General features: G+C 42.0%; 3 protein-coding genes across 3 annotated transcripts; 1 reads left to right on the plus strand and 2 right to left on the minus strand.

Moving 5' to 3' along the window:
- Positions 1-48,915: 48,915 nt before the first annotated feature.
- Positions 48,916-81,033, minus strand: EPDR1 (ependymin related 1). Its single transcript, XM_051611864.1, has 3 exons — positions 80,710-81,033; positions 54,808-55,016; positions 48,916-51,260 (listed from the first exon to the last, which is right to left on the minus strand). The coding sequence occupies exons 1-3, from the start codon at positions 80,973-80,975 to the stop codon at positions 51,070-51,072; spliced, it is 666 nt and encodes a 221-aa protein (XP_051467824.1). The 5' UTR covers positions 80,976-81,033; the 3' UTR covers positions 48,916-51,069.
- A 1,785-nt stretch (positions 81,034-82,818) lies between these two features.
- SFRP4 (secreted frizzled related protein 4) lies at positions 82,819-92,328 on the plus strand. The gene is made up of 6 exons (XM_051610878.1): positions 82,819-83,260; positions 83,384-83,464; positions 83,557-83,622; positions 86,248-86,446; positions 89,083-89,146; positions 91,118-92,328. The coding sequence occupies exons 1-6, from the start codon at positions 82,819-82,821 to the stop codon at positions 91,304-91,306; spliced, it is 1,041 nt and encodes a 346-aa protein (XP_051466838.1). The 3' UTR covers positions 91,307-92,328.
- Positions 92,329-99,173: 6,845 nt separating this feature from the next.
- On the minus strand, positions 99,174-117,506 carry NME8 (NME/NM23 family member 8). The gene is made up of 15 exons (XM_051610236.1): positions 117,474-117,506; positions 117,325-117,382; positions 116,499-116,605; positions 115,395-115,466; positions 114,382-114,498; positions 113,713-113,785; positions 111,486-111,565; positions 109,824-109,916; positions 107,947-108,098; positions 106,490-106,668; positions 105,252-105,396; positions 104,431-104,538; positions 101,166-101,317; positions 99,997-100,141; positions 99,174-99,396 (listed from the first exon to the last, which is right to left on the minus strand). Exons 1-15 carry the CDS (start codon positions 117,504-117,506, stop codon positions 99,174-99,176), a joined length of 1,737 nt encoding a protein of 578 aa, XP_051466196.1.
- Positions 117,507-127,242: the final 9,736 nt, after the last annotated feature.

Genomic DNA, 127,242 nt, shown 5'->3' on the forward strand with positions numbered 1-127,242 from the left:
TTGTAAGTGCTTAAGTAGGAATTTAAGAAACTGAATTTTGAGATTTGAGTGATACGTCTTTCACTTCATCTAACAATTTTGTAAGTCTTTTGTTTCTAATCTAACCTTAAGACCCATACCTATACACTGACAAGGTTTAATTTCATCAAGTGATTTGAACAAACAGGTGTTTTCCTCTCCCATTTGAAAAGAATACACTGCAGAGGTTAGCAGATCCATATTTGCTTCCTCAGGTTTTGGTAGAAGGAGAAAATAATTGTTTTATCTTTGAAGTAAAAAAAGTCTGATTTAATCTTCAGTTGTAGAAACATTTGCTTCATATCCAAGTAAATGAAAAGTCTGGCTACAGACTAAACTTTTTTCATTTCAGTTCAGATAACAATGATACCAATACCCTGAAAAATTAGTGTATGACAAAGGAGGATGAAAAAAATACTAGGAGATCAATCACTTCACACTTCATAAGATCTGTATCACTACCCCCCAAAATCACAGAAAATCTGGTTAAAATATGCAATACAAAGCAATAATACTTGCACAAAAAAATGTTCAAGTTTGGGTGCTTAAATCTGGGAACTTTGGGCAACTTCCTATAACAACAGTGGATACAGAGCCAAGCTTCGTGTTCTCCAAGACAAATGTCAACAGAGTTACCTGCATTGCAGTTAGACTGAGAAGATCCATTTTTTAGTCAATGTAGGTTATAAATGAGCATTGTGAGAGACTGAATTGTCTCCTCCTAAAGCAGGTTTCTCACTCAGGTCACATAGCTTACTCCATAAAGTACCTCGTTGTGTTCACTGCCTCAGGGGGGAATCTAGATTTCTCAGCCACATGTAGAGCTTCCCTTGCTGGTGTATAAGGTTGGGTACAAAGGCTGACTCCTACCAAAACTCTCTAGATTCTGCAAGTATCTTTGAAAATAGCAGAGTGATTTTTAGCTGAGAAACCTAAATCTGTGACACCTTTTTTATTTTTTTTTTCCTACATAATAAGTTTAAAAAATCCTGCTGAACTGAAATATTTTATTTTCATTAGAGGCACATGAAATGAGTCAAGAAATCTTTTATCTAAATCTCTAGTTGCTTACATAGGTTTTATCAAGAAAACTTTACGTTATTTTTCACATGTTACTTTCCAAATTACAAATAAAAAGAATTTCTAATTGGTTATGCATTATTGCTACCTATGGCTACTTTGCCCTGTATTTCATAAGCACACCTGCACTGTGTATTTCTCTCATCGAAGAAACAGAAATAAATCCTATCCAAAATTTCTTCCTAAACTGAAAGTATGGGTCAGAAGGTCAGAAAAGAGGAGGCTGAGCATAGTTTCTAGCACTATAAATCCATTTGAATAATAAACAGCAAGATTATTTGATTTCTTAAATCATAGAATCATAGAATCATAGAATCTTAGGGGTTGGAAGGGACCTCGAAAGATCATCTAGTCCAACCCCCCCTGCTAGAGCAGGGTCACACAAGAACGCATCCAGGTGGGTTTTGAATGTCTCCAGTGAAGGAGACTCCACAACCTCCCTGGGCAGCCTGTTCCAGTGCTCTGTCACTCTCACAGTAAAAAATTTTTTTCGTATATTCACCTTGAACCTCCTATGCTCCAATTTCCACCCATTACCCCTTGTCCTATCACTGGTCATCACTGAGAAAAGCCTAACTCCATCTCCCTGACACTCACCCCTTACGTATTTGTAAACATTAATGAGGTCACCCCTCAGTCTCCTTTTCTCCAAGCTAAAGAGACCCAGCTCCCTCAGCCTCTCCTCATAAGGGAGATGTTCTACTCCCTTAATCATCTTTGTAGCTCTGCGCTGGACTCTCTCAAGCAGATCCCTGTCCTTCTTGAACTGAGGGGCCCAGAACTGGACACAATACTCCAGATGTGGCCTCACCAATGCAGAATAAAGAGGTAGGAGAACCCCTCTTGACCTACTAACCACACCCTTTCTAATGCACCCCAGGATGCCGTTGGCCTTCTTGGCCACAAGGGCACATTGCTGGCTCATGGTCATCCTCCTGTCTACCAGGATTCCCAGGTCCCTTTCACCTACACTGCTCTCCAGCAGGTCAGCCCCCAACCTGTACTGGTGCATGGTGTTTTTCTTCCCCAAATGCAGAACTCTACACTTGCCCTTGTTGAACTTCATCATGTTTCTCCCCGCCCAACTCTCCAGCCTGTCTAAGTCCCTCTGAATGGCAGCACAGCCTTCTGGTGTGTCAGCCACTCCTCCCAGCTTAGTGTCATCAGCAAACCTGCTGAGGGTACATTCTATACCCTCATCCAGGTCGTTGATGAAGATGTTGAACAACACCGGTCCCAGTACCGACCCCTGAGGGACTCCACTGGTCACACACCTCCAGCCAGATTCTGCCCCATTGACTACAACTCTCTGACTCCTTCCTTTCAACCAGTTCTTGATCCACCTCACTGCCTGATCATCAAACCCATACCTGATCAACTTATCTACAAGGATGCTGTGGGAGACAGTGTCAAATGCTTTACTGAAATCAAGGTATACCACATCTACCGCTCTACCATCATCTATCCACCTAGTAATTTCCTCATAGAAGGCTATGAGGTTAGTCAAACATGATTTACCCTTGATAAAACCATGCTGACTGTTCCTGATGACCCCCATATCCTTGATATGCCTGGAGATAGTGACAAGAACAAGTTGTTCCATCACCTTTCCAGGGATGGAGGTGAGGCTGACCGGTCTATAGTTACCCGGGTCCTCCTTCTTGCCCTTCTTGTAGACTGGTGTGACATTTGCTATCCTCCAGTCCTCAGGCACCTCTCCTGTTACCCATGACTTACCAAAGATGATGGAGAGTGGCCTAGCAATGACCTCCGCCAGCTCCCTCAGCACCCTTGGGTGCATTCCATCCGGACCCATCGATTTATGGATGTCCAGATTACTCAACTGATCCCTAACCCAATCCTCATCTACCATGGCAAACTCCTCCTCTATCTTGACTTCTTTTGGGGCTATATGAATCTGGGGCTCATGGGGAAAGCCTGCAGGAGTAAAGACAGAGGCAAAGAAGGCGTTCAGCACCTCTGCCTTCTTTATATCCTCTGTCACCAGGGCTCCCACCTCATTCATCAGAGGGCCAATATTGCCTCTAGTGTTAGATTTGTTAGCTATGTATTTGAAAAAGCCCTTTCTATTATCCTTAACCTGACTTGCAAGGTTAAGTTCCAAAGAGGCCTTAGCTTTCCTAATTGCCTCCCTACATCCTCTGACAACAGACCTATATTCCTCCCAAGTGACCAGCCCCTCCTTCCATGATCTGTAGATTTTCCTCTTAGAATCATAGAATCCTAGGGGTTGGAAGGGACCTCGAAAGATCATCTAGTCCAACCCCCCCGCCAGAGCAGGGTCACCTAGAGTACATCACACAGGAAGGCGTCCAGGCGGGTTTTGAATGTCTCCAGCGAAGGAGACTCCACAACCTCTCTGGGCAGCCTGTTCCAGTGCTCTGTCACTCTTACAGTAAAAAAATTTTTCCTGATATTCATCTTAAACCTCCTATGCTCCAACTTGTATCCATTACTCCTTGTCCTATCACTGGTCATCACCGAAAAAAGCTTAACTCCATCGTCTTGACACTCACCCTTTACATATTTGTAAACATTGATGAGGTCCCCCCTCAGTCTCCTTTTCTCCAAACTAAAGAGACCCAGCTCCCTCAGCCTTTCCTCATAAGGGAGATGTTCCACTCCCTTAATCATCCTTGTGGCTCTGCGCTGGACTCTTTCAAGCACTTCCCTGTCCTTCTTGAACTGAGGGGCCCAGAACTGGACACAATATTCCAGATGTGGCCTCACCAATGCAGAATAGAGGGGGAGGAGAACCTCTCTTGACCTACTAACCACACCCTTTCTAATACACCCCAGGATGCCATTGGCCTTCTTAGCCACAAGGGCACACTGCTGACTCATGGTCATCCTCCTGTCTACCATGACCCCCAGGTCCCTTTCACCTACACTGCTCTCCAGCAGGTCAGCCCCCAACCTGTACTGGTGCATGGCGTTTTTCTTCCCCAAATGCAAAACTCTACACTTGCTCTTGTTAAACTTCATCAGGTTTTTCCCCGCCCAAGTCTCCAGCCTGTCTAAGTCTCTCTGAATGGCAGCACAGCCTTCTGGTGTGTCAGCCACTCCTCCCAGCTTGGTGTCATCAGCAAACTTGCTGAGGGTACATTCTGTGCCCTCATCCAGGTCGTTGATGAAGATATTGAACAACACCGGTCCCAGTACCGACCCCTGAGGGACTCCACTAGTCACAGGCCTCCAACTAGATTCTGCCCCATTGACTACAACTCTCTGACTTCTTCCTTTCAACCAGTTCTTGATCCACCTCACTGCCTGATCATCAAACCCATACTTGATCAACTTATCTACAAGGATGCTGTGGGAGACGGTGTCAAATGCTTTACTGAAATCAAGATAGACCACATCTACCGCTCTACCATCATCTATCCACCTAGTAATTTCCTCATAGAAGGCTATGAGGTTAGTCAAACATGACTTACCCTTGGTAAAACCATGTTGACTGCTCTTGATGACCCCCATCTCCTTGATATGTCTAGAGATAGTGCCAAGGACAAGTTGTTCCATTACCTTTCCAGGGATGGAGGTGAGGCTGACCGGTCTATAGTTACCCGGGTCCTCCTTCTTGCCCTTCTTGGAGACTGGAGTGACGTTTGCTATCCTCCAGTCCTCAGGCACCTCTCCAGTTACCCATGACTTACCGAAGATGATGGAGAGTGGACTCTTCCACTTGAGTTTGCCCAGTAGTTCCTTTTTTAACCATGCAGGTCTCCTAGCTCCCTTACTAGATTTCCTAACCCTTGGGATGCTCTGATCCTGTGCTTGCAAGAAGTGGTCCTTGAATGTTGACCAGCTATCTTGAGCCCCTTTACCTTCTAGCACCCTGTCCCATGGGATTTCCCTTAACAGTTGATTAAGGAGGCCAAAGTTTGCCTTGTGGAAGTCCAGGGTTCTGATCCTGCTGGGTATTCTGTTCCTTCCACACAGGATCCTGAACTCCACCATCTCATGATCACTGCAGCCGAGGCTGCCATTGACCACCACTGCTTCAACAAGGCCCTCCTTGTTAGTTAATACAAGATCCAGGAGCGCTCCTCTTCTAGTTGGCTTGTCCACCATTTGCATTAAGAAGTTATCATCAATGCACTGGAGGAACCTCCTAGACTGTGAAAGGCTGGCTGTGTAAGTCTTCCAGCAGATATCGGGGTAGTTAAAGTCTCCCATGAGGACTAGGGCCTGTAGTTGTGAGGCTGCTTTCAACTGCCTGTAGAAAGCCTCATCAACTTCCTCATCTTGATCTGGAGGTCTGTAGTAGACCCCCACAACTGTATCACCCACACCAGCCTGCCCCTTAATTCTTACCCACAGACTTTCAACTTGCCCCTCATCGGCCCCTGCACAAAACTCAATACATTCTAGTTGCTCTCTCACATAAAGAGCAACTCCACCACCTCGCTTCCCCACCCTATCTTTCCTAAAAAGCACATAACCATCCATGACCACATTCCAGTCATGTGAGCTGTCCCACCATGTCTCTGTTATTGCTACCAGATCATAACCCTTAGCCTGTACACAGACCTCTAACTCTTCCTGCTTGTTCCCCATACTGCGTGCATTAGCATACAGGCATTTCAGGAAGCAAACAGAGCACTCTGGTGGGACCAAATCCTCCTCAGACCACCTGCCTTCGGGCCCTGGTGTGTTCCTCTTGGGCTTGTCCCTAACAGACTCAGTTTTCTCCCCTTCCCCCATCACGCCTAGTTTAAAGCCCTCTCGATGAGCCCTGCTAAGTCCTGCCCCAAAAGCCTCTTCCCCCTCTGGGACAAGTGCATCCCACCCGCCACCATCAGGCCAGGTGTCTCATATATCAGCCCATGATCAAAAAAACCAAAACCCTGTCTTTGGCACCAGTCTCTTAGCCATTCGTTGACCTGTAACCTCTTCCTATTTACCTCCCCACCCATTCTTGCAGGAGGAATGGAGGCAAACACTACTTGTGCTCCAGACCCCCTAATTAGCTGTCCCAGGGCCCTGAAGTCTCTCTTCATTGCCCTTACGTTTCGTGTAATGATTTCGTCACTGCCAACCTGAAAAATCAGCAGTGGGTAGTAATCGGAGGACTCTACAAGATTAGGGAGTTTCCTTTTAACATCCCTAATCCGAGCCCCAGGGAGGCAACAGACCTCCCTGTGGGATGGGTCCGGTCGACAGATGGGCCCTTCTGTTCCCCTCAGAAGGGAGTCGCCCACCACAATTACTCTCCTTTCCTTCTTGATTGAAGAAGTCCTAAGGACTCGGGGTGACTGACGAGTCCTAGGTGCTTCATTAGATAAGTCTACTCCTTCAACTTCATTTTCCTGTCCCTGAATTTCTAAGGCCTCATATCTATTGTTCAAGGGCAATTGGGAGGGCGGAAGAGGTTGGGAGGATTTTTTCTTGCCTCTACGAGGTCGGACCTCCTTCCATTCCTTCATATCTCTTAAGTCCTCTGCTTCTGTCTGGTGACAGGAGGGGAGGGGATCCATCACTTTCTCAACCTCCTCAACCTCTTGCATCTGCTCCTGCCTCAGGGTAAAACTCCACCAATCTATTTCTCTCTCACATTCTCTAATGGTCCGTAGTCTTTCAACCTCCTCTGTCAGTTCAACCACCTGCCTGAGGAGATCGTTTACTTGTTCACACCGCACACGTGTTCTCACTGTCTCCCTCCGATACCAGTGCCAGGCACAGGCATTCACTGCAGCCAGAGACCTGCACGGCTGCGTGCCTGCTTGGGAGCTCCGTCTGAGTCCCCACATTCTTCTGCACTATGGTTTTCGGGCGCGTTGCGACCATGATCTATCTAGCTACTAGTTTGCCTGTCTTGCTATGAGAAGGCACCCACTGCTCCCTGCCTGCCCTCGCGCCTGCCCTCGCGCCACTTCCTGTGATGGTCGCTGCCGCTCTCTGCTCTGCACTGCCGCGTGCTCAGAGGAGGCTGCCAAATGGCCGCTTTTTAAACCTTGCTGCCGTTCACAGCCACGCCTCCTGCCACGTCAGCCTCCCTTTTCTCTCAGGATTCCCGCTCAGACTCGGGTCTCCTGGCTCTGCCCCGGCTTCACGGTCTCCAGGAAGCCCGGCTCCCTCTCAAATCCTCAGCAATTTAAAGGAACAGCTCCCACCGCTGCCGGTGCCGCTGCCGCTCTCTGCTCTGCGCTGCCGCGTGCAATTGTAAGCTTACAATTACTTTAAAACTAGTAGTAAGGAGCTTGCAATGCTGGAAAGTTGAAGATTATTAAGGGTTATGGATTTCAACCAGAACTTAGATGTTAGAAATCAGGTATAAAACAGGCCAAGGCTCTGCTGGCTCTTAATAAGTAAGGGTTGGGACTCTCTGAGTTTATGCCAGAGAAATTCTCATTTGAACAAATCATTCCATGAAATTCACTGTACCTTGTCTGTGTGCCAATAGCTTTCACAAAGGCAAGGCACCACAGCTGGACATTTCCTGCTCATCCCATGCAGTCTGGTGCTGAGCAACGAGTAAGAGCAAACACGCCACGATTCAGACTTCCAGTTCACACTGAGACACCGCATGCTGGGTGCCACAGTGTCCAAAAATGGTCAGTCCTTGCCTGGGAAGCCAAAGCTTGATCTGCAGTTACCTTGATGGCCTGATGGCCTTGGGTTAACCTTTGGGCTTGACTTTGAAGGTGCCCATTCACAGTCCTCCTATTAGGGCTTGGGTCTTGCTTTGAGTTCATTCACCTAGAACATCTCGGTATCATGATGTCTTGGTGTTAGCACAGCATTATGCACTGGATTTTTCAGTAGGTTATCTGTTTTGCTGTTCTTGTTCAGATCTTCCCCTGGAATCTTTACAAACATCCGGGTGGCCTAAGTTTGGGTCTTCGCAAGGCATTTCATCCAGGTGGAACTGGTTATCCAGATTATTAACAGAGGATGCCACAACCTACATGGCGTAGAAACTTCAAGCAACAGGATCTCTTGTATTGGCACGCATGCCTGTATGTGCATTATAGCTTGGGAGGCCAAACATTACCTTCTTTCTTTGTTGTGGTGCTTCAGGTGCACAGAGGTTAGACCCATGGGGTCTGTGCATCAAACAGGACACCCAGGCAACGTCCTGGAGCCTGTGAGTGACGCTGAGGAGTCCTGAGCTGAGCATCAGTGAAGAAAATCCAATTTGTGCAGAGCACCAGCTTGCACAGCTCCTGAGCCTTGACCTTATGCAAAGCACTTCTTGGCAGAAGGCTGCTGTTTGCTTCCACTTTCTTTTTCACTGGAACCATGTCTGTAATGGCAGCAAGTGCCACCCCTGCGTGGTCTGGCATGTGCTTGTTAGGGGATGCTGAGCTCCCAGCAGCCTCCTGCCAGGAGTTCATTAATTACAAGAACAGAAGCACTGCCTGTGCCAGCCTGTAGCTTCCAGGTCTTTGAGGGCATGTGTTTATGCAACTGCAGACAGCACCGGCGTCTGCTGTGCCTTGCAGGGTGACAAGGAAATGACAGTGACTCAATATGATGAAGTCAATTCACTGGTATCATGTCACTTGTCCCGTGGGGTAGTTGCATGGACTGACCGGCAAAGTTGAGGGGATTCATTACAGAGGCAGGTGGCCACGATGCCACTGCTGACGTCAGTGAAAATGGAGGTAAAACTGTGCCAAGCTGTATAATGGGGAGCTCTCTAATATGGCCCTCAGAGCTCCCCAGCATCCCCAGTCCTGACAGGGCTGTTTGCCTGGATTTCACAGATAGCATTTGGTAGGTAAGTGTCAGCAGCTCACTCAGCACCTGCCAGCATAGCTCCACTGGGTGCTGTGGACTGGCTGGTTTGCGCCGTGTGAGGATCTGGCACAGGGTCTTTTGGGCCTCCTGGTGGCTGTGAGTCATCCACATTCTGACTGAAAAAAAAGAAAGAAGCCCATTTTAAGACAGTTTAAAAATGTAAAATTAGTGCTTAGTTTTTTGACTGCTAGCATCAAACCTGGCCAAGGCAGCTATCTGTAATTTTAGAATGTCTCAAGAAGATTTACAGATCTCATGAAAACACTCTGTTCCATCTCCCTGGTGATTTAGCCTTCCACTTGCTTTTTAACTTCAGTCCATCTTTAGATCCTGTGGAAACAACACTAAATCTAAACACAGAATGAGAATGAGCTCATGCCATCTGCAAAGACTCCTCCTGGAGATGCCTTGTCTAACTTAGGAAGACCCCTACCAGGGCAGCAGGAGTTCAAATGAAAAGCTTTCTGTAATAAATGTGTTTTCAGGGTCTAAACAGGGATACAGAGCACCACACTCCCTGGTGTCCTTGCCAGGGTTTGCTACAAAGGAACATCCAAACAGAAACAAGTCTCATGAGCAGATGTCAAACTTTTTAAAGGTTAGACTGAAACCAAGTTTTATAGGAAAAGGAAGACAGAGAAATAAGACTGGAAAAACTTAATATAATGATCATAGCAGAGGTGGAAACTTCCAAACATGGGGTTATAACCATTGCATATAAGATGAACAGCCTTCTTAACAAGAGTTCCTATGTAAATAGCCACAGTAATAATGATGAATGCCTTCATACTTGGCAATTACATATGTTACCCTTGTGTTGTACATACATGTATAACATGCATTTATAATATAATAGAATGTTAAGAGTGAGTGTTAGGTACTCTCAACTGCCCTCTGAAAAGGGGTCAAGCATTTTAGTACTGTAAGAGGAATGGTTACAATATACTTGTGAGTGTTTTATAACACTAAAAAAATTGAAACAGTGGGACGAAGTAACTGGAAAAACAAAGTGGTATGAAGAGCTTGGAGTAGAGACCAGCCATAGGGGGAGTGGACAAGGAAAGACTTTTGACAGGAAAGTATATGCTTACATTTCAACTGGTAGCAGCTGAGTTCTGCAGCTACTGCAGATAACTTCAAATAAAATAGTAGGAAGTGAAGAACCAACAGGCCTGTGCTCCTCTCAGAACTGCATACATCTAGGACACCCGTTTTTCTTCTCAGAGATTTCCAGTCTTCCAGAAAGATATTTCACAAGGGAAAACAAAAAAACACCATGAACAATGAACACATAAGGAGCCCAGATCATTGCTGTATTGGACCCAGAACCAAAGATATTTGACAGACTCTTTCATGATGCTGCTCCATGCCCATCTGCAGATTACAGAGCCCTTGAGGGTCCCAATACTGAGCATTGTCATGCTTGAATTGCCTGCTGGCATGTCTGCTTTATTGTCACACTTGCCAGGAAAACATGCAGCTGAAAGTCTCATCTGAATACTTTATTTCCCATATCTAGTGCTATGCAGCGGGTGAGACCAACTTCTTCTTGTGTGTCAATGAAATTATTCCCTGGATTCATCTTCCAACAAAATAAAGAAATTGACCCACTGGATTAATCTCCCAAGATCTGCCAGGTACAAGACTGGACAGGGAACTGCTTGAAAGAGTCCAGTGCAGAGCCACAAAGATGATTAAAGGAGTGAAACATCTCCGTTATGAGGAAAGGCTGAGGGAGTTGGGTCTCTTGAGCTTGGAGAAAAGGAGACTGAGGGGTGACCTCATCCATGTTTACAAATATGTAAAGGGTGAGTGTCAGGACGATGGAGCCAGGCTTTTTTCAGTGATGACCAGTGATAGGACAAGGGGCAATGGATGCAAACTGGAGCATAGGTGGTTCCATGTGAATATCAGGAAGAACTTCTTTACTGAGAGAGTGACAGAGAACTGGGACAGGCTGCCCAGAGAGGCTGTGGAGTCTGGTTTGCTGGAGACATTCAAAACCTGCCTGGACACCTTCCTGTGTGATGTGCTCCAGGTGATCCTGCTCTGGCAGGGGGGTTGGACTAGATGATCTTTCGAGGTCCCTTCCAACCCCTAGGATTCTGTAATTCTGTGATTCTGTGGTTTGAAAGTCCAACTGAACTGTCCCTGGTTCCATACTTGCATAAACTCCCAGAAAGTTTAGGCTTTTAGTTTTCTAAAAAGGTTGGATAATGCAATAGTCCAGGCACTCTTCACAGAAGGCCCTATTACCTTTACAACTAATGAACAAGAGCTGTATTCTGGAAAGCATCCTTAGACTCCCTTTTTGCAGCCCAGTTAGCCAGTTATGCTACCGCAGCAAGCATGGTGATCAAACCAGGTATTTTTATGCAATAGAGGTCCCCTCATGATGAATGTTACTCCAGTTTACAAAAATGGCATGAGGGAAGACCTAGGAGCCTCCAGATGATAGCTTAACCTCTGTACCTGGAAAAACTATGGAGGACCTCATACTGGGTTAAGAAAGGGAAAGTCCCATTTAACTTACTTGATGTCCTTATGCTGTAAGGCCACATGCCTAATGAATGAAAGGAAGGTGGTGGATGCAGTTTTCCTGGGTTGTAGTAACGCTTTCAATACTTTTCAACACTTTCACAGCATCATTGTGGACAAGTTGTCCAACTGCAAGATGAGCAGGTACATGGTGTGCTAGATGAAGAACTGTCTGAAAGGCAGAGCTCAAAGTGTTGTACTGAACGGGACTACATCTGGCTGGTGACCAGTCACCAGTGGTGTTCCTCATGGCTTTATTCTGAGGCCAGTTCATTTCAAGGTTTTCATCAATAATCTGAATGCAGGAGTTCAATGGATGGTTAGGAAGTTTACTGATGATAGTAAACTGGAAGGTGCTGTATGCTCTCTTGAGGGACAAGAGACCTTGCAGATGGATTCAGACAGATTGGAGCACTGGGCAATCATCAATGGCACGACATTTAACAAGAACAAATGCTGGATTTTACACCTGGGATGGACTAATGCCAGACACAAGTGTAAACTGGGAGAGGAGTGGCTGGAGAGCAACCCTGCAGAAAGGGCTCTGGGGGTGCTGGCTGACAGGAGGCTCAGCAGGAGTCAGCCGTGTGCCTGGGCAGCCCCATGGGCAAACTGCATCCTGGGGTGCATCGAACCCAGCATAACCAGCCAGTCCAAAGGGGTGATTACCCCTCTGTATTTAGTGCTGGTGCTACCTCACCCTAGGTATTGCGTGCAGTTCTGGGCCCCACCATTTAAAAAGAATGTTAAAGTACTTGAATGCATCCCAAGGAGGGCAACAAAGCTGGGGAAGGGTCTGGAAGGCATGTCCTCTGAGGAGTGACTGAGGACATGTGGTTTGTCTAGTTTGGAGAGGAGGAGGCTGAGAGGTGACCTACAACTTCATCAGGAGAAGTGGAGAGGGAAGTGCTGACCTCTTCTCCTTGGGACCCAGTGCCAGCACATGCAGGAATGGCTCAGAGCTGCATCTGTCAGGGGAGCTTTGGACTTGACATGAGGAAATGTTTCTTTACCAAGAGGGTGGTCAAATTCTGGAACAGGCTTCCTGGAGTGGTGGTCAATGCCCCATGCCTGTCAGCGATTAAGAGGCATTTGGACAATGCTCTTAATTTTATGTTTTAACTTCTGGATTGCCCTAAAATGGTCAAGCAGTTGGACTACATGATCAATGCCCTTCTAGCAGAAATGCTTCTTCTCTCCTTCTCCCTTTCCCTCTTCTTCTCCCTCTCCTCTCCCTTCATGATGAATCAAATAATTATTAGATTGTTACATACCTGAAATTCCAGAAGGCTTTTTATCTAAAAAACACTTTCAAGGACACATAACATAAATACGTGTAGAAATTTATTTAAATTTTTATTTTTCTGACTCTCAGAACAGATGTTCACAAACATTAATACAGTGTGCAAATGTAGCCAGGAGTAGGCTGATGCAATGCTCAGTTTAGCCTGAAAAAACATCACTTGAAATCTGGCAAAGAAAAGAACAGAGCTACAGAAAGTCAAAAGCCCTCTAGAATGTGTGCAGAGCCAGGCGCTCATGAGGCTGCACGGGGAATACCGATTTCTGGTTCACTCATGTGTCTCTTGTGACAAGGAGTTAGCATTAAAGTTAGTTTCCATCATGGTTGCTATGAACTTGACCTCTCCGGGCAAGTTTACCTATGGAGTTTCTTGCAATATCATTATTTACAGGCTGTTTATCTTCCTGGTGAATGTCCTTATGTCAGACACATCAGGGAGTGAACATGCTGGTCTGTAAACATCATTCCTTCACAGGACACTTTATTTTGACCACATATCCTTCCTGGAGCCTGCCATATAGAGTAACCCAAACAGCGGGGCTGCATGGAGCTGAGAGAAGGGGTGCCAGCTGAACCCAGACTCCTTCAGATCAGAGGCAGACACTGGGTCAACCCACAAAATGAGAAAACAATACTGAAAGTATGTAACTGATGTTGAAAAAAGAAAAGAGAACTATAAAATATTAATAAAATCTTACTCTTTGCCAGAAACAGGAAAGCAGATGCCAGACTGATATACAAATAAGGTTTTTTTCTGGAAAAAACTCAAATGTTTCAAGAATGTGATTTTCTCTCTTTTTTTGGTAATGGTTTTTCTCACATGAATTTCTATTTTGGCACTGGAAAAAAAATCAAACTCAAAACAATCCCACACCTAATTTGTTATTTTTTCTCTTTTGTTTCTAAATTATTAGAGGAGTATAATTATTAGCAGAATTATTAGAAGAATAAATTCTAAATAATTATTCTAAATTGTCTGTTTCTAAAGTATTAGAAAGAGTATAATGAATGTCATGTATCACCTAGGATGAAAAACTCCAAAACTAGAGAAGGACCAAACATAGGCCAAACAGTCATGTGACCAGAAAAGTGAGAATGAGGATCAGCACCAATCGCACATAAAAGAAGAAGAGCTAAGTGGTATTTTCAGAAGTGAGACAGTCTGCTTATTCGTCTCTTTTCTTTGGTCTTTGCCTATTTGAAATCCTTGTTACTGTATTTGACTGGTTTTGACTCTAATGGCAAATTTTGACCTCTAGAGAATTTGTTTGGAACTTGATTTATTTCTACTTGGCTCTGTAAGGCCTTCCCTGAGCTCCTATAGTGACATTATTGTAGCCTGAAGGCCTGTACTGGGCTTCTCTTTGACTCACTCAGACTCCGTTTTACTCTAGACACTAAATCTATTTGACTCCATTTTGGCTCTATTTCAATTTCATTTGGAGTTAAGTAAGGCTGCACTTGGAGTCCATTTGGACTCAATTAGGTTGGATTGCATTTGGATTTCAGTTAGGCTTCCATTTTGGAGCACTTTGGACTCGACTACAAGTTCAGGGGTATTCTTTTTTTAGTTCTGTTTGACTTCGGTTGGAGTCCATGTGGATTTCAAGTGAACTAACTTTGCGTCAAATTCACTCTACTTTTTCTCTGCTTCTCTGTCAATTTTGGTGTTTGAAATCTGCTTTTTAGTCTGGCTTTATATTCTGGCTTTGCAGTCTGGATATTTATTCTGTCTTTTTAGTCTGCTGTTTAGTCTGGGTTTTGGTCGACATTTTAGTCTGCTTTCTCGCCTGTCTTTTGTCTGAATTTTGAATTTTGCTTTGAAATCTGAATTCTACTCTGGCCTTTAGACTGCTTTCTAGTCTGGCTTTCTAAGACTGCTTATTACTCTGGCCTTTTGGTCTGCATTTTGCCTGGCTTTCGACCTGGCTTTTTAGTCTGCTTTCACTCAGGCTTTTTGGTCAGCTTTTTGGGCTGCTTTTTGGTCTGCTAATTAGTCTCCCTTTTTAGGTCTTTGCCCACTTGAAATCCTTGTTACTGTATTTGACTGGTTTTGACTCTGATGACCATTTCTGAACTCTAGAGAATTTGTTTGGAACTCGATTTATCTTGACTGGGCTCAAGCCTGTACTGGGCTCCTCTTTTACTACCTTGGCCTCCATTTTACTCTAGACACTATTTCAATCTATTGGACTCCATTTGGGCACTCTTGGAATTCCATTTGGAGCCCTGTTAGGCTGCATTGGAGTCCATTTGGACTCCACTAGGATTTTGTTTGGATTCCGTTTGGAGTCCTTTTAGGCTTCTGGTTTGGAACCCCTTTGGACTCCAGTACAAGTTCAGGGGTATTCCTTTTTGAGTTCTGTTTGACTTCAGTTGGAGTCCATTTGGATTACAAGTGAACTAACTTTGCGTCAAATTCACTCTACTTTTTCTCTGCTTCTCTGTCAGTTTTGGTGTTTGAAATCTGCTTTTTAGTCTGGCTTTATATTCTGGCTTTGCAGTCTGGATATTTATTCTGTCTTTTTAGTCTGCTGTTTAGTCTGGGTTTTGGTCGACATTTTAGTCTGCTTTCTCGCCTGTCTTTTGTCTGAATTTTGAATTTTGCTTTGAAATCTGAATTCTACTCTGGCCTTTAGACTGCTTTCTAGTCTGGCTTTCTAAGACTGCTTATTACTCTGGCCTTTTGGTCTGCATTTTGCCTGGCTTTCGACCTGGCTTTTTAGTCTGCTTTCACTCAGGCTTTTTGGTCAGCTTTTTGGGCTGCTTTTTGGTCTGCCAATTAGTCTCCCTTTTTTGCTCTTTGCCTACTTGAAATCCTTGTTACTGTATTTGACTGGTTTTGACTCTGATGACCATTTCTGAACTCTAGAGAATTTGTTTGGAACTCGATTTATCTTGACTGGGCTCTCTAATGCCTTTCCTGAGCCCCTATAGTAACATTATTGTAGCCCGTAAGGCCTGTACTGGGCTCCTCTTTTACTACCTTGGCCTCCATTTTACTCTAGACACTATTTCAATCTATTGGACTCCATTTGGGCACTCTTGGAATTCCATTTGGAGCCCTGTTAGGCTGCATTGGAGTCCATTTGGACTCCACTAGGATTTTGTTTGGATTCCGTTTGGAGTCCTTTTAGGCTTCTGGTTTGGAACCCCTTTGGACTCCAGTACAAGTTCAGGGGTATTCCTTTTTGAGTTCTGTTTGACTTCAGTTGGAGTCCATTTGGATTACAAGTGAACTAACTTTGCGTCAAATTCACTCTACTTTTTCTCTGCTTCTCTGTCAGTTTTGGTGTTTGAAATCTGCTTTTTAGTCTGGCTTTATATTCTGGCTTTGCAGTCTGGATATTTATTCTGTCTTTTTAGTCTGCTGTTTAGTCTGGGTTTTGGTCGACATTTTAGTCTGCTTTCTCGCCTGTCTTTTGTCTGAATTTTGAATTTTGCTTTGAAATCTGAATTCTACTCTGGCCTTTAGACTGCTTTCTAGTCTGGCTTTCTAAGACTGCTTATTACTCTGGCCTTTTGGTCTGCATTTTGCCTGGCTTTCGACCTGGCTTTTTAGTCTGCTTTCACTCAGGCTTTTTGGTCAGCTTTTTGGGCTGCTTTTTGGTCTGCCAATTAGTCTCCCTTTTTTGCTCTTTGCCTACTTGAAATCCTTGTTACTGTATTTGACTGGTTTTGACTCTGATGACCATTTCTGAACTCTAGAGAATTTGTTTGGAACTCGATTTATCTTGACTGGGCTCTCTAATGCCTTTCCTGAGCCCCTATAGTAACATTATTGTAGCCCGTAAGGCCTGTACTGGGCTCCTCTCTTACTACCTTGGCCTCCATTTTACTCTAGACACTATTTCAATCTATTGGACTCCATTTGGGCACTCTTGGAATTCCATTTGGAGCCCTGTTAGGCTGCATTGGAGTCCATTTGGACTCCACTAGGATTTTGTTTGGATTCCGTTTGGAGTCCTTTTAGGCTTCTGGTTTGGAACCCCTTTGGACTCCAGTACAAGTTCAGGGGTATTCCTTTTTGAGTTCTGTTTGACTTCAGTTGGAGTCCATTTGGATTACAAGTGAACTAACTTTGCGTCAAATTCACTCTACTTTTTCTCTGCTTCTCTGTCAGTTTTGGTGTTTGAAATCTGCTTTTTAGTCTGGCTTTATATTCTGGCTTTGCAGTCTGGATATTTATTCTGTCTTTTTAGTCTGCTGTTTAGTCTGGGTTTTGGTCGACATTTTAGTCTGCTTTCTCGCCTGTCTTTTGTCTGAATTTTGAATTTTGCTTTGAAATCTGAATTCTACTCTGGCCTTTAGACTGCTTTCTAGTCTGGCTTTCTAAGACTGCTTATTACTCTGGCCTTTTGGTCTGCATTTTGCCTGGCTTTCGACCTGGCTTTTTAGTCTGCTTTCACTCAGGCTTTTTGGTCAGCTTTTTGGGCTGCTTTTTGGTCTGCCAATTAGTCTCCCTTTTTTGCTCTTTGCCTACTTGAAATCCTTGTTACTGTATTTGACTGGTTTTGACTCTGATGACCATTTCTGAACTCTAGAGAATTTGTTTGGAACTCGATTTATCTTGACTGGGCTCTCTAATGCCTTTCCTGAGCCCCTATAGTAACATTATTGTAGCCCGTAAGGCCTGTACTGGGCTCCTCTCTTACTACCTTGGCCTCCATTTTACTCTAGACACTATTTCAATCTATTGGACTCCATTTGGGCACTCTTGGAATTCCATTTGGAGCCCTGTTAGGCTGCATTGGAGTCCATTTGGACTCCACTAGGATTTTGTTTGGATTCCGTTTGGAGTCCTTTTAGGCTTCTGGTTTGGAACCCCTTTGGACTCCAGTACAAGTTCAGGGGTATTCCTTTTTGAGTTCTGTTTGACTTCAGTTGGAGTCCATTTGGATTACAAGTGAACTAACTTTGCGTCAAATTCACTCTACTTTTTCTCTGCTTCTCTGTCAATTTTGGTGTTTGAAATCTGCTTTTTAGTCTGGCTTTATATTCTGGCTTTGCAGTCTGGATATTTATTCTGTCTTTTTAGTCTGCTGTTTAGTCTGGGTTTTGGTCGACATTTTAGTCTGCTTTCTCGCCTGTCTTTTGTCTGAATTTTGAATTTTGCTTTGAAATCTGAATTCTACTCTGGCCTTTAGACTGCTTTCTAGTCTGGCTTTCTAAGACTGCTTATTACTCTGGCCTTTTGGTCTGCATTTTGCCTGGCTTTCGACCTGGCTTTTTAGTCTGCTTTCACTCAGGCTTTTTGGTCAGCTTTTTGGGCTGCTTTTTGGTCTGCCAATTAGTCTCCCTTTTTTGCTCTTTGCCTACTTGAAATCCTTGTTACTGTATTTGACTGGTTTTGACTCTGATGACCATTTCTGAACTCTAGAGAATTTGTTTGGAACTCGATTTATCTTGACTGGGCTCTCTAATGCCTTTCCTGAGCCCCTATAGTAACATTATTGTAGCCCGTAAGGCCTGTACTGGGCTCCTCTCTTACTACCTTGGCCTCCATTTTACTCTAGACACTATTTCAATCTATTGGACTCCATTTGGGCACTCTTGGAATTCCATTTGGAGCCCTGTTAGGCTGCATTGGAGTCCATTTGGACTCCACTAGGATTTTGTTTGGATTCCGTTTGGAGTCCTTTTAGGCTTCTGGTTTGGAACCCCTTTGGACTCCAGTACAAGTTCAGGGGTATTCCTTTTTGAGTTCTGTTTGACTTCAGTTGGAGTCCATTTGGATTACAAGTGAACTAACTTTGCGTCAAATTCACTCTACTTTTTCTCTGCTTCTCTGTCAGTTTTGGTGTTTGAAATCTGCTTTTTAGTCTGGCTTTATATTCTGGCTTTGCAGTCTGGATATTTATTCTGTCTTTTTAGTCTGCTGTTTAGTCTGGGTTTTGGTCGACATTTTAGTCTGCTTTCTCGCCTGTCTTTTGTCTGAATTTTGAATTTTGCTTTGAAATCTGAATTCTACTCTGGCCTTTAGACTGCTTTCTAGTCTGGCTTTCTAAGACTGCTTATTACTCTGGCCTTTTGGTCTGCATTTTGCCTGGCTTTCGACCTGGCTTTTTAGTCTGCTTTCACTCAGGCTTTTTGGTCAGCTTTTTGGGCTGCTTTTTGGTCTGCCAATTAGTCTCCCTTTTTTGCTCTTTGCCTACTTGAAATCCTTGTTACTGTATTTGACTGGTTTTGACTCTGATGACCATTTCTGAACTCTAGAGAATTTGTTTGGAACTCGATTTATCTTGACTGGGCTCTCTAATGCCTTTCCTGAGCCCCTATAGTAACATTATTGTAGCCCGTAAGGCCTGTACTGGGCTCCTCTCTTACTACCTTGGCCTCCATTTTACTCTAGACACTATTTCAATCTATTGGACTCCATTTGGGCACTCTTGGAATTCCATTTGGAGCCCTGTTAGGCTGCATTGGAGTCCATTTGGACTCCACTAGGATTTTGTTTGGATTCCGTTTGGAGTCCTTTTAGGCTTCTGGTTTGGAACCCCTTTGGACTCCAGTACAAGTTCAGGGGTATTCCTTTTTGAGTTCTGTTTGACTTCAGTTGGAGTCCATTTGGATTACAAGTGAACTAACTTTGCGTCAAATTCACTCTACTTTTTCTCTGCTTCTCTGTCAGTTTTGGTGTTTGAAATCTGCTTTTTAGTCTGGCTTTATATTCTGGCTTTGCAGTCTGGATATTTATTCTGTCTTTTTAGTCTGCTGTTTAGTCTGGGTTTTGGTCGACATTTTAGTCTGCTTTCTCGCCTGTCTTTTGTCTGAATTTTGAATTTTGCTTTGAAATCTGAATTCTACTCTGGCCTTTAGACTGCTTTCTAGTCTGGCTTTCTAAGACTGCTTATTACTCTGGCCTTTTGGTCTGCATTTTGCCTGGCTTTCGACCTGGCTTTTTAGTCTGCTTTCACTCAGGCTTTTTGGTCAGCTTTTTGGGCTGCTTTTTGGTCTGCCAATTAGTCTCCCTTTTTTGCTCTTTGCCTACTTGAAATCCTTGTTACTGTATTTGACTGGTTTTGACTCTGATGACCATTTCTGAACTCTAGAGAATTTGTTTGGAACTCGATTTATCTTGACTGGGCTCTCTAATGCCTTTCCTGAGCCCCTATAGTAACATTATTGTAGCCCGTAAGGCCTGTACTGGGCTCCTCTCTTACTACCTTGGCCTCCATTTTACTCTAGACACTATTTCAATCTATTGGACTCCATTTGGGCACTCTTGGAATTCCATTTGGAGCCCTGTTAGGCTGCATTGGAGTCCATTTGGACTCCACTAGGATTTTGTTTGGATTCCGTTTGGAGTCCTTTTAGGCTTCTGGTTTGGAACCCCTTTGGACTCCAGTACAAGTTCAGGGGTATTCCTTTTTGAGTTCTGTTTGACTTCAGTTGGAGTCCATTTGGATTACAAGTGAACTAACTTTGCGTCAAATTCACTCTACTTTTTCTCTGCTTCTCTGTCAGTTTTGGTGTTTGAAATCTGCTTTTTAGTCTGGCTTTATATTCTGGCTTTGCAGTCTGGATATTTATTCTGTCTTTTTAGTCTGCTGTTTAGTCTGGGTTTTGGTCGACATTTTAGTCTGCTTTCTCGCCTGTCTTTTGTCTGAATTTTGAATTTTGCTTTGAAATCTGAATTCTACTCTGGCCTTTAGACTGCTTTCTAGTCTGGCTTTCTAAGACTGCTTATTACTCTGGCCTTTTGGTCTGCATTTTGCCTGGCTTTCGACCTGGCTTTTTAGTCTGCTTTCACTCAGGCTTTTTGGTCAGCTTTTTGGGCTGCTTTTTGGTCTGCCAATTAGTCTCCCTTTTTTGCTCTTTGCCTACTTGAAATCCTTGTTACTGTATTTGACTGGTTTTGACTCTGATGACCATTTCTGAACTCTAGAGAATTTGTTTGGAACTCGATTTATCTTGACTGGGCTCTCTAATGCCTTTCCTGAGCCCCTATAGTAACATTATTGTAGCCCGTAAGGCCTGTACTGGGCTCCTCTCTTACTACCTTGGCCTCCATTTTACTCTAGACACTATTTCAATCTATTGGACTCCATTTGGGCACTCTTGGAATTCCATTTGGAGCCCTGTTAGGCTGCATTGGAGTCCATTTGGACTCCACTAGGATTTTGTTTGGATTCCGTTTGGAGTCCTTTTAGGCTTCTGGTTTGGAACCCCTTTGGACTCCAGTACAAGTTCAGGGGTATTCCTTTTTGAGTTCTGTTTGACTTCAGTTGGAGTCCATTTGGATTACAAGTGAACTAACTTTGCGTCAAATTCACTCTACTTTTTCTCTGCTTCTCTGTCAGTTTTGGTGTTTGAAATCTGCTTTTTAGTCTGGCTTTATATTCTGGCTTTGCAGTCTGGATATTTATTCTGTCTTTTTAGTCTGCTGTTTAGTCTGGGTTTTGGTCGACATTTTAGTCTGCTTTCTCGCCTGTCTTTTGTCTGAATTTTGAATTTTGCTTTGAAATCTGAATTCTACTCTGGCCTTTAGACTGCTTTCTAGTCTGGCTTTCTAAGACTGCTTATTACTCTGGCCTTTTGGTCTGCATTTTGCCTGGCTTTCGACCTGGCTTTTTAGTCTGCTTTCACTCAGGCTTTTTGGTCAGCTTTTTGGGCTGCTTTTTGGTCTGCCAATTAGTCTCCCTTTTTTGCTCTTTGCCTACTTGAAATCCTTGTTACTGTATTTGACTGGTTTTGACTCTGATGACCATTTCTGAACTCTAGAGAATTTGTTTGGAACTCGATTTATCTTGACTGGGCTCTCTAATGCCTTTCCTGAGCCCCTATAGTAACATTATTGTAGCCCGTAAGGCCTGTACTGGGCTCCTCTCTTACTACCTTGGCCTCCATTTTACTCTAGACACTATTTCAATCTATTGGACTCCATTTGGGCACTCTTGGAATTCCATTTGGAGCCCTGTTAGGCTGCATTGGAGTCCATTTGGACTCCACTAGGATTTTGTTTGGATTCCGTTTGGAGTCCTTTTAGGCTTCTGGTTTGGAACCCCTTTGGACTCCAGTACAAGTTCAGGGGTATTCCTTTTTGAGTTCTGTTTGACTTCAGTTGGAGTCCATTTGGATTACAAGTGAACTAACTTTGCGTCAAATTCACTCTACTTTTTCTCTGCTTCTCTGTCAGTTTTGGTGTTTGAAATCTGCTTTTTAGTCTGGCTTTATATTCTGGCTTTGCAGTCTGGATATTTATTCTGTCTTTTTAGTCTGCTGTTTAGTCTGGGTTTTGGTCGACATTTTAGTCTGCTTTCTCGCCTGTCTTTTGTCTGAATTTTGAATTTTGCTTTGAAATCTGAATTCTACTCTGGCCTTTAGACTGCTTTCTAGTCTGGCTTTCTAAGACTGCTTATTACTCTGGCCTTTTGGTCTGCATTTTGCCTGGCTTTCGACCTGGCTTTTTAGTCTGCTTTCACTCAGGCTTTTTGGTCAGCTTTTTGGGCTGCTTTTTGGTCTGCCAATTAGTCTCCCTTTTTTGCTCTTTGCCTACTTGAAATCCTTGTTACTGTATTTGACTGGTTTTGACTCTGATGACCATTTCTGAACTCTAGAGAATTTGTTTGGAACTCGATTTATCTTGACTGGGCTCTCTAATGCCTTTCCTGAGCCCCTATAGTAACATTATTGTAGCCCGTAAGGCCTGTACTGGGCTCCTCTCTTACTACCTTGGCCTCCATTTTACTCTAGACACTATTTCAATCTATTGGACTCCATTTGGGCACTCTTGGAATTCCATTTGGAGCCCTGTTAGGCTGCATTGGAGTCCATTTGGACTCCACTAGGATTTTGTTTGGATTCCGTTTGGAGTCCTTTTAGGCTTCTGGTTTGGAACCCCTTTGGACTCCAGTACAAGTTCAGGGGTATTCCTTTTTGAGTTCTGTTTGACTTCAGTTGGAGTCCATTTGGATTACAAGTGAACTAACTTTGCGTCAAATTCACTCTACTTTTTCTCTGCTTCTCTGTCAGTTTTGGTGTTTGAAATCTGCTTTTTAGTCTGGCTTTATATTCTGGCTCTGCAGTCTGGATATTTATTCTGTCTTTTTAGTCTGCTGTTTAGTCTGGGTTTTGGTCGACATTTTAGTCTGCTTTCTCGCCTGTCTTTTGTCTGAATTTTGAATTTTGCTTTGAAATCTGAATTCTACTCTGGCCTTTAGACTGCTTTCTAGTCTGGCTTTCTAAGACTGCTTATTACTCTGGCCTTTTGGTCTGCATTTTGCCTGGCTTTCGACCTGGCTTTTTAGTCTGCTTTCACTCAGGCTTTTTGGTCAGCTTTTTGGGCTGCTTTTTGGTCTGCCAATTAGTCTCCCTTTTTTGCTCTTTGCCTACTTGAAATCCTTGTTACTGTATTTGACTGGTTTTGACTCTGATGACCATTTCTGAACTCTAGAGAATTTGTTTGGAACTCGATTTATCTTGACTGGGCTCTCTAATGCCTTTCCTGAGCCCCTATAGTAACATTATTGTAGCCCGTAAGGCCTGTACTGGGCTCCTCTCTTACTACCTTGGCCTCCATTTTACTCTAGACACTATTTCAATCTATTGGACTCCATTTGGGCACTCTTGGAATTCCATTTGGAGCCCTGTTAGGCTGCATTGGAGTCCATTTGGACTCCACTAGGATTTTGTTTGGATTCCGTTTGGAGTCCTTTTAGGCTTCTGGTTTGGAACCCCTTTGGACTCCAGTACAAGTTCAGGGGTATTCCTTTTTGAGTTCTGTTTGACTTCAGTTGGAGTCCATTTGGATTACAAGTGAACTAACTTTGCGTCAAATTCACTCTACTTTTTCTCTGCTTCTCTGTCAGTTTTGGTGTTTGAAATCTGCTTTTTAGTCTGGCTTTATATTCTGGCTTTGCAGTCTGGATATTTATTCTGTCTTTTTAGTCTGCTGTTTAGTCTGGGTTTTGGTCGACATTTTAGTCTGCTTTCTCGCCTGTCTTTTGTCTGAATTTTGAATTTTGCTTTGAAATCTGAATTCTACTCTGGCCTTTAGACTGCTTTCTAGTCTGGCTTTCTAAGACTGCTTATTACTCTGGCCTTTTGGTCTGCATTTTGCCTGGCTTTCGACCTGGCTTTTTAGTCTGCTTTCACTCAGGCTTTTTGGTCAGCTTTTTGGGCTGCTTTTTGGTCTGCCAATTAGTCTCCCTTTTTTGCTCTTTGCCTACTTGAAATCCTTGTTACTGTATTTGACTGGTTTTGACTCTGATGACCATTTCTGAACTCTAGAGAATTTGTTTGGAACTCGATTTATCTTGACTGGGCTCTCTAATGCCTTTCCTGAGCCCCTATAGTAACATTATTGTAGCCCGTAAGGCCTGTACTGGGCTCCTCTCTTACTACCTTGGCCTCCATTTTACTCTAGACACTATTTCAATCTATTGGACTCCATTTGGGCACTCTTGGAATTCCATTTGGAGCCCTGTTAGGCTGCATTGGAGTCCATTTGGACTCCACTAGGATTTTGTTTGGATTCCGTTTGGAGTCCTTTTAGGCTTCTGGTTTGGAACCCCTTTGGACTCCAGTACAAGTTCAGGGGTATTCCTTTTTGAGTTCTGTTTGACTTCAGTTGGAGTCCATTTGGATTACAAGTGAACTAACTTTGCGTCAAATTCACTCTACTTTTTCTCTGCTTCTCTGTCAGTTTTGGTGTTTGAAATCTGCTTTTTAGTCTGGCTTTATATTCTGGCTTGCAGTCTGGATATTTATTCTGTCTTTTTAGTCTGCTGTTTAGTCTGGGTTTTGGTCGACATTTTAGTCTGCTTTCTCGCCTGTCTTTTGTCTGAATTTTGAATTTTGCTTTGAAATCTGAATTCTACTCTGGCCTTTAGACTGCTTTCTAGTCTGGCTTTCTAAGACTGCTTATTACTCTGGCCTTTTGGTCTGCATTTTGCCTGGCTTTCGACCTGGCTTTTTAGTCTGCTTTCACTCAGGCTTTTTGGTCAGCTTTTTGGGCTGCTTTTTGGTCTGCCAATTAGTCTCCCTTTTTTGCTCTTTGCCTACTTGAAATCCTTGTTACTGTATTTGACTGGTTTTGACTCTGATGACCATTTCTGAACTCTAGAGAATTTGTTTGGAACTCGATTTATCTTGACTGGGCTCTCTAATGCCTTTCCTGAGCCCCTATAGTAACATTATTGTAGCCCGTAAGGCCTGTACTGGGCTCCTCTCTTACTACCTTGGCCTCCATTTTACTCTAGACACTATTTCAATCTATTGGACTCCATTTGGGCACTCTTGGAATTCCATTTGGAGCCCTGTTAGGCTGCATTGGAGTCCATTTGGACTCCACTAGGATTTTGTTTGGATTCCGTTTGGAGTCCTTTTAGGCTTCTGGTTTGGAACCCCTTTGGACTCCAGTACAAGTTCAGGGGTATTCCTTTTTGAGTTCTGTTTGACTTCAGTTGGAGTCCATTTGGATTACAAGTGAACTAACTTTGCGTCAAATTCACTCTACTTTTTCTCTGCTTCTCTGTCAGTTTTGGTGTTTGAAATCTGCTTTTTAGTCTGGCTTTATATTCTGGCTTTGCAGTCTGGATATTTATTCTGTCTTTTTAGTCTGCTGTTTAGTCTGGGTTTTGGTCGACATTTTAGTCTGCTTTCTCGCCTGTCTTTTGTCTGAATTTTGAATTTTGCTTTGAAATCTGAATTCTACTCTGGCCTTTAGACTGCTTTCTAGTCTGGCTTTCTAAGACTGCTTATTACTCTGGCCTTTTGGTCTGCATTTTGCCTGGCTTTCGACCTGGCTTTTTAGTCTGCTTTCACTCAGGCTTTTTGGTCAGCTTTTTGGGCTGCTTTTTGGTCTGCCAATTAGTCTCCCTTTTTTGCTCTTTGCCTACTTGAAATCCTTGTTACTGTATTTGACTGGTTTTGACTCTGATGACCATTTCTGAACTCTAGAGAATTTGTTTGGAACTCGATTTATCTTGACTGGGCTCTCTAATGCCTTTCCTGAGCCCCTATAGTAACATTATTGTAGCCCGTAAGGCCTGTACTGGGCTCCTCTTTTACTACCTTGGCCTCCATTTTACTCTAGACACTATTTCAATCTATTGGACTCCATTTGGGCACTCTTGGAATTCCATTTGGAGCCCTGTTAGGCTGCATTGGAGTCCATTTGGACTCCACTAGGATTTTGTTTGGATTCCGTTTGGAGTCCTTTTAGGCTTCTGGTTTGGAACCCCTTTGGACTCCAGTACAAGTTCAGGGGTATTCCTTTTTGAGTTCTGTTTGACTTCAGTTGGAGTCCATTTGGATTACAAGTGAACTAACTTTGCGTCAAATTCACTCTACTTTTTCTCTGCTTCTCTGTCAGTTTTGGTGTTTGAAATCTGCTTTTTAGTCTGGCTTTATATTCTGGCTTTGCAGTCTGGATATTTATTCTGTCTTTTTAGTCTGCTGTTTAGTCTGGGTTTTGGTCGACATTTTAGTCTGCTTTCTCGCCTGTCTTTTGTCTGAATTTTGAATTTTGCTTTGAAATCTGAATTCTACTCTGGCCTTTAGACTGCTTTCTAGTCTGGCTTTCTAAGACTGCTTATTACTCTGGCCTTTTGGTCTGCATTTTGCCTGGCTTTCGACCTGGCTTTTTAGTCTGCTTTCACTCAGGCTTTTTGGTCAGCTTTTTGGGCTGCTTTTTGGTCTGCCAATTAGTCTCCCTTTTTTGCTCTTTGCCTACTTGAAATCCTTGTTACTGTATTTGACTGGTTTTGACTCTGATGACCATTTCTGAACTCTAGAGAATTTGTTTGGAACTCGATTTATCTTGACTGGGCTCTCTAATGCCTTTCCTGAGCCCCTATAGTAACATTATTGTAGCCCGTAAGGCCTGTACTGGGCTCCTCTTTTACTACCTTGGCCTCCATTTTACTCTAGACACTATTTCAATCTATTGGACTCCATTTGGGCACTCTTGGAATTCCATTTGGAGCCCTGTTAGGCTGCATTGGAGTCCATTTGGACTCCACTAGGATTTTGTTTGGATTCCGTTTGGAGTCCTTTTAGGCTTCTGGTTTGGAACCCCTTTGGACTCCAGTACAAGTTCAGGGGTATTCCTTTTTGAGTTCTGTTTGACTTCAGTTGGAGTCCATTTGGATTACAAGTGAACTAACTTTGCGTCAAATTCACTCTACTTTTTCTCTGCTTCTCTGTCAGTTTTGGTGTTTGAAATCTGCTTTTTAGTCTGGCTTTATATTCTGGCTCTGCAGTCTGGATATTTATTCTGTCTTTTTAGTCTGCTGTTTAGTCTGGGTTTTGGTCGACATTTTAGTCTGCTTTCTCGCCTGTCTTTTGTCTGAATTTTGAATTTTGCTTTGAAATCTGAATTCTACTCTGGCCTTTAGACTGCTTTCTAGTCTGGCTTTCTAAGACTGCTTATTACTCTGGCCTTTTGGTCTGCATTTTGCCTGGCTTTCGACCTGGCTTTTTAGTCTGCTTTCACTCAGGCTTTTTGGTCAGCTTTTTGGGCTGCTTTTTGGTCTGCCAATTAGTCTCCCTTTTTTGCTCTTTGCCTACTTGAAATCCTTGTTACTGTATTTGACTGGTTTTGACTCTGATGACCATTTCTGAACTCTAGAGAATTTGTTTGGAACTCGATTTATCTTGACTGGGCTCTCTAATGCCTTTCCTGAGCCCCTATAGTAACATTATTGTAGCCCGTAAGGCCTGTACTGGGCTCCTCTCTTACTACCTTGGCCTCCATTTTACTCTAGACACTATTTCAATCTATTGGACTCCATTTGGGCACTCTTGGAATTCCATTTGGAGCCCTGTTAGGCTGCATTGGAGTCCATTTGGACTCCACTAGGATTTTGTTTGGATTCCGTTTGGAGTCCTTTTAGGCTTCTGGTTTGGAACCCCTTTGGACTCCAGTACAAGTTCAGGGGTATTCCTTTTTGAGTTCTGTTTGACTTCAGTTGGAGTCCATTTGGATTACAAGTGAACTAACTTTGCGTCAAATTCACTCTACTTTTTCTCTGCTTCTCTGTCAGTTTTGGTGTTTGAAATCTGCTTTTTAGTCTGGCTTTATATTCTGGCTCTGCAGTCTGGATATTTATTCTGTCTTTTTAGTCTGCTGTTTAGTCTGGGTTTTGGTCGACATTTTAGTCTGCTTTCTCGCCTGTCTTTTGTCTGAATTTTGAATTTTGCTTTGAAATCTGAATTCTACTCTGGCCTTTAGACTGCTTTCTAGTCTGGCTTTCTAAGACTGCTTATTACTCTGGCCTTTTGGTCTGCATTTTGCCTGGCTTTCGACCTGGCTTTTTAGTCTGCTTTCACTCAGGCTTTTTGGTCAGCTTTTTGGGCTGCTTTTTGGTCTGCCAATTAGTCTCCCTTTTTTGCTCTTTGCCTACTTGAAATCCTTGTTACTGTATTTGACTGGTTTTGACTCTGATGACCATTTCTGAACTCTAGAGAATTTGTTTGGAACTCGATTTATCTTGACTGGGCTCTCTAATGCCTTTCCTGAGCCCCTATAGTAACATTATTGTAGCCCGTAAGGCCTGTACTGGGCTCCTCTCTTACTACCTTGGCCTCCATTTTACTCTAGACACTATTTCAATCTATTGGACTCCATTTGGGCACTCTTGGAATTCCATTTGGAGCCCTGTTAGGCTGCATTGGAGTCCATTTGGACTCCACTAGGATTTTGTTTGGATTCCGTTTGGAGTCCTTTTAGGCTTCTGGTTTGGAACCCCTTTGGACTCCAGTACAAGTTCAGGGGTATTCCTTTTTGAGTTCTGTTTGACTTCAGTTGGAGTCCATTTGGATTACAAGTGAACTAACTTTGCGTCAAATTCACTCTACTTTTTCTCTGCTTCTCTGTCAGTTTTGGTGTTTGAAATCTGCTTTTTAGTCTGGCTTTATATTCTGGCTTTGCAGTCTGGATATTTATTCTGTCTTTTTAGTCTGCTGTTTAGTCTGGGTTTTGGTCGACATTTTAGTCTGCTTTCTCGCCTGTCTTTTGTCTGAATTTTGAATTTTGCTTTGAAATCTGAATTCTACTCTGGCCTTTAGACTGCTTTCTAGTCTGGCTTTCTAAGACTGCTTATTACTCTGGCCTTTTGGTCTGCATTTTGCCTGGCTTTCGACCTGGCTTTTTAGTCTGCTTTCACTCAGGCTTTTTGGTCAGCTTTTTGGGCTGCTTTTTGGTCTGCCAATTAGTCTCCCTTTTTTGCTCTTTGCCTACTTGAAATCCTTGTTACTGTATTTGACTGGTTTTGACTCTGATGACCATTTCTGAACTCTAGAGAATTTGTTTGGAACTCGATTTATCTTGACTGGGCTCTCTAATGCCTTTCCTGAGCCCCTATAGTAACATTATTGTAGCCCGTAAGGCCTGTACTGGGCTCCTCTTTTACTACCTTGGCCTCCATTTTACTCTAGACACTATTTCAATCTATTGGACTCCATTTGGGCACTCTTGGAATTCCATTTGGAGCCCTGTTAGGCTGCATTGGAGTCCATTTGGACTCCACTAGGATTTTGTTTGGATTCCGTTTGGAGTCCTTTTAGGCTTCTGGTTTGGAACCCCTTTGGACTCCAGTACAAGTTCAGGGGTATTCCTTTTTGAGTTCTGTTTGACTTCAGTTGGAGTCCATTTGGATTACAAGTGAACTAACTTTGCGTCAAATTCACTCTACTTTTTCTCTGCTTCTCTGTCAGTTTTGGTGTTTGAAATCTGCTTTTTAGTCTGGCTTTATATTCTGGCTTTGCAGTCTGGATATTTATTCTGTCTTTTTAGTCTGCTGTTTAGTCTGGGTTTTGGTCGACATTTTAGTCTGCTTTCTCGCCTGTCTTTTGTCTGAATTTTGAATTTTGCTTTGAAATCTGAATTCTACTCTGGCCTTTAGACTGCTTTCTAGTCTGGCTTTCTAAGACTGCTTATTACTCTGGCCTTTTGGTCTGCATTTTGCCTGGCTTTCGACCTGGCTTTTTAGTCTGCTTTCACTCAGGCTTTTTGGTCAGCTTTTTGGGCTGCTTTTTGGTCTGCCAATTAGTCTCCCTTTTTTGCTCTTTGCCTACTTGAAATCCTTGTTACTGTATTTGACTGGTTTTGACTCTGATGACCATTTCTGAACTCTAGAGAATTTGTTTGGAACTCGATTTATCTTGACTGGGCTCTCTAATGCCTTTCCTGAGCCCCTATAGTAACATTATTGTAGCCCGTAAGGCCTGTACTGGGCTCCTCTTTTACTACCTTGGCCTCCATTTTACTCTAGACACTATTTCAATCTATTGGACTCCATTTGGGCACTCTTGGAATTCCATTTGGAGCCCTGTTAGGCTGCATTGGAGTCCATTTGGACTCCACTAGGATTTTGTTTGGATTCCGTTTGGAGTCCTTTTAGGCTTCTGGTTTGGAACCCCTTTGGACTCCAGTACAAGTTCAGGGGTATTCCTTTTTGAGTTCTGTTTGACTTCAGTTGGAGTCCATTTGGATTACAAGTGAACTAACTTTGCGTCAAATTCACTCTACTTTTTCTCTGCTTCTCTGTCAGTTTTGGTGTTTGAAATCTGCTTTTTAGTCTGGCTTTATATTCTGGCTTTGCAGTCTGGATATTTATTCTGTCTTTTTAGTCTGCTGTTTAGTCTGGGTTTTGGTCGACATTTTAGTCTGCTTTCTCGCCTGTCTTTTGTCTGAATTTTGAATTTTGCTTTGAAATCTGAATTCTACTCTGGCCTTTAGACTGCTTTCTAGTCTGGCTTTCTAAGACTGCTTATTACTCTGGCCTTTTGGTCTGCATTTTGCCTGGCTTTCGACCTGGCTTTTTAGTCTGCTTTCACTCAGGCTTTTTGGTCAGCTTTTTGGGCTGCTTTTTGGTCTGCCAATTAGTCTCCCTTTTTTGCTCTTTGCCTACTTGAAATCCTTGTTACTGTATTTGACTGGTTTTGACTCTGATGACCATTTCTGAACTCTAGAGAATTTGTTTGGAACTCGATTTATCTTGACTGGGCTCTCTAATGCCTTTCCTGAGCCCCTATAGTAACATTATTGTAGCCCGTAAGGCCTGTACTGGGCTCCTCTTTTACTACCTTGGCCTCCATTTTACTCTAGACACTATTTCAATCTATTGGACTCCATTTGGGCACTCTTGGAATTCCATTTGGAGCCCTGTTAGGCTGCATTGGAGTCCATTTGGACTCCACTAGGATTTTGTTTGGATTCCGTTTGGAGTCCTTTTAGGCTTCTGGTTTGGAACCCCTTTGGACTCCAGTACAAGTTCAGGGGTATTCCTTTTTGAGTTCTGTTTGACTTCAGTTGGAGTCCATTTGGATTACAAGTGAACTAACTTTGCGTCAAATTCACTCTACTTTTTCTCTGCTTCTCTGTCAGTTTTGGTGTTTGAAATCTGCTTTTTAGTCTGGCTTTATATTCTGGCTTTGCAGTCTGGATATTTATTCTGTCTTTTTAGTCTGCTGTTTAGTCTGGGTTTTGGTCGACATTTTAGTCTGCTTTCTCGCCTGTCTTTTGTCTGAATTTTGAATTTTGCTTTGAAATCTGAATTCTACTCTGGCCTTTAGACTGCTTTCTAGTCTGGCTTTCTAAGACTGCTTATTACTCTGGCCTTTTGGTCTGCATTTTGCCTGGCTTTCGACCTGGCTTTTTAGTCTGCTTTCACTCAGGCTTTTTGGTCAGCTTTTTGGGCTGCTTTTTGGTCTGCCAATTAGTCTCCCTTTTTTGCTCTTTGCCTACTTGAAATCCTTGTTACTGTATTTGACTGGTTTTGACTCTGATGACCATTTCTGAACTCTAGAGAATTTGTTTGGAACTCGATTTATCTTGACTGGGCTCTCTAATGCCTTTCCTGAGCCCCTATAGTAACATTATTGTAGCCCGTAAGGCCTGTACTGGGCTCCTCTTTTACTACCTTGGCCTCCATTTTACTCTAGACACTATTTCAATCTATTGGACTCCATTTGGGCACTCTTGGAATTCCATTTGGAGCCCTGTTAGGCTGCATTGGAGTCCATTTGGACTCCACTAGGATTTTGTTTGGATTCCGTTTGGAGTCCTTTTAGGCTTCTGGTTTGGAACCCCTTTGGACTCCAGTACAAGTTCAGGGGTATTCCTTTTTGAGTTCTGTTTGACTTCAGTTGGAGTCCATTTGGATTACAAGTGAACTAACTTTGCGTCAAATTCACTCTACTTTTTCTCTGCTTCTCTGTCAGTTTTGGTGTTTGAAATCTGCTTTTTAGTCTGGCTTTATATTCTGGCTCTGCAGTCTGGATATTTATTCTGTCTTTTTAGTCTGCTGTTTAGTCTGGGTTTTGGTCGACATTTTAGTCTGCTTTCTCGCCTGTCTTTTGTCTGAATTTTGAATTTTGCTTTGAAATCTGAATTCTACTCTGGCCTTTAGACTGCTTTCTAGTCTGGCTTTCTAAGACTGCTTATTACTCTGGCCTTTTGGTCTGCATTTTGCCTGGCTTTCGACCTGGCTTTTTAGTCTGCTTTCACTCAGGCTTTTTGGTCAGCTTTTTGGGCTGCTTTTTGGTCTGCCAATTAGTCTCCCTTTTTTGCTCTTTGCCTACTTGAAATCCTTGTTACTGTATTTGACTGGTTTTGACTCTGATGACCATTTCTGAACTCTAGAGAATTTGTTTGGAACTCGATTTATCTTGACTGGGCTCTCTAATGCCTTTCCTGAGCCCCTATAGTAACATTATTGTAGCCCGTAAGGCCTGTACTGGGCTCCTCTTTTACTACCTTGGCCTCCATTTTACTCTAGACACTATTTCAATCTATTGGACTCCATCTGGGCACTCTTGGAATTCCATTTGGAGCCCTGTTAGGCTGCATTGGAGTCCATTTGGACTCCACTAGGATTTTGTTTGGATTCCGTTTGGAGTCCTTTTAGGCTTCTGGTTTGGAACCCCTTTGGACTCCAGTACAAGTTCAGGGGTATTCCTTTTTGAGTTCTGTTTGACTTCAGTTGGAGTCCATTTGGATTACAAGTGAACTAACTTTGCGTCAAATTCACTCTACTTTTTCTCTGCTTCTCTGTCAGTTTTGGTGTTTGAAATCTGCTTTTTAGTCTGGCTTTATATTCTGGCTTTGCAGTCTGGATATTTATTCTGTCTTTTTAGTCTGCTGTTTAGTCTGGGTTTTGGTCGACATTTTAGTCTGCTTTCTCGCCTGTCTTTTGTCTGAATTTTGAATTTTGCTTTGAAATCTGAATTCTACTCTGGCCTTTAGACTGCTTTCTAGTCTGGCTTTCTAAGACTGCTTATTACTCTGGCCTTTTGGTCTGCATTTTGCCTGGCTTTCGACCTGGCTTTTTAGTCTGCTTTCACTCAGGCTTTTTGGTCAGCTTTTTGGGCTGCTTTTTGGTCTGCCAATTAGTCTCCCTTTTTTGCTCTTTGCCTACTTGAAATCCTTGTTACTGTATTTGACTGGTTTTGACTCTGATGACCATTTCTGAACTCTAGAGAATTTGTTTGGAACTCGATTTATCTTGACTGGGCTCTCTAATGCCTTTCCTGAGCCCCTATAGTAACATTATTGTAGCCCGTAAGGCCTGTACTGGGCTCCTCTTTTACTACCTTGGCCTCCATTTTACTCTAGACACTATTTCAATCTATTGGACTCCATTTGGGCACTCTTGGAATTCCATTTGGAGCCCTGTTAGGCTGCATTGGAGTCCATTTGGACTCCACTAGGATTTTGTTTGGATTCCGTTTGGAGTCCTTTTAGGCTTCTGGTTTGGAACCCCTTTGGACTCCAGTACAAGTTCAGGGGTATTCCTTTTTGAGTTCTGTTTGACTTCAGTTGGAGTCCATTTGGATTACAAGTGAACTAACTTTGCGTCAAATTCACTCTACTTTTTCTCTGCTTCTCTGTCAGTTTTGGTGTTTGAAATCTGCTTTTTAGTCTGGCTTTATATTCTGGCTTTGCAGTCTGGATATTTATTCTGTCTTTTTAGTCTGCTGTTTAGTCTGGGTTTTGGTCGACATTTTAGTCTGCTTTCTCGCCTGTCTTTTGTCTGAATTTTGAATTTTGCTTTGAAATCTGAATTCTACTCTGGCCTTTAGACTGCTTTCTAGTCTGGCTTTCTAAGACTGCTTATTACTCTGGCCTTTTGGTCTGCATTTTGCCTGGCTTTCGACCTGGCTTTTTAGTCTGCTTTCACTCAGGCTTTTTGGTCAGCTTTTTGGGCTGCTTTTTGGTCTGCCAATTAGTCTCCCTTTTTTGCTCTTTGCCTACTTGAAATCCTTGTTACTGTATTTGACTGGTTTTGACTCTGATGACCATTTCTGAACTCTAGAGAATTTGTTTGGAACTCGATTTATCTTGACTGGGCTCTCTAATGCCTTTCCTGAGCCCCTATAGTAACATTATTGTAGCCCGTAAGGCCTGTACTGGGCTCCTCTCTTACTACCTTGGCCTCCATTTTACTCTAGACACTATTTCAATCTATTGGACTCCATTTGGGCACTCTTGGAATTCCATTTGGAGCCCTGTTAGGCTGCATTGGAGTCCATTTGGACTCCACTAGGATTTTGTTTGGATTCCGTTTGGAGTCCTTTTAGGCTTCTGGTTTGGAACCCCTTTGGACTCCAGTACAAGTTCAGGGGTATTCCTTTTTGAGTTCTGTTTGACTTCAGTTGGAGTCCATTTGGATTACAAGTGAACTAACTTTGCGTCAAATTCACTCTACTTTTTCTCTGCTTCTCTGTCAGTTTTGGTGTTTGAAATCTGCTTTTTAGTCTGGCTTTATATTCTGGCTCTGCAGTCTGGATATTTATTCTGTCTTTTTAGTCTGCTGTTTAGTCTGGGTTTTGGTCGACATTTTAGTCTGCTTTCTCGCCTGTCTTTTGTCTGAATTTTGAATTTTGCTTTGAAATCTGAATTCTACTCTGGCCTTTAGACTGCTTTCTAGTCTGGCTTTCTAAGACTGCTTATTACTCTGGCCTTTTGGTCTGCATTTTGCCTGGCTTTCGACCTGGCTTTTTAGTCTGCTTTCACTCAGGCTTTTTGGTCAGCTTTTTGGGCTGCTTTTTGGTCTGCCAATTAGTCTCCCTTTTTTGCTCTTTGCCTACTTGAAATCCTTGTTACTGTATTTGACTGGTTTTGACTCTGATGACCATTTCTGAACTCTAGAGAATTTGTTTGGAACTCGATTTATCTTGACTGGGCTCTCTAATGCCTTTCCTGAGCCCCTATAGTAACATTATTGTAGCCCGTAAGGCCTGTACTGGGCTCCTCTTTTACTACCTTGGCCTCCATTTTACTCTAGACACTATTTCAATCTATTGGACTCCATTTGGGCACTCTTGGAATTCCATTTGGAGCCCTGTTAGGCTGCATTGGAGTCCATTTGGACTCCACTAGGATTTTGTTTGGATTCCGTTTGGAGTCCTTTTAGGCTTCTGGTTTGGAACCCCTTTGGACTCCAGTACAAGTTCAGGGGTATTCCTTTTTGAGTTCTGTTTGACTTCAGTTGGAGTCCATTTGGATTACAAGTGAACTAACTTTGCGTCAAATTCACTCTACTTTTTCTCTGCTTCTCTGTCAGTTTTGGTGTTTGAAATCTGCTTTTTAGTCTGGCTTTATATTCTGGCTCTGCAGTCTGGATATTTATTCTGTCTTTTTAGTCTGCTGTTTAGTCTGGGTTTTGGTCGACATTTTAGTCTGCTTTCTCGCCTGTCTTTTGTCTGAATTTTGAATTTTGCTTTGAAATCTGAATTCTACTCTGGCCTTTAGACTGCTTTCTAGTCTGGCTTTCTAAGACTGCTTATTACTCTGGCCTTTTGGTCTGCATTTTGCCTGGCTTTCGACCTGGCTTTTTAGTCTGCTTTCACTCAGGCTTTTTGGTCAGCTTTTTGGGCTGCTTTTTGGTCTGCCAATTAGTCTCCCTTTTTTGCTCTTTGCCTACTTGAAATCCTTGTTACTGTATTTGACTGGTTTTGACTCTGATGACCATTTCTGAACTCTAGAGAATTTGTTTGGAACTCGATTTATCTTGACTGGGCTCTCTAATGCCTTTCCTGAGCCCCTATAGTAACATTATTGTAGCCCGTAAGGCCTGTACTGGGCTCCTCTTTTACTACCTTGGCCTCCATTTTACTCTAGACACTATTTCAATCTATTGGACTCCATTTGGGCACTCTTGGAATTCCATTTGGAGCCCTGTTAGGCTGCATTGGAGTCCATTTGGACTCCACTAGGATTTTGTTTGGATTCCGTTTGGAGTCCTTTTAGGCTTCTGGTTTGGAACCCCTTTGGACTCCAGTACAAGTTCAGGGGTATTCCTTTTTGAGTTCTGTTTGACTTCAGTTGGAGTCCATTTGGATTACAAGTGAACTAACTTTGCGTCAAATTCACTCTACTTTTTCTCTGCTTCTCTGTCAATTTTGGTGTTTGAAATCTGCTTTTTAGTCTGGCTTTATATTCTGGCTCTGCAGTCTGGATATTTATTCTGTCTTTTTAGTCTGCTGTTTAGTCTGGGTTTTGGTCGACATTTTAGTCTGCTTTCTCGCCTGTCTTTTGTCTGAATTTTGAATTTTGCTTTGAAATCTGAATTCTACTCTGGCCTTTAGACTGCTTTCTAGTCTGGCTTTCTAAGACTGCTTATTACTCTGGCCTTTTGGTCTGCATTTTGCCTGGCTTTCGACCTGGCTTTTTAGTCTGCTTTCACTCAGGCTTTTTGGTCAGCTTTTTGGGCTGCTTTTTGGTCTGCCAATTAGTCTCCCTTTTTTGCTCTTTGCCTACTTGAAATCCTTGTTACTGTATTTGACTGGTTTTGACTCTGATGACCATTTCTGAACTCTAGAGAATTTGTTTGGAACTCGATTTATCTTGACTGGGCTCTCTAATGCCTTTCCTGAGCCCCTATAGTAACATTATTGTAGCCCGTAAGGCCTGTACTGGGCTCCTCTTTTACTACCTTGGCCTCCATTTTACTCTAGACACTATTTCAATCTATTGGACTCCATTTGGGCACTCTTGGAATTCCATTTGGAGCCCTGTTAGGCTGCATTGGAGTCCATTTGGACTCCACTAGGATTTTGTTTGGATTCCGTTTGGAGTCCTTTTAGGCTTCTGGTTTGGAACCCCTTTGGACTCCAGTACAAGTTCAGGGGTATTCCTTTTTGAGTTCTGTTTGACTTCAGTTGGAGTCCATTTGGATTACAAGTGAACTAACTTTGCGTCAAATTCACTCTACTTTTTCTCTGCTTCTCTGTCAGTTTTGGTGTTTGAAATCTGCTTTTTAGTCTGGCTTTATATTCTGGCTCTGCAGTCTGGATATTTATTCTGTCTTTTTAGTCTGCTGTTTAGTCTGGGTTTTGGTCGACATTTTAGTCTGCTTTCTCGCCTGTCTTTTGTCTGAATTTTGAATTTTGCTTTGAAATCTGAATTCTACTCTGGCCTTTAGACTGCTTTCTAGTCTGGCTTTCTAAGACTGCTTATTACTCTGGCCTTTTGGTCTGCATTTTGCCTGGCTTTCGACCTGGCTTTTTAGTCTGCTTTCACTCAGGCTTTTTGGTCAGCTTTTTGGGCTGCTTTTTGGTCTGCCAATTAGTCTCCCTTTTTTGCTCTTTGCCTACTTGAAATCCTTGTTACTGTATTTGACTGGTTTTGACTCTGATGACCATTTCTGAACTCTAGAGAATTTGTTTGGAACTCGATTTATCTTGACTGGGCTCTCTAATGCCTTTCCTGAGCCCCTATAGTAACATTATTGTAGCCCGTAAGGCCTGTACTGGGCTCCTCTTTTACTACCTTGGCCTCCATTTTACTCTAGACACTATTTCAATCTATTGGACTCCATTTGGGCACTCTTGGAATTCCATTTGGAGCCCTGTTAGGCTGCATTGGAGTCCATTTGGACTCCACTAGGATTTTGTTTGGATTCCGTTTGGAGTCCTTTTAGGCTTCTGGTTTGGAACCCCTTTGGACTCCAGTACAAGTTCAGGGGTATTCCTTTTTGAGTTCTGTTTGACTTCAGTTGGAGTCCATTTGGATTACAAGTGAACTAACTTTGCGTCAAATTCACTCTACTTTTTCTCTGCTTCTCTGTCAATTTTGGTGTTTGAAATCTGCTTTTTAGTCTGGCTTTATATTCTGGCTTTGCAGTCTGGATATTTATTCTGGATTTTTAATCTGCTTTCAATCTGGATTTTTAGTCAGCTTTTTGGGCTGCTTTTTTACTCTGCTTATTAGTCTCCCTTTTTTGCTCTTTGCCTACTTGAAATCCTTGTTACTGTATTTGACTGGTTTTGACTCTGATGACCATTTCTGAACTTTAGAGAATTTGTTTGGAACTCGATTTATCTCTTCTTGGCTCTGTAAGGCCTTTCTTGATCTTCTATATTTACATTATTATTGCCTGGAGGCCTATGTTGGCCTCCTCTTGGTCTTGATTTTACTCTAGACACTTTTTAAATCTATTGGACTCCATTTGGCTCTATTTGAATTCCATTTGTAGTCCAGTTAGGCTTCTCTTTTTGAACCTGTTTGGACTCCACTATGACTTCAGAGGGATTTCTTCGTTGAGTCCTGTTTGACTTCAGTAGGAATCCATTTGCACTCCAAGTGAACTCTCTTCAAGTCAAATTCTGTCTACTTTTTCTCTGCATTTCTGTAAATTTTGTTGTGTTGTTGTTTTTTTTTAACAATCTGCTTTTTAGCATACCAAAAAACAGACTAAAAAGCTGACCAAAAAGCCTGAGTGAAAGCAGACTAAAAAGCCAGGTCGAAAGCCAGGCAAAATGCAGACCAAAAGGCCAGAGTAATAAGCAGTCTTAGAAAGCCAGACTAGAAAGCAGTCTAAAGGCCAGAGTAGAATTCAGATTTCAAAGCAAAATTCAAAATTCAGACAAAAGACAGGCGAGAAAGCAGACTAAAATGTCGACCAAAACCCAGACTAAACAGCAGACTAAAAAGACAGAATAAATATCCAGACTGCAAAGCCAGAATATAAAGCCAGACTAAAAAGCAGATTTCAAACACCAAAACTGACAGAGAAGCAGAGAAAAAGTAGAGTGAATTTGACGCAAAGTTAGTTCACTTGTAATCCAAATGGACTCCAACTGAAGTCAAACAGAACTCAAAAAGGAATACCCCTGAACTTGTACTGGAGTCCAAAGGGGTTCCAAACCAGAAGCCTAAAAGGACTCCAAACGGAATCCAAACAAAATCCTAGTGGAGTCCAAATGGACTCCAATGCAGCCTAACAGGGCTCCAAATGGAATTCCAAGAGTGCCCAAATGGAGTCCAATAGATTGAAATAGTGTCTAGAGTAAAATGGAGGCCAAGGTAGTAAAAGAGGAGCCCAGTACAGGCCTTACGGGCTACAATAATGTTACTATAGGGGCTCAGGAAAGGCATTAGAGAGCCCAGTCAAGATAAATCGAGTTCCAAACAAATTCTCTAGAGTTCAGAAATGGTCATCAGAGTCAAAACCAGTCAAATACAGTAACAAGGATTTCAAGTAGGCAAAGAGCAAAAAAGGGAGACTAATTGGCAGACCAAAAAGCAGCCCAAAAAGCTGACCAAAAAGCCTGAGTGAAAGCAGACTAAAAAGCCAGGTCGAAAGCCAGGCAAAATGCAGACCAAAAGGCCAGAGTAATAAGCAGTCTTAGAAAGCCAGACTAGAAAGCAGTCTAAAGGCCAGAGTAGAATTCAGATTTCAAAGCAAAATTCAAAATTCAGACAAAAGACAGGCGAGAAAGCAGACTAAAATGTCGACCAAAACCCAGACTAAACAGCAGACTAAAAAGACAGAATAAATATCCAGACTGCAAAGCCAGAATATAAAGCCAGACTAAAAAGCAGATTTGAAACACCAAAACTGACAGAGAAGCAGAGAAAAAGTAGAGTGAATTTGACGCAAAGTTAGTTCACTTGTAATCCAAATGGACTCCGACTGAAGTCAAACAGAACTCAAAAAGGAATACCCCTGAACTTGTACTGGAGTCCAAAGGGGTTCCAAACCAGAAGCCTAAAAGGACTCCAAACGGAATCCAAACAAAATCCTAGTGGAATCCAAATGGACTCCAACTGTTTTTTGGTCAGTTTTTTATTCTGCTTTTTTACTCTGCTTACTAGTGTCCTTTTTTTTGGTCTTTGCCTATTTGAAATCCTTGTTACTGTATTTGACTGGTTTTGACTCTAATGACAATTTCTGAACTCTAGAGAATTTGTTTGGAACTCGATTTATCTCTGCTTGACTCTGTAAGGCCTTTCTTGATCTTCTATATTGACACTATTTTAGCCTGTAAGACTGCACTGGGCTCCTCTTTGACTCTTCTTGATTGTATTTTTCTCTAGACCCTATTTACCTTGAGTCCATTTCAGATCTAGTTTACAGTCTTTAGTCTGTATTTGGATTCCTCTGGAGCCTTTTTTTTCTCCTGTTGCGTATTTTTTTTTACTGTACTTGGATTCTCCTCTGTTTCCTCTCACTATCTGACTTTCTCATTCCTTGCCTTTCTTTGCACTCTACCTTACTCTGTTTTACTTCAATTTACTCTATACTCTCCTTCTCTCTGTCTCAGCGCTCTCTGGCGTTTCCTTTAACTCCAGCTGCACTCTAATTTGTCTCTATTTTACTCTGTTTTTTCATTACTTCTTTGTGTACTTGTCTCTTTTTTGATTTTTTTATAACTCTACTTTGGCTGTTCTGGCCTCCTTCTGCAATGCCCTCTTCCTCTAGTCTCTCCTCCTATTTTACTCCCTACTTGCTTTGTATCTCTCCAAGCTCTTTCTCGAGCTCTCTGGGTACTCTTGGGCTGCATTTGAACTCTGTATATTTCCATTTTATACTATTTTTGGCTCTAGTTGGGCGTTGTTTTGCTCTATTTGGACTCTGTTTAGCTCTGTTTGGTCCTGGGGAAATGGAGCCAAGGGAATAGCAGAGCTCACTCCTCCTGGAAAAATGCACTGGGCAAGAGAGCTCTAGAGAGCCAGGGCACGAGTGGTGCCTTTGAGGTGCAAGGGCAGCAGGTAAGAACCAAGCTGAAGGGGCCCAGAGGAGCTCTGACAAAGGGAGCTGCTCAGTGCTATGGAGGACAAGAAGCAACCCCAGGGACGCACCCTTGGCTCTTTAGTCTAGCTTTTTGTTCTGCCTTTTATAATCTACTTTTTTTTCTGCTTCCTTTTCAACTGTACTTTGAATCTTCCTGGTTTCTTTCCTGGGTGCCACCTCCTACCTGTCCTCCTTCCTGGCCTCTACGCAACTTCTGCTTTAATTTATGTTACTTTATAATCTCTTTGTCTTTCTCTGGGTGCTCTCTGCCATTTCCAGCTGTATTCTTATTTAGTATCGCTTTTACTCTTTTTTCTGTTCTTTTCTTCCTCTAGTTGAAATCTGTTTAGATACAATTTTAGTCTTTTGGATGGTATTTGTCTCTTTTTGGAATCTTTTTTGACTCTTTTTTGGCTGTTCCTGGCCTCCTTCTCCTGCGTGCCCTGACAAGGGGCGCTGCTCAGTGCTACAGAGGATGAGAAGCAACCCCTGGGGGCCACCCTTGGGGCCCACCCTGGGAGTCTAAGAAAGCTTCCTCCCCCAAAATGTGGGGCACGAGGGCCATCTTCGTGGAGCAGCAGCAGCAGGCACCTGGCCAAAAGGGCCCAAAGAAGCCCTGGCAAGGGGCCATGCTCAGTGCTGCAGAGGAAGGCAAAAAACCCCCGGGGACACTTACTAGCCCACTGTGGGGGGAAAAAGGCCTTCCTCCCCCCAGCTGCAGGGCACGAGGGGCCATCTTCGTGGTGCATGAGCAGCAGGCAGTGACCTGCCACAGTGGGCCAGAGGAGACTTGCCAAGGGGTCAAGCTCAATGCTGCAGAGGAAGGCAAAAAACCCCCGGGGACCAGGGCCAATCTGCTCCGGGGGAAAATTCCTTCCTGACCCCAGCAGAGCTGGCGATCGGCTGCTCCCTGAGCATGTGAGCAAGACCTGCCTCCTCCTCCCAAGGGCTGGTCACGCCTCCCAGGAGACACCCAAGCCCTATTCTCCCTCAACTGGAAGCAAGCCAGGTGCTTCCAAGAATGGGCAAATGTCCCCAACCTGATTGACCTTGGGGATAAGAATCTTTCTTACAGTTGATGCCAATCACTCCACAGGGGAAGAGGATGGTGAGCTCTGCAGGACTCCTCAAAAAAACATACCCTTGGTCTTCACAGCTGTCCAGCTAAAAAAAAACCTGATAGTTTTAGGCACCTCCATGTGTTAGGGTTCTCATCTCCAGCAGCCTTGTCCAGCCTCTGGTCTCTCTCCCTCGCCCCCTTGCAAGTAATTTGCCCAGCTCCTCCAGGGCTTCCTCTGGGATGTGTCTGGGCTGCCCCCCAGGCCAGCTCTGGCACCAGAGCACAGGAGGATGCCTCCTCTTATGCTGTCCCGGGGCATTGTGACTGCTGCGTTGCTGGGGGTGACATTGTGACATGGGGGTGACACAGTCTGCCCTGCACAGCCCCACCCACTGCCCCTTGCCCAGCACCCTTGGGAGGGAGGCCTGTGGGGTGCTGGCCCCAAGGCAGTCCCTGTGCCAGGGAGGCCCAGGGGGCTTGTCCCTGCCCTTGGTGGCCATGCAGTGGGCACAGCTACTGGGCATCCCTGGTGCCTCCTCTGTACCAGCTCCCAAGGACGAACCCGGTTCTGTTACTCTTCTCTGGCCATGCCAGAAACCAACCCTGCAGCCCAGGGACCACCCCTAATAGCCAACAATTAACCAACAATCTTGTAGCACACACTTGGTGATTAATCAGCTTGCAAAACTGGTGCAATGAGTGCAGAAAGCTGCCAGATTGTGTCTGTTCCGTTCAAGAATATCAACATTCTGATGCAAGCTCAGTGTGATGAGACAAACCATAGTGTCCTTGTGTCTAAACGTGGATCTGAGAGAGGAGCAGACAGAGCAAGGCTAGAGATGAATTCCATTGCTGTGAGTGCCTCCTGGAGAGAGGGCTTTGAGGCAAAGGACAATTTGTCAGGAGCAGGGATTTCAGACTCTATGGCAGTTGTAAGCTAAATGCCATGTTTTGACTTGCGCTTAGAAACAAACTGCTAACCGGTGTGTTTTAAGACCCCACTTTCCTCTTTGCAAAAGGCCCCACAAAGCAAATGAATGCTGAACTAGTGCACTCTGAAACAATGAGCTGTGACTCTTCTCATGGCATTCCTGCGCTGTGCTGTATCTAGAAAAACCCATGCTGGAAGGCAGAAATTCTTGTATAATTGGCACTGACTACTAAATCCAAATGAAAAAGTCCTATCTTGTAGCCAATGTAGATGTGAATTTTTTGGGGAACGCAGATGTTCCTTCGTGTTTTTCTTTAACAATTTCTTGGCTTTCCTTTTTTAAATACGGCCGTTGACGACCTGCTCTGGGGCTTCTCTCTCATCCCAAATGTTTTCCTATGCACACCAGTCCCACAGCAGGCACTTCAGTGTGGTGGTTTTCAGTACAAAGCGAGTGCTGTTCACAGCCCTCGGGTGCAGCGGTTCTGCTCACACCCTCAGGTTCAGATGGCCTCAAGTTCATCGTAGCGCTGGAGACACCTGACCAAACACATGCCACATATGTCTTCCTTCTCTACAGCCCTTTGACAGCCATGTTTTGGGCAGCTGCTGTAGGAATAAAGGAGGAAGCTTTAAAGATGTGTTGTGCTTGGCCACCCTTGCCTGGTGCTTTTGGCTGGCTGGGACACGACCTGCCGCCCAGGCAATAGCCAGCATTTCCTTCTGCTCTGAAAATGTCCTGCAGGGAGGGAGATTTCATGTGCAAGCAACATATCTGACATCATGCAAGTGCTGCTCTAATAAAGACAATATCAGAACCAATGTTTGAAGTGCAGTAGTGTTTTGCTTCCTGTGGCTTAGAGTTTGCACTTGCCCATTTAGCAAGTCTAGGCTGGGTGGCTCATGTGATGGGAGGGGCAGCAGGTGCACGGGAACATGTCCTGCCTTGCTGGTTCTGGACTTCTCCCTCTGATTATTTCTTCTGATGCTTCCCATGGGGACCATCTCTCCTTTTCATGCACATCTCCAAGTGAGACTGTTGGAACAGACAATCCTAAGGACAATATTGTTCCGGCAGTGCGATCTAGCTCAAGGTGGAAAGTAAATGGAAAGGAGTTGGGCACATTCAGTGTCCAAATTCAGCAGCTCAGTTAAGAACACTTTTCTTGGAAAGGGAAGAACAGGGTCATAAATGTGACTGTTGATTTCCACTGGCTAGAGATGATTTTGCACTCAATCTGTCCACTTCAGCGGGAGGTGCAAATCTTTGGTACTTCCTTGTAGTGAGCCTGAAAGGTCAAATCCACCCAAAGCCCCCTTCCCAAGGAGGAGGTGGAGGCCCACCGAAAGCCTCCTTCCTTCCGTGGGGTAACCAAAACCCCTGCATTGGTCCCTGTGGGGCCGTCGGGCACTGAGCGAGCAGCACCCACGTGAGCAAAGCCCAGGGGTGCTCTGTCAGGCTGTTCAGGTAAGAAGAAATGTTGATATTTAGGAACCTTTAAATTTGGATTTGATTTCCCTGTGTCCTGTCTACAAATGCGTAGAACAGTCTGAGAAGTGGCAGGCAAAGGTGGTTCGTTGTCATCCTATTTTTTTTTTTCCTTATTTGGGGTGTGATCAACTGCTTTCTGGGCTACCACTCATGGTAGTTTCATACTTCCATTTTGCCCCATCTCACCTTTTCTTTTTTTCTTGCTTTGAAACACTGCATAGTGCCCAGTGTACACACAAGTGAAGAAACCTCATCCTTTGACAGGACTAGGTGTGTAGGAAGAGACATTATCTGTCGTTAGCTCAACTGGTGTAGTGAAAAAGTACCAAACCTGAGGCAAGAGCCCCTCTTTAAGCCCACAAAAGAATGAGTACCTTTCAGTGCTGAGTGCCAGCTGAGAGTACTTATTCACAGTTCAGTCCTTCTGACAAGCTGCATTATTTTTTTACTCCAAAGTAGAAGTTCTAAGGCTGAATAATGTGACCTTAGAGCTACAGATTGTTTTATAGATTCTGTGTAAGTCTTTGGAACTTTATACATACCATTCCTTTAATTAAAAACTCAACATTTTCTGTTGGTAACCAGGTTTTACATTGTTTCTGTAGAAGCATGCCCAGAAAAAACACTGAGGTTTTTGTCTCTTTATGAAGAAACTGCTCAGGAGTAAGCTATGGTCACATATACAGGATTTAGTACTTTATATATTTTATATATTTTATATTTTCTGTATTTATATATATAATTTTAAAAATATATTATTTTAATAAAGTAAATGCAATGTGGGCTGCCCAGCTTAACTCTTGATTTCCCTTTTGAGAGGTGTGGGATATTTCTTGAGGTGAAGCATCTACAGCCTCTCCAGAGCCTCTTCCCCCGAGGTTTAACACTGTTGTCATACTTGGTAGTCACTTGGGCTACCAGTAACAGGATCTCTGCTGTCACTCATCATTACCTGCAGTATTTTCAATCTCTGTGCTCTTACAAGTGCAGCTGCTGCCAGCATCAAGAATGGCTACTGCTATACAAGTCACTGAGGATGAGATATTGCAGCATTAAACAAGAGCTGCTTCCTGGCACCAAGACAGTGGTAAACAAATCCACACTCAGCATCCCTATGACAAGTCGTCCTGTCGGATTAACAGAAGCAGCTCTCACATAAGGAAGCAAGTAACCAGCTGGAGGAAGCACATAAAAATGTGGGTTCACCTTGAGTACTGTGTGCAATTTTGGGCACCATGATATAAAAAGGACATGAAGCTATTGGCGAGTGTCCAAAGGAGAGCCATGAGGATGCTGAAGGGTCTGGGTGGGATGACTTATGAGGAGAAGCTAAGGTCACTTGGGCTACTCAGCTTGGAGTAGAGGAAGCTGAAGGGTGACCTCGTTGCAGTCTGTGGCTTCCTCAAGAGGGGAAGAGATGGGGCAGGTACTGATCTCTTCACTCCTGTGGCCAATGACAGGACTTGGGGAAATGGCAGGAAACTGAATCAGGGGAGGTTTAGGTTGGATATCAGGAAAAGGTTATTCACCAGAGGGTGGCTGAGCACTGGAACGAGCTCCCCAGAGAAGCGGTCACAGCACCCAGCCTGCCTGAGTTCAAGAAGCATTTGGATGATGCTCTCAGGCACATGGTGTGATTCTTGGGGTGCCCTACACAGGGACAGGAGTTGGACTCTGTGATCCCAATGAGTCCCTTCCAACTCAGCATATTCTATGATTCTATGATACGAGAGGAAAGGCTTTTCCCACAGATTTGCAAGCCCCATAGTCAGATGGAGAAGACCTGCCAGCCCTGTGTATGGGACTGAGAGGTCCCTGCTAGACTCTTGTCCTGGAAAGTGGGGGATGGAGAGGGGACAGTGGGGACAGTTTGAGGAGCACTGCTTGGCTGCTGGGGGGGCTGTCACAGACTCCCAGATGGGGCAGGTGGTACGAGCCCCTGCCAGCCAGGCTGGGACAGCAGTGGCAGGGGCGATGGGAGAGGGCGTGCTCTCTCCACTGAAAACAAAACTGGGTCCCTGGCCTGGCCTGGCCTGCAAGATAATTTTAGTGTGGAGCGTGAAACCCAACCTTCTCCTTCAGTGTGACACAGGCTGTAATGCAGGGCTGGCAACTCAGCTACTGCTGTTTTCAGGAGCGTCAGAGCTGCTTAACAGTGCTGGGCAAGCGTGGGAAAAACCCCAGCAGGGAGCGAGCAAGCCCAGCAGGCTTTCTTTTCCTCTGCTCTCCTTTCCTTGTGCTCTGAGCCTCTTGGCCTGGCGTCAGTGAAGCCTGAGCTGAGCCCAATTAATGGTGATGACTGGGTGCTGAGTGCATGAGCAACAACACCATGCACTGAGCAAGCACCCCGGGGAGCAAAGGGTCAGGCCACACGTAGAGCACACACACATCATGTTATTGCATGTTATAAGCAGAGACAAGGAACCCTCCGTGACATTCACGCTTCTGCAATGATGCTTCCAGGCCTCTGTGGGCCCCACTGGCTGAGGTGGTGATGTTGGCCCAGAGCTGTCCCAGTCAGGAAGAGAAGAGCAGGTAGAAAGCAGGATTATTGTTCCCACTTTGCAGAGTGGGAAAGGAAGGAGCCTGAAGCGGGCTTCCTGGACAGGGTGGTATCTTCTGTCCTCCAACATGCTTGGCCTGCACGCAGAGGCAGCAGGCAGCACCCTCCTGAAATGCGTATCTGTTCCTGTAGCTAAACAGGCAGGTCTCCAGTCAGTCAGTTGCTCCCTCAGGCCTGCAAAATGTGCACCGTTGGACTATTTGTCCTTACTTCAAACAAAGTATCATGCCCTAACTATGTGCACCATGTCACTCAGTACACAGATCCGGGCTCTGTGCTGAAAAAGCCATATCAAGCCACACAGATCTTTACACTGGAGGATGTTCAACCAGTACAAACTCCAAGTACTGCTTCGCAATTTTCCCTAACAGCTTCCTAGCAGCCTCTTATCATTCACATCTTGGATATCTGTCACTGCTTTCTGAGACTACTCATCAGACCATAAGCTTTTTTCCCTGTCCCCTTACAAAGCAGTAAATGCTCAGAAGTGTTTCAAGAGCCTTCCAAGCTTGCTTCATTTGTTCCTATGCCTAAGTGCAGACATGAAGGTTAAATCTATGTGTGCCTGAGTCCATGCCATACACGCAGCCTCCTGAAAAGGGAGCTGAGTAAGACCTCAGGATCTTTACAGTCAGGGACCTCTGTATTTTTATGTGGGTGTTCTTTTGAAATCTTTATTCCTCACAGCTCAGGAGTGGGCATCTAGCCCGTTGTTTCCTGATGTGCCTTTCTGTCATGAGGGAATGTTCCACAGCTTGCCTCCAGCACCAGTTTGTGGCTGAGGATGCAGATCGTAGAATCATAGAATAGTTTGGGTTGGAAAGGGCCTTAAAGATCACCTAGTTCCAATACCTCTGTATGGGCCTGGACACCAGGTTGCTCAGAGCCCCCATCCAATCTCTCCACGAACACTTCCAGGGATGTGGCATCCACAGCTTCCCTGGGCATCCTGTTCCATTGTCTCATCACCCTCGAGACACAGGATTTGTTGCAGGAGCCATGCTGAGACCTCTCATCAGTTGGGATTTCAGGACACCAGCAACTGAGCCAACGTTGCTCTCACCATTAGTCACCTACATGTAGCTCAGGGCATGTTGTTCACGGGTTATTGCTGGCACCACTCTTGTACTTGAGATAAGGCTGCTGACGAAATTAAAGAGATCAGGTCCAGATCAGATCCATCAGGTATGTAGGTGCTGAACTCCTACTGAAATAAATGCAAGTGAGGGCTGTAAACACTGTTTTGGAAGTGGAGTCCACTGACACCAGGAGGCAAAGGGTGGTGGGAAAAGAGATGCAAGGTGGCAAGGAGTTAAGTGTGAGCACTAGAATGAAATTAACTTCTAGGTGGAAAAAACACTCATTTTGTTAGTGTCCCAAAATAAGAATATTGTATTGTTTGCAGATTTCTTGACTAAAATTGACGGTGACTATAAATTATTGTCTTTCTTCCTACATTCTTCATGAAAGCTGGCATGCCGTGGTTAATGGCAGCACTTCCACAGTGTGCAGCATGGCTTGAGGCAGCAACATCTGGCCCTAATACTGCAGTTAAGCAAACTGTTAAAATAGGAACTGAACCAAATGCTCAGACCTCCTCCCCAAACTCAAACTTAACCTGTTTTGAGGTTCAGGAATGTTTGGCTAACTTTAAATAAAACAATGTTGTGTTTCTACACATCCTGCTTTCAGTGAAGCCTCCAAGCAGAAATACAAAAATATGGCAGGCAGATCTATGTTTGCACTATTTCTGGTCCAGCTGGACCCAGGAAGCACTGGAAACCTCACAAAACCAGCTTTGTCTCACAGGCTAGGCAGCTCCCAGGTTTTGTCACTGTTACCCAGTAGAATACAATGTAACATATGCACATACACATTTATTCTGAATAGTCAACCCAGATAAATGTGATAAATGAATTCCCCAGCCTATCAGACACATGAAGGCCCTGTTTTTACTTTAGTGTTGCAGCACACAATGTGGCTACTTTAAAGTCCTTTTCTCCTCATTCTTACTGAGTCCTTGGCATAGTCACACAAAGACACAATATCTCTTGTGGTAAATGATAACAAACTGCAGCAAATGATAACATAGATTATAAAACCAGGCATACATATTTTGCACTTAATATTTGGTTCATGGCTACTTGAAAACACAAAAAATAATTTAAAATAATAATAAAAAATGTTGTTTGACATTTCTTTGACAAGTCTTTTTATTGAATTTGCAGAGCATAAATATGAAGACAACAGCATTGTTTTAGAGGTACATATTTAGCCATATAAAATTGCCCTCTATGTCACGGCAACATTTTTAAAGCACTTCTGTGTACTGGACTATTGCAAATTCATATTTAAAGGAACATTTAATGTTATTGCTAGAAATCATATCACTGTCAGCAAAACATAATTCAGAGACCCTGATTACTCAGCTATCTGTTCCACCACAACAAAGTAATCCCAAACGATACACTACCACAGCTTCATGTTTGCTAGCCAGTTTTATTCTATTTTCCAGATTCTAACAAGACACAGATACTAAGCAATGCTTGATAATCACTGTCCTCATGAGAACAATATGCAGTTAGCACATAAGATTCAGAAGGTGAGTACAGACTAAATGGATTCTCAATTCAAGGAAACCCAATCCTTCTTTCCAGCAGCATGTTTCAGTGAAATACTCATATCCAAGAGAACATTTTTAATGAACTCCCTACATTTTAGCAGGTATATGTCTATGCTTTGATCAGGCACAAGGCCAAGTAAAATGCCATTCTGACCACAACTGTGAAAGCAAAACAACCACCATTCCACTTGCTTACATACAGAAAGCTCTGAGCATATAAAGCACTAAAAGACTGCCCACCATCTCTCCCTCAGAGACACCAAACTTCCCACTTGTGCATTGTTTTCAGCCAGATTGCTTCTGAAGCAAACAACTACACTACCTGTTTAAGAGGACAGAATCTGGCCTTAAATCTATTTGCAAATAATAAATAAAATGCATGCCTAGAATTACAGAATCAGCCAATTAATTTCATTTGGTAAAAGTGAAAAATTCATCACTGTGCCACATGTCTGAGGGCCTGAACATGCATGAAGGTTTGAAGTTTCTACAGCAAAATATGTGCATTTCCTGTGCTTGTTTTGGTTAGTTATTTATTTCCCTTAAGGAAACTTTCACTCTGCATGCCACAAAAGGACATGGTGATGATATGGTTTGGAATGCTGGCTGAACAGCGAATACGGCAGGCACCGACGGAGTGGGTGCAAAAGCAAGAAGGATTGTCACTTCTGCTTAGTTTGCAGGGCCTTGCAGTCACACCAGACAGAAGACGTCTAACACCTCTCCCTCTCACTCCTCCTCCCACCTCCCCACACTGGTCACACAACTCTGTCTTTCACTCTGTCCAGATCTCCAGGCACTGCGTAAACACCAATTTAGCCTTTACTAAATATGCACTAAGAACAGCTTTTTGTCACTTTTACCTGGAATTATAAAAGTGTTTTCATAGTCTTTGAGTAAGGAAACATTTTTACAAAATATTAAAGCCATTTAGAATGCAGTACCTCTTCATTTCTTTGGATAGGTTACAACTAGTACTGCCTTGAAAAGTGGATGCTAAAGTAAAATATGCCTGGAAAATGTCTCATTGCACCCTACTGGAACACTTCACTGGAAGTGCAGTAAATGCAAGAAAACCTTGGCTTGCTTTTTGGGGGGTGCACCTCTCCCTCCTTCTCTACCATTCTCCCAAGAAACAGAAAAGTATTCTTTGCATGTCAGCTGGCATTACATGAATAGAGCTAGTCCAGTTGCTTTTCAGAAAGAAAAAATCAGCCGAAACATTAGACTAAAAGATTCCTGAAGAGCAGAAAGAAAAAAAAACACAGAGCAAAACAAAGCCAGGAGAAGGATTTTCCATACTTTTTGATATACATTGTTTAAAACGTGGTATTTTTCATTTAGAGATGCGGTCCTACCTAGGACATACTTCTCTTTTCCTCAATTTCTCAGAAGTAACAACAAAATCTAGCTCTTCCTTCTTGATGTTACCATTATTGCAGTCTGCTTATTGTTTGTCTTCTTGAATAAATAAATCATTAACCCTTTGAATAAATAAATAGCATTTATAAACATTTCTTAGTGGTAACCATGTAATACTGCAGGTGCATCACTGAACAGACAAGAGATTTTTTTGGTGTGTGTTACATGTTAAATGTTTATGTTCTGTTTCAAGTGAAAACTTGGAAGTTCCCAAGAGAGCAACAATAAGCAGGAGTCAGCAGCTGACTGTTACTAACCATCCTCTTGGTTAATACTTGTTTGCCTAGGCAGGCAGCATCCATAATCAGCATCCATCTTTCATCCTCCTCAGCTGGGCTGTCTGGCAGGTGCTGGGTGGGATGAACACTGAGGGGTCAGCAATACCCAGCTGCAGATCAAAAAAGCGAGTGGAGGTTGTGACGCTGTAGTTCTTCGTGTATGTTTCCTGTACTGGGTAACAGTCTTTGACGGTGTAAACGCCGACCCAGGATTCCACTGTAACCAAGCAGAAATGCAACTATTTAAATGACCAGAGTGAATTAATGTGTCCTTCAAGTATGTGATGTAGTAAATCTGTCCTTTTTTTAACTTCTGTTCAATTCCACAAAGTGCTATCTCAGAGGTGTTTCCTTGCTCTCTTTCCCTCTCTCTGACATCACCTCTACTTTCACTACTATGCTCTTTCTGTAGTCAAAACAATTGAGGTGGCTTCCTTTAAATATTCTTCACTTTAAAATCTCTTGTATTAACCCCATGCATCTCTTCTGCACTCTTTCTTTACCCCTTCCATCATACACCACTTTATCCACTTGTTTTATGTGTTTCAGATCTCTTGACAGTAGAAACTTAGGAGGCTAGAACATGGTATCTACTGCAATCATAGACCAGTTCCCCCAAGGGATGCCTGTAAGATATTTTTTCAGTGCCCATAGGGCTGATTTTCTCTCAGCAGCAAACAAAAATACTTATCTTCTGTCCCTCCAGTGTTGTGTCATGTGCTGTACGACAGTCACATTATCAAAAACAGAGAAGCTGTGACCAGAAGCACACACAGAATATCAAAAGAAAGGATGGCAGGCCGAGCAGTATTTGAGAATACCTCTCCAGGGCATCCTAATATATCAAAAACATTCTGCCCTCAATGAGTTTGGCTTTGAGTGTACAGAAATGGAGGCGTTTTTCCCCCTCAATAAGTCGTCTCTCAGCATTTTGAATAAAAAAAGGCAAAACATGATGCTTCCAAGGTAGCCTGTATCTCCACTGGGAACCTTTATAATTTTAACAGAAATATAATTTCTAGCATCCAAGCCAATAATAGCTGAAAGATGGATGGGTAGACAACTTTAAGACATTTTTTTGAATGGTCATAGAGAAAAGCACTGGAGATACAAAATGCTACAGGATAAAAACCAAACATGATTAACTGAATGTATCTGTTCCATAAAAGTTCCAAAAATACCAGATCTGAAAAACAAAATTATTGGAGTAAGCGATAATTCACCTCTTCTAGAACACCAGAAGATATGTAATAGAATCATAGAATCAGAATGGTTTGAGTTGGAAAGGAACTTAAAGATCATGTATTTCCAACCCCCCTGCCATGGGCAGGGACACCTCCCACTAGACCAGGTTGCTCAGAGCCCCATCCAACCTGGCCTTGAACATTTCCAGGGATGTGGCTTCAACAACTTCCCTGGGCAACCTGTTCCAGTGTCTCACCACTCTCACACTAGAGAATTTCTTCCTAACCTGAATCTCCCCTCTTCTAGTTTTAATCCATTACCCTTGTCCGCTCATCACAAGCCCTTGTAAAAATCCCCCTCCCCAGCTTTCCTGTAGCCCCTTCAAGTACAGGAAGGCTGCTATGAGGCCCTCCCAGAGCCTTCTCTTCTCCAGGCTGAACAGCCCCAACTCTCTCAGCCTGTCTTCATAGAACAGGTGCTCCAGCCATCAGATCATCTTCATTGCCCTCCTCTGGACTTTCTCCACAAGCTCCATGTCCTTCTTATTTTGGGGTTTCAGAACTGGACACAGTACTCTAGGTGGAGTACTACTTAGAGAGGTCTAACTGTCTTCTCCTTAATTTTCTACTTCATTCTTTTACTTTTATTCAAGAAATAAATATCTTCCCCTGGCTACATGCTTAGGCTCATAACCAGCCTATGCATTAGGTGTCTATAACCACAAGTTATCTGAATAGGGCCATAAACTTCATGGGGGTTTGAAAATTATTTTTATAGTTGTCTGGGTTATCTGTAAACCATAGACAAAAATGAAGCCAATGTGCTAATAAACTGCTATGCATCCAAAACCTAATGTACTGTACCTTTGAAATTCAACCTACTTTCCTCTATATTGCAAGTGTTCAGTGGCCAAGTGTAAAACTGTCTTGTTAGTAAATAATTCTTGCCAGCATAGCAGATAACAAAACTTAGGTGCATATGAAGAACGCCCATTGCTGCTGAACAGTGTATTGGATGCATTATGTACCATTTGATAACAGTGTGTAAACACACACTGACATCTGCCTTGTTTCCATTATGTACCCTCTATTTTGGGCTGAACATAAGCCAGTGGTATGCCCACGTAGTCACGAAGGCCAACACCATCCTGGTCTGTACCAGAAATAGGGTGATCAGCAGGACCAGGGAGGTGATCCTGCTCCTCTACTCGGCTTTGGTGAGGCTGCACCTTGAGCACTGTGTGCAGTTTTGGACACTGCAGTAAAGGAAGGACATTGAGGTGGTGGAGAGGGTGCAAAGAAGGGCAACTAGGCTGATTAGGGGTCTGGAGAACCAGCCCTATGAGGAGAGGCTGAGGGAGCTGGGGCTGTTTGGCCTGGAGGAGGCTGAGGGAGAGCTCATTGCTCTCTACAACTACCTGAGAGGAGGTTGTAGTGAGGAGGTTGTTGGCCTCTTCTCCCTGGTGACTAGTGATAGGACAAGAGGAAATTGAGTGAAGTGACACCAGGGGAGGTTCAGATTGGGTATTACGAAAAATTTCTTCATGGGAAGAGTGGCGAGGCATTGGAGCAGGCTGCCCAGGGAGGTGGTAGAGCCACCGTCCCTGGAGGTAGACAAAAATCAGGTAGACATGGTATTTCAGGAGATGGTTTAGTGGTTAGGGGTTGTAGGGCAGACAGTTAGACTTGATGATCTTTAAGATCTTTTACAACCTTGATGATTCTGTGGTTCTCTGTCTTGGTTTAAAAATTAAAGGTGAATCTCAAAAAAAACAGAAGACAGAATTGCTATTACCCCCTTCCCCTCTCCCAAGGGAAGACAGAAGGGCAATAAGGAAGACAGACTTAAACTTTGGAAATTGAAACTAGGAACAAATTTACTATAACACAAGGAAAAAGAGTAAAATGTGGGGGAAGAACAGACAAGTATTTATATTAAAAACCGATCTCAGTGATGGCAGGGATATGGGAAAGGCAGGGCTGCTCCAGGGGAGAGGTGCACAGCTCCTCTCAGCACCTGATGCAGTTGGATTCCGGAGCGAGCACGTGGGAAACCAAAGGAACCAGAAGCCGCCCCGGCAGCGAAAAAGGAGCAGGAAGGGAGAAGGGCCTGGCTTCGGGCTCTCCTGGCTTTCATGGATTGTGACAGGAAGTGGCAGGAATATTGACCCTTCCAGTCTGTCAGGGCCCTAAGGACCCTCTCTCTCTCTAGGCATCCAACACCGTGCCAGGGTCTCCCAGACCATAACACTGTGATACTACCAGCTCTTCTCTAGGTACATTTTGGATACAGGCTGCTGGACTCACACGCAAAATGATACTGTTCCATGCCAAAATCCGTATGATACGAACTAAAATACAAACAGCTCTTTTTGGACACATTGGATCCTGTTGGGATATGAAATATTTTCTTAACAAAATGCAGTGATAGTAGAATAATATGCTGTGCACACGGTATATTTTTTATTTCTTTCAAGAAACTTCATAGAAATATGGAAAGCTGGGGTGAAACATGAATAATTTCATTTTTCCCTGGGTAGCAGAGACAATTATTAAGATGAAACAAAAGCATGCACATACATTTCCTGGCTGGTTTTCTGTCAGACCATTCCTGTACCATAATTTTGTCTCCAGGTCCCCCAATGTAGTACTGATCTTCATAGGTTGAATTGGCAGGAATATCATATGGATCCCACGGCTCTGTCAGAGCAATCTTTGAGCAAAGCTTTGTAACTTGTTCAATCTGAAACATCACTGCATCTTTGTAGAGCAATATATACTCAAAAAATCTGAAACATAAAAATAATAAAAAAGGCAGTTACTATATGTAGTACTTTTCTACACTAAGCAAGGAGCATTGCTGATAAGTAAGCTTGGCTTTGATTTCTCACTGTAAGACCATTTTCACTTGCATTAAACTTTGCCAAACTTTGAGAAAGGCTAACCAGTTGGGTGAAATTTCCCATGCTGAAAGTTCATCTCAGCTGATTCTTTCCAAAATAAATAAATCAGGCTGAACTGGTTCAGCCATTTCTGAGAACAACAGAACAACTTTTCTGAGAAAACTGAGAGAAAAACATGTTATTATTCCTAGTTCTGTTTTGGTTTTTTAATAACTGTTTCATTAAAAAGCTCTAGGGCCTCCATGTTTTGGAGAAAGGACTTGAAATTTGGCAGGGGAAAAGTTTTTATTAAAAATTGTCCAGATTTGGCTAAGTTATAAGACTTCCAAAAAATCTGCTTGCATAGGCTAGATACATTCAATTCCCCATGGATGTGTTAGAACCTTTCTCTGTAATGGCTGGATCTGGCATCTCCCATCCTCACAGATGCTCCTCCATTGGCAACCCACATTGCTTAGTGGGACATGGTGGTGAAGGGCACCTGGTCCGAAGTGAAGAACTGAGAAGCTCTTCCTCTCAATAGCAAAGTTTCAGCAATCAAAAAGTAGAGCAAGGAGAAAGAAGAGGAGCAAAACAGTAAGACAGAGATAAAGAGGGATGTGGAGAGCAATGAGCTTGAGAGGCTAGAAAGTAAGGTCAACACAATGGAGAGATAATAAGGATTTAAATACAATCTTCTGTAGAGTATGAAGTGATTGATCCTTGCTCTGAGGAAAGATCATAAACCGCTTTATGGATACTTTCATCTAGTTACCAGTTACAGTAGTTGGGCCTACCACAAAGACTGTGCCTTTGCTTCTGTGCACTCATTATTGGAGGTGTCTTGTGAATATCTCAGCTCAATTATTTTGCTACAGTCTACTGTTACGCAGTGACTCTAGAGCAAAGGAAGGGATGGTATTAGTTCCCTCAAACAGCTTCCTCTTGCCTATCTGTTATAGTGTCTCTTTCCATCTGTAATTCCTTGCTTCATTCATGATGATGCCTCCACTTCCTGGGAAAAAAGAAAAAAAGAAAAAAGAAAAGAAAAAAAAGAAAAAAAAAAGCTTGTGTGTCCATTGAGCAGTTGTGTGTTCCACTTCACAATCCTGATGGTGGCCCCTTACAGTATTCATCCTGTGCTGTCAGCAAGACGGGAGGTTGTTGAAAAACAGTGAATGATCCACGTAACTGAAGAGCTGATGCACAAAAGCAAGTGGGGACCTTCTCTGTGGTATTTCCCAACTCCTGCATGTCTGTCTTTGTAATCTTTACATTCTTTTAGAAAAGATGTATAGTTTACACAAAATAGGGCTGACAACAAAACAATTTACAGTCTTAATTGTCGCACTACACAATTGCATCAGACAGGAATTACTTCACATATTGCTGACACAGAAGCATTTAAAGGTTGTGATATGAGAAGTGTCTAAGCGTGGTCAAAAAGCATCTGAGCAACACTCCCACCACCTGTTGAGAGGATCATTTATCCAGCATGTGTGGAGACATGGGTTGGCTAAATAGCATTAACCAAACTGAACAGTGACCAAGAATGTAAAAGGGGAGAAGGAGGTAAGCTGGGGCACACCTCTCATGCACAACCTTGCACAACACAGGAGGCAGCTTGTCCCGTGTTCCGTGAGGGAGCCAGTCACTGGGAACTTCCCACACATTAACAAGACTCACACTGAGAGGCTGACAAGCTGTAGGATTATGTATTAGCTTCTCTGTAGTAAATCGTTCTCCTGCCCCTACCTTAAAACATTCCTGCTTCTGTGATGACTTGTGCCAGCCTAAACTCGCGTGCCATTTTCTTAGTCAAAGGCAATGTCTCCACAGTCATGATGTGCTGCTGAAGAATTCAGTATATAAAAACTGGTTCCTTATGTAAACCCAAGCCTGTGACCATGTAAGGACATACGTAACTTTTATGTCATGTTCAGTCCAAAGAACATACTCACAAGAACACTAAAATACATTTATTTATGTGTTTGCAAGCAGGCCCTAAAAATTCAACTACTGTTCAGCTGACTGTCCTGCACTCCCATAAAAGTGGGATGAGGAATGCATTATAGGCAAGTCTACCAATACGTTTGAGGTATTTGACTGATAATACAGGTATTTTGTAAAATAACAAAAAAGCAACATGTTAGCAAAGCACTGCAAACTGCTGGGAATTAAATTTAAACAATTACTTTTCTTTTATATTTCAAATCTTACTTACAACTTATTTCACACAGGTATTTTACTTGCATTTTTAACAATAATTTTTGCACATTTTCTTCTTTCTTATCCTCTCCTTAATAAATTATTTCATAGAATAAATATATTTTGCTCTGAATTTTGTAAACTGTGAATTGATACCATTGCATGAAGGCCGTGTGCCAAGTGGAAGAGTAGTTCAAACTTCAGTCTAACAGATGCATGTATGTAACTTCCAGCACATGGATAGCCACTATGACTTCAACAGTCACCCTTAATCCTTGCAGAAGGAAGGCCACAACCCAGAAAAGCCTGCTTTCCTGACTTGGCTGTCTTCCATGCAGGCAGCATGCTGTGCATTATGAAACAACAATGAAAAGGAAAATTAGAAAAATCCAACCAAATCCAACTCACCAAGAGTCTCTCTAGCACCCATTCTGCAGAGCAAGAGGCTCCACTACCGACATGTTTGGGAGAGGCACAGGGAACATATGTGGAAGGGACACCAGTTGTGCAATTTGATGGTAGGGCAGCATGCACCTGAGAACTGCAGAGAATGTGGCACTACTCACTGTGCATGGCAGCCCTGGGTAAACAGTGAACATGATTTACACAGTCATTATTCAACCCAGATGTACCTTACAGTCAAGTTTTAAAAAGAATGCTCTTGTGTGTGTCCTGGAAATAGGAAACACAGAAACCTAAGATTAACCAGGATCTGAGTTTAACTGCATATGAAAGGTGAATGGTCAAGCTGTTGTTTTATAAAGAGACTATTTACCAGCCAAAGTTAATAACAAAATGTGCATGAATATAAAAATGACAATCTAGCATATTTTAAAGCAAAATATTTAAAAATAATTTCCTTTTTTCTTTTTTTTCTTTTTTTGTTCTTTGTAACCAGCCAAGTCATAAGCACACTGAGTGTACTGCCTCTATTTGTTTTAGGTGCCTGAGATTTGATTGGCTGCTTGAGAGGAAGCAAAGATTCCTGAAAATAGGTCTTGGCAAAGAAACAGATAATTATTTTTAATTAGTTTGGTTTTTTTTCAGAAAAAGTAAAATACTTGCAGCCTGTGCCCACCCCTAATATTATTTTAATAATAATTTCATTCCTTAAACTGTAACTTCAAGAAACCCCAACCTGTTCACTGAGCACATTCAAGCAGATTTTGAGAAATTACTTGGACAAGTCACCTTATTTGCCTGAGTAAGATTATTTCCCTTCCTTTCCTATCCTACTCCATCGTACCCTGTCCTATGCCTCCCATCCTTTGTACATTACACCCTTATGGGGACTCCCTCATGGTCCTTAATACTCCCTTTGTGCCTGAAAATGGATAAATTCCATCATATAAAGACACACATGTTTTTTGCTCCTATGCTTTAAAACATTTCTTAACACTGGAGCATATCCTGTGCAAATAATTCCATTAACTCTGCTGGAAGTAATCCTGTCAGACAGGTGGGATACACGCTGCATTCAGTACTCTCTTCTCCCGAGCTAGGGAAAGTTATTTATCTGAGTAAGACACCAATTAAATTCAGTGCAAGGACAGAATACAATGCCCACAGAACCACCAGGTGAAGCACTTGTGTTGAGGGTGCACTGTGGGGACTGAGTGTGCATCCAAATACTGTCCTTTGTCTCAGATTCCTCCTGAAATTTGGGGAGACAGATACAGGTGCCTCCGAGAAGACAGCCCAGGTAACATAGAGACACACTCTTGGACTCTCATAAATAACTGCAGCCAATAAACTTATCTAATGACTTGTCTTTGGAATGCATTATTGTTCCACATGTTATGAATGTCATTCAAAACAATGAATTATTTTTTAATATTTTTCAGGAAAAAGAAGTCATTAGACTTGAGACCCTGCTACCATCTCTGTTTCAGGTACTCAGTCTGCATTAAGGCCTGCCAAAAAGTGCCCTATGCTGAGGCCCTCCCCAGCTGTCAGTCCTGATGCATGCTAGCATCCTGCCAGTCACCTAACACATCCATGTGACACCCAAGGTTTACTTCTGCACTTCCAAAGGCTTCCTTGTGAGCAGCAAACCTAGAAGGAAGGAGCTGCTTGCTGTGCAGTTGCCTTTGTAGTGACTCAGAGGAGCAGAGGTCCTGGCAGTGGGATGTCAAGATTCGCATGATGTATCAAGCACAACAGAAAAGGTCATTTGCTAGAGAGAAGCAAAATAATGGCCTGAGGCTGAGACCGGGTAAAAGAAATTCCTTGTGTGTTAAATCTGGCTCTGCATCCCTTCACTCTGTGGCTTCGGACAAGTAACTTTTGGAGCCTTAAAATGCCACTCTTGTTACTTATTTTTTGCCTGCTGTAGCACTGAAGAGACACTAATCAGGGATCAAGAAGCAGTTGTGTGAGGCATTGTAGTAACAAAGAACAAAACCACAATTCCTGCCCCCAAAGCAATAAAATTATGGTTCTTGTAAAAAGACACATGGGGTTTCATGCATCCAGAGCTTTAACCTGTTGATTCCATTATCCCAGCTGCAGCTATTGTATCCTTAAAACTCCCATTCACGTTAGCCACGACTTATATTACCTAGTATTATAAAGCAATTGAAAAATGAAAGCAAAATTTTACATATGATTTGTATCAGACATTGTGTTACTCAGCAGGGAACAGTATTTGCTATTAAAGATAACAAGTTCAGGTTGCTGCAATTATTCCAGAGCTAACATGGCTTTCTCTTTTGAGATTAACTGAAACCTTGAAGCATCTCTCTGTCTTTGTGGCATTACTTATTTCTTTGCCAGTTCTGTTTGTAAAAAGGAATTTTTAAACACAGTGAAATAAGTTCTAACTAGAAGAAATTTCATTTAAAATATCCCAAACAAATTCTTTGTTCTAGCGTGAACGGACAGGTACATCCCAATATGTAATTCTTCGGTTCTCTTGTATGCTCTTGATAACATACCCACAACAATCTCATTCTTTTTTACACATTTCTTATTGAATAAAGACGTTCTGGGAGAACAGGAATCTTTTCTTGAAGAATGACTATAAAACCTCATCTTCTCAGTTCTTCAGATTAATAATATTTTCGAGTGAGCAAAGCTGCTACGCAGACACGCAGACAGTTGATAAACACTCGTCAGGTCAAGAACATTCATCTGCTTTTGGAAAGCTCTGGCGAGCTCATTTCAAAACTGAGAAGCATCCGTTTTCCAGTATATTTCTGGGAACTCCTTTCCTCTTTCCCATGAAGTTTTCGGTAATTTCAGACTTGTGTTTTTCTTCTGGTGTATCAGACCTCAACAACAACAGTAATTTACCATATTTGATCTCACATGTTTGGCAGCGGTGCTGGACTATGGTATATTGTACAAATACAGTACTGTGCAAATACATGTGACTGTAAATGTAATCTGATATTGTGTAAAGGCAGTAATTTTTAGTCTGACTTAAATCACTCACAGACTGTAAAGGCCTTTTTTTTTTTATTTTCAAGGCCACCTAGCCCCCTGACTCAGGTACCTAATTAGCAATGTATATAAAGAACTTTGACAGCACTACCAGTTTCTGAAGCAGAGAGAATTAGGCAGTTTAAGTCCTGTTAATTATGCAGTTCATGTAGAAAGAAAACCTTAAATATAGGAATCAAAAGCTGGAAAGTCAAAGCTAAACCAGCTAAAGGATGACACATTTGTGACTTTAAGGATGACACTCAATAAAAAATTAGGCAATGCCTTATTCTTTTAATTGTTCTCCCATAAATTAATTAGCTGCTTCAGCAAATACTGGGGAAAATAAAGTTCTTCAGCAAGAGCACTGCTGCCATCCCTTTTTGTCCATTTGACATTCCATAATAATCAGTCTGATCCACCAAGTTCCACCCCTGAGAACAGCACATTCTAATTGAAGTTGAAATTCAGGAAAACAATACAGCCTTGTGTTTAAGGGAGCTGCATTTTACAAGTGGCAAAAAGATGCACCCTCCTTAATAGAGAGCATCCATGTGTTTCCGTAAGTAATGGTGTATTTGTGAATTGGAGCCCTCGGTAGACAGCATAGCTCAAAAGAGACCAAAAAGAATGAGTAAGGCTAAGGGTTTGCCTCAATATGTACTAAAAACCATACAAAGCATAGAATAATAAGGAGGGAAATGAAGAGGTACACTATGATTTATTTATCGTATTTCTCATCCTCTTTGTCAGAAGGGAAGTAAATAACTCAATTGAAAGAGTGCAAAGCTCAAAACTAAAACATGGAAATGCTCTTTTGAGCATGCAGTTACATTTAGGCACTCTATGAACTTGGAAGAAGTTAAGAAAAAAGAAGCAGAAATTTAACATGTAGAGACAGCCAGAAAAAATCATGGTTTATGTGATTGAGAGTATTTCCAAAAAGAAAAAAAAAAAAACAGACCATAAAATCCATACCTGTGTTTCTCTTTTTAATTTTACTTCTGACAGATTTATTTGGATTTTTCACACCTTTCTCCTAATCAAGCTCAGAGACAGAATATTCAATTGGATCTTAGCTCTGCCCTAGTATGATATTTTATACATCAGAAGGGCACAGCAGAGTGAGATCTCTAATTGCAAATAAGTAAAGTTAATCAATCTCCCTTTCCCAGATGCTTGCTTCAGATTAAAAGAATAACAAAAAATAACCACATTTTTTTCAGTTAGGTCTGGGTACTGCAGCTTTGTACACAACTTCTGAGTATAAAAAGAGAAGGATCCTCAGATACCATGTACAAGGATTATATGAAATTCAGAAGACCTATATTGCTCTTCCTTGAGATTCTAAATCCTGTCATGCATATACTTGGCTGGTTAATTGCTTTGCAGCATGCATCCCTGTATGAAAAGTAATCATGAAGAAGAAGTTGGGGAACAGATTGCCCTTTGGAATAGATGGGGAGTAGGTACCAATTCTGATAGAGCAAACTTTTCTTTCATGATGGAACATTCCCTGGAAAAAATTGTGAAGGATATGTGCTTGTACCAGACTACTGCCCTGAGAGGTAATGATTTCCACCTTCCATCTGCAATGATTTCCTTAAGAGGGATGATTCAGGTCTTTCAGATATCTGTCCAATGTGAGAAACCAAAAAACACTAAGTCTGTTTTCAAGGGAGTTTGGATGTCAGGCCAGCTGGGATCATCAGACAACACAGTATGAAAGCTAAGTACACTTTAACTTTCTAACATCTTTATCCAAAGATCTGCGTTAGCTTATTTTTGAATAAACTTTGTGAAAGATGGAGATCCACTTCACTGGAAATAAATGCAACCTCAAGTTCTGGCACTGCACTTCATTCTTTCGCCCCAGCTCCAACATAAAAATAACTTAATTTCATCCAGAAGTCTTTGTGCAGGCTTTTTTCTTCTTTCTTCAGCAAATATCAATCAAAAGTAATATTGTTTGCTGAATGCATAAACCAGTGACCGGATTCAAATACAAAGCATTGGTGTGTTAAATGTCCAGGTGGAGCTGACTGAAAATGTGCAAAGTAAAAGAACTGCAAGAAACAAAGGAATGTCTGTATAAGAGAAAACGTATCAGTAGGGGGCCGACATTAATTTCTCCGTGGTTATAAAGAAAATGGCATTTTGAACACATACCACTGAGATGTGGCACAGTACATAGCAAGGATTTAGAAAGGCAAGTTTACAGTTCCGAGTCAATTAGGAAGGTGATTGATTCTGTTCTGCTTAGTCCTTCTAAAGTCAGAGTGGTGATGCCGTTCCTGGTTTGGGATGCCATGCTTAAGGGAACAGATAAACAGAAGGGATATAGTCCAGAGAACAGCAAGAATGGTGTGATGTTTAAGAAATGGGACCTATGAAGAAACTGAGCATGTTTAGTCTACAAAAAGGAAGACTGAGGTAGGACATATGATAGGACATATGATTCTTGGCGCTGCTACCTGCCCCAAGGTGCTGAACAACCTTTGGGGATCACTTTCTGAGACCACTCAAAGGCAATGGTGGCAACTGTGCATCCTCTCTGAGGAGTCTCAGCAGAGGGCTGAGCCTCCGTCTTAGTTACACAGAGAGCTGATGATCTGCAGCTCTGGTTACCCTTGCAGTTAACCCTAATAACACCATCACATTATTTTCAGTGCTTGAATGAGTTAAAGACAAATCCTGTCTAAAATCAGAACGGGGGAGATATAATTCAAATGATACATGCTCAGCATTCAAAGGGGGTAATTAAAAGGTCAAACTATCTGTTAAAATTGCTTTTCACAAAACTGGGTTGCTATTTTTTTTAACTCTACTGAGTAATTGTGCTTTTTGTTATTACAACTGCCCAGCAAACCACAACTTCTCTGCCTTTTATGGGGGACTTTCAGCAGTCACCACACATATACTGCCTGTAGGAATCCTTCGTAAGCTATATCCATGATGCAACACAAGAAACTGGCAGCCCTCAGTATGTTCTTAAAAACCAGCTGGACTGCAAATACATAAATAATGAATAGAATAATATGAATTTCAAAACCTTTCTCTTCAAATTATTGAGTACTTGCTTTAAGGCTACACATTGGAAAATATGATGCAGAACCATTCCACAGATTATCTGTTAGTCCGTCACAGAAACAACGGTTGCTGAAGACAGAACAATCAGCTAAAGAAAGCGTGGCTAAGAAAACATTTATATTTTTAAGAATGTTTATAACCATTTTGATTGTATTAAAAACCTGACACATTTATTTTTCATTCAAGGACAGTTCTAAGAAGCAGTAGCAAGGAGGGCAAGACCTGTAAATAATATTGGTATAAATATACTGCCCTGGCACAGCTGAAAGTTTTCCATTACTCAGGAAAAGGTCACTAGACCTATTGAACATGTTTAGACTACCCATGCTGCTTAAAACATGACAGAAATAGCTTTACCATTTAGCATCTGACAAATACAAACTGAAGTCTTTAGGAAGCAGGTATGCCCACCTAATTTGGGGGTGTTTTCCTGACACAGAGCCCAGTGTCTCACATACACTGCCAGGAAGTCATAGCTCTCTTGGAGCTTTTCTTAATTAATATGAATTCAGAACTTCTGTACCTGCCAAAATGAAGTTCCTTTACCATTCCTATAATGATAACAAACATGAAAATCACTCAATTTTAAAGTACAAATGACTTTGTAATTTTTTAAAATTTACACAGTGTCTCATATTTGCATAAATCACTTTTTTACTGTTTCTATTTGCATTATTTTATACATCTAATAGCCAAGACTTCCAAAACTTACCACTGATTTTCGAATAGCTTCCTATTTTGGATGTTCAACATGAAGATACTTGAAAAGGGTGAATTCGCAGGGGAACAGTATTCAGTATTTTCTAAAATTCAGTGTGCCAGTGTAACCATTGCAAAATTGAGGTGCCCAGCATTACCAGACACTTTTTTTTAATAATTCAAAGACCACATAAGAAACTCTTGAGTTCTCTCCCCAGGGATGCGCATCAGCAGAAATCACTTTTCTGCCCATCAGATTTTCCCTCCCCTTTCTCATGTTTCCTCAGGCTGTCAAGAGACAATTGTTCTTTCCACATCGCAACAGCAGATCCTCATGTAACTGCCGCCGCTTACAGTTTCCACCTACCAGCTATGTAATTAGAGAGAAATCTGGCTGTATAACTCCTTCTCCAAAATTATACATTAACCTGACCCAAAGCCCCGTGAAAGCAGCCAGAAAAGTTTCACTGATCTTTATGGATGTTAGATCAAGTGCTTATTAGCCATTTCATTCAGAAGAAAAAAGAAGCTGAAAAATGTTTAAAATCTAACACAACTATTAACTTACCTCAAAAGGGCAATCTGAGGAGATGCTGAAAGGCAAACACGTTTTGTGTACTCTCCGCTTCCCAAAAGTTTAAGTTGACTTTTGAATATTCTGGCTTTTGTGATATTTTTTATTCTCTTCTTTACATAGTTCTGGGCTCTGCTTTAAGGCAAAGTAATTAGTAACTTTATATCCTTAACTACAAACACCCCAAATATTTGAAATATCTTTTTGCCATAAAAAACCCTCTTTAGGGCCTTTTTTATGTAGTCATTTGCTACAGCTAACTTGACAAAAACCCTGCAGCTCTGAGAGTATGGAAACTCAGAAAAATAAATTCGCTTATGAGAAATCTTTGCAGCATTTTCATTCATCCATTTGCTTTCTGATCTGCTGCATCTCTTGGGGTACTTGCTCTCCCAGGTTCTCTGCATGGTGTTATCCCTTTAGTTGGACTCATTCAGGGAACAGGAAAGAATTCTTGAGCTGGGGAGCTGGTAAGGAGCAAAAATCATAGAGGAAACTCTCTCTGGCCAAGATGGTGACTGAGTTGCTGCTCACGTCTTCTTACATAAAGCATCTGGGTGGTGGTATGCCCAAAGCCTTGAGCAAGTGCTAAGAGTAGACCTGTGTAATGACACATTACTATTCTCAACCTGGAAATCCTCCATATCCTTAAAGCTTTACAGGGCAGCAAGCAAAATCTAGTTTATAGCACAATAGTTGTGAAAATATGGTCCACCTCCTCCAGCAAACTGCTTATTAGCACTGCCATGCTTTGGGCAGGAGGTTCTCTGGCCAGAGACGTGCTGCCATGCTCCTGTGCGTCCCCTTCCTGATGATGTCCATAGCAGCACGGGTCAGCCATTCCCAGCAGAGCCAGCCACTCTCATTTGGGATCAGTGGGCTTGATGCTGAAGCAACCAGAGGAACAGAGGACAGAAAAAGCTTCCTGTGCCAATGAAGAAGCCCCAGCTTGTCACTGCCTGCCCCAGCACTCTATACAGCAGTCTATCTCAAAGGCATAGTAGCAGAAGGCTGCTACGAGCACCTCTCTCAAAGCATAACTTCTTACATATGTTGCTTCAGTTTCAACAGTTTGGGCTAATGATTTAAGCAGGTTTTTGTCTTTATACTTGCTGCTTGTTCATACACTGTATTAATTACCCAGCAAACATCATGCATATACTGTAATGAAGGGACCTTCTCCCTCTTTTAGTAATATTTTAAGAGACATTTTAAAAATACAAAAAAATATCTATTATTTTTACACCCTGAAACTGCATTCAGATATTTAAGGACAGTGAATTATGGAGACCAAACTGATTATAAATGGGTATATAGCAACTGCAGACAGCAGATAATTCACTCTGCCAACATGGAGGAGAATACTGGCTATTTAAAGAACACTTCCATCGTTAAAAAAAAATGATCCGAAAGACACTGAGCACATTGAACAATGTTTATTGTTAGTATTGCTACAATATACAGGCATCTCAGTTACAATACATATCCTGCGAGCCATAACACAAGCTTTTTAAGTGAATTTTTCCACTCATTTGGAGGAAGAAAATCCAGAGAACCAAACTGTGTTTCAGATGTGCGCTTGACTTCCAAAACACAGTAAGAGATCCCACTTGATCTATCGTGGATCCCTTCACCAGGCTCCAACAAAGCAACTGTGGTATCTACATTTGGCAGTGCCTCACACAGCAGCTCATGCCTCGATGCCAGCCTGTACATCCCCTTGACCTGGCTTTACTATATCAGAACAACCGATGCGAAAAACTGGGTCCCCCGAATTAATCTGAATTACACCCAGCTCTGACTCCATCTCTGACATCCAACTGTTCCCTACTTCAGAAGATTGGATTACTTACATTAGGGATTTATGAACTTAAAATAATCTGCCTATGAGGTAAGTTTTTTTTGTGAGATCACCTGCTCTTAAAAGCAAGGTAACTAACCAAAAATTAAGATAAATATGTCAATAAACAAAGAATATATATAAATGTATTGAGAATCAGTATCTACATGCTTATATTTAGGTTTAGAATCAGGCAGATTAAAAAATAGCAAGTCTTTTGTCTTCTGCTATGCTGAGGCACATAGATGGTCCCTTACATTTTCACTCTTCAGTACAAGGGGTATAAACAAAACGCAAGGGATGTCTCTACTCGCACACCCCTATCTCTCTTTACTCTCCTTAATTCTTTTTCCCCCTCTACAAAGACATACAGGAGACTTTATCAAACACGTTATCCAAATTTGTCCCTTTCACTCTTTTCTAGGACAGGCAGGGTAAAAAACCAGTCTGACTTGGCAAATCCATGTGTGGTTTTGGGCACAGGTATTTAAAGCGATACAAGGAGGCGTCCAAGTCCCCAGATGCCACCACAGATAAGAAAAAAGAAACATGTTTCATATACAGAAGCTGCAGACCAACAAATCTGGATCTAATTATGTAGTGATAAATTAATTTGGGAAGTAATTATAGCAAAAATTCCTCATCTAGTATGGAACTCTGACTTCCAAATAATGAACATCCTCTGGGAATTACCATCACTGCATGGCATGAGTAAACCTTCCAGTGCTGGCTGCCTAAAAGCATGGCAGAATCATAAGTTTCCTGGCATGAAAAGTATCTGAATATGATAAAAATCACAGTTGCAAATGGTATTAGGAGATACTGAAAGAAAGAAAAACGAGATCTTTCTTTGCTGTCATCACGGCATTGACTCTGTGCCCCACATGAGTGTTCAAAATCCACTAGCACTGCCATGCACAAAACTGCTCTTGGAAAACTTGGGGGGAAATCTGGCCATTCCCCCTCAGAAACACTAATTTCTGAAACAACAGGTATCAATACAAACAACAGGTTTCCATGCAAACACACTACTTAAGGAGAAATTCCCGGCTGTTCAGGAACTAAATACTATACAGGTCTCACACCAGCCTTCCTGTGTAGGGTTTCACCCAAAATAAATGACAAATGTCAAGCACACCACATCTTTAGGAACTCTCTTCTCTACTGAGGCATCCAATTTTCGTATGAAGCAGCACTCTCACCATTAATTCCCACAAAGAGCTGACAGGAGGACAGCAGATATGGCTTACCAAGTGAGAAAGTACCAGAACTGACAGAGAAACAGATGGGCAACATCACAGACTGAAATCTTGGTGGAAAGTCTTGTAAGTTGTTGTTATCATTGCTTCATTGCTATCTTACACCATTTTTTCTCTGTCACTGATCCAAAGCTCAGAATAAGAACAGACTGGAACAAAGGGAGAGGGTTTTGTTCTTTATCCTGCTGTTAATGTGTACCATTCTGTGGAGGTGCTGGGGAGGGGGGGGTCTTCTCTCTCCATTAAAATGTTAAGAAAAGTAAGTTAGCTCTTAACAACAATAAAAAACTATTTGAAAACTGTTTACTCCCAATAGACAACCAGGGATATTAGTTACAGATGTCCTAAAACTTTTCCTGCTTTATTGCTAGCTCCAGTAAAGAGGCTGACAGTGTGTTTTGAACATATACTCAAAAATATGTAATATTTAGCAAGAGCTAATAAAGAAGCAGATCCTAAGGAGTACATAACATTACAAAAAGTCAATCAACAAGGGTCAGCCATTTTTTGAATAATTACTTATGAACTATTTAATTGACAGTAAATATGCAGGGCATTATTACAATGTTATTTTTGAAAGGGAGTAAAGAAATAAGGTTCATCGTAAGTAACCTTAATATGGGATGTTGCAATACATGTGGGTAATTTTGGTCTTCTGCACTGTTTTGCTATCAGTCACAGTATCACATTTCATTATGAACTGTCCTCAGGATAAATAATACATGTAGAAAATAAGACATCCAGTAAGTATGCAATATTATCTTCCATTTGAGAAGGGCAAATGAGTTTAATGAACTTAAGGATAAGCCACTTCTTGGCTATTTTGTATTAAAAGACAGTTTCAACTGCCATGAAGAGACTGTTTTTTTTAATATATAATTTAGGGAGAAGGTACAGCAAAATAGTTTTGGTCTTCAAAGGTCCAAAAGAAGGTAGCAACTAGAGATTTTTACTGTTCCAGAATTCTAGAAACCTTATGTGTTCTTGTACCGGTAGTTTTTAGATGGCTCTTTGGGCCTTTTTTGGCTTGAATCAGACAGTTACACAGTTCTACACATATGTCAATTAAGATTTGAAACATTCTTTTTTCACTTACAAAAAATATATGCAGAGCTCCAGATTTAGAATAATTTGGTGTTTATCAATGGTAACTGATAATCCAGGTCTTCTTAGATGCCATTTCTTGTTGGTCAGACAAGAAATTAATAATGTCCAAAGATCACTCAACCTTGAGCTGTTTCATATCAACAGAATCATAGAATGGCTTGCGTTGGAAGGGACCTTAAGGATCATCTAGTTCCAAAACCCCTGCATGAGCAGGGACACCTCCCTAGAGCAGGTGTCCAGAATGCTCAGAGCTCCATCCAACCTGGCCTTGAACACTTACAGGGATGGGGCATCCACAAGTTCACTGGGCAACCTGTGCCAGTGTTTCACCACCCTCAAACTAAAGAATTTCTTCCTAATGTCTAAACTAAATCTACCCTCTTACAGTTTTAATCCATTACCCCTTGGCGTCTCCCAACAAGTACTTGTAAAAAGCCCCTCCCCATTCCTGTAGGCCCCCTTCAGGAACTGTTCTTGCAGAGCCTTCTCTTCTCCAGGATGAACAACCCCAACTGTCTCAGCCTGTCTTTGTAAGACAGGTGCTTCAGCCCTCTGATCATCTTCATGGCTCTCCTCTGGACTTGCTCCAGGAGCTCTATGTCCTTTGTATGTTGGAGGCTCCAGAATTGGACACACTACCACTTCAGCTGGTAGAGAGACCAAAGGGGTAGAATCACCTCCCTTGACCTGCTGGCCACACTTCTTTCATGCAGCCCAGGATACAGTTGGATGTCTGGGCTGCAAGCACACCCTGGTGGCTCATGTTCAGCTTCTCATCAACCAACACCCCCGGTCCTTTTCCTCAGGTCTGTTCTCAATCCATTCTCCACCCAGCCTGTAACTGTGCTTGGGATTGCCCCAACCCAGGTGCAGGACCCTTCACTTAGCCTCACTTAACTTCTTGCAGTTTGCATGGGCCTACCACTCAAGCCTGTCAAGGTCCCTCTGGATGGCATCCCTTCCCACCTGCGCGTCCATCTCACCACACAGTTTGGTGTCTACACACATATAGTGTGGCAACCACACACATCACTGGCGATTTTTCCAATATGGCAGTGTATACCACTGACCCTCATCCACAGGGTTGATTGATTTGGGATAATTTTCAACCCATGCATCCTGTCCCTTTTGCTCCTCTGACATGGACACAGGGACAGCAGCAGCAGGGATCCAAATGTCAGACAATTATTAAAGCTACAAGAAACTATTCAGCAGGGAAAGGTAGAAGGCTGGATGGAAGTTCCCTGTAGGCTGGATTTGGCCCATAAAATATAGTCTGGATGATGCCAGAACAAAAGGGTAAATTTGACAAGGAATTAAAGAGATAAAACAGGCTTTCATGGAATGAACAGGTAAGTAGCTCCTGAGATATATGAAATCTTTTAGTCAAAGACTGAAAAATTTTACTAACTACAGTGTGAGTACTATATAAGAAGAAAGTGCCTGCCAATTTACTGTCCTGATGCAAAAAATTCTGAAAATAATGAAAATATGAAAACAAAATCTGAAAAAGCAAAAATATGTTAATTGCTAAGTTATGGGAACAGCCCTACTGACTGTAGGAATGTAGCTAATAAAATTCTCAGATGAAAAGCAAGAATTGCAAAAGTTAATCTTACTTTATTCACTTTAAGTGGTAAAAGGGAAGTATCTTTTAATATTAAAGTGGGACATAAAGCCAAATGTGTGCACCTTACCTTCAAAAGAGTGATTAAACTGATTCTCAAGTAAGTATTTGTCAGGGATCTATATTTATAAAAGATGAAAGAAAAGTACAAGTTCAGATGAAAACAAATGATTCTTTCTTTCTTACTACCACCTGTCATAAATTAGGTTTTGGACAAGGACAGTTATCCTGCTATTGGAAACTCCTAATTTAACCTGGGTATGAAAGTATAAAAGGTAGCAACTCCAGAAATTAATAAACTACTGAAAACAAGGACTTTTGAGCCTTCTGTACTTTCACGCACGGGAAGAAACTCTTGGCAGAAAATCCTGTCCTTGACCTGTGACTCTCAGGTATAAAGAGAGTGACCATGACATAAGAAAAAAAGCCATCCTCTGGATCCTCAGGAGGACACAGCTTCCCTGTGGAACGTAAGACCTCTTGTCAACACACATGCATCTCCCTCAGGGCCGTAAAAGTGAGGCAGTAAGCAAAAACAGCCGAAAGAAACAGGTCTCTTGGCAGAGATATGGGTAAGTTTCACCCGCCAGTGTTACCCTCAGGTTATGCAATGCCATGCTGGGCATAATGCTCCTTATTCTAGAAGAGCCAAAATATTGCACAAGGTGGCCCTGTTCCACCCAGACATCGCTCCCTCCCCAGCATGCCAGACACTATACCACATCTTAAAAACACTATGCAGAAGAAAATAATTTCCCCTTTGAGTTAAGAAGAGCAACAGGTAAAAATACTTTGAGAGAGAGAACTTAGTATGTTGTTGAGCATGCAATTCCTTGCACATCTACAGGGAAGGCCAAATTGAAGATCATCTGAAGACAGAGATGAAGCTGGCCAACTTGAGGGTCTGGAGTTGGATTGCTGCTGCTGCAGCTACACTGATCCACAGCCCCAAAGTCACTGGCCAGATGGCCATAAACCCATTTCTCCAGAAAGCAGCCCTAGCTTGACAGGTACGGGAAAACTCTTTCCACCAGTCCTTCCACAGATCTGATGCCTAAATCCTGTCTTGAGAAGAAAACCCTGTTTTATTTTCTACTATGTTCATCCCTGAATTGTCAACACTCCATTTCTAAGACTCCGTCAGTTGCTAATCTTATACATTTATTTACATGCCTCTTATTTCTACTCTTACCTCTTCATCACACCTGGCCACTGTGGCAAGCCTTCCTTTTTCCCTAAGCTCCTTTATATTTAACCTCCTCCCACATTATGTGTCAGAGAAGTATAGTTATGCTTCTTCTGAACAACTTAGTATTATGCCACTGTCCTTTCCTGGATTGAAACATCTACTCACATCAAGTTTTGCCATCAGTTCATAGCAAAAGGGAGAGAACAGAAAGATATTTGAACCCAGCCTTTCAATTCTGCATCAGCTAGTGGCCTGGCATAGAGATAAAGGCATAAATTCATACCATTTCACTGACTTGTCTGTGAAAATGTCATCCAGTTGAAAACCTGTCCCATGCCATTAAGAAATGGACAGACCTGTTGATAGCCAAACCAAACCAGTTCTCTAACTGGAGAAGAAAACTTCCAGAGCAGGGTGACTTCTGACAGGAAAAAGCACAGGCACATGCTCTGAATTACAAAATAATAAACTTATACTTAAATTCTCTTAATACATGAACAAATTATTAGTGATACTAATCAATGAACAACAACAGCACGAAAATTAAGTTCATTAATGAACAAACTTACTGCAAAATGAAATGCAGAGAAGGTTAAAAAAAAAAAAAAAAGAAGTCTTCTGTTCTTATAATTCAAACATCCTGCCTCCTTCCCTGAACACTTCCACTCCTCTAACTGGCAATCACCCTTGGAAGTGCTGGCAGAGGCAGGGTGTGGACTGGATTCAGAGGCACAGGTTAAAACCTAATCACTAGGTTAAAACCTAATCACTACATCTTCCAGTTCCACTCAGATGACACAGTATTGAAAGCTGCCCACCACAGTTATACCATTGCTGTCATCAATAAGGCCAGAGGCTGAACGGTGGTTTCAGTTTTGGCAGTGTGAACGAACCTCAGGAATTGAGGTCGAGTTTGAACTGGAAACAGAGAATTATATTTCTTGTATATGCCTCCCATTTGCTACAAATGTGCATCTAACATAAAGTCCTGGAATGAGGTCCTTGTGCCATAGGCAAGATTCTCATCAACTTCAGTAAGTTTGCAGTCCTGAGTTACAAAAGCAAGCAAAGAGGGGAAAATCATTTTGCTTGTTAACTCAAACTCTGCAGTTTGCTCTCAACTGTAACATATCAGCTTTTCTTTCTGGCATATCATGGAAAATACAGTTCAACTGCATATGAAAGAGAAACAGTGGGACTTACAACTGGTCTTACAGCTCTGTACAAACTCCAGGATGCATTAGTACCTCCTAAATCCTGCTCCTGGGAATGGGCCACAGCTGGTTCCCAGCTGCTGGGGCAATCGAAGGGAGCCCCAGCACACAGCCACTGCTCAGCCCAGGGACAGCTACAGCCACAACAGGAAACCAGTGGACACACATAACTGGGAAGAGACTGTGCCCTAAACCATGCACTGTAATTGCAGTGAACCAAACTGGGGTGGGAAGACATCGAGAGCCTACAGATAGGAAAGATTATAGAGAGTTATAAAGCAGAGTTATAAAGAGAGTTATAAAACATATCATTCCAAAGAGCTCAAATACACAAGGATGAGATGGTAAGAGGAACTATTCCCCTAACTTTAAAGGGTTGAGACAAATATCAACAAATGTTGGTATCAACAGCAGTATGCTGCCAGTGGCTATCATTTAACAATCTTTTTCAGAAAAAACAAATGGATAAATTTCTGGAGGCAGTTCATTAAACACTTTCTTGAGTACCTAAAACTGTTACTTTGGTATTATTGGTTCTTTTACATTAAGGAGACCTGGATCCTTAACTTAAACAGATTACAACTGAAGGACTAATGCATCAACTGGTGAAGTATCCTTTGGATGCTTTTATCCCTCAGATTTCTCTGAAAACAATGTACAGTCAGGTTTTTTCTGAGTTCACAACAGCCCTAAATGAGAAGATTACACTTTATCCTTCAGAGAAGATAACATTTTCAGACAAATGGCATTTGGTCCTGTGAGAATAGGTGTGATGCTGCCAGTTGTGCCATCTGAATTACATCAGACCTCAAGCTGAATGGAGCCCAAATAAAAACCATGACTATAAAGACTTCTTTCATCATGTTTGTTTAGCTGTGCAGTCACATCACCATTGACTGTCTGCATGCTGTTTGTGAACACAGAACAAATTATGACCTTGAATCTCTCTCCCTATTAATGTCCACTCTAAGAGTCCCTACAAACAAACAAAACAAACAAAAAAAAAGAGTAAAAAAATCCCTGAACAAAAATGGCAGTGATTTACCTTGTGAAAACACCAGTCCTCTGGCCTGAGTTACAGAAACATAGGCATATTATATCTTTGCTGCAGTCCTGGTTTTGGTTTAAGTTTTTACTAGAATGTCCAATAGTATAAGATAAGCCATAAGTTTCAATGCAAACACGTTATCCCAAAGAGCTCAAATATACAAGATGGTAAGAGGAACTATTCCCCTAGCTTTAAAGGGTTGAGACAAATATCAACAAATGTTGATATCAACAGCAGTATGCTGCCAGTGGCTATCATTTAACAATCTTTTTCAGAAAAAAACAAAACTTCTTGATGAGAATCTCTATTTTTTTTAAGAATACCCAGTCAACAACATCTACAACTGATGTGATGGTAATGACCCCACTGAGTGCCTGACAGCAGTCTCTAAGCACACCAGCCAGCACTCCAGCAAATTACCAATTTGAGGTCACTGGACACTGCTCATCTCTTTTTTCTCTCCAGCTTTCAAGGGTTTTGTGGGTCCTGCTCTTTCAAACTCAAGAGCCAGTTAATTTTTTACAGTTTGGGAGGGTGCTGTGTTTTGGTAGTGTATGAAATGGCTTCAGAGTTCTTAGCATAAACAAGACTTTTGAGAACACTACACGAAACAGAATACAACACTTCAGAGCAATGTATCTGCTTTATCCTTACTTGGTTATCTTTTTGATTCATTTATTTATTTGTTTGTTTGTTTATTTTCACAAGTCTGGCAAAGATGCTGCTGTCCAACAAAGTTATCAAAAGTATAAAACTTAAGACAGCAAAAGCCTTGCTAAGGCAACAGTTCCTAGCTTCCTCTGATAATGCCTACTTGCTTGTTAGTGCTGCAGCTCAATGGCAGAAGACTTTCAGCATCTCCCCTGAGCGGTGTTTTCATCTCTTCTGACCCAACCCACCCACAAAAACAGAGGCAATTATCTTCACTGCCTCCCTGAACTGTATGTATGGGCTGGCTTATCTCCAGCAAGATTAAGAACTTGGAAAGAGAAATGGCTGTTGCATCTCATAGGCAGAACCAAACAGAACTAATGGTCTGGGCAAGTAGAGATGCTCCTCCATGCAGCCCTCGTGGACCACGTCTCCCTCCTTGTACAGTGTTTTTCACCAAGGAACAGGTTGCCTTGGCAGGGAGCATCACTGAGGGACTCAGTAAATAGTCTCATCAATCAGCTTATGATGAAATGCAAAAACTGACACTTGTTCAGACAGCCTTCTGTACCCAAAGGGCACACAGCTTTCACTAGAACAACTGTTGCATGCCTCAGGCTATTGCCTAGCACCTGACTGCCAGCCTGCATCCATTGTAGCAGCTTTCCAGTGCCATCATTTCAAACTCACAGTGTTACCAGCAGCAGAAACCTGAAAAGAATTGGCACCTATGGGAGGAAAGCAAATGCAGGAGGTTTTAGTACCTCCCCTCAGCTCTTATTCTCAAAAAGGACTTCTGTACACAGCAGCTTATGAAGGATTTAGATCCTAAGAATCCACATTAGATTTAGAGAAACTGCTGAAAATTGAACTCTTATGTTTCACTGTAAATTAAGGGTCTCAGAAGTCTGCATGCTCTACAGAAACTTAAAAAATGGGACTTGGGTTCCCAAGTAACTTGGCCGATTCTGAACGTTTTACCCATGACCATTGTTCATTCCCCTAAACGTTAAGCTTCAGAAACCACTCCCAAAACCAAGTCTGGGAAACAAATTTGCAGTCGCTCAGGGTAGTTCAATACTTAGCCTGTTGAGTCACCATAATGACCACAGAACGGATGGATTATATGATTTTAATAGGTCAGACACCGCTGTTTTTTCCTTTACAATCACACATCCTAAAACAACTAAGAAGTAGTTGAGATAAGTCAGACATAGCTGCCCACACTCTGTTTATTTTGAAAAGTCATCACCTCTTCTCTAGATGACTGCTGTTATATTTGCACCTGACCATAAGCTGCTTTTCTTCAGTCAAGGACAGGGATTGACACATGCATATAAAGAGCCTGCCAGAGTAGTAGATTTATTTCTCTAACACAGCCTTGTTGCTCCTCTGTTACACTAGCAATTTCTGTTGCCAAGTGAAGGAGTTAATCCTGCCCGTAACTGTGCCTGGCATTTGCAAAATACAATTGCAACTAAAGAAATTACCAACGTGCAGTTCTGTTTTTAAATAAACACTGATACAATATCACCAGGTTGTTTTTCTGCTCTGCATTTATGGTTGTCAAGACAATAACTCAGCAGCCTCAAATACATAGGCGCCCCTCTGTGTTGCACACTTGGCAATGGCCCACGGAGGTTACTGTTAAAATACACTCACAGAAGAGAGAAATTAATGTCCCTCCTCCTACTGACTTTCCTGACCACATGAATTATTCTTTTCTCCCCACCATCACATTTCTCACAAGACAAACTCCCCTGAAAATCACTCAGTGAAAAACAGTATAGAAGATAAGGGTGAAACTCTATGTATATGGCACATGACAAGAAACACCTCAGCCTTCAAACACCACCGACTTGATTTCTGCTCTGCTCCCCACTTCATGCTGTTCTTCTTTTGTAACTGAGCACTAATGCTTGATGAGTGGCTTCAGCAGTGCCAGGCAGTACAACTCCTTCTCTGCTTCTCCAAGAAAATGAAAGGTTGTGCAGGGCCTGTGAAGTTCTAGCCAGGATGCAGTCCACAGGATTTTTTGTTTACACCTTTCAATTGCCAGGATTTCTCACTGGTTTGCAGTGATGTCATATTCAAATCTGAACTGGTCCATGTTATCTAAGAAGAAACACTTTTGCCCCAACAGCAAAACCATGCTGATGACTGTTACCTATTTTGTGAACTGTCCTGAGATGGTTGCCAACCGAGGGTTGAACAGGAGCAAGAAATAATACACAGAGGGCACAAGAAGAAGTAACTCCATGTAGAAGGCAATAAAGCATTAAAAAAAATGCCATGTTTAACTGGTAACATGACAAAGCTCTCTCTTAAGAGCTCAAGGGAACAGTTTCAAGTGCTCTCCTTTTGTATCATATAATAACCCTACTGGAATGACCTCTTCCAAACAGTACATGGTACAGTCTGCTTAAGAAAAGCCTCTGTTTGTTTAGTTTTCTCTTGTCTTGGTATGAACTGAAAGCTATGCAAAACCAAAAAGAGAGGACTGTCCCTGCCCTCCTTGTCTATCCCAAAAATGTTGAACCTGAAGGGAAAAGAAGCAGTGGAGCATGGCACACTTCAGAAAACATCAGGTAATTAGAGAGATTCAGAGCGTAAGTAAGGCTGCGGATGTCAAAGAAGCAAAAAACCAAGTTTAGTAATTAATCCAACCGGAATAAGTTCTCCCCTAAAAAGTTAAGCCTAAGATCACTATTGATAGTTTTTATGCCCTAAGCTGGGGTGCAGACACTCAGTATGACCCAGAGAAACACACACCCAACAAGCTTGTGGAAACAACCATCAAGGACTGCTTCAGTGAACTGGCTCTGTGTGGTTGTAAAGCGAGCCAGGTGTGCACTCGGGTGGCAGGTGACAAAGCTGCAGGGGGCTGATGACAGGCAGCCTTTACCAACACTGCCACTGCATCCCAAGTGCTCTTGCAGCGACTGGTGAGCAAAGAAGTGACGTTAACGAAGCAGTGATGGGATACTTACCTTGCAGCTACTTTTCAGGAGTTTACTTAAGACACTAGTTTGATGTAGGTATGAAAATACCACATAGCAAACTACATTAAATTGATACACGTACCTACAATAAAACCTGAAAGTTTCAGGTTTTCCTGCCATTCCACACAGGCAGATCTTTGTGTCCCTGATTGACCTCAGTCAACTACAACAGGACCCTGTCTAAGGTCCACATTCGTAAGCTTCAGAAAATGTGCTGTACAAATATCTGGTTGCTGGCCAGCCCTGATTGCTGGATGTAAGTTACATCTGATAGAAGCAAAATGTGTCTCTTTGTGACAATTTAGACTGAAACTTCCTTAGAGACCAGGACAGCACTGTTGCTGCTTTTGTAGCCACTGCCTCGGGGTATTTACTCTTTTCTTGCAGACATCAAAGCGGAGTGGGGGAGAGGTCATTATTTAAAAGGCAGGATAAATCCCCTCGCCCCTAACTTTTGAAGGCTTCAGTTTATGACTCACAGTGTTCACAGCGAAACAAAGCTGTTATCACAACTCCAAACCTGATCCAACACACAGTGAAATCAATGGGAGTCTTTCCATTGCCTTCAATGGGAGCCGGGTCACACCCTCAACAAGCACAAGCTGCACACACAACAAAACAGTCCTCCAGTTTTGGATTGCGGAAAACGTGGTCAGACTGGAGCCAGTGGGGGTTCCTGAGGTCAAACACTGTCTACAATGAAAACACTAATAGAGGAAAAAAACAACAGAGATGCTCCAAGTGCACCTGTCTGTGCTCTGCCTCCTTCTAGCACTATCAGCCCAGACAAAGCTACATCCAGAGCAAATATTTAGCAAAAATGTAGAAAGAGTAGATCTTGGCAAAAGCCAAAATCTGGCCCTGGGTGGGAAATGTAGAATAATTATTCATTCTTAAAATAAAGATTTCAAATAAAATAAAAATAAGCTTCAGCAAATGAGTTTGGTACAACTTACAGGCTAGAAAAAACTTGCATCAGACTTTGCAGTGGTTTAATGCTTGCCAAACACAAAGGTCTACCCAGGACTTCTAAAAGAAGGAGAGTATGAGCTAAGTCAGTGTCAGATTCTATGTTGTATGTTAGCAGACTACCAACAAACAGCTATGTTTTGCCTTTAACATTCCTCCTATGGCACCTATATGAAAATCATCATAATAAAAAGAGCTCAAAATGAGGGAGAGTTAAGCTTGGAAACGAGACACCTAAACCAGTTTTAAGAGTTTTTTTAGGGCTGTCAAAGAAAGGACTGAGGAAGGGCATGCAATTTGGACAGACTAAAAAAGTGACTAGGTAACGTTGGTAAGAAATCAATCAGTCAAGAAAAAAGCCAGGAGCAAAAAGGAATATTGATCTTTCAGTAGCAGAGAACACTTAGTTTGGATGATATTGCATTTGTAGGCTGGTCTTCACCTTGGCTTATGCAACCCCATGTCTGATGCACAATTATTTGTACAATTTTTAGGTGGGAGAGGCAGACTGACTTCCCTCACATTGGCAGGTATGTCTTGACATGGTGTCTGAGAGGTACTGATCTCGGCACCCAGAAATGTCTCACTCAGAAAAGTCTCTCTGGACTGATAATTTCTTCCACTCAGCCTGTTAGGGCCTGAGCTTGGCAGGCTGAAGAGAAAAAAAAAAAAAAAAAAAAGAGACCCTTCTTCGGGCAGCTTTTTTCTACACTTCTCAGCAAATGAAGAAATGCACAATGAGACAGGGATTTTGTTGGGTTAGTTATGATCTTAACAGACTGATAAATTAAGAACAGGGAGGTCCTCCAGGGCTGCAAAATGGGAATGAGTACACTGTACCACAGGTACCAGATGCATCCTGACACCCTGCACCAACTTAGCACTTGCAGGAATCAACAACGACCAGAGAAGCTGCAAAACATCACTCAAAGTTGTTAAGCAATGATTGGGCTAAAAACACAAACACCCCCCCCCCACCCATCTGTGGCATTATTCCTAAATTTGACTGAAGTCTCTTTATTATACCTGTCACACCTTACATTTTGGGCTGTATTTTTGGACTCAGTTTCTGTTTCATGTCTTCACTGGAGACATTCAAAACCCACCTGGATGCGTTCTTGTGTGATGTGCTCTAGGTGACCCTGCTCTAGCAGGGGGGGTTGGACTAGATGATCTTTCAAGGTCCCTTCCAACCCCTAAGATTCTATGATTCTATGATTCTATGATATAAAAATAGCTGGGAGAAAGGAATTGTCTCCAAGGGTAAAAAAGCTGACACTGTTGACTAAAAGTATCTCAAGAATACAAATACAGACACAGATACACACATATAGATGATATAGATGGTATGGACGATATGTAGGCATACAGATGAGACATATTATATAGATTATGTAGATATAGATATGGATGACACTGACTGATCTACACAGAGCACAGATGCAAGTCATGCCGGTGACAGGTGTTTTAGGGCCGAGCGCCGCCAGCAGCTGCCCCCCTCCCAGGCCCCCCAGCCCTGCCCAGCCACCCCCGAGGCCGCTCCCCCGGTGCCGCGCAGGGGAGGTGCCGCTCTACGGAGAAACCCCCCCGCCTCCCTCCGCATCGCCCCACACGCGCCCCCCCCCCCCCGGCAGGCTCCTCCGGGCTCTGCGCCGACCCCCAACCCGGCCCGGCCCGGCCTCGCCGCGGGGGACACCTACTTCTTGCAGGGGATGAGGGCCTTCCTCTCCTCCAGGATGCGGAGGCGCTGGTTGGGGCCGTCGTAGGAGACGGCGGCCCGCGTGTTGCGGCCCGTGCCGTGCTCGTAGGTGACGGTGCGTCCTTCCCACTGCCGCGGCGCCTGGCACGGCACGGCCGCCGCCGCCCCGCCGCCCCGCAGCAGGAGGCCGCCCAGCAGCAGCAGCAGCAGCCGCAGCCCCGGCAGCCGCAGCCCCGGCAGCCGCAGCCCGGCCGCAGCCCGCGCCATGCTCCGCGCCCCGCTCCGCGCACGGCCGCCCCGCACGGCGCGCAGGCGGACGGGCAGGCTTGCGCCGCGGGGAGAGGGGGGGGGGGGGGAGGCGGGGGCGGCCCGCCTCCAAACCCGCATCATCTCAGCGGGGAGAGGCGGTTGCTGCCCGAGCCGCTGCATGCAAGCGGGATGGGGGAGCAGAAGGCGGTCGGGAGGCAGGCGACGGGGACCCTCGCCCCCCGCCATGGACCCCTCCTTGCAGCCCTGTTTTATTGCCCTGTCTGTGCCAGAGGGACATCTGCAAGGCCCGGGCCTTGGGGTGCTTCTGGGGGCTCCGCGTGTGCTTTGGGAGGGAGGGGAAACACGAAGCAGGGTACCTCCTGCGTGAAGCTGCTTTCTTGTTGATGTCGAGGGAGGAACTTTTTCGTTGTCAGTGGCTCTCCACCGGCTGTATCGCCGAGCAAATACACCCCTTCATCTCCCACTGCACTCTCAGATTTCTGAGCCGCTGTTCACTGCCCGCTCTGAATGAGCTTTCCCCTGTAGCATGTGAATGAGCACACTAGCGCAGGTAGCAGATGCATCCTGACACCCTGCACCGACCTGCCGGGTCCACGAGGAGAATCATGCGTGGCACCACGGTACCTGGCCAGGACAGGCGGGGAGTTGCTAACTCTGAGCCACGCTGGGGCTTTCCCGGGCCGCTACAATAACTCGGCATTGAGTTAATCTTGTTTTCCCAGTAAGTCCCTGAAAGACTGGGATGCAGCGTTCCCCCCCCCAACTCCCTCGGTAGAGGAAGGGCCCATAGGAATTTTTTTTCATATACAGGGGAGCAGAGGTGTGGTGGGAGAGAGCTCCGCCGCGGCAGGGACGTGTGGCCGTGGAGAACCAAGGAAAGAAAAAGCAAAAAGAGCAAAACAAAACAAAACAAAACCAGCTTGGGAAAAGCCTGAAATGCTTTCTCCCACCCATTTGCAGATACGAATGGCAGGGGGAGTAGGGGGATCAGTAGCGGAAGGGGGGCTGCATGTCCGCAAAGCAATCCCGCAGCTGCCTCGCCGCCCTCTCCCGCCTCGGGCCGGCCCCCGTGGCATCCCCCGTTCCGAGCAAACCGGGCAAAGAGCGAACAGCATCCTCGCCCGCCTGCTCGCCCGCCTCACGCATTTTCCCATCCGTGCCGAGCTCACTGAGGTAGCTCCGCAACCCCCTGGAGGAGATGGGAACAGCCGCCGGAGTTCCTCCAAGCCTGCAACAAGTTTCTGCTCCATGGCCCTTGGGAACATGCAGCGTAAAGTTCAGCCCCGCGGGAGGGGGTCTCTGGTTGCGGCTCCCGCGTCCCTCCCGCCCCCTCCTCCCCTCGGTCCCCGCGCCGGAGCGCGCAGCCCCGTGGCAGATGCGTGCGGGTTGGGTTTGCGTATCTTCCCCCTGCGGCCCCCCCGCCTTCCACCTGGAGGAATTTATGACACAGATGAAAACTGAAACGGAGCTGGAGCGGCGGAGGAGAGACGCAGTGATGTCGCTGGGGGATTAAACGGGGTGGAGGTGATGTCACCGTGCCTGCACAGCAAAACACACACACGCGCGCGCACACACACACACAAACGCACACACACGTCCCCCCACCGCCCCTCCACTCCTCCCCCCCCCGGCCGGAGGTGCTGCCAAGGGAGAGCGATCGGCCCCACGTCACTCGTGCCACCGGTATAAATGACGCCCCGCGATGTCCATGGCTGTCGGTGCGGAGGCTCCCGCGACTTGACTTGAAGCCGGGACTCGGAGTCAGTCCCGCTCCGCGCCCTTCGGCCGCCGACACCTGCGGGGCGGCGGCGGGAGGCGGCGGAGAAGGAGGAGGAGGAGGATGCTGCGCGCCTTGGTAGCTGTGTCCCTGTGGCTGCGGGTGAGCCCGCGGGCGCAGGGCGCTCCGTGCGAAGCGGTGCGCATCCCCATGTGCCGCCCCATGCCCTGGAACATCACCCGCATGCCCAACCACCTCCATCACAGCACCCAGGAAAACGCCGTCCTCGCCATCGAGCAGTACGAGGAGCTGGTGGCCACTGGCTGCAGCCCGGTCCTCCCCTTCTTCCTCTGCGCCATGTACGCGCCCATCTGCACCCTGGAATTCCTCTACGACCCCATCAAGCCGTGCCGCTCCGTCTGCCAGCGCGCCCGCGACGGCTGCGAGCCCATCATGCGCCGCTACAACCACAGCTGGCCCGAGAGCCTGGCCTGCGACGACCTCCCCGTCTACGACCGCGGCGTCTGCATCTCCCCCGAGGCCATCGTCACCGACCTGCCGGAGGGTGAGCGCCCCCCTCTATCCCCGCGGGGCGCCCCGGGCCGGGGGCGGCGGGACCCTCCCCCGCCCTTGCTCCCGGGAGCCTCTCCCCGACAGCTTTCCTTCCCCGCCGCGCCTCTGTTTGCAGATGTGAAGTGGACGGACTTCACGCAGGGCGTGATGGTGCCGGAGAGACCCCCGGAGCCCGACTGCAAGGGCCGCGGCCAGGGTGAGCCTCGGGCACCCCCCTTCGCCTCCCCCTCCCCGGAGCCAGGCCCCCTTTGACACCCCTCAACCGTTTCCCCTTCTCTTCCTTTGAAGAGCGATGCAGGTGCAAAAAGACAAAGCCTACGCTGACGACCTACCTGGCCAAGAACTACAGCTACAGTAAGTGCATCCATGGGGGAAAAAGCTTCACTTTACCCGGCCCGCCCCTCCTCTGCACCCCCCGCGAATTAGGCAGCTCTGTGTGGGTGCTGCACCCACACCAGGCCCCATCCGGCGCACGCAGCGTGAGGACACGGCTGCACCGCAGCCTTTCCAAGTGGGATTTTGCCAGAGGACGCCTAAAAGTCCTTTCCTGAATCCCACCCAGCTTGTGTAGTCAGTAGTAGCCATGGCGCAGGTGACAGTGTATTTCTGACAAAACCAGTGAAATGTCGGGAATGTGTGCCAGGATCAACAGGTCGCTCTGCAGGAAGTGCAACTGCAACTCAAGAAGGCATGGCCGTGTGCTGCTTAGCCAGCTCCTGTTTTCATCCAGCAGGTAGAATAAACAGAAGTTTACCACCTAAATAAAACCTACACACGTGAACCAAGCTGAAGCGAAGCAAGAAGTTATTACTTGCAAATGCATATATTCTTTTACTTAGTAGCCAGAATTTCGTCTGGTGTGGAATTGTCAGAGATTAATTGAATTCAGTAACAATTTGCACCAGCCAGCCAAGGAGTTTGCAGATGTGTTTATTTAAATGTTGCATGACATATTTGCAATGTAAGTAAGTATTCACCTCTATTCTCACTGGGATTTCTCCCACCCCTCTGGTTTTCTGATGCTGGGGGTCAGGAATGAGTCTAATTAAGGTTAGGTATGTTCCATCAAATATCTGTGTATCATTAGAAAACCCCTATTAATTTAACATACAGTATCATGGTCTTTTGTACTTTATGGGCTTTTCCTCAGGTAAAAGTTGTTTCTTCAAGGGATGTGTTCAGTTCTTATGCAATAGGGTTATTATATCCAGACAGTTATTTGCTGCTTTGTTAGTACTGGGGGGGGGGTGTGTGTGTGTAAAAATCCAACCCTCATTTTGGTGGGAATAATCAAACTGAACATCTAACTTAGATAATTGTGCACCTTTTTGTGTGTGTGTGTGTGTGTGTCTTTGTTTTGTCATGGCATTTTGATGCATTTATGTCATATATTCTTTTTGTATAGTTCCTTAATCCATCTCAGTACAGCACAGTGATATGTTCAGGTGGGACAATGAGCTTCCACAGTTGTCTGAAATACATGAAAACACAGTAATATAAAAGGACTATTCCAAAATTAAGTACAGATGTTAGCAATGCAAATTCTGATTTCAGGAACCACAATGTTGCTTTACTAAAAACTGTATTTTGGGGTCCAAAATTTAATTCTGTTGAATTTGTGAAATCAAGATTTTGATTTTGAGTGGTAGGTTTCTGTTCTGTCCCCTCTGAAATAAATAGACATGTTCAGACGGCAAATGCATTGAGAGACAAGACAGGACAACTTGCAAATATAATCAAAGTTTTCTTGAATTCCTTTAAAATAATATTTACAGCCAAACTGTATTTCCAACTAGTCAAAAGTTGCTTTCCATCAGACTTTAAAATGGATTGTGAGTCTCTGATACTGAAATCCCTCATGTATTTTTCTGGTTGTTGCCATGTCTTGATAAAGTTAGCACATAAACCCCAGACTGCACTAAAATTGCTGCTCTCCTGTTTTCTGTAGATGAAACTTACTCCAAACATTTGTAGACCCAGGCTTTTGACCTGGTGGCTGCTAAGGGCAGCGTTGCTGCAGGCTGGTCACCCTGTGGCACATGCACACACTGCTCAGGCAGCGTTCACTGGATGATTTTGTTACAGTAGGATAGCTGGACCCTTCGTATTTTGATATTTTCTAGAGACAAAGTTCTTTGTGTAGAACCTCTGCTTTCTTTCTCTCATTTGGGACTTCTCCCAAGAGAGAGTGGGTGAAATGCTGCGGTGGTAGGTACTGCCAGGGTTTGCAGGTGCAAAGTTAGCCAGGGATCATCCTCAGAGCAATATACAAAGTTTCACTTTCTTGCATCCATGCTGATAGGTAGTTTTCCTAGTAAAAGGTAAAAATAAGAATTTTTGTTTATTCGTAGTCAGAAGAACCCATTTCAGAGTCTGTTTTAGATGAGGATCTTACTATTGATGGATAATCCAAGGGCAAAAGATGAAAAAAAGCATAAACCAAGTAAATCACAGCAATCCTAAGCCTCTTAGTTTTTTACTACTTGTTTTAAATCTTCCATTCTTTCTTATATTTAAGAAAACACCTTCATTCCTGGATATAACCTGCAGGGAAATGATTTTATTATTGAAAAGGCTGGATTCATGCTAACTGTCTGTGAGGTAAATTATTCTTTATTGAATTGGAAATAGCTGGAGGTGGCTATAGAATGGGTCCCATGTACACAAGGCATTGGTGAAGTCTGAGTCAAAGGAGCTGTTTGTGTGTGTGCAATTCCAGGCGAGATCTCTTGGCCTGATCTGGCAAAAATTTAAGCACATGTTTAATTTCACAGTTGTCAACAGTCCTACTGAAAACCAAGTTGGGATCAGGCCTCTGTTATTCTAAGCCACTGTATGTGCCCACACATGAAGAAATAGTTTTGGTTTCACAGCCTTATAAAAACAGCTTTCAATTTAATACGTTTTATTTAGTTTTGAGATGTGTTTACATTTCTAAGAGCTTTTGTTGTTCTCACACCTCTGTTTTTCTAATTGCAGTCATTCATGCTAAAGTGAAAAGCGTAGAGAGAGGGAACTGCAACGAGGTAACAACTGTGGTTGAAGTCAAAGACATACTCAAGTCTTCGACGCCAATTCCTCTGTCTCAAGTGCCTCTTCTTACAAATTCCTCCTGCCAGTGTCCACCTCTTCAGCCGAAGCAGGATGTTCTCATCATGTGCTATGAATGGCGCTCAAGGTGGGCCCTGGCAATGTGGTGCAGGAAAATGTTACAGCTAGCTGTGATAGACAGAAAGGAGGACCAGCAAAGCTCTCCTCCTCCTCCTCATCATGAGGAAGTTTTGCTGATAATTTTGCTTAGGATAACTCACATGTACACCTACATGTTTCAATTACCTTCACAATTAACTTTTTCCGCTCAATCTGCCTCAGCTCTGCCCCCCAACGGGGTGTTTACAAAACTTGGCTCACACATGGAACAGAAACTCTTGTGGCAGTAGGTGCTGAGAGCGTATTGCTTAATGCATTGCGCAGCATTTAAGGCATCTCCAGCTGTTCAGAAGTAGGTTTTTTTAGGACTGTTTTCCATAGGTGTGAGCTGCTTTGTATTCTGTGAGCCTGGTTGTGGCTGTAGATGGTGGTCCATATTGGCTGGACCATGTAGAAGGCATAGTTCTTCCTCACTGACCCCAGGGGAAGGGACAGGAGATGGTAACACATCAGTCCATAGAGCTGCTGGGGACAGGGCAAGGCCTTTTCCACTGGCCTATCCATGCTTTGGACCAGTGCCATCAATGAGATGTTTGTGATCCCGCAGCTGTACTGGGACCAGTCAAAGCTTCAGCCACTGGAGCTCAGGCTTCCGAATGGGAGATGAAAAGCAATACACTCAGAGCAGCTTGCCAGTCCTGCTGTATAATTAAAAGACAAAACAAAACTGATTTTACCAGAGCTTTCATCTGGCAGTCAGCCTAGCCTCAGCCATGGAAAGAAATCCAGCATGCTGGTCTAGAGGGGAGGGAGTGATGAATCACAGCTCCCTGTTCCCTCTGGGTTCTTGAGGCAGAAGAGGACATCCCCTCCCCACTAGTGCCCCAAGTGTACCAGTAGCAGCAGATGTCAACAGAAGGGGTTGTGGCCTGGTATGTGTGGCTCTGAGCTGTGGGTCAGAGGCAGGGCTGTTAGTAAAATGCACAGGCTAGTTTTACATACAGTGATATAGCTGTTAATTGAACATGAGCACTTATAAGGACCATAGAAGACCTACATGCTGAACTTGGTGGGCCATATCTGTGTTTTCAGTGAGTTTTGTGTTTATGTTTTAAAAACATTTATAGGCATTTCTAAAAGTTGCCATCTGATACCTTATTACCTTAACTTTTTTTTTTTTTTTGGTCAGCAAACAAGCACATTATCTTATTATTACACATCACCTTGCCACTCCAGATCTGGAATTGTTTCATGAAGATTAATTTAGTGCCCTCTACTTGTGTTAGTCACCTTAAGGATATGTACTCTGAGTCACACAGGAGAACTATGACAAGGAGCTCCAAAGTGCAGAGCTTTGTTGGAGATAACCCTCTGGAGGCTTTCAGGGTGTGGAGATTTCAAAAGTGAAGGACTGCAATCTGTTTCTCCATTACTGTGGAAAAACACACTATTCACTACATGTTTTGTGATGGTTTTTAAAGGACACTGAGGTTTTTAATTTTGTATAGCATACTAAAATTGATTTGAAAAAGAAACATAAACTATTATATGTGTTTTTCCTGTTGAACTTAGTGGCATGCAAACAGAAGGTTTTGAGTTACAGCAGCTTTTTAAAACGTCAGAGGCAAAATGTGTGGAAACCGTAGCTCCACTGAAGTCAATGGCAAAACACCCATTGCCCATCAGCAGGGTTAGAGTCTTGCTCAATAGTTTGAGCTGAACAGAAGCTGAATCATCTGTATACTGTGTAGTGGTTTCATTCATCATGGTGTGGGTTTAGCTTCAATTCTGTATGTTAATTCCCAAACCTCTCTTCAGAAAGAAGAGAGGATGTGTATCATGTTTATCTTGATTCTCCAGGGCTTGCACTCACTGTAGTCTTTTTATGTTTGGGCCAAGTGGATTCATAGTGGCTAATGGCTAAGAGTGGCGGTGTTTTGTACTCTCCTTGAGCTGGTATGAGCAGCAATGTTGTTCAAGAAAACTGGAGAATTAAGTCCTGCTATACTGTGTAAACCTCACCCACCAGCAACCTGCTGTCATGAGATAATATGTTCCCATTCATCAGCTGAGCTGTATTAACTGGTGCATGTGAAACATTGTGTTAGCTGTTTGGGTTTTTTTTGTTTGGTTGGTTTGTTTTGTTTTTTATTCAGAAGTAAAATACATTAGTTGAAACTACTCTATTGCAAACACACACAGACATATAGTGGGCATAAGTAAAACTACGTGTACCTATACATTTAGACGGTTCCATGGGATGCTACCCAACCCATCACTTTTTGTTAACAGTGATAAGATAGAACCGTTTTCCTCCACAGAGTAGCTGCAGGTGAGGACAAAGGGCTCTACATGTTTTCTCAGTACTAGCCATGAGTTGCAGTTTTGTCTGTAAAATCTGATTTCTTTTGAAAACTATTTTCTGTTTTTACAGAGTTTAGAATAGAATTTCTGAAGGAGCAGTATAAGCATTTAGAAATCCATTAGAAAGCATTCAGAGACAGAGAAAAATATCGTGTGCCTATTGTCCCATACACAGAAACTGTCAGTACCAGTACCTGCTGATGCACTTCAACCTCAGCCTGTGTTAAAATCACCTGGAATGACATCTCAGGAGCCAAACCCAGAAATACCAATAACTTGTATTTATTTCTTAATTTTCAGGTTGATGCTTCTTGATGGATGTCTCGTTGAAAAATGGAAGGATCAGCTAAACAAAAGAGTTAAGGTAAATGCAACCATATAAAAGAATGCTGATATTCCTGTTAAAAAAATAATCACCTTTGTTCCACTTCAGCGCGATATCAGTCCTGGCTTGTAAACTTCTGTATATAAAGGAAAGAAAGGCTGGACCGAGATGATGTCTGACACTTCTTCACACTTTTAGAGGTGGAAGAAAATTATTTATGCAATTCAGGAAAGGTTTCAGAATATTAAGGAAATGTATGTACATTTATTTTAGTTATAGGCTGATAGGCCATTGATAGAGAGGAGGAAAAAAGATGATACATGTTTCCACCAGTAGAAGTTTTAGATCACAGACCAGCTTCTTGCAGGAAGTTATTTTTTATGTTTTCATCATTCCCTTTTCTCCTCACTTACTCATGTAAAACTTAGTTTCAAAAAAACAACATGCTTTAAATCTTTAAAAAATAAATATACTGGAATTGATGATGGTAACATGTGGGCTTTAGGAGAAGGTCGACATATGACTGGGACTCCTGAAGTCCCTTAGCTGCCAACTTAATAGCCTGTTGCTGGCACACAACATATTTTAGTGGCCTTCTCACACTGTTTTGTCATTTCTAATTGCTTCTTGAAAACTGTTGAAAGGATGTTCATTTCAAGACTGCCAAATAGACATGACTGCCAAACAAAATATTTCTCAAAGCATGTGTCATTCCCTCTGATATTAGTAGTTCCATAAATTAAATCCTCATTTAAACATTTTTGAGTGTGACACACCTAATTGCCTGCTGATATTTTTTGTTTCATAAAGATGCATATAATGACCCTGACTATGCAAATACGGCCAGTATGGAGCTAGGTTTTACTATGGCTTCATTTTATTGGCCATCATTCATCTCTGAAGACTTGCATCCAATTTTTATCTTGAGTTACCACATAAAATGAATATTTTGAGCTGTCTGTGGACCACAGAAGACATCTGTTAACGTAACCACAGCAAAGCTGGTGTTTTCTCTTGCCAGGACTAGAATTTGAATAGCAACAGGGTCAGGGCAGAGATCCTAAAGAGCAAAGCTGGAGAGCACTTATCTTGCTCTGATCAGTGGGCAAAGTCCTTGCCCTTAGGAGTTTCGGAAAAGAAAGTTCACTAATTCAGGGGAAAGGTGAGGCCCCATTTAGGTTCTGTTATCGACCTTGCTTTCCTTAAAATTAGTACTTTTGTTCCTAGAGGTGAAAGTCTGCAGTCTCTGCTGTAGTGTTGTGGATTTCTCCATGCTTTGGACCACCTCACCACTTCACCTCACTGTAAAAACCTTTTTTCTAGCCACTGCACTTTTGTGTTTAGAAATCTGACAGCTGTTCACTTTGGTGGGCTCGTTGGCCTCATTACATTTCAAAATTTATCAGGTATGCTGATGAGTAAAGCTGCAGGTGCATTATTCACAACCATCATTTTGCATCTCCAGACATTCTGTGATGTCAGTGATCACCTGTGTTGTCTGTCCCTAACATAAGCTCTTTTATGCCCAGTCTTCTCCAGGCCAGGGAAAAGCAGACCCAGAAAGTAAATACCGCTTTCCATTGTAGCTGTTTTTTAAAATATACATCTTGTAAAAGGATTGCCTGAAGACTTTTCTGAGGTAAAATCAAGTAGCATGTTCAGTGAGAGAGCAAAGAATGGGTTTGCAAAGAAGTCCCAGTGTGCAGACCCTGTCTTGATGGCATGGTGACAGGCTCCCTGGATTTCTGAAAAGACATGAGATACACACTCACATGCAGCATGCGCATGAGATGTGTGGTTGTTATTTTCATCAACTGGTATTTTGGGAATTCACCCATGCAAGAACATGTGTCAGGTTCCCGCTGCAGGCAGCCATAACATGTTGAGATCAGTGGCCCTGCAGGGGGGAGCACCAAGTGTCAACGGTTCAGGATAGCTTTGATTAAGGCATAATTATTTATGGCAATGCCTTTCTGTAACTCAGCCTCTTTGTTTTCTGTGTTTCCACAGAGGTGGGAGCAGAGACTGCAAGAACAGAAGCTGCGAACGGCCCGCAGTAAGAACCAGAATGCAGGACGCAGTAGTCGGAGTGGAGCCCCAAAATCACCAGCTAAGAACACCAACCCACTGGTCAGTGGCCCCAAAAAGGCCACCAAAATAAGAAACGGCCAGAAAGAAGTCAACCCTAAAAAAGTATGAGTATGACATCTTAAAAAAAAACCAACAAACAAGACTTTTCCTGCACGATGAAGGTCACAATCTGGCTTGGTCGGCATGTTTTATAAATCCAGAACTCATCGACTTAAAAACTCACGGTGGTTTCTACACAGACATTTTTACTGCACTTTACTTTTAGAAGGTTTCCTTTTCTTTTCAAGCCACCGCAAGCCGTAGAGCGTAGGTTTGCACTAATATGTGGTAGGCATATTGAAGCTGACTGAACTTTATCTTAATGCTCTGATTTGCATTGCTAGATAGATCTGTCCTTGGCTCCTTATGCCGGTGGCCCGCCCTGCTTCCCTGCCAGAGGTTGGAGAGCTACGTGGAGCATCCCTTCTCTCCTCAGAAAGCACAACTCATGGAGTAGCTGGAGAGTTAGTTAGTCTGGGAATTATTCTGTTGAGCTGAGAACCATGGCAGCTGAGGAGCAGCAGAGGGTTGGTAACGTCTGGCAGACATCTGGGGCAGCAATTGCTGCAGCTGCTGCAGCTGAATCTATCTCCTGTTTGGAATCACAGCCCTTGTTCAGAGTATTTGGAAGCATAGTTTACCAATGAGCATCTGGGTATGCATTGTGTGATTATTTTATGTGTGTGCCAGAAATATTCTTACCGTGTTAGTAACTGATCTTGTGAATTTGTGTAGTAAAAAATGCATTGAAAGCTGACTTTTAATTTTTTATTGTACTTCAGGCTGGCTTCTGTTGTTATAAGTTCAAATATATTTAAGCATCTAATTGAAAAATCAGTATTTTTTAACAGGACAGATTAAAGTGGAGCAGATCTGTAGAATTCTTAAGGGAGTAACACTTATCTTTGCTGTAATATAGCCTTGTTATGGAAACTGGAATAGAAGCATGATTCTAAACATATCTGACAGCTGCTGTACAGTATTAAAGAAAAGACAGGGCTTCATGTGGCTCAGTGTTCATTTGCATAATTTTTTATCATTTCACACCGTATTTCTAAATCTCTTTCTGATACCAAATAATAAATAAATAAACAGACAAACAAATAAATAAATGTGGCTTGTCTCTGTTCCTGAACTTCTCAAACCAACTGCATATCTGCAATTTTTCTGGTCAGAAGGTAACATTTACCCTGCAAAGGGTCACAGATGAAGCAAACGCTTTTATTTATGTGCTCCATTTTATGACAATGTTTGCCATGTGAGGTATTAAAATAGCAAAGGTGTTACAAATCTAGTTGGCATAATTCCAGGATGTCATTTATTCTATTCCTGCCTGAGCCCTTCCTGGATAAGGCAGCACAGCTAGCACAGTCTGATTTCTGTTAACACATAAGAGGATCACCTGCATTAAGGTTGTTAGAGCTCATAACAGACATCCCAAAGACTTGCAAGAATTCCTGCAGCAAAACTAATTACTAGACTTGGGAATTCTGGTATCTATAAATCTATGTCAGGAAAAAAAGAAGAGTTCTGTGTTGGTTGTCACAGAATTACAATTGGTCGTAACAGTATATTGATCTATGTTATCAGAATTCCAATGAAATTCGCAGGCATGAAGTTTAAGGCAGAATATGCTGGAGTGATTTTGATAGCAGCAGTAATACACTTGGTAATATACTAACACAAGCTGAAGGCCTAGATGCCAAGGTAGAATGCTTAAAACAAAGGAACAGGTGTTACAGGAATATGGAATAGCAGGATATAAGGTAGGGAGGAAAAAGCAACCCTACATGATCATTTTGTTGAGCTTTGAGCAGTTGGTTAAAATATGCAAAAGTCAGCATTTGAATGTCACCCTTCCTGCTAATTCTGAACAGATGCAGAATTTATCTCCGTGGAACATCTGCAGAATTAAATCCAAAATTTGACCCAGGTGCCAGGAATGCTGAGCATACCTTACATCTATTGATTTTAGTGGGAAATACATGTGTTTGACATGTCTCAAAAAAACATACCACAAACTTACAGCCTATAGATGAAATATTAATCCTGTACAGTGAAATGGAAAAACTGAAGTAAAAATCAAAGGAGGCAGAACTTCACAGCAGATAACTTGAGCTAGGTGAGTTTGAAAATGCTGACTTACATAAACAGGATATAAAAGGTCAGCATGATTGAAAAATTTCTAAAAGAGTTTTATCAACTATGTAGCAGGAATTGTTAAGCTTTGGTTACCTATTGATCCCAAATTAAAGTAGCCCAATAAATATGTATATGGTTAGCTATGAAACGTGATCAATAGACCTATCAATGCGATGTTGAACTAACAAGTATCATAGTTGTAATATTGCACTTCAGCAAAGTTTTTTTTGTGAACATAGTCAAGTGTGGTGTTTGTTGAATGCAACTTTTGGAACAGTTAGCTAGACTTCACAGGAACACTGTGTATTCTTTTACAACTGCTGAAACTTTTTTCCTTTTTTGGTGCCGGAGCAAAAAATGTAAAAATTATTTTCTCCAGAGAATTGTCACCATTCCTTTTCTAAGTTACTGTCATTAGACTGACCATTCCAGTGTGTTAGAATAAACTTCCATGCATAGAGCTCAGTGTTTCCAAACTCCTCGACACTTTTACATGTGCTTTATGCTGACTAACTTTCATTCTGATATGGCAAAAATATGAAAGAAGGAAAGGCAATACAACAAAAAGCAGGGGATGTCATAAAACACAGAACAAATGTGCAGTCAGGGGGGAAGGATTAGTAAGGTAGTGTGTTCCCAAATCCATTTTTTTCTACTTTTAAAGAAGCCATGGGTCAACACAATTCAACACGAGTGTAAGTCACTCAGTTTTGAAAATTTCTTACAATTATTAGGTCACTGAGACATCAAGAGCTGGCTGAATCCAGACCCAGAACAGACTGCTGCCTTTCCCTTGTGAAGGCGTGAAACAGATGTCGGAGCAGTGAGGGCTGTTTGAGCAGGCACATGCATCCTCCTGTGTCCCCACATGGCCCGCTTACCCCTTCTGCTCCCTGCCATGTGGCAGGAGTTGGACTCGCCCCTCCTCACACACATCCACGGCCAGGTGTAGTCACTGCCGTGCTAGTGCACCCAGCACCAGAGTCATGAAACCTCAGTGTAGCAGTGTGAGCAAATAGTTTGCTGATGGACAAAAGTAATTACCTATTTACAGCTGAAAAGAATGAACAGGCCAAAACTTGAAGTGTCAAATGTTTTCTCTAAGTGTTCCAGATGCCTTCCTCCTTGAGGGGCTTGGCACTTCTTTAATATAAATTAAAAACTGCCTGGAACACCAAACAGAGGTTTCTAGTGAGTTTCTTACTACCTCCCACACATGTGCCCGGTTTACTTTACTGAGAAGTGCCATTGAATATTTTCACTGAATGTTCTAACCTCAGTTCCAACAGAATGAAACCTGAAAAAATATTTACTCTAATTGTGAATAATTGGCACAGCTTTAGAAGGTCACTGTAAATGCAAATCAGAACTCTTTTATGAACCACATTTTATAAAACCTCATAAACGCCTCTCCAGCAAGACCTGAATGACCCGGTCACTTTAATTCAACTCGGTGTTTCAGCTTTGTTGCTTTTGTCCAGTCATTGCATGGAACTGTGAAATATTTCCTGTACAAATAAAAAGAAGATTTTCCAGTCCAAAATACTCAAACAGCTCTTAAATTATTTTACCCAGCATTGTAACCTGGATTCCAAATGAATGAATCCTAAAAAAATATTTACTCCGTTTATGCACAACTGACACACACTTTTTGGTTGCTCTCAGTATTTGAATGCAAATGTACATTTGAAAATGTTTCCTCAACCACATTCTTCTGGTAAACCACATCAGCCCAAATTAATTTTGTAAATAAATATAAACCCACCAATATGGGTCAACAAAGATTCAAAACTTTGTTTCCATTTATGGTAAAAAAAAATAAACTTGCAAGGACCTACAAAAAAGTATTTAATTTCTATAGAAGTACATGACTTCTAATTAGACCTAGTCAGAGTATTTCTTGTACCATCTCTGAAATTGAACACCAGCCTCATTGGAAGTTGAAACAGGACTTCAAACTTGTTTCTTAGAGATGCAGTAAATTCAAGGAGTTCCAAGTAATCTACTAGTATCAGACTGGCTCCTGTTGTTCCTACCAAAAGGCTTGTGGGTAAACCGATATGGCAATAATCAGAAAGGAAAGCACCTGGAAGGGAGGACATACTCCTTTTCTCTACATAAGAATACTGAGATCAACACCCAAAAGTACCTTAAATATGTCAGATGATCTGTAGTACAGATAAAAGGTTAATGGATGCATCAAAGTGATCAAGCAATACCCCAAGCAGACCAACACCCTACGTGTTATGATTCCTTCGGGTTTCAGCATGATGAAATCTTCAGTTTGTAGATAGTCAGAGCATGTCGGTATCTATCTTCTGAGCAAGGTAATCAGAAAGGTTATCATTTGCTCACAAAATGCTGTGGATAAATTGAATAAATACTTGCAAGGTCTGACTAGCCAGTGTAGCTCATTCAGCAGTCAGAGCAAGGGAACAACAGAGCAGCAGTACACAACCGCAAGTTGACTGACTCCATCTTCTTGGCAGGGAAAAAAGCTTTTCCCCCCACTTATTTTATTATGCAGTAATTCAGTACAAGTACTCACTATAATCAGACATATTAATTCTTTCTAAATAGCATTTTGAGTTATAGGACCACTTGTTTATCATTTTCAACTGAAACAGATCTTTAATATAGTCTTAGTGTCAGATTATGATTTCATTAAAGTTCCTAAACAAGGAAATATGTGGTCTATTGTACAAATAAACATGCCCTGTGATTCCATTTCTCTTCTGCTGGGACAAAAATCAGAAGAATAATTATGTTATCCTTTGTTAGTGTTGGAAGAATTTTCATCACATCTCTGCACCACCTAATTCTATGCTAAGCCACAAGATAGTCTCTGAATAAACAGTCACAAAGGTCACATTCTCTTTTGGTCTGGCATCTAGATATAAAATAAAAGGACAGAGTCAGACTTTGTATAAGATTTGTAGGTATAGGAGTTGTGTGAATTTATCGGCAAGAAGATTTTAACCTGTAAGACTCAACGAAATATGTGTTGGAACACATTTCTCCTGACTCTAGAAATGTGAATGCTTACAAATACCATCACAAGTGTTCATATTCTTAAAATGTCTATGTCACAGTAATAAAAAATTCTGCAGAAGAGTGGTTGGCAGTCTAAATGATGTGTACAATACCTAAGTGTTGAGTTAAACATTTAAAGAGTCAAAGTAATCTTTTAAATTACCATGCTTTTGACTGCATGATATTTTTATAATTCTACAGAAGTCTATATCTCAAAGATACAAAACCTTTGTGAACCTGGATCTCTTAGTCAGCTGAGTGAAACAGTTATTTTTATTGTTTTGAAATGAATCTCCTAAATTCCTCCTTTCCAAAGCTGCTAAAAGACATACTTAAGCAATGTGAAGAAAAACCTTCATAGATCTTTGCCTAGTATTTCAGTGTAATCTGCTGGATCATTTTAAGCAAGCACAAAACAGGGATCAGAACTGACACATATGAGCACGTGAACCCAAATAAATTGAATCCTTCAACATCTAATAGTTAAACCAAACTGAAAAAATAAGCTATTGCATGAGAGTGATGTAACGGAGGATGACAACTGACGGTTAAACAAGCAATAACTCAGTATATAATATCACATTTAAACAGGCAGAGCTAGTGTGCCCCTGCAGCTAATTTAAATTTGAAATAAATTTTATATAAGTGACCAGTGCAATAAATGATCTGTAGTATTCAAAACCCATGAATGATACCTGACAAACCATTTGATTATGAACTTCCATCAGAATTTTAATGAACTTTCAAAAAGACACAATCAGAAAATCACAGAATCCTAGGGGTTAGAAGGGACCTCAAAAGATCATCAAGTCCAACCCCCCTGCCAGGCAGGATCACCTAGAGCACATCACACAGGAATGCGTCCAGGTGTGTTTTGAATATCTCCAGTGAAGGAGACTCCACAACCTCTCTGGGCAGCCTGTTCCAGTGTCACCCTCACAGTAAAGAAGTTTTTTCTGATGCTTACATGGAACCTCCTGTGTTCCAGTTTGTACCCATTGCCTCTAGTCCTATCACTAGACATCACTGAAAAAAGCCTTAAATACATTTTGCTGTTTTCAGCATTTCTGCTCCTGTAAAAATAAAATCTCACCAAAACTTTCAACATTGTGTTTGCTCCATTGGTAGAGAAGCCATTAAGTCTAGCAAAGATCTCGGGAAATGAGCTGAACTGATGTATCTGAAATTGCACTACTAAGGCCTTTTCTGACACTTCTGACACAGGAAGAACAAATTTAATGGGGTTTTGAAGTAGAAAACAAGCCAAAGAACATACAGCAACTCTGAAGTGTGCTTCTCAGAACTCACCTCACCAAGGCAGCATATAAATTCTGCACTAATCACAACTTCCTACAGGCTAGCTAGCCTCAAGTCAAGGTTATGGCACTAAAGCAGCTGTAGGTGAAAATGCTCGACCAAGAGAATGCTCAGTCCAACTTCTGCTGGAGGAATGTCTATAATAACAAACGCCCCATCACAACAGAAATATTTGTCAGGAAGCTCTTTAAAACAGCTAGTTGTATTAAATACAATAAGAACAGCAAAGAAAGTGTGAGAAAGACTTCATTCTTCCTGGACTTCACACTTATCATCAATGCTGTAAGTAAATGGCTTTAATTGTATGTCATTCTTTAGCATACCAACCTTCAACAGATTCCAACAGCAAAAGTGAGAACAGATCAGCTACAAAAGAAAATTTGTGTTCTTCATGAAGGCCAGCCAAGTTAGACTGAGACAGGATACAAGTTCACTAGTTTGGCAGGGAGGCATAATTCAAGAATAACAGTTATGTAAAAGCTGAGTTTATATTTTACTTTGTCTGATATATTTGAATTGAGTAAATGGACTGGAAAGGACCTGCTAGTTTATTATCCCACCTGTGACAGCAATTGTTAAATGATGTTTAGGGAAAGGATAAATAAACAATGCAAATGTTTTTTCAGAGCCCTGAGGGAACCAACAGGCCTTAACAGCCCTGAGCAGTCTCACCTGGCATGCACAGCTTTACCACGGACCAACAGGCCTAGCATCTGCATTTAAGCTCCCACTTGGGCTTAATCTTTGCCTGAGCTGTGTTGCAGGAGTACCTGTCTCTGGTTCTCTTGCCTGTTGCTCCTGATGGGACCCTTGAATGGGTCCTGGACCCGGTTCATTGCTTGCTTTGTCTGGGGTTGTTGGTGGACATGGCTACCCAGTTGGATGCTGTGGGTCTGCACCCCATCAGAAAGGGAACAGCCTGTGCAGTGGTCATGCTTGGCAGTTGGCTCCTTCTCCTATACGGAGCATTCCCACACTCGCTGCTGTTCCATACCAGTGTTCTAGCAATGCCTACACTACCTTTCAGCGTTTCTTCTTTGTAGGCTGCCTAAATTGGAGGACTCGATCCACATCACAGCGGACATGTCATTAAGAATGTTTTCTTTACCTTTCTTGACCCCTTTTTTTTTAAGGTAGTTACATACAAAACACCTTGGACTCCTGGAAGTATTGAAAAGGTATAAATCTCTTAAAGTGATAAAAGAACTATCTGCTAAACATACATAAAAAAGTCATTTCTACAACCAAACTTCTAGCAGGTATTACTTGTTACACTGATATGCTTTGCAATATGGCAAAGCTCATAACAAAAAGCTGTCTGATAAAAAATGGATGGAATATGAAGGAAAATATGTATATATTTATAGCCTTAAATACAGGTGGTAGGTAGAAAAATGCATTTAATGACATGAATATATGTTTTCAGAGATAGCATCTTTGTTGTTCAAGCAATCTCGATCTCTCCAAATACGCACTCAATGCTTTTCAGTGCATGTTCTTGAGTAGATGACCCATGAACAGCATTAGACAAAATGTCTTGTGCAAACTGAGCTCGAATTGATTCAGGAGAAGTTTGTTTTGCCTCTTCTGGATTAGTTGGACCCATTAGTTGCCTCCACTCTTCCACAGCATTTTCCTTTGTTAAGACCATTATCACCGATGGGCCCCTGTAAAATCAATATAAGGAAACTCTTACAAGATTCTGAGACACAGTTAGCTTGGATTTTGGAGGTACCCTGAAAGATTATGGTAAGAATTATACTATTTGAATTTTGTCAAACTGTTTGGATTCCAAAATTTGTTTCAGCGTGTTTTGCTTAATACAATATCCTGTATTTGAAAGCAAAACAGATTATGAAGATCAGCTATTTAGATTTGTACTTTTTATCTTAAAAAGATTCTTACCCAATAATTTCTGAAGCAAGACAATACATACTGTTTTATCAACAGTTGAACTAACAATATAATGAGGAAGATATTTGTCCTACATGTGAAGAACAAAGATTTCATGAGAAATTAATTCTTTTATTTATTTATTTATTTTTAATAAATAAAAAATAATAGTATCCACAAATCTGGAAACAATTTTAAAATTCTCTTTTAAAGGAAGATCAGTTTATGCAGTGATATGCCACTAAACTTGCTAGAAAGAGTGGCAGAATGTAAAATTCTTAGTCCAATTTGGGTGCAGCATGTTTTGTTGGCACTGTAAATTCAAAGTTTGTTGTATGTTTACATACCTCAGAATTGTATAATGAGATACTTACTTAGTCATAAAAGACACTAAGTCATCAAAAAAGGGTTTTCCTTTGTGTTGGTCATAAAACTGTGTAGCCATTTCATAAGTTAAAGCTTGTTCTTTAATCTTTGAGATGGTAAATCCAGCATCTTTAACTCTTTGCATAATGTCATCTAGGAGAAGAGCAAACAAACTCATTCTTGATTTAAATAGTTCAGATGAAAAACAAAACCCAGTTCAAACTTTAGATGCATAAGAACACACAAACTTTCAAAGTTTCAGAAATATTAGATACTTAAAAAAATAAAATAATCACCAGCAGCTATTAAAATTCTACTTACAATATCAAACAATCATGGACAATATGACAAACACTTCAACAGCCCTCTAAAGCATACACAAGCTGTAGTCATTGCAATAGTCCATCTCTATGTGGCTGACAAACTCAGACTGTTATAAACTATACTAGTAGCATTCCCTGCTGTTTCTCACACTGGACAGAAGATGGACTGTATTTGTGATGTTACATCACACACCAGCTGGCCTGCTAAAATCAATCTGGATTGTTACAAGATGGGAAGAAAGACTCACAAAATCAATGGTGAATTAATATTAGAAAGACTACTGAGATTTGTGAAGACAAAAATAAGAATGCCAAGAAGAGGATAAGGATGAAGGGTTTAAAGAAAACTGGCAGCAAAAATCTTTAAAGTAAGATTCTAAATTGTACATAGTGTACTTTTTATTTTGACCTTTCCTCCTTATTCCCCTTGTATAACAGCAAGTTAAACCAAGGATGGGAATGCATCTAATTGAGCAGTGACCCCTTTTGAGTCAGTAGAGACACCTGTATGAACTAAGGAACATGAATTTGGAAAGTCTCCTCCTTTGACCTAGAGGGATGCTGGATGGCTAGTTTGCACAAATGCCTGTCTTTTAAACAGCTTAGCTAATAACTCTCTCACTTCATTTCACTACTATTCTTGTGAAGGGAGAGCTATAGGCATCTTAAGCAAGGAAATGGGACATCTGAGACCTCATTATGATTTATGCCAGCCCTGTAAAAACATGTCTCTGCATGGGAAAAGTATTTCAGAGAATAGAAAGGCATCTGACATGATTTACTGCATTGTACATTGCTAATATTTTGTAGAAATTACATCTGTAGACATAGCCCATACTTTCTAGATTACTTACCTTTATGGGTCTTAGTAGCATCAGGTTTGATTACTGCCAGCGTGTGCTCCTGAGGGAAGAAGAAGTCTAATTCCTTCTGAGCCTCATCGGGTGTAGAACTACCATGCAGCTGATTAATAGGTACGTCGTTGAATGCATACACTGCACGTAAACTAAGTCATTTAAAAAGTAAGTTACTTAGAGGAAAAGCCATTTTGAGGTTCTGTTATAACTAGCCTTAATCACAGAATCGCAGAATGGTAGGGGTTGGAAGGGATTTCTGGACATCATCTAGTCCAACCCCACCTGCTAAAGCAGACTGACCTAGAGCAGGTGGTACAGGATTGCATCTAGGTGGGTCTCTTCTCCCAAGAAGGAGATTCCACAACCTCTCTGGGAAGCCTGTCCCAGTGCTTTGTCACCCTCACAACAAAGAATTATATCTTCATGTTTAACTGGAACTTCCTGTGTTCCAGTGTGTATACCCATTGCCCCTTGTCCTCTCACTGGGCACCCTGAGAAGAGTCTGGCCCCATCCTCCTGACACCTGCCTTGTAGATATTTATAAGCATTGATAAGATGCCCTCTCAGTCTTCTCTTCTCTTAACCTTTCTCTGTAAGAGACATGGTCTAGTCCCCTAATAATCATTGTAGCCCTCTGCTTGACTCTCTCCAGTGTTTACTTGTCTTCTACTGGAGAGCTCAGAACTGGGAACAGTATTCCAGATGTGGTCTCAGTAGTAGAGTAGAGGGAAAGGATCACCTCCCTCAGCCTGGTGGCCACACTCTTCTTAATGCACCCCAGGATGCTATGGGCCTTCTCAGTCACAAGAGCACATTGCTGGCTCATGATTAACTTGTTGTCCACCAGGACTCTCAGGTCCTTCTCCACAGAGCTGCTTTTCAGCAGGTCGACCCCTAACCTGTCCTGATGCATTGGGTTGTTTGTCCCAAGATGCAGGACCCTACACTTGCCCTTGTTGACCTTCATGAGGTTCCTCTCCACCCAACACTCCAGCCTGCCCAGGTCTCACTGAATAGCAGCACAGCCTTCTGGTGTATCAGCCTCTCCTCCCAGCTTGGTATCATCAGCAAATTTGAGGAGGATATGCTCTCTTCCTTTACCCAGGTCATTGATGAATACATTGAACAAGACCGGACCCAGTACTGACCCCTGGAGAACACCACTAGCTACTAGTCTCCACCTAGACTCTGCACCACATTTCACAACCCTCTGAACTCAGCCAGTTCTCAGACAACCCCACTGTCAATTCAACCAACCCACACTTCCTAAACTTACCTATGAGGATATTAGGGGAGACATAAAGCCTGGGTGTCAAAAGTCTTGCTATTTTCAGTGTAGACAACACACTGCTCTCCCCTCATCTACCCAGCCGGTCATGCCATCATAGAGGACTATCAGATTGGTTAAGCATGATTTCCCTTTGCTGAATCCATATTCACTACTCTTTATAACCTTTTTTTCCTCTACATGCTTAGAGCTGACACCTAGAAGGTGCTGTTCCAACACCTTTCCAAGCATGGAAGTGGTGCTGACTGGCCTATAGTTTCCTGGGCCTTCCTTCTTACCTGTTTTGAATACTGCAGTGACTTTGGCTTTCCTCCAGTTCTCAGGCACCTCTCCTGTTCTCCATAACCTTTCAGAGATGATGGAGAGTGGCTTAGCAATAACACCTGTCAGTTTCCTCAACCTTTGTGGGTGCATCCCATCGGGGCCCTTACATTTGTGGGTGTCTAGTTTACCTAAATTATCTCTAACCCAATCCTTCTCAAAGAAGAAAAAGTCTTAACTTCGTAAGTATAAATTAGTGTTGATCTGGCACCATAGCCAATCGGGTCCTGGGCTGCATAAAAAGAAACGTGGGCAGCAGGTCAAGGGAGGTGATTGTGTCCCTCTACTCCGCTCTGATGAGACCCCTCCCAAAGTACTGTGTCCAGGTCTGGATCCCCCAGCATAAGGACATGAAGCTCCCAGAGAGAGTCCAGAGGTGGGCCACAAGGACGATCCGAGGGCTTGAGGACCTCTACTATGAAGACAGGTGGAGAGACTTGGGCTTGTTCAGCCTGGAGAAGACAAGGCTCCCAGAAGACCTCATAGCAGCCTTTCAGTACCTGAAGGGGGCCTACAGGAAAGCTAGGGAGAGACTTTTTACAAGGGGCATGTAATGATAGGACAAGGGGAAATGGCTTTAAATTGGAAGAGAGGAGATTTGGGTTAGACATTAGGAGGGAATTCTTCATTACGAGGGTGGTGAGACACGCAAACAGGTTGCCCAGGGAAGTTCTGGAAGCCCCATCCCTGGAAGTACTCAAGGCCAGGTTGGATGGGGCCCAGAGCAACCTGATCTAGTGGGAGGTGTTCCTGCCCATGCAGGCGGGTTGGATCTAGATGATCTTTAAATTCCCTTCCAGCCCTGACCCTTCTATGGTTCTATGATTCTATGATCTCTCTGTAGGAGTAAGAAGCCTTCATTGTCTACAGAAAAAGCAATCAACTTTTTAATTAACCACCTGAAATACTAACATCTTAATTCCTAACTGTCATCTTTTTCTGTTTCCAAGATAATAGCAGTTCTTGATTAATGAAACACAGCAGATAAGGTGATATAACACAGCAGTTTGTTAGAACAATAAAATAAGCGGGTAAACCACATATGTTAATTTATAAAACGTATAGAAGAAGCTTGGTCACAAATAAAATGTTACTGATGGAAAGTTTTCATTAAAATAAGAAAATCAACATCTGTTTAAAAAAATATATTTAAAGAAAAAATAAATAAGAGTGAGATGTTACCAATATTTTTTGCATGTAGCAATCAATAGCAATACTTCTGTAGACCACAAAGCCTAAAACTTGCCATCCAAGGTCACAAAGATTCAACTTCATAGCCAAGTAACCTGTTCATATCACCATCAGAGCAGTATTATAAAAACATTATTACAGGTGAATTTTTCTATGTCCTTCAAGCAGTGAGGAATTTTCCATGATTAAAGGGATCTTGTTTTGCTTCAATATTCCTTTTTAAATTCAACTTTTCATTATGGTTAGTAGCCAACATTGCTCAAAAAAAAATAATAAAAAAATAGTGCTACGGCCACAATGTGTAATACATTTCTTCCAAGAACAGCTTAAACTGCAGAAATACATATAAATTTCCAGACGATGGCACTGTGGTTACATCAGTTGGAACGTGGTGGTCACTAAGACAAGGAATACAGAAATAAGTGGAAGCTGTGAATGATATTTTGCTATTGTAAGTGTTACCTCTCTGGATTTTCCTTTTTAGCTGTTTCAACAACCTTAGGGCCTAATAAATTCCTCCAGTGTTCTATAGCATTTTCTCCTGTTAGAGCAAGAACAAGAGTTGGGCCACTGTAAAAAGGGAAAACTGGCATTAAACACATCGAATATTAAACTCTCTGTAATTTGTAAAAGGGCTTAGATTATATACAGACCAAGCCAGAAAAATGTGGTCTAGTATTGGAGGATTTAAAAACCCTTCTCCATTTAAACAGCTACAGTCTGATATAACTTTATGGGCCTTAAATGCAAATTTAAATTTCAAAGTTACTGTATGTTAACATGACGGCAAGAATGTTATAGAATTGGGCTATGTCTGTGCTATTAGACATAAAAATGCTAATCAGCTCCTAAGTTTTTGTATTTGTCCCAGCTGTGTCCCAGCTTCATATGAAATCAATATCCAAACATGATTTATATTTCCTCCCTTACAGCACACAGCCTGGATGAAGACTTCACAGCTCTCCTGCAGATGACTTAAATACATCCTTCCAGAGTGGAGCTCAACTGTTTTCACCCAAATCAATGGAATTGGCCACTGACTTCTACGTTCTTCATATAGAGATAGGGGGTTGTTAGTAATTTAAAAAAAAACAAACATATTTATTTATCCCCTATACTTGGGAATTATCTCACTACCTGCAGTTGTCTAGTCCTGGTTCTTGAGTTGTATTAAACTCAGATACATGGATATCTTGCAGCCATGTATTATTCAGAATAATTATTCATTGTGACAACTTCAGTCTTATTTACAGATCCACACTCTCGTTTTTCATTCAACGCACCTGGTCATTTGCTCCAGAAGGACTGGGAAGTAGTCTTCATTTTCATGCTCTTTGTAAAATTCACGTGCTTGTGCTTCAGTTAGGATTATTTCTTTCTGCATTGCAATTTGGAAGCCATCATCCTTTATTCTTTGAATAATAGAATCTGTTTAAAATAGTGAAACAATGTCAATGTGCCATCCACTCATTTATTTGCACACTTGCAAAGAAATGACATGGACTTTCCAATCACAACGGTACATTTTTCAGAAGAATTCATTTTTTAACTGAAGAACAGACAACTAATTTAAAGCAACTGTTAGAGAGCTTCACAAGTTTCCTGGATACTCAGAAAGCTGAGGTTCACCTTCTTAAGGCTTTCTCTCACTTCAGAAAACTCAGTCAGAATTCCTGCACTGAGAAATAAATGTGTTGCTATCACCAAAATAAGGTCTAAGCATTTTGAACACATGAATATTCATTTGACTAAGTCTTGCAAGACCACATGCATAAGCAAAAGTGTTTGGTACAAGTCAAAATGACTCTATACTTGCTAATATATGGACTGCCAAATTGCTGCTCTAAGCAACATACTAGATAACAATCAACAAAATAAATACACAAGGAGAGGTCAAAATTGTAGTATTTAAGATCTCTGTATGTAAGTTATTTCCACTACAGAGATTCTTAAGTTACAAATAAATGTGCTCTCTAGAATATATTAAAAAATAAATAAATTAAAAAATGTGCCCAAAAACAAAAGTAAACTTGTTTGGGTAGAGTTTCCTGCTAATGAGGTAGATTTTCTGTTGTACTCTGTAAAAACATGGCCAGCGTAGACCTTTGTGTATACAGCATAGAACATCTGGGTCAGGTCTTTTCACCTTGCCATTGATCTACCTTTGACCTGCTATTCAAGGATATCAGGTGCTCTATTACAACCGGAAGTATGATCCCCTACACTATGCTTTGAAATTGCTAGCTTCTCTGAGAGGTCTACAAAAGTCCATCCAAATATACAATCTAAAGACATTCTTAAAAAATCAGGCGAAGGAACAAAATGGTGTTGACATTGACGTTCTTTATGTATCAAAAATGTTAAACATATAACTTTTTTCCTGGCAAAGATTGCTGCCATCTTAACACTGGGGAGGCAATATAACCTAATAACATTTCATTAATAGAGTTAGAATTTGAAAAGTTCAAAATATGAGACTTTTTTTATACCTTAGATGGAAAATGTAGTTGTTAACACTTACTTCGCCTTTCCTTTAAGAGGGTGGGTCTAATTAAGGCCAAAGTCTTTTCAACTTTTTGGTCTGTCTTCTTTTTATCAAAATTTGGGAAAAAGAAGGCAAGTTGCCTGCTGGCTTCTTCTAAACTGTCTTGGATATCACATACATTTAATATACTTTCTGTTTCCCCAGTTTCTTCCGAACTAACAGGACACAAAGTAATACAATATTTAAGTTACTGTGTGCACTGAATTAACAGCTGACTTTATGAAATTGTACTTTCTTAAAGCTTTGTGAAGCATAAGAATAGAATGTTAAACTAAGTTTTTATTAAATTCAGATTCATGGCTGAATAATATTTCTGAGAAGAGAATTATTAATCCTCTCAAAAAGTGCCTTGTCATGTGCTATGAAAGAAAATCTCAGCCATACAGCTTTTCTAATTCATCTCTGGCTTATTGAAAATAGTCTTTCTGTTTTGTTAGACAAAATTACTACTGACAATTCTACAGTGTATAATGAATGATCAATAAAATAATTGTTCTTAATTCACGTACAACATGATCACACCACAGAATTGTCTTTAACAGCAATACTTTTCATTGACACAGGTCTGTATATCTAAAGTTTGTTTAGCTTTGTAAACACAGTCACTCTTGGCCACCTATAGAAAGTGCCATATGTCCCAGATGTGCTAAATTAATGCAGAAAGGGATACAGCAGACATCAATGCAAATATACATTATTATTATAATGTGGGGTTTTTTTTGAACTAAGTATTTAAATTCATGTCGCTGTATGGAAGTCCGTCTCTAAATATAAAAATGGATCCAACATTTTAATATTTCTGAACACTTTTTTTTGGTTGTTGTTATAATGCTGTGTATACGACTATCACCTTTTTCAACATTCTCTGCTGAAGACTTGGAAGAGGAGAGAAACAGACATTTCAAGATACCATAGTTGTGAACAACAAATACTTATAATGTTTTAATGTGTCTTGGGGCAAAAGCCCCAAAACCCTCCCACTTGTTCTCTGGCTTTCACAGAGTGGTCCCAGGTAGCACACCATTCTTCAGGTGTCCCTTAGTCTCCTTTGAGTCACACCTCCTTCTTCCCAGCATACTTAGGAATGTACACAGGCAAGACTGCAACTCTCAGTGGGCAATGCTGGCAGGCACCCTGTCTGGGTGAACTTGTATGAGGTGAAATTGCCTGGAGTACAGGAACTTTGAAGTGTAGCACTGTTCCCATTGGTCTGACAACCCATTCAAGGCTAGATCAGAAACAAGAGGTCAGTGCCCTTTGCTTGTCATCTTCACCTAAATAGCATAGAGTTTCTATGCTCCCATTGGAACAGCAATTCCATCTCTAATGGTGGTCCATGAAGGACCAGGTGAAGAACTCTGCCTGCTCCCTGGATCCTGTGCACACCAAATACTGTAACTGAATCACATATGCACATTTTCAATGGTATTTACCTGTCTGGCTTGTCAGCCTCAGCGTCATGAGCCTCACTCAATTTACGTAGTTCCTTCCAGTGAGGAATAGCATCAGATGTTTCTTTTACAGCAATTACCAAAACATGGCATGGTCCACTCATCATTAATTGAACAAAATCCTCAAAATCAGGCTAAAAAAAGATTTTCCGCCCATGAATTGCAGGAACTCTGACTTTATAATAAGAAATGAGACCATCCTTTCCTAAGTAAGTTGTAACTCATGTTCTAAAATGACATTCACATACATTACTCAAAACCCTATCAAAATGTTTGGTAAGTTTTTTGGTCGATCATTTGAGACAACAACATTATAAAATGTCTAAAACACAATTAATTGAGATAAAGGAAGTAATAAAGCTACATTAAGCAAGTACCGCATTTTCTTCCAGGTTAAAAATGCAATTGCAAGAGTGAAAAAATATTCTAGAAACTCGATGTGATAAAATGTGGTGCTTGCAGTAGCACATATAGTGTGACAAAACAAACTGCAATACAGTTCCAAGCATAATTTTTGAAACTAAAAGTCTTGTAACTGGCTGTAAGTATAGAACACTGAGACACTTGCAAGACATTTGTAGGGTTTTCCTTCATTCTCTTTGCTATGTTATTTTAACTCCTTAAGTTTCAACCTATAAATGTACATTTTAATCAGAAATTAACTTCTGAAGCTGTTGTGCGTTTTTAATCTCTTTTTCCTTGTATGTCACCTGTTTCCTCAATATTGTGAACTTCTTCAAATGTCTTCTCTCCTTTTAAAATATTTGGCTGAATCTTTTCTTTATCAGTCACTCTCATTTGCTTGTGTATGATACATTTTTTGCTTTAATAATAAGAGGATGGAATATTCACACATATGCTTTCAATTAATTGCTTTTCTCTTTCAAGTATCTGTGTAAGTATAAGCAAACCTAACCCATTTCACCAGACAAGAAAACTCAAAAGAGGTAAAATGACTGCAAATACAAAAGCAATACAATGCATGAAGGGAGTATCTGTACTGTTGTGGCTTCAAAAGTACACTTACTTACTTTAAAAGTAATAGATGTAGCTATTCGGTTTGGCTCTCCTGGCTCACCCAGCTTCATAATTAAAAATAAACCATTTCTGTGTCCAGTTAACCTCTGAAAGTCTATTACCTTGAGTCTCCATCCTGTTACAATAGGCAGCATGTGGACCTTCAGCAAGCTTGCACAGCATTAAATCAGGAATTGTTTTGCTCACTGGGCACTAAGGAATCTTATATTGTCACTTGAACATAATGACTTTATGCTCAGAATTACAAGTAAAGAATGGCAAATAATTGGCTTCTCAATATGCATAGGGCCCCCTGGACTGCTTCTGGGAGCTCATAGTAGTTTTGTTATTCTCCCTGTCCTATTGTTGGCTAGGATCAGCTGTGGTGTCATAGTGCTGCAATGTATCAAACACTGCAGGTTTTTTCCCTGTCTCTGCTCCTCCCACGTCTCCCTCTATGTTTGCTTTCTGGCTGAAAGAGTATGTGCCAAATAGATACATACTGTCACATAGATGGCACTGGATTTTGGTTTTGTGCTAGGTTTCAGCATGTAACTTATCCTATGCTTAGGGCTATATATAAACCAATATACACACCAATAACAGAAAGAACGACAAGGTATTTTGGCATTTAATTGGAATTCAGTTTGATTTAGTTGGAATAGTAGGGTGCCATATTTGTATGAATTGACAAGAAAAAAAGAGAGGTAATATTTCCTCTTTTCATTGCTTCATTTCTTCAGCAGATTCAAAATTTACAAGCTGGAGATTTGCAAACACATATAGCTACAAGTGTAAATTTTACCTGTTCCTGCTGTTTAGGTTTTCAGTCTGTTTTTTACCTGGTCTTTTTTTTGGGCATAGAACACTCTGATTTGCTCCTCAGTCAGCATTTTTTCCTCCTCTGCTTCAATGCCAAATCCTGCATTTTTAATCTGCAATTATTCAGTTATTATTTAGTGGCATGTGAAAATAGACATACAAACAAGAATTCTATTTCAGAATTAAAGATTGATCGGTTTGGGGAGCTAAATTAAGTTTAAAATTCTCTGAAAAATTCTAAACGTAACTTATACCTTTGCCTAAACTAATATTCCAGCTTTTCAAAGCACTTCACTAAATTCAGGATTACCAAGACACTTCTATAATGTTGTTTTACACTGTATTAAAATCATAGTAGTCATACAAATGTGTCAGCTTGTCAACAAATTAGGCTAAACTACTTGGCTTTAGAAACAGAATAAACAGAAATAGAATATCTTTTACAATTTCCTATTTTAAGTTATGTTAATGCACTAAATTGAAGTATGTGTAAAACATGCACACTTACATGACCTATATCAAAATCCACAGTCCACAGGTATGAAGTTTATACCATATACTGATTTTAAACAACAAAGGCACTACCCAGCCCCAATACTGATCATAAGCCAATATTAATCTGTTTACCAGCACCCTGCTCTTTAAAAGCCCCTATGATGCTGCTGAGTATTTCCAGACTGCCTTGACAATGCTGAGTGTAGAAACAGTATGGGTATGCACCTCATAAATCAGTACAAAGGCAGAGCCCACTAGCAGCTACTCAGCTCCAGCTAATTTTCTTTCAAGCACTGCCTGGTTTTTGTGTTGTTTTGTTTGGTTTGGTTTGGTTTTTTTTGTATTTATTGAACCCTTTCACTTTCTGTCCAAGGCCGGGAAATTGCAGAAACAACCTGTACAACACTCTAATTTTCTTTCCTGCCAAGGTCACTGGCCCTGTCTCAACACTTTCTACAAACAGCATTATTTCATCTTAGTATATGGTGTTATGAGACCTTTTTTTTTGTAACATAAACAGTGAGAAATTCCAGTAACTGAAATGAGCATTCCTATAGTATCATATTCTGGAAGGCACAATAATTTTTGTTTCACTGTGTGATGACTTCAACAAATACTGAATCCTTGGATGCTTCCTTGCATACTTGCTGGAATCATATTCTTCATTGCAGGAACAAATATTTCACTACTGAAAAATATTAGTGTACAATCTCTGATTACTAGTACATATGAGTTAACCTCAACATCCACACACATATATTGTCACGTGTTTGTGCACACACATTCTTCCATAGGGAGCTGGTTAGTTGACTTATGTGTGCCTAAAATTCTTAAAGATGCTGTGTGAAGAACTGACTTTGCCACCACAATTTGTAGTTCTTGTTTCTGTTATAACACAAGGAAAAAAAAAAGACATTTTCTGATTGCAGATTTCACATGTTGCTTAACAACACAGTATGAATCAATGTCATACCTCACCTACTGACATAAAATATTAAAATAATAGTATCAATCTGAATACCATATTATTTCAGGTCAAAACTATCTTGCTTTAATCATTCTTATCAGGCAGGTATTAACAAGTCTTGTTCTAAAGCCTTGGCATAAATTACGTTCTCCTTAATCTTACATCTTACTACTATGCCTCTTAGCTAAATAAGATGAATGAATTTTCAGATTTGCTCTACCTTTTTTTTAACTTCTTCTACTCGTCCCTCTAAGACAGCATCAGGTTTTATAATTGCAATGGAATATTTGACTGTTTCTTCTGGGAAAGGGGGAAAAAAAAACCAAACATGTCAGGAAATACATTTATAAAAAAACCCACACAACCAAATTTTCTGTCACTCAAAATTAGGTTTCTGTAAATACTTCTCCATTTTAATATTGAAGTTGCCAAACAGTTGTTGTGAAATAGCTCCAGCACTCAAAGCATGTCTTAGAGTGTGGAACTGCTCTTGGCCATCCCTGGGACCCACATTCTTGTTGTACCACTGGTGTTTTGGGTCACATGATGCAGAAATGGTTCACATGAACATAGATATGGTGGAAAAACTACCATTTAGAAATGGATACTTTGTCTAGGAAGTTCTGTATGTACAAGATTAAAAATGTGAAAGGAATTACCAGAGAGAAGTTATTAAGTGAAAATATGTGGGAATATTGGAGATTTCCAGTAAAATATACATTTATTGTCATAGTTGATGTTTGTTTCCATAGCACTGGGGATGCTGAAGTCATTTACAGTATCTGTTGAAGTAACACATGCTTGTTAACACAATCTAATATCTAAAACAAGAAGTGTTCCTGGTTGTAAATACACTGTTACAAAATCCATAGCATAAAGATGCCTGCAAAATGACAGGGAGTGGTCAGGAGAAAATAGAAACTACATCTTTCTTCGCAGAATCTGAGGTTTACAGTTAAGCATTAGGACATAACTCGCTCAGATCCTAAACACTGTGGAAGAACTTAATGGTAGCTCTAACGGAAACACCAGGATACGTATTGTTTCCAATACTAGAAAACACTCAGAGACACTTGCATGTGGTAAGAAAAATATTACCACCAAGTGTTAGTATATTATAGCTTCTGAGGGATCCCCTAATCTGGACCGGAGTCCAAGCTGAAAACTCTGTTCCTTGATTTTGTCACACATTCAGGTTCTGTGGATGAGCATGAAGTCTGTATACAATTGCCAAAGGATTCATAAAACTGTACTACTAGGTCTCAGACTGTTTATGATTTTTTTTAAAAAGTAGGCTAAAACCGAGGTCAGGAATGTCACTTGAACCACACAATAAAGATGACATGAAGAGGAAGGAGAAAGGACATGATGTAATCCATGACAGCAGTGTAAAGTCTCCTCACAGGAAAAAAAAAAAAGGCAAGATCAAGAAGAAGAGGAGGATGGAGGAGTTTATTGCATCTGAACACTGCAAAATGTTCTGTGCATTGAAGCTGTAGGAAGCTTCAATAGTCACAGGTGACAGAAAGAATAGAAAAGATGTAGGTCTCAGCTCATGATAAAGCTGAAATGAATCATAGACATGAGACTCACAAGCATGATGGTTCACGTTTTTCAGTCTTTCTGGATTCTTATCCTACTATGGTGGATTTATAGTCTTATAGAATCATAACATTATTTAGGTTCGAAGGGGCTTTTAAAGGTTATTTAGTCCAAGCCCCCCTCTCTGAGCAGGGACATCTTGAACTAGATCAGGTTGCTCAAATCCCCATTCAACCTGACCTTGAATGATTTCCAGGTGCTTCTACCAGCTCTTTAGGAAACCTGTTCCAGTGGTTCACCAGTCTCATTGTAAAAAATTTCTTCCTAATATCTAGACTAAATCTGCCTTCTTCCAATTTAAAACTGTGACCCCATATGTAAGTCTGTTCTTTAGTGCTTAATTCTAGTCTGGTGAAAGAGTTAATTAAAAATAATCTGAGATATAAGGCATGCCATTCCTTCAGCGATTATCTCTACCAGTCTTTATAGATTGCTCCTATCTTGGAGTTGCTGCAGAACAGCCAAGGGTTAACAAGAACATCTCAAGAAAAATACATAGCCAACACAGGGACTGTGTAGAAGTGACTTTCAGGCATTAATTTCACACAGGAAAATTCCTGGCATGTAGCACTGCTGCTATTTGCCAGGGACCTGAATTCTGAAGGTTCCCAAAGGATCACCAGTGAAAACACTGGTGATGATAGTCTATTATCTAAATTCCTTACAGAAGGAATTTAGAATTTCCCCTTATTTTGATATAATAAATCATAACCTCTCATGTTATTAACTCAATCAAAGGAAGGTCTATTGGTGCTGGATATACACAATTCTTAATCAAATAACTAAAAAGATATTTGTTCCTTTTTTATCTGTGAACATTTCTAAAATAAATCAAACATATTTACCTTCAGGTTTGGGTTCCTTCTCCTCAATAGATTCTTCTGATGAAATCCTTTCTAGGAAAACAAGTTCATCTACCTAAGGTAATTGCAAATACAGTAAAAGTACAACACCAATGAGAAGTTAAGATCAACAAGCACAGGTGTCAGATCTTTACAGCACTTTTATCCTTATGTAATAACATATTTGCTACCCAGGAAAGCAAGCAATTCTAAGACCTTGGGCTAGACTGATTTTCCTTAACTGAGCTACAGTTTGCTAAAAGTTTCCTTTTACACAGTTCTTTGACCTCCATTTTCACTCAAAACAAACAATGAGACATGGCTGCTTCCTTTGCCTCTATTTGTTTCATGTGATGAATTCTTACCAAGTTAAATCTAAAAAATATTCAGACCTGAAAAAAAAAAGGTGACTAAAACTTTTTTTGTGCTAGTGAAATTTAGTCCATTTCTCAGTTTCTGGCATTAATAGACTAATCTGTAAATTTCTTCAGTTTTTATCAAACCAATTAATGGAAATTTCTTTGAAAACCCCTCACATGTCACCTTTCTGTTAAGAATAACATAAAAATACAGAACATTGCATTACAGAAAAGACTATCAGAAGCATTCAGAGAAACCATGTCAGTGTAATAAAACCACTCATTTGTATTTATGTATCTGTTTTGTGAGTACTTCTACGCGTTCTTTCCTTCCAGCTGCAATATCCTTCTCTTCTTGAACTAGCTCTGTTATTTTCCTAGTTATCAGAGGACCATTTGCACCTCTCACTTCTGCAATAATTTTGCCATTCTGTAAAAGAGAAAATAACACAGTTATTTCTGGAACATCTTTTATCTTGCTATTTTTTCCAGCAACGGGACCTTCCTTCTCTACCTAATTTTCCATGTTTATTTCTAAGTTCACTATTAATATTACAGTCAGAAGTAAATGCAGATATGGACTTTACTAGTTCAAAATTTATATAACATAGAGTTTTCTATCTTTTTATTTGTGTTACATTTCAGTGTGTGCTCTACCACATCCAGGAGCACCATACTGAAGCTAACTACTGGTGATCAAAGATACCGCCGACTTCACTTGGCAACATTTGGATGCAAACACAAAAGTGTCCTCAAAGTATAATTGTTCTTGGTCCCCAGTTGAGGGAATTCAATTCCTAGAAACCTCAAGTCGAGAACCTCACAATTTTGTGTTTATGTTCTGTGGTGGAATCCTAGGAGAACAGTCTTTCTGTAATCATCAGTGAGAAATAATACATGTATAATTGTTATGATTGCTCAGTGTAAAAAAGCAATCTTACCTGCTTATTTTAAAAACCTTAAAGTGGCAGAAAATTTAAACCTTTTTTTTTTTTTTTTTCCCTGAAGGAAAGTGTATGTAAAATTTCAGTGTAGCCACAACAAGGAGCTTCAAGTCAGGCAATCTTGGAAAACTTAAGTGGATTCATTACTAAGAAACTATCAAAAACAGGGCTACCACAAATCTTCTGTGGCTTTACATGCAGCAGCCACAAGAAAAATGTGCTTGAGAAGTATGGATCTAGGCATGGGAAACAGCCTCAAGTAAACAATATTTGATTATATGAACCTACATGATTTATATAGCTTCATATTTCTTTTTAATCTAGTGATAAATTAAGGTAAAAGTAGGTAATGCATGAAAATAAACTGATGTGATGTACTTACAACACAAAAAAGAAACACAGGTTCACAAGTATTCCTAAATGGTTGCAGAATTGGAATGCTGTCAGCCTCTGCCTGAAGTTAGATGAAAAAGATAATTTACTTTTCTAAGTGTGTATATGTATGCATATATACACACAAATATAAATATATTATTTTATATATACATTTTTATCTGCATGAAAACTGCAGTCCTATATATTTTGGTGTCACACACTCAAACTGCAGTCTTAAATACAACTAACAATCCTTACGGCACTTGATGGTGATGAAGAAAGAACTGGTTTGGTGACATGGGATTGGCCTCCCTTTGTATTATGGAATAATGGAAAAAATAACTATCTTACCCTAATATTGCTTTTCTTGCAGGTTAAAACAACATACATAAATGAGGAAGCAATTCACTGTATGAAGTTCTTTGTGACGTGGTCAATGCTTTAAAAACACTTAAACTCTGAACGTAACTGCCTGCTTTTTTGTGTGTATAAACAACACACGTATTTTCTGCAAAAATGCTTTGATCAAGCAACTGGAAGTTTTCAGTAACATGAAAAAGGATGAGCTTGGCCAACGTCTGGGAGGAACAGAATATGTGAAATACATTTATCTACTTTAAATATGTTATATACCTCCTATTTTATACTGTTAGTGTAGAGAAATATTTTTACTACTACAGTTTAGTGATATTTTATATTTCAATTCCCTTTTCTCTTAAAATGAAATACAAGGGAATATTTGGGAAAAAGGTGCAACAGCATTTTTCAGGAATGTAAGAACTGTAAATGTGATAATCCATGATGTAGAGACTTGAAACTAAAAATCATACAGTCTGGTTTTTTAATGTTTCTGCCATGTCATAAAAGAAAACAAAAGTTGTGGGGTATGAGCTCCCATTCTATTATAGCTCCTTCCATATTTATTACTATTTCTAATCTACCTCTAAACAAAGTCCTATGAGGAGATGTACAGAAGAAGAGGCAACCAGCCCCAAATGATGATGACTCAGTATAAGGACAACAAAAAGAAAGCTCTGTATATGCAGAGAGATAAAAAGATAGATTTAAAATAAACTATAAATGAAGTTCCACAGAGGAGTTACATCCTTACCACTGAAAAATGCAACATATCTTCTTCACCCAGCTCAGTCCTCAGTTTTCTGAATAAATTCATCACAGCTTTGCAAGGACCACACCAAGCTTGATAGACATCTATTACTACAATGTAATAGTATGGAATTACACACAGCTGACTTGTGGAACTTATAAAATGAGACGTATTTATGACTGTGTTGAAACAGTACTGGGAAAGCATTCACATGCATCTTTCAGTCCTCTTCTAGTCAATGAATGCATCATGAATACATCAATGTACTCAGTGGATACACCATGGTTTCCTCTTTTATCTCAATTACTTTTGACATCAGCAACCTACCTCACAATGTTATTTGACATGATTAATCCAAAGAGCTGCATTTCTCTCATATTCCTTTTGATTTTATTTGCTCTTCTTCCTTTCGCACTGTTGGTTTCCATTCTTATCTAGATCTTTATTTGTCAGGATTTTTACCTCCCTGAATTCATGTAGATAATTTCTTTCTCATCACTACTTTTAGGGAAAAACTTCCACAGAAGTATCCAGCCCCCTAGCGTATGGAATTCCATATTGGAAAAGTATTTCTAAACATCAGTGTATAACAGTGGATAATGTAATGGATAATATTATTTGTGACGAGTATTTACTTATCATAGAGGAAAGTGTATATATCTAAAAAAGATATATGCATTTATAAATAGGTTAATATAACCTTTCTTTAAAATATAACATTGCAGTAGTCTTCTAGATTTATGGCAAGTATTTAGAGATGATATGAAATATAAGTGTGAAAAACTGCGTCTTCATGAGACATAAAAGAGAAAATAGTAGCAGTTAGTACCTGTTACACCTTTTTTCAGCAACATTTCATTCCACTGGTTTTCACTGTTAATTGTGGTCTGAAATAAAATTAATTGTCATTTCAGCACCTTGGAAAAGCAGAAAAAAATCTGTTCACTCTAGAATTGCTCAAGTGATAAGGATTTATACCTGGAGCTGGATTTCTTTCTTCTTGCTTGCCATTTCCCTGTGATTACAAGAAACATTTTAAAACATGAAGCACATTAGATAGTTTTTTTTTAAAATAACTTGTTACATGCAGAATTGATTCCTATGGTTTTCAACACAGCACTGCCTTCCAATTCCCTTAAAAACTAACTCAACTGCAGACCCTACAACAATGGCATGTAACACTTCACTTCTGTATTCCATGGAGCAATATACAACTTAGTTGCAAAACCCACATAGCCCAGGAAACAGAATAAAATTTAATTTCTTCATCAGTTAGGGTCTTCAAATTTTTTTTGGTCTCAACAGTTTTTCAAGCTTAAACTTAATCTGTTCAGAATAGGGATCTTGGCTGAGATGACAGCTAATCTAACAGAGTAACATTTCTGAAAAGTATTGATTAAAGAGCTTCAACTCTAGTAACATTAAATAAGCCTTACTGTCTTCTGGGATACATGAAAAGCAATACTCCTAAACTGAATCCTCATGCATTCATTATTCTGCCATTAATAAAAAATGTCCTTAACATAATTTTTTTTAAATTTCTCTCTCCTTTTTATTTTTTTTTTAATAGATCATTTCCTATGAACTGGGCAGGAAAGTTATTTCAGTTAAGTTACATATGTGGATGAAGTCTGACTTTAGTTTCCAAATGGAGCTTGGCTGAACAGTATATGTTATTACTGCATCAGCATCTTGTGTGGAGGGTTCTGAAGTTCTTGGTTAAGATGGTAGCCTTTGTCTTGGGGAAAATGAAGGTGCCACCATGAATGTGACCTTCACTGATACTGATATCTGACTAGTCAACCGGTGAATACATCCAGAGTTTGGACTATCCTGGCATTCCCACTGGAGCTGCTCCCTTCACATCACAGATTGAAGAACAGTGGCCAATGTGAGACCTCTTGCCCTGATGCTTGTTCCATACTTCATCTGAAATTATTATTAAGGAGTAAAATTTTACGTGCAGGCTTTCTTCAAATAATTTAAACCAGACCACAGGACAGAGTCATTACTTTGGCATTAATTTCAGTCCTTTAAAACTCGGAGGAGCTGATACTAGCTATTGAAACTACAGGAAACCAAGAGATGAAAGTATGTCGTATCAGTGGAAAACTTCACAAAAAGAGCACATCTTTCATTGTTACCTGCTGTCACTGAGCAATAACAATCAATGCATTGCAAGAGTAGATCTACAAAGCATATCACATGCATGACAATGGGCTATACCTTCCAATCAGCCTCCACATGCTCCCCAAATAAAAATGTGCACTCATTTGTTCTCAGATAGCAAACAAAAACACTGCAGAAAAGACACATGCTACTGTATGCAAATATACATGCTAATCTGGCATAGTAGCTGGAGGAGACAGACATGTGAAGATACATGTGACATCAATACTTTTAAATAAAATGTTTGCATGACACATTCTCTCAGTGATGCAGTCAGTATTATGCTGATAAAACACTAACAGAGAAACACATTTTCTCCAGTATCTGTGATACAGACAACATGCTTCTCTAACCTTGATACAGAGCATTTTGCTACCCACAGTTCATCAGGTATATGCACATGGAAATGCAGCACCTCTTATCACCCACTTGTAGCCAAACTGCTTCCTCAGACAATCCACATATAAAAATAGACCTGGGTGTATGCTCAGGTACACTGTCAAACCAACATTCTAATAGACTCATACTTTGCAGACAGACATTCTGTATCTTAACACAAACCTTCATGTGCATAGATATGAAAATATCCAAGCACTTGTGAGATTTTGACATGGACCCGTGTGTAGGTACATACACACAGATGCACCCTTCCCTGTGCATAAGCACTTGTGTATGAGAGCAGGTCCCTCCGTGCTCCTAGGTAATAACCTGACGGACCGTCTGCTCCCTGCCCTGGAACTCTATGAAACTGGACAAAACACAACAAGCCACGGATGGAGAACACCCCTTGAGACGCAGCACACTTCAGCTTGCAGGCGCGTGCACGCCTGCCTACTCCCACAAGTGCACGCAGAGACTCACACCAGGCAGGCTCCCACAGGCGGAGCGCTCGGGTGCTTGCGCACCCCCTGACTCCATACACGCACCCCTCGAGACCACAAGCACGGCCTCACACACCACCTGGGGTGCCTTCTCACCCCCGAGACGAGGGCACACCTGAGAGCAAGCTGGCAATCCCATCCCAGCCCCACACCCACCTAGACGCCCTGTCCCTACCCTGGACTGGCCGCCGACCAGGGAAGGCCCCTCAGCTGCCCGCCTGCCACCCCAACCGCTCTAACGGCCGCCCCAGAGCCCCCCGCGCTGCTCGGTCTCCAAGGGATCTCTTCCCCCTGTCAGCCTCTCTCTTCCACCGACCTGAGGCTGACACGGCGTGGGGAGCCCAGGGGAGGAGCACGGGGAGGGAGTTTGCCATTCTGTGCACCGTTTCTCCTCTGCTTCTCTCCCGCCTAAGCAGAATCCAACCGCGCAGCCTTTAGAACGTGAGGTGACTAGTCTTGGGGCTGCTGAATGAGCATTACATCTTCGCTCTGTGTGACTTGCAAGTTGTGAGGCAATGGGGACTGAGAAGGACAGTATTTGTGAATGTCGTGGTGACCCAACGAGGGTCTTGGAGGCCAAGTAACTGGCTGCTCGTGGCTGCCAGCTCTGCATGCAGGCCTGCCGCCGCACTGCTTCCATGTATTGTTTGTTTTTCAGGGGTTAGCTTGCATCTCAGCAGCTCCAAAATCCACAGAAAATAAAGGCAAAGTTCACTTATACAGGTAGTAAGCACAATTGGTCTGCAGTACCATGTGGCTATTTTCACGTATAGACAATACTCTTAAAGGCATCCCAGCTGATGAGAATGTCTTTGTGGACACATAGGCTTAAGGCTGATCACAAATTGTATGCAGATGTCTTTAAAATGTTCTCATTTAACAAATGTGTGTTGTTTCTGAGTTATAAATTGTCCATGCTTCTGATTTATTTCTGAAGCCCTGTCCAGGCATATTAAGTGTTGCAATGTGTATCTACTGCATCTTAAGAAAATGTACTTTCAGTTACCTTCTTGTCACTTTTCTTAAGCTTTCTGGGACTGCTCACTAAAACATGACTTGCAAAGTGCCTACTGAAGTGTTAATTTTATTTCCTGAAACTAAAATAGAGGAAAAACTAGGGTAACAGCACTTAAAGGAGTTAAAATAGATGTTCTTTCTCACTGCTAAATCATCCCAAGTTGACAGATGTTCATTCTCCAGCAGTGTGAATGAGGCAACATTTCCAGAGAGCTGCAGAAGGTTTTGATGCTAAGATTGTGCTATGCCCTAACAGGTTGGATTAGATGGATTAGGTGGTAAGGAATACTTCTTATTCAGATCAGAAAGAATGCATTCATATAGCCAACACTAAATCAATTTCTGCATTTTTTTACTAGAAAACTCTAGTTTTGGAACTAGCATAAACTCTGTATTGTCCTACTTGCAAGTGGGGGAGTGCTCTTGAGTAATCTTCTTTTTCCTGCATGAAGTAGGAAGACAACTTTTGAAACCTTAAAAGGCTTACAAAATTAGAAAGAACTACAAAAGACGAGATATTTAACCCACCTGTCATGGGGAAGTTAAAGCCTGAAACATACCCTGTACATTCCCGGTTTCCTTAGCAAATTGCTGACTTCTTTATCCAGACAACTTTCTTCATTAACAACCACTTTTTTATATATTAAAAAATATAAAATATAAATCTCTTGATGAGAAACACTGGAATGAGGTAATGTTAGGGAACGAATGTTAAAAGACTGAAGCAGCCTCAAAGTTAACAAGTAAAGATAGAGTGGTGGGTTCTAGTTTATCAAATCTAAAGATCTTCAGAGCCCAGTTTAAAAACCTCTAGAATAGTTAGCATGGCTGGAAGTCAGATCTCTCTATATTTGATGGACCTCCAACTAGTCAAACCTTGTTGCATTTTTCAGTTTTGACTAGAAGAACTTAATCTGCTGAGACAATCTGAACAGGTATATGTGGACAGCTTTAGCATATTCATAGACCATAGAATGGTTTGGGTTGTAAGGGACTTTAAAGATCATCTAGTTCCAACTGCCCTGCCATGGGCAGGGTCACCTCACACTAGACCAGGTTGCTCAAAGTTCCATCCAGCCTGGCCTTGAACACTTCCAGGGATGAGGCATCCACAATTGCCCTGGGCAGCCTCTTCCAGTGTCACACCACCTTCATGGCATTAATCCCAGCAGGGCAGAAAAAAATTTGGTGATGAGACAGTTGAGGTGATGCATTAAGGTGGAACACCAAAATATGCTTGATGAAAGGTTTCTGGTTTTAGAGAATACCAGACCTGAAAATATGATGAAAAATTACATCAATACTTGAATTGTGGTGCAGTTCAAGCACAATATGCCATTACATTCCAGTCATGGGACAGACTAATTATCTGCACAGTTGTATTGGGCAGAAAAATTTGTGGAGTACAAGGTACTGTTCTTTGCTAAGACAGGAGCGGAAATTGAACAGCACAGTAAAATAGCCAGTAAAAACTTTGCCAGAAACTAATTGGGCAATGTTTTTATGGCCATAATTAATAAAATAGTCAAGAAGCTGGAGCAGGATTTTGCTGCTGTCAATTTGTTTTGCTTTTGTATTTAAATTCCCTACTAATTGGCACTATCTGGTCACGTAAAGTAAAAAGTAAGATAGTGGGTAGTTTATAAACAGGAAGAACACACAATGCAGGTGCAGTCGAACAGACCACATTGAGAAGGATAAATCTCAACATAAGCTTCTTGTTCTGAGTATAAAGGATGTGCTAAAAGCCTTGACACTTTTTCAAGCTGTACTCATACAAGCTTATTTAGGAAAAAAGTTACCCCGAGTTACTCTCTTTATTGACCCTTTCAGACTGATCCAATTCATGCAAATAAAAAAGACTATATATTTCTAAACATTTTGTTGTATATCTGTTCTAAGATAATAGCATTATTAGCAACAGAAAATAGGTTTCAATACAATGTCTGCAGTCATAACGGCATTCAACCAACCATAGCTTTCAACCACAACATTTCCAACCAACCATCTACCCCAGTCCTTAGAAGACTGCTGGCTAGAAATCGTGAATGCTACTGTCACCTTCAGAAACATTTTAACTATTAGACCCTCTTTCAGATGCCACTTTAACATTCAAGGCTTTATGGTGGTTCAACTTGTTTAATAATAGATGCTCAGTCCTGGCTGCATACAGAAGTACTGCACAAGCCAGCACTAACCAAGCTTTCACCTGGCATAGACCACACCAGGTTTTACTAAGGGCTTTGAGGGATAAGTGCCGTCCCCAGTATGTGACAGAAGCATGAGATAAATCACAACTGATAATTTCTGTCATATATTCCTAAGGATGGGGAAAGGAAATCTGGGGTTTGGTCACGTAGTGAGTGATCATACCTCAAACAGGGTGGTCATTGGGAGAGAAAGTAGCAGTTGTAAACTTGTTAGCAGAAACAGGATGTTTTTATGTGGCTAGTGGTGTATTTTTATCTGCAGATGAAGGCTTCTGCTGTAAAAGGGTTACGTAGAGTAAGCCCGTGGCTGGATGACTCATCCTCTTTGTGAGCTGCAGCTTGGGTTTCTCCAAGGTTTTCCAATATAGCATGTGCTAGAGGATCAGAAATCATCTCTGAATCATCTCAAACCCAAATTTGCCTCTGTTGTAGTGGTTTCCTTCCTGTGTTCCAGCCGCACAAAGTGCGTGTGTACATTTCATGTGCACAGGAAGTGGTCTGGGCTACGAAGATGACTATTGCACACAGCCCAAGTGCCAAACACCCTACCAGTCCCACAGATTCATCAGAGAGGTTGAAGAAGTAGCAAACTTTTTTCCACAGAACTGGTCATGAACACAAAGACAGATAGGACGTGTGAATAGGGCTATCAAGATGATCTGAGGGCCTCCTATGAAGACAGGCTAAGGAAGTTGGGGTTGTTGAGCCTGTAGAAGAGAAGGCTCTGGGGAGACCTCATAGCTGTGTTCCAGTATGTGAAGGGGTCCTGCAGGAAAGCAGGGGAGGGACTTTTTACTAGGGCTTGTAGTGAGAGGCCAGGTTGGATGGGCCTCTGAGCAGCCTGGTCTAGTGGGAAGTGTCCCTGCCCATGGCAGGGATTTGGAACTAGATAACCTTTAAGGTCCTTTCCAACTCAAACCATTCTAGTATGTTTCTATTATATATAAAGTCACTGTGTTGGTCGGCAGCAGCTCTTCAGGACTGAGGCCTGGATCAGAAGGAGGGAATCCCAAGCACGAAGTCTCCAGTTCCTCTTTCAGATGTGTGCCATTCTTCAGAAGCATCATGCCAATGTCCAAGAATGATCCAAGTGACAGGATCTTCTCTCACATGCTGACATCCTGTTCAGGCCATCCTGCTCACCAACAGCATCTGGCCTGACATTTCCTCTGAAATAGGAAAAAGAGGTTGTTGTGGTTTGGGCCCAACACGACAACAAAGGAACAGCTACATGGCTGCTTGCTCAACTCCCCCACACACACTCTGGGATGAGGGGGACCAAGCTCATGGGTTGAGACAAAGGACAAAGAGAGTTCTTCACTGATTAAGGTCCCGGGCAAAACAGACTCAACTTGGAGAAAAATAATTACTCCTCAGGAAGAAGGATTCCTTACAGACCTTCCCTGCTTCCCCATGGGGTCCCTCCCATGGAGGAGAGTCCTCCACAAACCTCTCCTTCCTAAGTCTATCCCACAAGGTCAGGAGTAAACTGCTCCAGGGTGGTCTTCCCACAGAGTCACGGGCTGCTTCAGGAACAAACTCCCCTGGCGCCGGGGTCTTCCACAGCTGAGCAATCAAAGTCCACAGGCAGCAAATCCTCTGGCCACAAAATCCAAGTCCAGTGGCCAAAGTCATCCCTCCTGGCACCTTCAGGGAATGTTTCACCATGTTCCTCCATGAGTGCAGGAGGACAGCTGCCATCTCCCCATGGGTTGCAGGGAAACTTCTGCTTGGACACCTTCTTCCCCTCCTACCTCACCAACCACTAGCACCGCTCTCCTCCTCCAGCACAGCTCTTCTTCCCTAAGTGCTTCTCTGCTCAGGCATTATGTTGAGTCTTTTCTATGTTAAAAGCTGAGGCACATCTATTGTCCCTCTAATGGATCTTTGGCTGGGTTTTGGAGTAGGGGGAGCTTCTCAACTTCTTACCAGAGCCACTACTGTGGCCTTTCCCCTGCTACCAAAAAACCCATCAAACCAGAACAGAGGTTTATGCCTTTATTTTTCTCATAAGAGAGAGTGAGGTTGATTATTGAGGAGGTTTAGAGACAGATGCCTGTATACTGAACCAATAGGCACAGAGGCAGGGAATGTGCTGCAGCAGACCACAGGGTGGAAGTATGAGAAGTCAGCAGCTCTTTCTCAAGTGACAGTCTCCTATGGCAACAGCAGCAGATAAAATAGCATCAGCCAGAACTTGCCTGCTGGCAATCAGACATGGTCCCCACTGGGACCTCCGCTCCCTGTCATGCTTGGCACCAGGGTGGCAAGCACAATAAAGTGATTACAGCTGCCTGCTGAAATTGACTTTGGCAAGCACATAGACCGTGTGTGGGTATGTGCTATCTCAGGGGCAGTAATTTTCATAGCCTGTCCATTCTTCTTTTGCATGCAGGGTTTCTGGGATTCTGTTGCACTCAGGCCCTCATTAATTTGAGTGCTGTGGTGACTAGCCCCAGCCTCAAACCAGATGACCTCATTTACTTTTCTATCATTAAGTGCTGGGAGGTCTGAGGGACTGGGGTGTCTATCCAGGTGTTGGATGTCCGAGGTTCTCCACTGTCATTTTGCTAGAAGGGCGGTAGTAGTTCACACAGTGTTCACAGCACTTTTGTTCAGCCTGTGTCTCAGAGCTTATCAGTTCATTCTCATGCAGCCAAAGCAGTGGCCAGTCTACCCATAAAAGTAGAATCCCATGAAGCAGCATTTAATTAACAATAATTTATTTTAAACTCTCATAGAAGCAAACTCATATAACATAATTGGTAATAATATATAAGCATTTCTGCACTTAGTGGCCAGTAAAAATCCCACTGCCCTCACTAGAAGCAGGTGTTAGTGTGCCTTATGCTAACTGCACAAAGCTCCAGTCCTGCTCTGGTAGGTTTGTTATTAAAGTGTTACGAAAATCTGCTGTGTGAACCAGAGTTAGATACCAAATGTCCCATGTTATGAAGTACAGTATAAGCTTGGAATATGAGAAGAGTTTAAAACTGGTCCCATTTATCAATCTTTTAAGCATTCCTACCACTGATTTCTCTAATGCCCTAAATTATATTTAGTTGCACTGATTATATTCAGTTCTACCTGTTATTTGTCTATTGTGCTTTAACCCCAGCTGGCAATGAGGCCCCACACAGCTGGTCTCTCACTCCCTGCTTGTGGGGATGGGGGAAGAATTGGGAGGGTAAAAGGGAGAAAACTCATGGGTTGAGTTAAAATACATTTAATAGGTAAAGCAAAAGCCACAAAAGCAAAGCAAAACAAGAAACTCATTCTCTTCTTTCTGTTGGCAGGCAGGTGTTCAGCCATCTCCAGGAAGCTGGGCTACACCTAATGGTTACTTAACAAGACAAACACCATCACTCTGAATGCCCCCCCCTTCCTTCTGCTTCTCCCAGCTTTATATGCTGAGCATGATGTCATATGGTGTGGGAAATCCCCCTGTTCAGCTAGGGTCAGCTGTCCCAGCTGTGTCCCCTCCCAGCTTCTTGTGCAACCCCAGACTACTCGCTGGTGGGGTGGGTTGAGGAGCAGGAAAGGTCTTGACTCTATGTAAGCACTGCTCAGGAATAACTAAATCATCTCTGCATTACCAAGTGTTTCTTTCCAACACAAATCCAAAACACAGCCCCATACTAGGTACTATGAAGAAAATTAACTCTGCCCCAGCCAAAACCAGCACATTGCCCAAATGTATATTCCTCTGAGACCCTGGATGTCTGCATAGTGTAATCTGAAGTAGCATGTGGTCTGTGCTTTCTGCCAAATGACCACGTGGCACAGGATCATGATGGGTAAGCAGCATCTGCTATGAAGTGGCTCTCAGGCCTTGCTTGTACAAACAGATGTCTGTGGGTGAGAGGAGAATACCATTTCAGCCTTTGGAGAGTGCTTTGCTCTGGCAGCAGCAGGGAGGTTAGTATAGCTGCTGATGGTGTCCATGAACCTTCCCTGATGGCCCCTGATGCTTACAGTTAACATTTGACAGACTTCTTGCAGACACTGCCAAAACAAAACAGGAATTGCTGTGCACAGTTGGAGGCACTACAGTGAGAAAAGGTTTGGTCAGCCTTGACAGCGTGGTCTTGAGTGATACCCTCCATTGTGATGTGGTTTATTGGAGTTGTCCACTAATCAGATGCACACTGACCAAAAAAAGCCAGGGGTATCAAGGGGCTATCAAGTTACCACAATGCTATTTTCCACCAGGATGATCTTCCAGAAGGTGGTGTTTTGGCATGCAGTGATTGGTGCCAAATCTTTGCACAGGACACAAAAATCGACCCCACATGTGGAGGCCAGGGTGGAATTACTGGAAGGAACAACTAAGTTTGCATTTTATGTAGAGTTCACTTTTGTCAATCCAAAACTAAAGCCATTTATTTTACTAGTAAAAAAAAAAATCCTATTAAATTGACAATTTACTCAACAAATACATTACCACATGGCACAAAAGCATTTAACAGA

This window comes from Apus apus, chromosome 2 (assembly GCF_020740795.1).
Source record: "Apus apus isolate bApuApu2 chromosome 2, bApuApu2.pri.cur, whole genome shotgun sequence".
NCBI classification, from domain to species: domain Eukaryota; kingdom Metazoa; phylum Chordata; class Aves; order Apodiformes; family Apodidae; genus Apus; species Apus apus.

Excerpts from the sequence above, each read along its gene's own strand:
- EPDR1 (XM_051611864.1), bottom strand. The coding sequence starts at position 80,975 with ATGGCGCGGGCTGCGGCCGGGCTGCGGCTGCCGGGGCTGCGGCTGCCG. Across the intron at positions 55,017-80,709 it reads GCCCTCATCCCCTGCAAGAA|ATTTTTTGAGTATATATTGC; the intron begins GTAGGTGTCCCC and ends TTTATGTTTCAG. Across the intron at positions 51,261-54,807 it reads CAGAAAACCAGCCAGGAAAT|TGGAATCCTGGGTCGGCGTT; the intron begins GTATGTGCATGC and ends GCTTGGTTACAG.
- SFRP4 (XM_051610878.1), top strand. The coding sequence starts at position 82,819 with ATGCTGCGCGCCTTGGTAGCTGTGTCCCTGTGGCTGCGGGTGAGCCCG. Across the intron at positions 83,261-83,383 it reads CGTCACCGACCTGCCGGAGG|ATGTGAAGTGGACGGACTTC; the intron begins GTGAGCGCCCCC and ends CTCTGTTTGCAG. Across the intron at positions 86,447-89,082 it reads TGCTATGAATGGCGCTCAAG|GTTGATGCTTCTTGATGGAT; the intron begins GTGGGCCCTGGC and ends CTTAATTTTCAG.
- NME8 (XM_051610236.1), bottom strand. The coding sequence starts at position 117,506 with ATGGCAAGCAAGAAGAAAGAAATCCAGCTCCAG. Across the intron at positions 114,499-115,394 it reads CTGTGTTTCTTTTTTGTGTT|AATGGCAAAATTATTGCAGA; the intron begins GTAAGTACATCA and ends TCTCTTTTACAG. Across the intron at positions 113,786-114,381 it reads GAAGGAAAGAACGCGTAGAA|GTAGATGAACTTGTTTTCCT; the intron begins GTACTCACAAAA and ends CAATTACCTTAG.